This window comes from Styela clava, chromosome 12 (assembly GCF_964204865.1).
Source record: "Styela clava chromosome 12, kaStyClav1.hap1.2, whole genome shotgun sequence".
In the NCBI taxonomy this organism is placed as follows: domain Eukaryota; kingdom Metazoa; phylum Chordata; class Ascidiacea; order Stolidobranchia; family Styelidae; genus Styela; species Styela clava.
In genome coordinates, this window is record NC_135261.1 from 4,395,941 (window position 1) to 4,529,624 (window position 133,684).

The 133,684-nt window shown below is 36.7% G+C and overlaps 7 protein-coding genes across 7 annotated transcripts; 6 read left to right on the top strand and 1 right to left on the bottom strand.

The window, feature by feature from the left end:
- Positions 1-19,760: 19,760 nt before the first annotated feature.
- Positions 19,761-26,500, top strand: LOC120329203 (uncharacterized). Its single transcript, XM_078118249.1, has 6 exons — positions 19,761-19,830; positions 21,147-21,183; positions 22,154-22,282; positions 23,782-23,871; positions 24,862-25,079; positions 25,507-26,500. Exons 1-6 carry the CDS (start codon positions 19,771-19,773, stop codon positions 25,702-25,704), a joined length of 732 nt encoding a protein of 243 aa, XP_077974375.1. The 5' UTR covers positions 19,761-19,770; the 3' UTR covers positions 25,705-26,500.
- Positions 26,501-35,191: 8,691 nt separating this feature from the next.
- LOC144430744 (uncharacterized) lies at positions 35,192-43,089 on the top strand. Its single transcript, XM_078118816.1, has 5 exons — positions 35,192-35,325; positions 37,831-37,961; positions 38,946-39,107; positions 40,444-40,655; positions 41,324-43,089. Exons 1-5 carry the CDS (start codon positions 35,222-35,224, stop codon positions 41,519-41,521), a joined length of 807 nt encoding a protein of 268 aa, XP_077974942.1. The 5' UTR covers positions 35,192-35,221; the 3' UTR covers positions 41,522-43,089.
- A 4,058-nt stretch (positions 43,090-47,147) lies between these two features.
- On the bottom strand, positions 47,148-53,461 carry LOC120330183 (uncharacterized). Its single transcript, XM_078118741.1, has 5 exons — positions 53,325-53,461; positions 52,484-52,614; positions 51,321-51,482; positions 49,344-49,558; positions 47,148-48,768 (listed from the first exon to the last, which is right to left on the bottom strand). Exons 1-5 carry the CDS (start codon positions 53,426-53,428, stop codon positions 48,568-48,570), a joined length of 813 nt encoding a protein of 270 aa, XP_077974867.1. The 5' UTR covers positions 53,429-53,461; the 3' UTR covers positions 47,148-48,567.
- Positions 53,462-60,198: 6,737 nt separating this feature from the next.
- On the top strand, positions 60,199-78,275 carry LOC120329959 (cyclin-Y-like protein 1). Its single transcript, XM_039396765.2, has 10 exons — positions 60,199-60,611; positions 62,389-62,460; positions 63,024-63,055; positions 63,661-63,764; positions 66,011-66,101; positions 66,891-67,010; positions 68,279-68,351; positions 69,867-69,960; positions 72,253-72,415; positions 73,312-78,275. The coding sequence occupies exons 1-10, from the start codon at positions 60,431-60,433 to the stop codon at positions 73,426-73,428; spliced, it is 1,047 nt and encodes a 348-aa protein (XP_039252699.1). The 5' UTR covers positions 60,199-60,430; the 3' UTR covers positions 73,429-78,275.
- A 46-nt stretch (positions 78,276-78,321) lies between these two features.
- Positions 78,322-92,659, top strand: LOC120329526 (short transient receptor potential channel 4-associated protein-like). The gene is made up of 17 exons (XM_078118255.1): positions 78,322-78,474; positions 79,021-79,161; positions 80,329-80,400; positions 81,052-81,192; positions 82,115-82,284; positions 83,087-83,256; positions 84,008-84,181; positions 84,354-84,472; positions 84,950-85,072; positions 85,856-85,970; positions 86,568-86,697; positions 87,085-87,175; positions 87,667-87,807; positions 89,381-89,578; positions 89,895-89,965; positions 90,337-90,460; positions 91,835-92,659. Exons 1-17 carry the CDS (start codon positions 78,322-78,324, stop codon positions 92,039-92,041), a joined length of 2,340 nt encoding a protein of 779 aa, XP_077974381.1. The 3' UTR covers positions 92,042-92,659.
- Positions 92,660-107,101: 14,442 nt separating this feature from the next.
- LOC120329907 (growth hormone secretagogue receptor type 1-like) lies at positions 107,102-113,825 on the top strand. The gene is made up of 8 exons (XM_039396696.2): positions 107,102-107,224; positions 107,426-107,593; positions 108,706-108,835; positions 109,185-109,313; positions 109,522-109,664; positions 110,792-111,039; positions 111,634-111,772; positions 112,155-113,825. Exons 1-8 carry the CDS (start codon positions 107,178-107,180, stop codon positions 112,267-112,269), a joined length of 1,119 nt encoding a protein of 372 aa, XP_039252630.2. The 5' UTR covers positions 107,102-107,177; the 3' UTR covers positions 112,270-113,825.
- A 6,016-nt stretch (positions 113,826-119,841) lies between these two features.
- LOC120329818 (growth hormone secretagogue receptor type 1-like) lies at positions 119,842-130,426 on the top strand. Its single transcript, XM_039396603.2, has 8 exons — positions 119,842-119,983; positions 120,481-120,648; positions 121,518-121,647; positions 123,029-123,157; positions 124,174-124,316; positions 125,130-125,377; positions 125,945-126,083; positions 127,246-130,426. Exons 1-8 carry the CDS (start codon positions 119,937-119,939, stop codon positions 127,358-127,360), a joined length of 1,119 nt encoding a protein of 372 aa, XP_039252537.2. The 5' UTR covers positions 119,842-119,936; the 3' UTR covers positions 127,361-130,426.
- Positions 130,427-133,684: the final 3,258 nt, after the last annotated feature.

Below are 133,684 nucleotides of genomic sequence, written 5' to 3' on the forward strand. Positions count from 1 at the left end.
GATGTCAAAGCAATAGATGCTCGTAAAAAAGGTAATTTTATCCAAAGTGAGGTCATCCGACGAGATAGGTATTTCACTGTCTCTGTCAAATAATAGTGTCGCATCACACTTATTTCTATAGCAAAATGTTTAGTACTATTGATTGATTGAAATGTTTCTGCAGGTACATTAGGCGTCATGATGAGCAAAACAGCTAGCGGGTCCGGTCCGAGGCCCAAAATGTGGGTTTCAATAGTCTTGAAGGTCTAAAAGCGTCGTAAGATACGGAAAATTGATATGTGTGATAAAAAAATGTTTTTCTTTACATTTTTGGAGAGGAAAGGGTGGAGGGTCGGAACTCATCCCATATCTCTATCCCTTCATCAATATGCATAAAAAGTACGGACCTTCTGAAGTATGCGCACCAAGATGGCGCACAACATGAACTCAGGTTGTGTACCAGGTTAGGGTTCAGGTTGTGCGACATTTTGGTGCGCATACTTTAGGAGTACCAAAAGTATTTTACCTATTCAATATAGATCCTAAGCAAGTGTCATGCGCTAGTCGCACTCACGCGTATGAACATTTTAAGTAGCTTATGAGCGCATAATTAAGCATTATAGTAATAATAAGATAGAATATTAGTAGTTGTACTACAGCAAATACTAAGCCTAATTCATCTCCGAGAATTACAAAATCCCCATCTGGGTAGAAATTCCTTCACCGATTGGCGTAATATCGTAGTATTTTATCGGACTTTGCATAACCGAAGCTCGATCGCACTCCGTGGACACGTCTACATTCTTATCAAACCGATGCGACAAATAAACTCCTCATATCCTCAGGCAAATACTACGCATGAACAGCCGTAACAGTTACTGAGGCTTGACAACAGGACCGAGTATTCCACATTTGCGATGTTATCTGTAACAGAAAGCTGCGGTATAAGTGATGTTAGTGAATTTTGTGGAATTTTAGTTTAGGTCTTTAGTAGAGTAAGAAAATTTGGTTGGTGTTACTATAGCGTGAGGTCCTATCAGTCTATTGAGATATGTAGGATGACCAGGTAAGCTCTGAGCTTTAATGCGTTAGGGAAGTGTTCTTCAATCTTTTACTACGTGTTATGCCTTTTCTACCTCTGCATCTGTTTCATAACACAAAACTGGCTGTCATGTATTTAGTATAGTATATTTGACCCAGGCCATAGTTGTAAACCTCAATATACCATTCCTTTTTTGTATAACCGGGGTCTGACTTGGTATACCCTTGGGTACAAAGTATACCTGGTTGAATAACACTGCGTTAGGGTCATATATAAGCAATGGATCGCTTGATTAAATGTATGAAAATAGTATTTCACACAAGATGTCAGGTAGGGTGGTTCACGTAAGCCCAGGTCGGTTACGGCTTCATCCACCATTAAGTTCATGCTTCCGAAAACGAATACCTAACTAATCCCATACCCGACATGAAATGGTAACCGGACGAGAGGCCGTGGTTCGCCATATGGTTAAGCCGTCTTATCGGCTTTACTTTCCCCGAGATAAATATTGCGAACCCACTCAGAGTAATCAGAGGTTCGGTGGCGAGCGCATTCCCAACGCTTAGCACGATAAGCCACACCGCAGCGATTTCGAACCGCTGCTTTAATGTATTTGATTAAATTCCTCGTCGCAATAACTCGCCTGCATGTACGCCGCGATCTTATTGACATTCTAATTAAAGAAACTTTTTATATCCTCAGGCAAATACTACGCATGAAACCTATCAGCCGTAAAAGTTACTGAGGCTTGACAACAGGTAGACAGGACCGAGTATTTCACATTTGCGATGTTATCTGTAACAGAACGCTGCGACCTAGGTGATGTCAGTGATTTTGTGGAATTTTAGTTTAGGTATTTAGTAGAGTAAGAAATGTAGTTTGGTGTTACTGTAGCGTATGGCCTATTGGCGTATGTACGATGCCCAGATCGGTTCCGTTACATTTGAACCCACGTACATTTGAACCCATGAAAATTGCACCTGTATGCTATTGCACCTATGGAATTTTTTTTGTTTTACGGATAGTTGAACCCATACTGACCCTAACTCATGGGTTTTAGCACCCGCATATAGAACCCGTGGATATACACATGGGTATATACGAGGTGTGGCTAAAAAGAAACGAGACTGACGTCACAGATTGCGCAACACGATTAACCATTGTTAATCAACACTTTTACAGTGTGGTGTAATATGTGTTCTTTGTTCAACAGATTTTTTGACACAATATCGCAATTATTTTTGCTCTTTAGGAGCCATAGGTGAATGTGATTAATTGCTTGTTGAAAAAAAAATTGCCGTGCGAGATCTGATTGAGTTTTTTGGCGATAGGGGGTTCAATTGCAGAATGACGATTGAGCAATGAATTAACATTAAATTTTGTGTCAAACTTGGAAAAACGGCGACTGCGACTTTGAAGAAATTGTGTGATGTTTATGGAGATTCTTCCATGTCCAGAACAAGAGTTTTTGAATGGCACAAGCGATTTGTGGGATGCAGGGAGGATGTGGAGGATGATTCGAAGTCAGGAAGGCCTTGCACTTCCACAACTGATACCAACATCGAAAAGGTATCAGTTGTGAGTTCAGTTGTGAAAGGCAGTTGATTCGCAGCGACCGTCGCTCAACAATTCGCGTCATTGCGAAGTTGGAAAAGACAAAAAAAAACGGTTCGCACCAGTTTGGTTGACACTTTTGGCTTGTGAAAGGTGAGTGCCAAAATGGTGCCAAGGCTGTTGACTGAGGAGCAGAAAGCTCAACGATTAAATGTTGCCCAGTTGACATGCATTTTTCCAAGTTTGACACAAAATTTAATGTTAACTCTTTGCCCAATCGTCATTCTGCAATTGAACCCCCTATCGCCAAAAAACTCAATCAGATCTCGCACGGCAATTTTTTTTTCAACAAGCAATTAATCACATTCACCTACGACTCCTAAAGAGCAAAAATAATTGCGATATTGTGTCAAAAAAGCTGTTGAACAAAGAACACATATTACACCACACTGTAAAAGTGTTGATTACCAATGGTTAATCGTGTTGCGCAATCTGTGACGTCAGTCTCGTTTCTTTTTAGCCACAACTCGTAAGTCATATATAAAAGATGGAAACATAGCTCTACCCTGCGCCTTGAGTACTACACGCTATAGTAAAACCTTGAGGTAGAAATAGAGCTGGTCATTTCGAATAGGATATTCGAATTGAATAGTAAGTTATTCGAATCAGTTAATACAAAAATTTCGTGTCGCGGCCATGTTGCCATTCGTCTGTCTTCAAAATGTCGAGCTAATTTCTACAGTTTTCTTTATTTAAGCCTTATTTTTGCAATGCAATTCGGACATATACCTCGTTTTCCGCCTAACTAGTTATTGCTGAAACATGTTGCTCGTTGTATTTGAACACTCAGCAAACTTACTGGGTCATGGAATTAATGTTTTAGTAATTTATTTCTCTGGAGGACCCACTAAAGCGAAAAAGTCACATATAATCACAGATCTCCGAGTATTCGAGATTCGATTAAAAAAAATTATTTGATTCTGAAACTTGATGTAAGATAGGCGAACAAAATTGGTTACCTCCATATTGGTACACACATTTCTGGAGCGCTAAAAGATTTAAGAGTTTTCCCCCATTTTCTCTAAAAAACAGCTTGTCAAGATATTTCTTTACTGGTTAAAGACCTCGAACTAACAAGACAAATCTCGTGAGCTGAATATGTCGTGTCTACACTTCCGCACTAAAAGGATTAACTGCATCGTTCACACTCGTAAAGCCTTTCTCCTGATGCTATGTTGGCAGAACAACGACATGAACTAGATTGTAAAAACAGTTGAATATATCATAAAAATTTGTTTTAATCACGATATAATGAGTGAGTCTACAAGAGTTCGGCCTGTGAAAAAAACGGCATGAAGTGGTTAATAGGGCGATGACTAAGGCGGTCGTGAAAACTGTTCTGATCGAGACATATCTCTCAACAAGGTTTTGCGTACTGACTCAGAAGTAAAGTAGACTCATCTTTGAGCAGCAAAGTTACAGACACTCACTCAAAAATGATAGAGACTCATCTCTGAGCAAAGTTACGGCCACCCATTCAGAATTAAAGTAGACTCATCTTTAAGCAGCAAAGTTACAGACACTCACCCAAGAGTGATAGAGATTGATCTCTGAGTGAAGTTGAGGGCACTAACTCAGATGTAAAGTAGACTCATCTCTGAGCAAAGTTATGGGCACTCACTCAGAAGTACAGATGCTCATCTCTGAGCAAAGTTACGGGCACTCACTCAGAAGTAAAGTAGACTCATCTCTGAGCAAAGTTACGGGCACTCACTCAGAAGTAAAGTAGACTCATCTCTGAGCAAAGTTACGGGCACTCACTCAGAAGTAAAGTAGACTTATCTCTGAGCAAAGTTACGGGCACTCAATCAAAAGAAAAAGTAATTACGGCACTTGCTCAAAAGTGAAGGAGGCTCAACGCTGACAATAGTCGTGCGCACTCACTTAGAAGGGAAGGTGACGTGTCTTTAGCTTCGAACAAGGCCTGTGGAAGTTGACAATGATATATATAGCGATGTGTAAGAAGTTTTTGGTAAGACCGAAATCATGCAGGTTCAGCATTGCCTAACCAATTTATTACACTCTGTGTGGGGTGGTGGACATGGGATTCGAACCTGGGTTTTCCAAGTTTTTCATTCTAAGGAGGGTGTTTCCAAATTTGGATAAATATTTCGTTATTACTGATAAAACTATTTGTAACTTATAAAAATATGTTATGTATTTGACCGATCATCTGCACTGGCATATAAACCACGTTCTGGATATTCAACCACAATTTTATTTACGTCAGGAATTGAAGTGTGGGGTCACATCTAAAAATTAAAGAGGGGGTTCAAAAACTTGAGGGGGGTTGTTCACCCTCTATAGGGGTGTGGTGAAATCATGGGCGCCCACATATATCTCAATATATTTAAGCTTTGCTTTCTTGTTTAATTAAAATCTGTTTTATTGATTTAGAAATATGAAATTGCTTTTCAGTTATATATTAACATTGATTGTGTCTTCATTCGTTGCAATACTGTTTGTATGGACTTATTGGGAAGCACAGAGATCAGTTATCGCTAGAAATTTCCAAGATATTGGACACGTAAAATCAAAATTTAAAAATGTACCTATTGGAAAAGAAATTCTGCTGTATCCCACGTCTGGAAATACCACCAAACAAGTTACTAGTACTGCACCTACTATAAGGACCACCACTACCGCGAGGTCAACCCCTGTTAGGATTGAGAAGATTATCAAAGGGATTCCGAAAAAAGAAAAACCATATCGAGAACGTTTGAAATCTAAAACTGTTTTTTACAATCGAGTAGGAAAGTGTGGAAGCAGGTCTCTACTTCACCTAGTTCGTGTTTTAGGAAACATGAAAGGATTTGAGGTATTCAACTCAAAGGACGTTACTAACGACCATCCAAATTTGACAGAAGTCGAAAAAGAAATGAGAAAAATTTCCAGATTTAATAAAAAACCGACTATATATGATCGACACATACATTTTCTTGATTTCAAAGCGTTTGGGCTTGAGGAACCTATCTATATAAATATGATACGAGATCCAATACAGCGATTTTCATCTCAGTATAATTATTTGAAATACGGAGACGCTGCTGGAGGGGTCAAAAAACCCAGGAATGATTTACCAAATATAAATGAATGTGTAATGAAAAACATTTCGTTGTGCAACGACACAATTTTCATGTTCTACATTGGTTCATATTTTTGCGGGTTTGATAAAGTTTGTTCGATCAGATCCCGCGACAGAGTCGAATTAGCAAAGAAACATATCGATGAGAATTATTATGCGATTGGATTAACAGAAGAATTTGAAAATACTATAAAATTACTGGAAAAAATGCTTCCAAGTTTTTTTAAAGGAGTTACAAGATTATGGAATAAACAAATGAAAATGTGGAAGTCCATGACAACGACAAAACGAAGAGAAACTTTGACCGAAGAATCAATTGCAAAATTAAAAAATAGTTATTTTCTGGATGAATATGAAGTTTATAATCATGGTCGAAAAAAATTTGAGCGACTTAAAAACGAATTTGGCATTCAATGATAGAGAAAGAGAAAACACTTACATAGGCTGCACGTGAACGCAACACGACTAGACTATTGTTAATGGCACTCGCTCAGCAAAATCTATCAAGCGGAAACACACACGTGACCGGGAATCCTTGTCGCTATATTTCAAGATTAGCTAATTGTGGGCATTCTAGGTTTCACTTGGAGGTGAAGATAATAACCAAATGAACAAATCTAACAACAAGAGAGCGATGCTCATATATATTGACACGAAGTGGTACGGGTATGCAATCTGGCACAGCTGAGCAGCAGATTTGAACTTACGCAAAAGTGGAGGTGCCACAAAGAGTGCTATTTTTAATTTTTAGGGCGTCATCGCACACAAAAAGCGAATCGCACATAGAGGTCACATACATTTTCGAAATAAATAAATCTCCTTCTAGTAAAAAATTCAATCTCCAACCGCTGGAAATTTCAAACCAATTGGTCCATTAGTTAATGAGAAAAGGAAATTTTTTAACAACAACAAGAAGAAGGAAAGAAATACTAAAATGACGATCAACAACAACAAAATGATCCATAGGTCTACTTCCTGTCCAACAACTAATCAGGCGCGGCGGTGTGGCTCAACGGGCTAAGCGTTAGGAATACGCTCGCCACCGCACCTCTAATTACTTTGCGTGGGTTCGCAGGTTCGAATCCCATGCAGGGATGGTTATGTGCGAGAGGATTGCTGGACTCCTCGCCGTCGTTGGGTGGTTCACGTAACCGCTGGTCGGTTACGGCTTCCTCCACCACCAAGTCCGAGAGGCCGTGGTTCGCCATATGGATAAGCCGTCTTATCGGCTTTCCTCTCCCCCGGGATAAATATGTAAATCCTATCCTATCCAGTAAAACGATCCAGATGTCTATTTCGAGTCAAAAAATCCAGATGAAACCAGTTCTGAATAGAGATGAGTAACAAGCCCACTCAAACATTATTTTTTCCAACCCGGAAAGTAGTCAGCCCAAATTTTTTTGTATAATAACGTAATACGACGCTTACTCCCGCCTTTTGCTCTGAACAAAGCCAGATCAGTGTTGGACGGTATACACCGGTGCTCATAAAACAGATTATAATTCTTAACTGCTTTAAGTGGTTCTGGACGCAGCATAATCGCGTGGATCCAGCTTAAAAATGAGTCCATTGTTTTGGGACAGAAAGAGCTTATTTATTCATTAAATTCGTTTTTATTATTTATTCAGCTAATTTTTCTCTGGTCATATGCGGCCTTATTAAAAAAGCTATTATGTTGTGATTCCATTTATGTATTATATATTTTTTCTGTAATTCCTCAATTCCATTTTGTTGCTTATATTTGTTCTCCTCTTTTATATATAACATTATCTCCGAATACATGCAAATTTTTATTTATAGTTGAATTTGGCTTTCATGGATTTGACCAATTTTGTTTCTACATTAATTCAAATTAAAAAAGAAGTTTTGCGTTTTATCACAAGTATTCAATCCAAAGTACACCATTAGGAGAGCAATGCTCAAATATATGGACACGGAGGGCAAAACAGAATATTCTATCATCAATTCCCTGAAAATCATATTAAAACCAAATTTAGATGTTTAGCTGGAAAATAGCTGAAGGAATTTTTTATGATTGCAATTGGCAGACATATAATTTTCGAAATACTACGACTTTGGTCTAAGTTGGGTTATTGCACTACGTCAGGGGTTGGCCAACTTTTTTGGCTCGCGTGCCAAAATCGGCTCAATTTAACGACAAAATTTTTCCCTCGTGCCGCCAAAATTAAAATACACAATACTAAACCTTTAAGACAGGTACAGAGAAATTAAAGGCGCTTTCGCAACTGATCGAAACCCAAAGTATGATTTCTCGGCCACGACACCGCCGGACAATCAATGACACACTTGTCAAACACCTGAGTAAGGGCCAGTTGCCAAATGAAGCGAATTTGTTTTGTATATTCAATAACCAAGCGGCTACACTGGTAAAAATAACAAACCAACATACTTCACCCAACCTGGCTGAAAATCCGATTCGTGTACTAGCGGGCCAGACACTGGTTTAGCCTGCAGTTACGCATGAATGAAAATAAAAGGATTAAGGTCAATTACTCATTCGGATGTAACATGATCAAAAAGGCTACAAAAAAGAAAATAGTGTCGGCGCTCATAACACTCTTACTTAAATGCATTTACTAATACCGGTACCTGCCTACCAGCTGGAGAGGTGAAATACCGCATGAATGTTTTACCGAGCAATTTTGGGACCGTTTGGACAATAAATGGTCGAGTTATTGCTGAAAATAAAGACATTTTGTCCAAAGTTAGGTCCTTTTCCGGTGCCTACCGACCAGCACAAAATCCCTATTCCAACTTTCAAATTCTAGTCACTTGTGGACGCATGTTTGACAGAGATCAGGCGACCCCGGAAAATCTTCACGCAACCCCACTCGGGGTCGCGACCCACAGTTTGGGAATCACGTAAGAATGTAGCCAAATGAATTCTGCGCTCTCTCGACATAATTTCTCGAGAGCTGACTCATTCGTACGCCATAATATATTTCTTTGTAGCCATATGTCATGAAAGGACAAAAAAAGTTTAAATAAATAACGGATTGTTAACAAACGATAATAAATAAACAAACATCGAGTTTTATCAGATAATTCAGAGTCTTGAAACTTTTTTATTTGGAAAATGATCTCGTATCTGAGACTTCGCTTAGGTGCCGAAAAAATGGGCTCGCGTGTCATGTTTGGCACGCGTGCCATGGGTTGCCCACCCCTGCACTACGTTCTACATGTTCTGTTTGACTATGTTTACTAGGGATGCCACTTTTGGATTTACGAATCGGATCGATTCGAATCGCATCTTTTCCGAATCGATTCGAATCAGATTTACGCGATTCGGAAAAAGAGAGCGATTTACCGAAAAAAAAACATTTAACGTTTGTTAAATCGTTGTTTTCGACAGCTTTAAATCTGCCGAATGCGTTTATGCGGCACTCCAAATTACACCAAATTACGAAACCAAAAAAAAACATTGAACGTTTGTTTATCGTTGTTTTCGGCGGCGTTAAAACTGACAAATGCGTTTATGAGGCACTCCAAATAACGGGACCGAAAGAAAAGCATTATACGTTTGTTAATCGTTGTTTTCGGCGGCGTTAAAACTGCCAAATGCATTTATGCGCAGTCCAAATTACGGGACGGAAATAAATGAAAATGAAGTTTTCGTGATTGACTTTTTTACTTATCTGCCGTCATTTGTTTTTTCAAGTTCGGCACAACACACTCTTCTACGCACCACTCGAGATGATGTGTGGCGTAATTTCCACCAAACTGCATGTTCAGTTTTCCACTAAATAGCCTAAGTTTCTATTATGCGCGAATTCAAATAGATCGTATCCCTAAAAATTTTGATGAAAATTTTCAACAGCCCACCTGCGCTGCGACTAAGTTATTGTACGCCCTGGCATGATTGGATAAAGAATCAGCTGCCGACGTCTAGATAATATTTAATTTTGATTGAAATTAATTTAATTTATACTTTGTTCTGAGTGAAATGAGTGACAACTATTACTGAACCATCGGCCGGCAATGTTAATTGACAATCATGTTTCTCATCCTAAAATATATATTTATTTTGTTTGCGTTTGTCAGGCTTCCACTCGAGTGTCGGTAATCAAAATCAGGGGGACATGATGTAATAGTACACACACATATTTTTTTTTTCAGCTATTACAAAAAAAAGTAGTATTCACTTTCAATTTTGTTAGCGCAATACAAGCGGGAATAAAACATTTCGGATTATTTCTAGCAAATCTCATAACCATAACTGACAGGTGGGAGTAAATGATACTTGAAGAATGGCAACTTGTGCACTGTTTTACATCAACACGTGCCAGATTTCATACCAGACCAAGCATACTGTGCGAATGTCGTCTTACTCTAGCCCCAGCGACCATGTTTGATCGAGATAAAGCGTCGACTAATTATCGCTCGTCAGCGGGGCGTCCATTATGTATATTTGGACTTTCTGAATTACGAAATTAAACGTAGTCCACGATATTAATGAAGCCCGAGTTAGCCAATAACGCTGTTAGTCAAAAATAATATTGTCTCTAATATTTAGGCAAATTTTTGTTCGTAATTGTAGTCGGGTGAACGATTGTATTTTCTGGAAATTAATGTAATTTAATCGTGGTTAATTTTATCGTCTTCAATCATATTCTTGCAAGCATTACCCATTTATAGTAATTCAGATGCAATTAGAATGTTTTTGTCTTATTATGCTGCTAGCTTAAATATAAAATATTGTACTAAAATTTTGAAGAGAAAAAATCGGTAATAAGGCTTGCCATAATTCAATATTACAAGAAGTGAATTACTACAGTCACATATACTGGTGTGGGACTAGCAGTGCTGTTACTGTCTTTATGACTTAACAGTACAACTGTTCCCTGCTTATTTTCTTATATGAATTCCATCAAATTGCCTCAGTCCTGATACAAGTATAACACAATATTAACTCAGTATTGTAAGACTCACAGAGACCTTGCAACAGCAAGTTTTTCATCAATGCATTTATTGGTGATATCTATGACCTACATTTTTTTTATCATGATGGAAATAAGTGTGGCTTATTCACTGAAAAACCCTTATCATTCTTGCCATATAGCGTATTCCAATTTCAAGTTTTTCTCTTCTTGATTTGAACTTTTTTGTGACTTTGAGCAAACATACGCATGCAATAAAAAAAAAACATAATGGAATCAGATTCGGAAAGATACGATTGGAAAATTTTTGATTCGAGATTTGATTCGAAAAAAAAAAATGTATCCAGAAGTGGCAACCCTAATGTTTACAGTAGGATAAATTGGGTTATGCACCACACACGGCCTGCAGCCACATATCTGTTCGGCGCTCCCGTAGAATGTGCAACAAGATGGCGGACACCTGAACATAGTATGTGCACCAGGTTAGGGTTAGGGCCATAATTTTATTGTAATTTTCCTTATTTTAGTTCTATTACGAGTTCGGGGACCAGCCAAGTGACTCCCGTAGAATTTGTACCTGAAATTATGGCCTAACCTTAACCTGGTACACATACTACGTTTCGGTGTCCGCCATCTTGTTGCACATACTACGGGAGTACCATCTGTTCTACAGCATTTATGCATAATAAACTTGCTATGGCGTATCTCGAAATTGTCCAGAAATAACGAGTTACCACAATTTGCCATCACAAAAGAGAAATGCAACTCAATTGTCAATATTAGGATGAAGACCCAGAGAAAAAAAGATGCCTGAAACAATTTTCATTACGTGAATGAAAAGATAATACAGCCTGGATTAGTAGGCTAATTATCGGTCAATATTGATTGTAACCATGGACACGAACGACGAGGTTGGCGCTTTAAACCAGCGGTTTCCAATCGAGGGCCCGTGGCCCACCAAGGGGAGTGCGACACCATGCTAGGCGCAAATTTGATTTTGCTTTTCCCTTTACAAAAAAACTTTCCGTTCTTCCTAGTTTCATTGCTTGATAAGGTTATTTCACAGGATGTTTTCATGTGCATGAATTGTTTGAACATGATAGGATTAGATTTTAGCAATTTGAATAACACTCTAAATACCACTGAAATGATTAACACGGGACCATTAGTGGTATAAAAATGTCCGGGAGGGGGTCACGAGCCATTAATCAATCAGTCAATTCGTTTATTACTCCAGACCGCTGCGGTCCATATAAAAATACCACAAACAAATAAACATAAGAAAGGAGAAGTCTGTTTGCCTGTTAGATGCACGCGATATCTCACGAAAGCGAGGTTGAATCTGCTCCAGATTTTGCACGTGCATTCATCTTATTTCGGACCAGAAGCCTATTGATTTTTGACAAATTATGTCGTATATTTAGCGAGTTATTAATTAATTAGTGATGGACACAAGGTGTCACTATGGAGTAAGAGCGCTGTTTTGGGGGATCCCTAACTTTTGATCGATAAGTCTTCGGTCTCTGACCGATATTCTCGCTTCTTGTATCATATAATATCAGTGGTTTTCAAACTTTTTGAGCTGCGCCTGCTTTTTAGAGTTAGAGTCTCTCGCCCCAACTAAAAAACGAGAATATCAGTCAGAGACCGAAGACTTATCGATCGAAAGTTAGGGTTATGCGCTCTTACTCCATAGTGACACCTTGTGTCCCATCACTAATTAATTAATAACTCGCTAATTATAAGACATAATTCATTCCAAATCAATAGGCTTCTGGTACGACATATAATGAATGCACATGCAAAATCTTGAGTAAATTCAATCTCGCTTTCGTGAGATATCGCGTGCATCTAACAGACAAACAGACAAATGCCTATCAACATACTTACCGATTAAAATTGATAAGTAATAACTAGCTAACAATAAGCTACAAATACTAAGGTTGAAAGTATGTTTTATTCAAAGAACACGTTGAAAACGCGTGGAACGTAACGTAAATATCCGGAATGAAGAAATGTAAATAGACAAAATTAGGCTGGCAAGATCAGATCTAACAAATATTTTTATTATTAATTAGCTTCACGCCTTCTCGAAAAAATTGTCTACGTCCCCCTTTTGGGGGCGACCCATCATTTAAGAACCACCGTAACTAACTTAGGGGCGAAAAAACTTTTCTCATCTATAGTAATAATATATTTGGCTTAGTGAATTCCCTTAATTTGAATTTAAAACTTATACAAAAAAAAAGCATTTTATTTTAATTACTGTAAATTTCTATAAATTGCTACTTTTTTTATAACAGTAATCCTAGGATTTTGCTAAGTCATCATTATTTTCAATTTTTTTGCAGAATTTGTAACGCACGAACTTTCCTACATGAACCATTAAATTATGAGGATTGGCTAATGCGTAACATCTGTAGCTAAATATTGCTCCAAAAATGAAAACAAAATGATATTTTTGCGACCTATGCAATGATTCCTAAAACGATTACCCGATGACGTAAACCACTATTAAAAATAAACAGCGATGTAACTCGTCTCTCTATCTTGAATATTTACGAATTTTAAATTATAACGCTTACTTGGGCAAACTACGCGGGCAAAATCTGGCCCGTTGGGTAATCTGATCTGGCCCGCCTGATGCTGCCACAATCAAACTAAAACCAATTTTGATGTCTTAGCTTAAAAAAAAGGAATTTGTTGAGATTGCGATTGAATTTAGTTTTGACACGAGGCCTATTGTTTTTCACTTTTGCTTTTGTAACACTGTAAATATTGTTCATAAAATGTACCCTTTTACGTCACACTTATATGGCCCGCCAGTCTAGATGAGCAAGAATTCTGGCCATGGCCCAAAAGCCTCGCCCACCATCCATGTTATAACGCCATTAAATGAGACCACAATTCTTGCTAAATTGTTTCTTTTTGTATTTACTGTTGAAATAACTTTTCTTGTACAGAGCAATCGCCTCAAATTTCTAGTAATTAATTATGAAAGTAAATACGCTAGATGGTTTAGATCTTGTATCATATAATATAGGGTGTCCATATGATCTTATGACATGCACAAGCTCAGGTTTAGGCTTTGCAACGCAAACGAATTGGAATATTCGCACGTACTAAATTATCCTAAATTCAAAACTATAGCTTCGCGGGCCACACACCATTCAAAATTGGCACTCCTCAGCAGGCCGCACAATTTTTCCGTGTGGGTCGCATTTAGCCTGCGGTCCTCTAAACTAAAGCATCGTTATTTTCATGTTTATGGTGTCGGCGCTATGGTTTGGCATGCTTTTTAGGAGTTGGAGTGGTATTTTCAAATCCTATGGAATTTCAGTCAAAATTTTGAATTCCCTTTAAATTCAACTTTTTAATTAAACGTGATAATCAAACCAAAATGTTCGATAAAAACTCAAACAAACAAAAAAAGTAAGTTAAGACTAAAGGCTATTTTCAATTTTATTTTTAATCTGAAGCCGAAGTCAATCTCTTTTTCACTGCGGATTTGTAGTCAATTGGGGGCTCCCGAAGTATGCGAACCAAGATGGCGGACATCGGAATGTAATATGTGTACTAGGTTGGGGTTAGGCCATAATTTTAGGTATAAATACTACGGGAGGCTCTTGAACGGGAGTCTTCGAACTTATAATAGGACTAAAATAAGGAAAATTGAAAAAAAATTATCGCCTAACCCTAACCTGTTACCCATGTTACGTTCCGATGTCCGCCATCTTGGTTCGCAAACTTTGGGAGCATCGTCAATTGTATATTATCCTGAACCTCTGAGCTATTTCCATTCAACAGTAAAAAACATCCCGTTGTAGCATACGCTGACAATGCGACGAAAATGTACTGATGAAATTTAATTTAATTCGGTAAGTTCACTATGACCTAAACCAGAGTTGTGCAACCTTTAATACATGAGAGCCAGATGCAAAAAAACTGGGTGAAACCGTGGGTCGCACATTTATTCAAAATAGGCTCTATAGTAGTTGCAGGCAGAAAAAATATTGGTTATTGATCATGTGACATGCACAAACTTTGGGATTGGCTAAGAATTTGGAATTACTCTCACGTACTAGATTATGCTAAATTCAAAACTTTCAAGTCAAAATTTTGAATTCCATTAAATTTCAACTTTTTAAATGTAATAATCGAAGCCAAATTTTCGATAAAAACTCAAAATAAAAATTAAATAATATGATTATTTTCCATTTTATTTTAATCTGAAGCCGAGGTCAATCTATTTCCAATGCGGATTTGTAGACGATTGTATATTTATTTTAAACCTACAGACCTGGCTATTTCCACACAATTTCCATTCAACAGTAATAAACATCCCGCTGTATGATATGCGGACAATGTGACGGAAATAGGGCGGTGACATTTGATACCATTTGGTAATAGATTGAACTCACGTTTGCACGAATCGTTATGTTTACTTTTGATAAAACAATACCTATTCACAGGAAAGTGCATAAGAGCAAAAGGAGGCGCTCCAGAAGTGTGTGTATCAATATAGAGGTAACTAATTTTGTTCGCCTACTTTACATCAAGTTGTGTAAAGGGACTGAAACCTTCGGGCAGGGTGTATATTCACTTGGCTAACACAGACAGTCCCCAAACTCGTATTAGAACTAAAATAATGAAAATCGGAATAAAATTATGCCCTAACCCTAACCCGGCACACACACTACGGGAGTACCAATTAGGGAACCATTGAGTTAACTAATTCGTATGTAGAATCGATCAACAGAAACAATTGATGCCACAATTTTCTGAAATAAACTCAATATGTGGCATGTATATATGTTTATTCGTCTCGTAAAAACAATATAAAAGAGTTGACAATTATAAATACTGAAGACGGTATGTACGCACAAGACCATACTAACTTAAAACCCAAATGTGTGACCTCTTTTGATATGTATAGAAATAATGAAGCAAACACGTATAATACGGTTCCTTATTGAAACAATTGTGCAAAAAAAATGGGTGAATGTGGTAACAGGAGTAAGGGTGGAGTATGCAAAACTGTTTGTACAAAATAGTTTGTAAGATAAGACAACATCTATAAATAGAGACACAACACGAAATACACTCATTGTATGCACATGGGTAAAACGCCGTACTAGGAAATCGCTCAAATAACATTTGAAACGAATGATGGATACCTCAGGATCCACTAGAAATACTGCGATGCAGTTAGTTTTCAGGTGCTCTCGAAGTATTCGTATCAAGGAGCGCTGGAGCGCTTCTGGAGCGCCAGTTTGTATGCGTAGTGAGAGAGGAATAACGAGTTCCAAAATAGGCGAAGGGAGTAATTTAACAAAAATGGTTGGGAACCGCTGACATATGGGGTGAAACGGCGGAACCTAATGATGCATATGAAACCTAATAGCAAGACCACAGCTGGATCCTGCGTTTTAGAGGCCCTAAGGCCTAGGGGTGGGCCAAGTTTTTGGACCAAGGGCCGAAAATTTTGCCACCTGGTCTGGCGGGCCATGTGAGTGTGACGTAAAAAGTTACATTTTGTGAACAGTATTTAGAGTGTTACAAAAGTAAATGCAGAAAACAATAATCTAGTGCCAAAACTGAATTTATTTGCAATCTCAACAAATTTCTTGAGTAATTCTTCAGCTAAAACATTAAAATTTGGTTTTAGTTTGGTTGTGGCAGCATCAGCTAGGCCAGATTGAATTACCCAAAGGGCCGGATATGGCCCGCGGGTCGTAGTTTGCTCTTATCATAATACAAAATTAGGTATTAAATATTTGTGGGCGCTCCAGAAGTGTGTGTACTAACATGGAGGTAACTAACTTTGTCCGCCTATTTCACATCAAGTTGTGTAAAGGTGCTGAAACATATGAGCAGGGGGTATATTCACTTGGCTAACACAGACAATCCTCGAACTTATAATATAACTAAAGTAAGGAAAATCAGAATAAAATTATGGCCTAACCCTAACCTGGAATACATAGTCCTACCTATTTTTGTCCTGTGATTCAATTTGTGGAAGTTACCATGAGTTTAAATGAAGATAGAAAAAGATAACGTTTACGTAAAAAGTGGTGTTTATGACTCACAATAAAGAAAGATAAAAAGATAGAGAGTGAGAGATGGAAATAGGATGCAGCTTTGCGTTGGATATAATACACAATGCAAACCAGGCGTCATTTCATTGCATTGAAAACCGTCTACAAACTCATAGTCAGTTTCTCGTCAACATAAATTCGATTTGAAGACTTCGAAGTACGTATTTTTACGATCATCGCGAAAATGAAGATTTTTTACAAAATCGCATTCATTGTGATACTTCTGGTATTCGAGGCGGTCTCTTTACTGAAAGGTAAGTTTGAATTTGAAACCTAGTTTAATGTTTTTTCCGCGTGGGATATGTTGGTTTTTTCAAATAATACTCCTAAGTGTAATTGAAGTGAAATCCTGGGATGTGTGAATATTTTCAAATAATAAGTGTCAGCGTAACTCAATTAAAATGTATAGGTGCTCCAGAAGTGTATGTAACAATATGGAGGTAACTAATTCTGTTCGCCTACTTTACGTCAAGTTGTGTAAAGGGACTGAACACTATGGGCAGGGGGTATATTCACTTGGCTAACACAGACAGTCCCCGAACTATAATAAGGAAAATTGGGATAAAATTATGGCCTACCTCTAACCTGGTGCACACACTTTGGGAGTTCCAAAATTTATAGCATAATATTTAAATTATTGACAAAATATATTTTTAAAAACAACTTTCTATTTATTTATCAGTAGAGGTTGCGCGAGACTAACTCCCAATTCTTTCCCAATGCTTTTGCGCTGGTATGCAGATAATGCAAGGATGCTGTAGCAGAAATACTATGCGATTTAAGAGTCTTGCTGCACAAATGTATTTCTGTAACGTTTTGTTTGACCAAAATCAGACTTCCTCAGACAAGCAGTTTATGACAATAACACAAATACATTGACTCTTGAGTTGCATACTTTCTATATATTACGTTTTTAGAGCAATTTTGACAATACTTTTTATAATTGTTTGCACGTGCGAGTTGTAAATATTTCCACATGTAAACGTCAGAGAGTAACTTAATTTTTTTTAAGCCCAATTGATATATAGGGTGTCCATAAAGGGGGCTCCCGAAGTATGCGAACCAAGATGGCGGACATCGGAATGTAATATGTGTACTAGGTTAGGGTTAGGCCATAATTTTAAGTATAAATACTGCGAGAGGCTCTTGGCTAGTCTTCGAACTGATAATAGGACTAAAATAAGGAAAATTGGAAAAAAATTATCGCCTAACCCTAACCTGTTACCCATGTTACGTTCCGATGTCCGCCACCTTGGTTCGCATACTTCGGGAGCACCCCATAAAGTCTTAAAAAAAATTTAAAATTGCAAAGGAAATTTATCAATACTATATGTTGTTCTGGTCCTCACAGATGTATGGACAACTTATGATTAAAAAACAACAAACCTGATTAAGATATATTTAAAACCGACTTCATAACATAATCGAAATTGTAAAGGGACTTTATGGCTACCCTGTACAATGCAACATATATTATTGGCCAACGACATGTACATTTTTTAACGTCGCTGCAACATTGACACACGGCGGGTTACAATAATTTGTATTATGTATTATGCCTAATCATGGAAAAAGTATTAATTGCGGTATTTTATTTTTATATCTGACAACGTGTTACGGAATTTTGAAAAGAATTTTTATAAAAAGAATTTGAAATGGAGACAGGGGATTGATTTTATTATTTAACACGTAGTGAAAATATAATTTTTTTAGAATTTTTACACGCCCGTTCTTTCAAAAAGTACCTACCAAAGAAAAGATTGAAACATAAAGAGCTGCTTTCATATTTAGGAGAACTGTTCGGCTTTTTTGACCTGATCTTTTAAAACTCTTTTTTAGTCCATCGCTTCATTATTTATTAATATGCCCAAAATATAGTGTGCTATGCTTATTTTTGTAGAATGCTTACTCGCGCTTTTCACTTAGAACTGGGCATTTTCGAATACCTGGTAATATATTTTTCGAATCGAATCTTGAATACTTGGAAGATGTCGAATTATATGTGACTTTTCCTTGTGATGAGTCCTCCAGGCACATAAATTACAGAAAACATCAAATCTATCCCTCATGCAATTCCTTGAGATGTCCGACACAATAATAACCATGTTTCATCAATAACTCACTGGGAAGATAAGAGTCATATATCAAAATTTTATTTTAAAAATATGGCTTCACAAAAAAAATTCGGAATTCACCTCGATACAAGATGGCGGCGATCCGAAATTATTGTCTGAACCGATTCAAATAATTTTCTTTTCGATTTGAAATGCCCAGCAGTACTTTCACTATAAACTTTAATGCCATTCTAATTTCGTGCTGAACTTCGAAGCATAATATAAATGTATTAACAGCACGAAATTGCAATTAGCATATTTCAAAAGTACGTCATAATAGCATTAATATCAGTGCAATTATTTATTTTATTCGAAATATTAGATCCGATTATTTCGTATAAAAATAGATTTTATTGCATCGTTAAACGAGAATTAAGTAGATTTTGAATACATTCAAATTGAAATATAAAATTATACCTGTTTTAAATAATTATTACGTCATAGTAGCACGCAATGAGGATGTAGATACAGTTGCGTGCTATTAAATACAATCGCAAAATTTATTTGTTTTTTGCGTAATAAATATTTGCTGTAGTGCAAACTAAATCTACCTCATTTGTTCAATTTTTAATGAAACCCTAGCTAGTGTATTGCGATAATTCCATTCCAGTTTCTGTACAGTTTACATAAGTAGTTTATTATTTGTTCATGAATAAGTATTATTAAGTAATTATAAAGTAGTTATTCGGGCGCTTCCGTAGTATGTGAACCAAGATGGCGGACACCTGAACATAGTATAATGATTTCATTCCAATTGTTTTATTTTAGTTCTATTGATAGTTCGGGGAGTAGCCGAGTGACTCCCGTAGTATTTGTACCTGAAATTATGGCCTAACCCTAACCTGGTACACATACTACGTTCCGGTGTCTGCCATCTTTTTTCACATACTTCGGTGGTACCAATTTTTTTATATATTTTCTATTGACAGGTGAAGATTGTATGGCGGGGATGACGTGTGGAAATCAAATGATGTGGAGAAAAGTTCCGACTTGCGAGCAGGTTAATATTCATTGATTTTATTCGCCGGAAATGATAGTTTCAATAATTTAACAGTAGGAAGAAATACAAGAAACTTTATTTACATCATTATGATGACGTCAAAATTCTCTATAGTGTTTTCCAAAATTATTTCAAAAAATTTAAAACAAAAAATAACTCCATTTTCATCAACTGAATTTATTATTTTTTATTTCTCCAACAAAAGCGCAAGTGTGCGAACCAAGATGACGGACATCGGAATGTAATATGTGTACTAGGTTAGGGTTAGGCCATAATTTTAGGTATAAATACTACGGGAGGCTCTTGGCTAGTCTTCGAAATGATAATAGGACTAAAATAAGGAAAATTGGAATAAAATTATCGCCTAACCCCAACCTGTTACCCATGTTACTTTCCGGTGTCCGCCATCTTGGTTCGCATACTTCGGGAGCACCGTTTATTTATTATTAAATTATTTTTTTAAATTAAATTATCTTTTCTCTTAGTATGGACATCATATTATCCAGGGACATAGCCAGAAATTTTCAAACGGGGGGTTCTGAAATTCTGAGTTTTTTTTTTGCCAAGTTAGATCGAAACTGCTAGCAGGTCCGATCGAACGCTGGAATACGCGTGTTTTTAGTAGTCTTGGGGGGTCTAAAAAGCGGGGCTCCCCAAGTATGCGAACCAAGATGGCGGACATCGGAATGTAATATGTGTACTAGGTTAGGGGTAGGCCATAATTTTAGGTATAAATACTACGGGAGGCTCTTGGCTAGTCTTCAAACTGATAATATGACTAAAATAAGGAAAATTGGAAAGAAATTATCGCCTAACCCTCACCTGTTACCCATGTTACGTTCCGATGTCCGCCATCTTGGTTCGCATACTTCGGGAGCACCTGAAAAGCATTTCAAGCTGCGGATAATTGCTAATTATGATACAGAAAACTGATTTTATTTTTTTTACATTTCAAAAAGAGGGGGGTGGGGTCGACCCGCAAAACCACCCCCATGGCTACGCCACTGATATTATCATTGGTTGAAATTCTAACATTTTCAAATGCTTTTCATGTTCTATTCCAAAGAAGAGGGTGGGGGGGGGGGGGGGGGAGTACCGTCCAGGAAAACCATCGCTTCTGGGTACGCCCCTCCAATAAAGGGACAATATTCTGACATGCTATTGTAGATATACAGCGCTCCAAGGGGAATACAAATTTTAGATCAATATTCAAAAACGGGTGGAAACCATTTGGCGAGATAGATTTGGGTTTAAACGTTTTAAATAAAAGAAATACTATTTTTTTTATTTATATCATTTTATTTTATTTATTTTAGGATGAAGCAGAAGAAATGAAGATCAAGTCATTGGAAGGTTTGTTTTTATGAATATTTTAAAACCGAATTACCAAAATAGAGTTATAAATACTGTATAATTCAGCTAAATCAAAGGACACTCGTTTTTTCAATAGTAAATTGAGAGTACTGTGTGTCCACGCATATATTTCAAGTTTAAAACTAAAAAACGCGCATAATTCTGATCGCACTAAAAATTCGACTTTTTCGTACATAACTCTGATCGCATTTAAACAATATGACAATATACGGAAAACACCCAGTCATTTTAAATCTTTTAATTTACAATTTGACTATGCCAATGGTTTACAATGATACGCGACAAATTTTTAACTGTTAAATTATAGTAATTGTGCAATTTTTAATGTATAATAGATTATTGGGCACCACGTAGACATATGGGTCGTTTTGTTATTATGTTGTTGTTAGTAGTCTTTTTTTGATGTTTTAAAATTTTAAGAAACGCTTTTTCCAACTACTGAATCAATTTTCAGTGGGTAAAGATTGTTGTCGCTGGAATGCTATTATTTTTATTTACGCTCTAATGGATTTGTTTTTTACTTTGAAATTTTGTGGCATGACGTCATCAAAATACCGGCACTGTGAAAGATTAGATTTAGATAATACAGGGTGTCCATAAAGTTCCTTTACAATTTCATTTTTGTTCTGAAGTAAGTTCTCAATATATCTTAACCAAGTTTGTTGTTTTTTAATCAGTAATTATATTTACTTCATGAAATACATCTGTGAGGATGGTAAACAATATTATATGGTATCGATAAATTCCCGTCGCAGTTTTGAATTTTATTAGGAGTTTATGGACACCCTATAATGATTCGTTTAGGACCATATATACTTGAGCGTTGCTTTTTTATTTCAGAGATTATGTTCACAATAGTAAGTTAAGAGTATTGTAGCGTAAAATCCCAGTATATCACAAATTTGCTCTTATTTTAAAATAAAATTTGCTCTTATTTTATATATTACAGATCGAGTAATGAACTTGTCAGTCGTATTAACTCAGCTAGAAAACAAGTTGCAACAATCGCTAGATGTTAGCACAGTTCCGGCAGCTATTCAAGCGACCACTATGAATCAGGATCTTGAAATAAGTACAGGTACGTTTCTCTAAGCCAGGGATTCTCAACCTTTTTCCTGTTAAATACCACCGAGTCGTGAAACAATTAATCCCAACTACCAGGAATCAGACACCAAACACAATTGTAATATATTGACTAACAATTTTTAAATTGTATTGTAAAGGATATCACCAAAAGTATTTGTTTCATTTATTTAAGAACATTAGTGTGAAGGCTGTCCATACCACTTTCCGCAATGCTTGCAGCACATCGTCTTTTGAGATTTCACAGGAATCCACTTGAGGCTCGAATTACCACCAATTACTCACCATTCATCAGAGCTTCGACTTTTATCGTTTACCATTTATATGGGACTTAACTGTTATCACTTACTATTTATCAGAGACTTGACTTTTATCATATACCATTTATCAGAGCTTCGACTTTTATCATTTACTATTTATCAGAGACTCAACTTTTATCGTTTACCATTTATATGAGACTCAACTTTTATCACTTACCATTTATCAGAGAGTCGAGATAACTTGAGTCATTTTAAGAAATGACTCAATTTTAGATTAGACTCGAGGCTCAGATAACTTCGTCGATCTAATTCGTCACTCGTAGTTTAGGAATGCTGATGCGTAGCGAGTCAAGGGTTGTCCAAGTCTTGAGTCGAATCGGGTTTCATTGATAACAAGTACAAATACGACCACGTGTCGCTCCAGAAATGTGTATACCAATATGAAGGTAACTAATTTTGTTCGACTATTTTACATCAAGTTGTGTAAAGGGAGCGAAACCTATGAACAGGGGTATATTCACTTGGCTAACACAGACAGTCCCCGAACTCGTAATAGAACGAAAATCGAAAAAAATTAGGGCTTAACCCTAACCTGGTACACATACTACGGGAGAACGGTCACGTGTACTTCGTGCAGTAAGGAAGCCTACTATCGCTACAAACTTCTATAATTTGGAAAGACTGTAATCTTTGCAGTTTGACATTGTCCACCCACCCGGGTAAAATTGTGGACGTGGATTTTGAATCCGAGATGTTGTACCTATGATTCCAAAACAGTCAAGTCAAACGCTTCATCCGCTAAGCCAGGCTTGTACATTCTTTAATACAAGATGGCAACATTCAAATAACTAGGTAAAACCGAGGGTTGCAACTTTATTTAACATTCGTCTCAAGTTATTGTGGGAACAAAAATTTTGGTTATTGGTCATATGACATGCGTTATTCGCTTCGCACAAGCTAACTGTTAGGGCATTGTAACGTCATAAAAATTGAACTCTTGTATATGCTTTGCAACGCAAAGGGATTGAGATTACACGAACGTACCACATTAAACTAAATTAAAAACTTGTTCTGCGAGCCGCACATAGTTCAAAATTTACACGTCTCTGCGGGCGCACAATTTTTTTGGCCCGCGGTCGGCAGGCTGCACACTCCTACGCTATGCCATCGCGCCGCTCCGCTTCGTGTCTAATAAACGATATTTTATTTAATTATACCTTTCATTTTTATGAAGGAGGGGATGGCACAACTACTGCAGTAAAAGTGTATTCCACCACACCGACCTCGGCTGGTGACACTACTCAGGATATCACAACCACACCAAGTAGGAAAAAAAGTTATTTTCTCTGATTTTGTGTTTTGCTTTTCATGGTCTTGATCATGACAATCATTATGGGGCTCTCTGTCCGGAAACTTCTTACACCCTATTACTTAGGATATGATTAGCTTTCGTTAGTTATGCAGGAGAGAAGAAAGCCGAAAAGAAGGCTGAATTATATGGCAAATCAACGCCTGTCGCTCGATTATCAAAGTATGGGAATAGTTAGCCAGTTAATTGTTTCAAATCCATGGGCTTTATCACTTTTTCAGACTTTTATAATGGAATGCGTTCAAAAAGGCTTTAAAGGCCGTAGCTGATGCTTAAGTAATTTTATTACATTGTGGGAGGTCCTTTTGACGGTTGGTGAGGATCGAGCTATTGACTCGACTTTGAGTGGTCGCGAGCCACCACCTCATTCATCAAAGCCTAGAATCTTCTAAATTCAATTCTATTCATTGACTAAATAAAAGAAAACAATGAATACATCTGGCATGTTATTGCTCAGTTTGTCATTGAGATTTATACAACACTCCTTGCTTAAATTGATATGCGAGAAGCTACCATTTGTATAGGACAGGAATGTTTACGATTTGGCATTGTCAACCGAATTTATTACACCCCGGGTAAGATGATGGCATGGGGTTTGGAATCAAGCTGTAAAATTTACATAGCTAAGTCTAATCGCTAGTTCGCCCGCCGGCACTCCTGTAGTATATGCGAACCAAGATGGCGGACACCGGAACGTAGTATGTGTACCACGTTAGGGTTAGGTCATAATTTTTTGTACAAATACAAAGAGAGTCACTTGGCTAGTCCCCGAACTCGTATTAGAACTAAAATAGGGAAAATTGGAATAAAATTATGGTCTAACCCTAACCTGGTACACATACTACATGCCGGTTTCCGGTATCTTGGCTCGCATACTACAGGAATAGCGGCGTGCCCACTTAGACAAATTGTATTTTTTTGAATCTACTAATTTAACGTTCACAGAAGTATGCAACGTTGTTTACGAGTCAAAATGCTTCACAGCGTATGTTTACGACAATTCGTTAGACGCCATCACGCTGGACCAAGCTCAATCTCTTTGTCAAAACAAACTGGCTGATATCGATTCCACTGCACTGTACACTGAGCTGCAAAACCACTTACGCACAAGAATAAATCCGGGCTGGGGACAGGTGGTTGTGTGGACTGGCATGACCTATGAGGTACGTCTATGATTTCTGTTAGTGGACACGAAATGGACGGGTGTCTCAAGAAGGCCGTGTCCCACGTGTCTAACTTGTCCCTTGTGTTTCAAATTATTCCACGTGCCCTATTTTCCCACGTGTCGTGGAACAAGTGTATGTTTACTTTCGGGTGCATTAAGTCAAATAATTAACTGTTTTTTTATACATGGTGGTCGCTAGAAAATAGAAAATTTTCAACCAGCTACTAAAATTTTAAAGAATACCTTTTACAAATCAACCTAAAACAACCTAGAACCTAAAAAAAAAAAAAAACGTACCAGAAAAGACATGAGTAAGCTTTCATTTTATTCGTGATCCCGCATGACCTCCAAATTTTCTGCTTTTCTAGCAATCAACCCGTAAATGTGTCCGTTTTTTATTAATGTTAAAATGTTAATTTTAACAGAACGGAACACTTCTGCTGAGATCCGGCGAGCCAGCACCGTCCCTACCAGATTCAATGTGGCAACGCTTCGAGAAAAATTTAGGTGATCGAACGAGCACAAAAATTGTCATGGATGTCGATAAAGCCCCATCTCAGTACCAGGGCATTTACAATATTAGGCCAGGCGATGCACGCAGAGGCGCTATCTGCGAATCATAAATTATCCGTGAAAATTTAATTTTTCGTGGAGTGACCGCTTTCAAAAGTTTCGGTTTAAAATTAAACTAATGACAGAATTGGCTGATGACATTACTTTTTATTATTTTTATGTTTATGACAATTTGTATTTAATATCAATTTGCAGAGCGATCAAAAGAAAATCTGAACTCTGTTCTATACTGAGCATAACTATAGTCCAGTGGTCGGCAAACTTTATGTACCTGCGGGCCAAATATACACATTTCCGGTAGCGCGCGGGCCGCAATATTTCCGCCTTCGAACAATCGACATATTAAACTTCACATTATGGCGCATTCGCACGTGCTATTGCGGCGTTAAAAGCCTGCCACAATGAGATGTATATATGACATTTTTTAGAAAAATATTTTTCCGTCTAAACACTTTGGAATGTTCGACTCTCGTCGTGAACTTTTTTCCGTTTTCCAGACATTTTAAATATTAAAAATTAACTCGAACGACATACAAATGACGCTACTTATTACAAAACAAGCGCCGTACAGCAGCACTTGTTACCACATAAATCCGTGTAGTGGCAAAAATTAATTTAAAATCAATTGTAATAAATGTCGGTTAGTTCGAGGGCCGCAACAAACTAGCTCGGGGGCGCATTCGGCCCGCGGGCCGCATTTTGCCGAGCCCTGCTTTAGTCAAACATAAATTCAAGTGTTGGAATTTTTTTAAACTTTCGTAGGGGTAATTAAGTAACTTATGGGTCTTTATTATTCTGGATCACCCTGTAGAATTATCCCAACTTAATCATTTTTCCTGACCCAGTGGTGATTTTTTCTCATGTAAACCACTCTACCGATTTACAACCAGCTCTGGGACACGGAAACATTTTGAAGTGAGCCACAGACCTATAAATGCTAGTTTTATTGGTGTCACTATAGTTAATCTTGAATGTCTCTGATTTCTGCTACCGAGTGGTAATTGTATGTGTAAGTGTCCATTTTTGCAGGAATAGTTTTTCCTTTGCATAAATGAGTTGGCAACCACTGTACAAGACACCCTTTTCATAAATAAGATATGCATAGATTTTTATTCTTCAGTTATGCGTTGGAATCCCCTCGCAGATCATATTACTCTTTCATTTTTCGGGCTCTCAAATTTTGTTCAATTAATTCCAAACTGTTTTAAACTGGGTTAAATGATTTGCAAATTTACTATTTTTAATAATACATCACATTATGACTCAGCATACTATCCATGACGCATGGCTTTTTTATTTATATTATTTTATTTACTGGCTTATCTATTTTAATTTGACTAAATATTTTTTAATAACAATATTTACGAGTTCATGGCAAAATTTATTAGGTGAAGAGTGAGGTGATTAGGTGAGTGAACGTACCCAGTTCTTTTGACAAAACCTCCCATTTTGAATTCTGTACGCTATGAACCCGGCATGTCACAACCATGGCCGCGGGCCAAATCTGGCCCATTGGCTAATTCAATCTGGCCCGCCTAATGCTGCCACAATCGAACTAAACCCCAATTTGAAAGTGTTTTAGCTGAAAAAATAGATCAAGTAATTTGTTGAAATTGCGATTAAATTTAGTTTTGGCGCGAGGCCTATTATTTTCCACTTTTGCTTTTGTAACACTGTAATAATGTTCATAAAATCTAACATGGCCCGCCAGCCTATGTAGACACAATATTTAGCCCCTGGTTCGAAAATCTTGCCCACCCCTGCTATAAACCTTCCTTAAGATTTTGTCTGCTCTCCTGATTCTAAAACCAATTGTTTATTTATTTGTTTTATGCTTATATATATTACTGATTTAGATATCACCCTACAGTTCACAAAATGCAGTTGATCTTAGACCACGGAATAAATAGGGTCTTAGTTCCTAATCAATCCTTAACCCGGAGTTTTCCAAATGGGAAGGAATTCCTTTCCGATAAAGAAATTTGATTGTTTCAGTATAGAAAATTTTGCTTTGCATATTGTGTAATATTATTAACCCTTTTTTTACTTATTTCGTATCATTATATTGTATATTTATGCTTACATCATGAACTATTCTGAGTGTAGCTAAGGCATTGGTTCTCAACCTTTTATGGCTCTTTGTCGCCCTGTTTATCATTTCAGTGGTATTTATAGTGTTATTTTGATTGGTAGATTCCAAATCTTAATTTTATCAAACAATTTGTGCTCGTAAAAACACCCTGTTAAATAATCTTATCAAGCAATGAAACTAGGAAGAACGTGAAGTTTTTTTGTTTGTAAAATGAGCAGTGAAACCAGCTTCACGACTAGCATTGTGCCCTCCCTTCAACTGCTCTGTGGCCCCTTTAGGGCCCGATTAAGAACCACTGAGCTAGAGTATTAGTGAGACGTATCCTAATACAGCTAACGACACACGAAATATTAAAAATCAACGGAACCCGTTCTTAACCAGTGAGATACATATATTTTCCGAAAAGAGAGAACCTGTTCTCAGTGAGTTCAATGTAAAGGAGCACCCGTTCCCAGAAATTTGAATCGTACCTGAAGCTGAAGAAAGGAAGACCCTGACAATTTTATGGTCTGATGGCTCTTCAATATAATCTTAAATATTTACTTATTCCTGAATATATTAGTTCAATAATTTTTTATACAGTATAAAAGCTTTACTCTCGACAAAAACAGTAGTTCCGAAACTAAACTTCCTGATCTTTATAAATATATATTAGGTCCTTGCGTGTCGCTGCTCAATAATCAGCTTAGATTCCTCGCGACTTCCCTTCCCCATTCAGTTGAAAGGTGTGACTATCTTTTTCCTTCTTGTGTAAACTTTCTTTTTTACTGGTTGAAAAAAATAAACTTGACTTGACTTACCACGAAATTAATTTAATGAACGTGTTAAAGTTCATGCATGATAATTATTCTTAATTTTTTTTTTATATATATTCTTCAATATTTTGTTGTTATTCCGAATTTATAATACCAGGGTGTCCATAAAGTCTATTTACAATTTTAATTTTGCTTTGTAGTCAGTTTCTCATATATATTAAATATATCTTAATCAGATTTGTAGTTTTTTAATCAGTAATTGTTTAAGTATTTTTACTCCAATTAATACATCTGCGAGGGCCAAAACAATATACGGTATCGATAAATTCCCTTGGCATGTATAAAAAATTGTAAGACTTTATGGACTCCCTATATATTCTTCAATACTTTGTTGGTATTTCGAATTTATAATATATTGATCTGGTATTCTAATTTAATAAATTGATAAAATGTCAGATTCGGCACGCGTTACATGAAGGTTTAATTAATTAAAATCCGAAATAAATAAATTCCATCACATTATACATTATATTTTCATTTATTTTACTTATTATTATATTTTTATTATGGTGTATACGTATCAACAGTTATCCTTTTTACAATAGATAAATAAAACAATTTGTTAGCAGATAAAAGTTAGCTAAAGCACAGTTAATAAGTTTTAATAATTATTCATTGATTTTATTACGATGCATTTTCATTCAAATACTTCAGAAGAACGAAAAAAAAAAAATTTGGAAATTTGACATCCCGTGACTAAAATTATTTTTTACGTAATGTAGCATACCTTGGTTTGTTTTTATTTAATATCAACTTTAATTAGTCAGTTTTTTTTATTTGAAAGTTTCCCGTTTTTAAAATTTTTTTTTTCTGGCAACTACATATGACGTCATGCTAATGGTGACATCATCACATTTAAACATTACAATCAAATGTAAAATCTTAAATACCATCATTCAACGTATTAATTCTGCTTGCTTGTATAAAATAGTCAAAAATAAATGTGTGATGAAAAATAAAAGAAGTATTTCATTGAGCATGTCTCACAATTGCCATTTCCACACTTGTCCCATTTGTATGTTTTTTATTTGTATCCACAAACTTACTCAAACGTAGTGGTTCCTAGCCTTTTAACAAACGTGCGTACGTCTACCTTATTCTGCAAGCTTCCGTCGAACCCCGACGTTTTGAACGGTTAAAACAAGAGGCGTTATAGAGGTGTCATAAATTGCAACATGGGAACTATTAACTCTACATTGATAGGGCTTTTTTGGTTACCATATTTCTCAAAAATCTACACGGGATGCAATTTCTCGGAGTCTTCCGGGCAAACTAGCAACCACCGTGCCTTGTAGTGTAAGTTGAACCATCATAATAGTCATTGTTGTGTCACAATGGGGTCGGCGGCAGGGTACTTGTTGGCAGAAACATATGATTTATGTTGTATAACTTGTGTGGGCGGAAGGGGGAAAGGCAAAAATGCAATTTCAGATATTCGAAAGCTGAAACAATACCCCGGAAGGGCTCGCGTTGTTTTTTCTAAAACTTCAAATATTCAGCATGAATTTCCAAAGTTTGCCATAACAACTCATGTATTTCGAACCCATGCAGAAAGCATCTAAATGTTATAATTGCAAAAGTACGCCAAACGTGAGACATTTTTGATGGAGTGTACTGAGATCAATCATTGTCAGATCCACAGAAACGTATACGCGCAAAACTACACATAATTATGCTATTTTGAATTTATGCTTTTAAATGAAGTTAATTTTACATAATCAATAGACTGGACAACAGAAATAACTTAATGATATACAAATGTTTCAGAGGACTTTTGTTGAACCGCCGGACCCCAGATGTTCCGACCCTAACCCAGGTTAAGAAATACTTCTTTAACACATGAATAAAGTATTAGTTATATATATATATATATTCAAGTTTATTTTTTTTAAATATTGAAGTAGCACGTAAAATTCAATAGAATAAAATAGAACACACATTTACCGGAGTGGGAAGCCGCGTGAAACCGAAGCTGGTTACAAAATATCTTGTTAACGTTTTGACCTAAGAAATATCATACTTATGTAAATAAAACCATAACCTTTGTCGAAAGAGAGCGCTAAATTGTTCTTCGTTATTTGTTTTAAAGCACGCCATTATTAGTAAAATTGTCCACGTTGTTGTGTTTATCCAACCCAAAAATGGTGAAGTCCTATTTCTAGCTTTACAAAAGTCTTGAGAGTTATTATGGCTTATATTTGCAGTGCATTAATACTAACTACGTGGCGGCTGCAACGAACTTCAGTTTTTGAAAGTGCTGCCTGTATTAAGGCTACATAGCGGCCACTGCATCAATTTAGTTTCAGTTAGCGGGCTTTGAGACTAAACGCGATGTGAAGCAATGTGAGTAATCCTTCGGTTATGTTTAGCTAAGCATTTTATTGATATGTATTGTTGGTAGCATTGCAAATATACTCGACAAAAAATCCATCCATGTTGTTGAATCTTGACTACTCGAAGAAAGATATATTCGAACACAAAGCTCAAAAGTGATATTACTCATGAAAGTTTGGAGTGTGATTTTTTGGCACACTTTCTGAAGTGGGTTACACCAAATTGCAGAAAATTTTGGTAACATAGATTTAAAGTTTCATATAAGGCTATCTAGGTTAGATATAACGATTATATACCGTGTTTCCCCAAAAATAGGACCTAGCATGAATTCTAAAAACGATTATAATATAAGCCCCCCTCTTAAAATAAGACCTAGCCCAGGGGTGGCCATCCAGTTAGAGACCGAGAGCCGTACTTTAGTACTTTATTGCCGCGAAGAGCCACATTATAAACAAAAACACACATGAACATCAGATACATATTTATTCAGCTCCGCTAGAATTCTAGTTTATTGTAAATGTCACACACCAACCTGATTATGACAGAAATTTACAAGTCATGCTGATGCATGCTACTCAGTGGAGCTTCTGGCGTTTCTTGGAATGATTCTTTAAATTTGGCTTATATGACGTCGTAGCCAATCGAAGCAGTGTTTTCACATGGGCGTCAGTCAGATCCAATCAATGCATTTATTTGTAACATAATAATTGCCACATACAAGTTGTCCCAAAATTATTGGAATGAATGGTTTCCATTTGTTTTGGGACACCTTTGGGACACCTTTGAGACAAGCGTAATGAGCCACACCGCCGCCGCAAGCTGTATTGGTGCTCTGACCTGCCAAAGGTTATGTGAGTGATGTACGTCACAGTATGGAATACGCAATTCCTTCTGGGCGGTATGGCGCATCGTACTAAGCGTAAGATTGCTGGACTCCCGAAGTATGTGAACCAAGATGACGGACACCGGAACGTAGTATTTGTACCGTTTTTTTTTATGTCTAATTTTCCTTCTTTTAAGAAAGGGGACTAGCCAAGTGATTCCCGTAGTATTTGTACCTAAAATTATGGCCTAACCTGGTACACATACTACGTTTCGGTGTCCGCCATCTTGGTGCACATACTTCGGGAGTACCCAATTATCTGCATATTCAGTACCTATTCGTTTTTGTGTATGACCTTATAACCGATCAGTCGATCGCGAGCTATTTTGAAGATTTTAGTCGATCGCGATCGAAAGCAGGTTGGCCACCCATGGTTTAGGCTTTGATCATCCTTATCGCCACCGTAAAATAAAAAATGTACTGTACAATCTTTGCTACTGGCTTTTTTGCGTTAAATAAAACTTCTGAAATTTAGTCACTGCGTAAAATCGCGTGCCTATTGTGTTCAGATATTCGCAATAGCTTTGTGCAATCCAGGCGTTTGATTCAGCGACGCGCGAATTCTAACATAAATCAGAACTGGTGTACAGTATATTTGAGTTTGCGGCCCGCAATGAGTTTCCTCGTGTGAGAGTGGTCCACGACATTAAAAAGATTGGGCATGCCTGATGTAAGCGTTGGTCGCTTACGGGCTAACTAATCTCATACCCGACATGGACTGGTACCCGGACGAGAGGCCGTGGTCCGCCATATGGTTAAGTAATCTTATCGGCTACTACTACTTTTAGTTAGTTATTTTTTTAGTTTCTCTGCTTGCCAACTATGGCCCGCCATAGACTTCTTGAATAAAAATTGTTTCCTCGAAACTCAATCTATTTATCAGTTTCAAATTTCATGTGAGGAGGCCGTGAAAATTTCCGGCCGACAACAAACTGACCAAACGATGTGAAACGATCGGTTGTTTTGGAAACAGTTTTGGGTATGCGATATCGTAGCCGTTCCCAAAGTCTTCGTTGGTGCGGCGCCAAATTAACACGAAAACAAACGCACGGCGCCTTTACACAAAAAAAATGCTGCCTTTGAGCTTCTAAATGAAACTCAATTTTGTGATTGTTGATGTGTAGGATTTTATGCCTTTTAAAGTTTGTAAACATAAGGGTGGAAGGGTGCTCCAGAAGTATGTGCACCAAGATGACGCACAACCTGAACCCTAACCTGATGCTTATACTATGTTCAGGTTGTGTGCCATCTTGGTGTACATACTTCGTCAGCACCGATATAGGAAATAAACGCTGCTTGGTCGAGTATTCGTTAAAGCAGAGAGAATCTCATGTCAGCTAGTTTTATACGACTAGCTTTGTTTGCAATGCGCAAAATAAATGCAGGGATTGAAACGAGAATAGGCAAAGCTGAATTGTTAAATTGAGATTGGTTCATAATGTATAATTTGTCAGCTGGTAGACAGCAGTCGAAGTTGTCGTGAAAAGCAACTCAGCACTAATGTATTGCAATATATCAGTGGTTCTCAAAGTTGATTAGACGTGGAAAGATATTCGCGGGCCGGGAGAGAGAAGTGCCCGCCAGAGGTCAATACCGGTACCAATACGTATGATAAAGATACCCGTTTAGTTGAATTGTGAGGAATATACACGTGCTTAAACTGTGATAATGATGTAACAATTGGTGGTATCTATAGAACGGCAAACACATGAAGTGGCGGGCCATATTAAACCGTTACGCGGGTCGTAATTTGCCCGTTGGCTGCGGTTCGGGAACCACTGTAATATATGATATATCTGTGGATTTATATCGTGATATGTCTGAGTGTAAACAGAGCAGAGTTAAATAAAATATATGCAATGAATTAAAAATAAATATATGATACAGTCGCACTATCGCAACAGTTTTACTTTCTCCAATAGTATATGCTACTCGGGTCGCGACCTAAAACTGGGTCGCCTGAAAATTTTCTTGGTTTGCTTGCTTTTTTCAATAAAAACTACTAATTTTATTTTATAGTAGATTTTATTGTTCATTACTTATCGATTTCAATCGGTAAGTGTGTTGATAGGTATTTGTCTGTCTGTATGTCTGTTTGTCTGTTAGATGCACGCGATATCTCACGAAAGCAAGATTGAACTTGCTCCAGATTTTGCATATGCATTCATCCTATCTCGGACCAGAAGCCTATTGATTTTGGGCAAATTATGTCGTATAATTAGCGAGTTATTAATTAATTAGTGATGGGACACAGGGTGTCACTATGGAGTGAGAACGCTGCTTTGGGGGATCCCCTAACTTTCGATCGATAAGTCTTCGGTCTCTGACCGATATTCTCGTTTTTTATTTGGTATCGAAGTGTTGCCCAATAGTAATTGCATGTGTGTCACTGCGGAAAAACTTAGCAGCATTTATTTTGCTCAAGTAAAGCCACGCGTCGATGTCAAAAACTTGCTGATGGCAAAAGACGTAGTTTTCTCACATTAAAAAATAATTTATTGGGAAATAAATGTTGCATAAAATTGATTGTTTTATATTATTCATTTAATTTTGCTCCTAACAGTACTACATGTCAGATGGAATTTGAGCATATCTTTGTGTCGTGAGATTTTACGAAATCTATTTCTATTTTTAATTTGGGTCCCTTGCAAAAGGTTGGGAACCACTACTCTACTCAGCACATTGGTTGTAAAATAATTATTCAAGAATTTATGGATACCGAGAAAAAATTTGTAACTCATTTTAATATTAGTCACCACATGAAAAGATTTGTTCAAAGTTTAAAATTGTTTCATTTGTTTCAATTGTGCATTTTCCTTAACTTTTCAATTCATCGCTGGACAAACTTTACTATTTCATAACCTATCGAACTAACGACAATTAGAGCGGTGGCCTACATCATAGCTTTCCAAACTGCGGGTCGCGACCCCCCAAGGAGGCGCGCAACGAATTTTACACCAAGTATTTATTGTACTTTTTTAGGCTTTCAATTCGAAACATAATTATTAAAACTAGTGCAAAACATGAATCTCGCTATTTTGAGGGAATACATAGGATCATACAAGCGGCGCGCTTGCATAACAACAGGGGTCGCGGAAAATTGAAAGGGGTCGCGAGCCCAAAAGATTGGGAAGCTCTGACCTAGATAATTCAAAAAAAAACTTTGATATAATACTTGCATAATCTTATTCGGTCAATGGTAAGAAAGGACCGTGGACAAAAATTCATTCAGAGGATTTTATGGTCATGGAATATTCAGGATTTGATAAGTTTAGCTTTGAAAGTTGAATTCGTGTTAAAATTGCTTATTCGCGCATACTTTATGTAACGAATAATACTAATCTGGAATGGCAGAGATTTATATACTTTGTTGAATTATTAAACATTATGACGACACAAATCTTTGTTTTCACAGATTCTCTCGTTTTAAATAATTATCAACTATGACATCACCAATAGTCACTTTAGTGCTATTTATCTCACTTTCCATACTCACGAACGGAAGGAGACAAGATAGAATTTGTTTACAATTAGACAGTGAAAATTGGTATGTAGCAAATTTTGCAAAGTAATATTTTGGTAATTTTACGAAAATCTTGTAATTATCAGATCTAGCAGCGACTCATTGATAACAATATAAATTTTTATTTTGTTTCAGCTTGAATTTTGGACCATGGATTCATTTTTTTTTATACCCCCCCCCCCCCCCCCCATTAACTCGAAATTTATGGCCATTTAAAAACATAGGCGTTCGCAAATTAAACAATGACAAAATGGATAAATCTATGCGATGAGAGACGTTGTTGTAATCGACAAATTAATGAAAAAGTCACGATAAGAGCAAATGAAATACACCAAAAAAAAACACCTTTGTCTCAATACAAATTGAACGCGGAGGGCTACAATTTGTCATTATCACTGCCACTCGCAGCGTAGGTTGAACATCGTTATCTACACTATGAGCAAAAGTTGATTTAACGATTTCACTCTACAATCGCTCATGTCAATTTCCAAGTTTTATTACTCATTTCACGTTCACATTTTTTATTAATTAACTTTGTTACATTGAATTTCTTTGATTTTTACTGATCATGTCCTGTGTAAAGGAATGCTACTTCTGAGAATTACTCGAGATATCTTGTAAAATTAACAGGTGATATACAGTGATTTTTAAAGGAAAATCTTTCGATCTTTATCCTAAAATCGAATTAAAAATCCATAACTACATTCCAGTAATATGTAATGCCAGGCGATTACCGGTAAATATTTCTTAGAGTGATTGCAGTGTGGATTAAAGTTCTCAAATTTGTATTTCGATAGAACTTAATTTGTAATTTATGTACGATTAACATAAGGTCGGCCGATTTGAAAATGTGACGGACGCAATGCATGGCTACTTGCTACCACATTTGAACAATAACGTTATTAATTGACCTTTACATGTTATAGTTGTTATTATAAATTTTTATCGCAATTGCAGCCTAAATTATGGACCATTCTCTTCCTCAATTTTCCCCCGCTAATTCAAAAGCTATGTCCATTTAAAAACAAGGACGTTTGCAAGTTAAAATATAACAAAAAGGATAAACCTATGTGATGAGAGACGTTATTGTAATCGATGAATTAATGAATCCAAAGTCACGATAAGAGCAAATGAAATAAAACACCGTTGTCTAAAAACAAATTGAACGCAAGGGGCTGGAATTCGTTATCATACCAGCCACTCGCGACGTGGTTTGAACATCGTTATTTGCATTCTAAGTTACCATTACGTAGAGAGAAGATTGACCACCTGAAGTTAGCTATCTAGTAGCTTCGTGCCCAGATTTCGAAAAATAAGTAATACATGACAATAACCCGATTGCAAATCGGTTTTGAGTAAAATGTAAAAATACTTTTTTAATTAAGATATTGTTATTTCATTAAGATTCAATAATTTCGCATGATGAAATTTTATAGTTGTATTTGTATGACGCTGGCGTGCCGTGACGTCGTAATGGCGCACTGCGACTTATGCAGAAATGCAAATATAGCCTATGGACGTACTAAATACTGCAACTGGACTGTATTCATCATTGCTTGAAACCAAACATTCGAAAAACTAATGTGATTCGAAAAGCGCATGTCGGTTGCAATATCTATGATGTTTAATCGCAAAACTGTTTTTTTGTTAATAATTTTTAATTTTTTAATAATAATATTTTTTATTTTCAGAAATATGTATATATATGTATACATATTTCTGAAAATAAAAAATATTATTATTTAAAAATTACAAAGTAAATAAACGATATAAAAATATTTTTCAATATTTTTGTAATTACTGACTTGATGAAATAAGAAACAAGAAATCCGCATGATAAATGTGGAATAGATATGTCGGAGATAAGTGTAGCACAACCGTTGTATAGGAAAATGATTAAATTTCCCCACGTTTTGTTGTGCTTCACTTATCTTCGACATAAATATACCTTGTGGAATAGATATATTCTGATTGAAAATAAATTGTTATATAAAACAAATTAAGCCTAATTATTATATTAATGAAATATAAAATCACTCAGAATGTTTGGCAAACCAATGCAGGTCGTAAGGAATAGCATTTATTATTTGTGATATTTTAATTTTCCGTCAGTTTTTATTTGTGCTTTCAAAAAATAGTCGACTCGATTGTCATTAGGTTTTCCGATGACCTTTAGTTTAATTGCAATAATTAAAAACTGATACCGCAAACGCCGCAATAGACCAGCCTAAAATTAGCCATCAGTACCTGTAAGCGGTACGTGGTTTAATGTTTTGAATGAAAACGATAATTTTGAACATGTGAGCCAGTTTGTAAGCGCTAACTCTCCAAAACACTCTCAAAATGGGCGTTTCAAATGTTGCAATGGGATGGGGATAATTTTTCGGGGGTCAAGGGTCGGGTAAACGTCCACAATAAGAAATGCTGAAAGATTCCGGTTCTAAATCTTCTACCTATGAGCGATACAGCGCCTTGTGCTGAACAACTTTATGAAAATAAATAACGACTAATATATACATTTATTTTTAGTGCTGAAGTACAAATCATTCCGGGCAAAAAAGGCCGGAAAGGGGACAGGGGCTTTCCTGGACTCAAGGGATCACAAGGAGAAGTTGATTATGTTGAACTCGAAGCCTTGATCAATAGAAAAGTCGAAAGAGGTGAAAACTACAAGATTGTTCCATTTGCTATTGTAGATCTATATGCAGAGCTGTCTGGTCAAATCCTTAGATGGATAATATAAGACTTACATATTTAACCCGGGAGAGATGAAAGCCGATAAGACGGCTTAAGCATACGACGAACCACGGCCTCTCGTCCGGTTACCAGTCCATGTCGGATATGGGGTTAGTTAGCCAGTTAGTTGTTTTGGAAGCATGGACTTGATGGTGGATGAACCACCCTACAACGCAGGAGTCCAGCAATCTTATCGCACATAACTATCACCGCATGGGTTTCAAACCTGCGAACCCACGCAGAGTAATCAGAGGTGTGATGGCGAGCGGTTTGTCAACGCTTAGGACGGTGCGCCATACCGCAGATTGGATTTATGCCTTTGAACTAGCAATATAAAAATGAACAACTTTTCTACAAACATTCGAGAGTTATTCAACATTTTTTGTGCCAATATCATGTCATAGCCAACCATTTCAAAACATCTGTCATCATCTAAAACAGTGGTTACCAAACTGCGGCCCGTGGGCCAATTACGGCCCGCGAAACGATTTGACATGGCCCGCCGAACTTAAGTGAAATAGTTCAACACTTTGTTTTTACCCTTTTGCGTTCTACATACCGCCAAATCGTAATATTCGCCATATTCGTATCAATTCAATTATACCGGTAGCTTAATTATACGTACCGGTACCAGTTTCGGCCCCTTATGGGCGCTTCCTTATCCCGGCCAGCGAATTTCCCCTACTTCTAATTTTGTTCAATCAACATTGCGAACCACTGACCTAAAATCTTTCTTTAATAATAAATTCCTTGCTACCTACATATAAGTGCCATTCACTTACGTGGCATTTCAGTTGCGTCCACCAACATTATTTCTTTGACCGTATTTTGTGATTTTTTCCAAACATAAAACGCAAATGTATATGGTTTCATTGTTAGTAGACAGATTTCATAACATTTGTGTTTAGCAATGGAAAAGCAGCGGGCAGAAATGAACGAAACAATGAATGAATTGTTGGAAAGAATAGAGAAATTAGAAGGGCAAGAAAGCACAAACACCTTTGCAGTTGCCACATCTGCTCGTTCCGTTTCAACGACCCTTTCTCTGCCTGCTGGATACACTGAACAAGGTTTGTTGCATCACATTAGTGATTCCCAAGTCGTGGGCCAATTACTGCACGCGTAACAATTTTGGATGTCCCGCCGAAGTTGAGTGAAATAGTTAAACACTTTCTGTTTTTACCTTTTTTGCGTTTCAGATACCGCCAGTTGTTACGTCATTATCACAGTTTAATTAAGCACGTGTATAATCGTAACAATTCAATTATACCGGTATCTTAACTAATTGAATTGTTACGATTATGCATATGCCTAAACTGTGATAATGACGTAACAATTGGGTGTATCTATAACGTAAAAAGGTAAAAACATAAAGAGTTGAACGCTGGGGCGCGCCCCACAAGGAAGGCGTATACAATTTTTTTGAGGGGGCTTGAAGCTAATTAAAATTAAAAATATTTGTTAGATTTGTTTTGATGCAAAATGGGTTTTCCACCCCGGTACACGAGAAGACAAAAGCGCAGAACCAGCTTAACTGTGAAAGCGATTTACGATGTGCATTATCCATCACAAAACCTGGAATTAAACATCTTGTCAGCCGCAAACAACTGTACTAACAAAAATAACAGCAAATTTTGCTTGTTTTTAAAACTTTTCATTTATTTCATTATTTACGTTTCATCCACGTATTTTCAACGTGTTTCTAAATAAAACATTCCTTCGTCTTGCTATCTGTTGTAGCTAGTTGTTTTTGAGGTGGGACGCGGGACTTGACAAATTCTAAATAGGGGCGCGACTTAAAAAGTTCAAGAACCAATTTGCTAAACTATTTCACTCAGCTTCGGCCTCATTAAAACGTCACGCGGTTCTATCCCTCTTTGATAATTAGTATTCAAACCAGAGTAATTCACTTGGCGAGCAGAATTAGCAACTCTCATGACCTTTGACCGATGCTGTTAGAAACGTTTTCATTGGTCTTTGAGGGGACGCTCGCCCTCCGCCGTTTCAGAGATCGTCAGTTTGCGAGGTTGCTTTTCGTACCTGGTTTGAAGAATGGCATATTTATTCCGGGGGTAAGGAAAGCCGATGAGACGGTTTAATCATATGGTGAACCACTGCCTCTCGTCCGGTTACCCGTCCATGTCGGGTATGGGATTAGTTAACCAGTTATTTGTTTTCGGAAGCATGGACTTGATGATGAAGGAATCCATCGGCGAGTCGAGGAGTCCAGTCCAGCAATCCTCTCGCACATAATCATGCATTGATTCGAACCTGCGAACCCACGCAGGGGAATCAGAGGTGCGGTGGCAAGCGTATATAAAGCATAAACGTTCGATATGCAAATGTATGATAACACACTTAGATCAATTATTATGATTTAACAATTAATAATTATTTGAATTACAGATATTGTGCGCTATGACGGAAGAATATTCATACCATTGGCATCTGAGGTTTGGAAAGCATCAGCGATCGCCAAATGTCACCAATTAAACGGGAAATTAGCGAATATATACAACCAAAATCATATGGACAATACAACGACGTTTATTCGTGACAACATGATGGGCGGGAAACGATTTATATATTTTCATCTCGGCATGACATACGACCCAATTGTAAGTTGAATATAAAAAGCTTGATCAGTATTTCCAATATTTCGATCTGGAAGGGTGAAGGCTTTTCGAGTCTCTATACGTCTGAGTTATTTTCAAGAGTGAGGTAGCAAAGTACTCAAAATATTGACAAACTGTATAATATTATGACATCACAACTGACTTTTTTAAAGTTAAACAATAAATTTAAACGATATGTAAGTTGTGATGTCATAATATTATACAGTTTGTTATCTTTTTGAGTACTTTGCTACTTCACTCTGCGTAAAATTACTCAGACGTACGGAGACTCGAAGAGCCTTTATCATTCCAGATCGAATGTTTGTTTCATTTATTTAGTACTGATTGCGGCACACTTGATGCGAATAAAAACTAGGGAAAAAATATGAAAATGGCATTTCATGGTAAAGAGGGCGCGAAAAAAAAAATGTTGGTTATCGAGCAGCGACACCTGTGATGAAAGCATAACTTTGATACAGAATGATAGAAAGGAGTCGAACAATATATATAATTATAAAGATGAATGTCAAAAAAAAAAAAAAAAAAATTCGTTACAAAAAGGGAATCCGGGCACCGGGAAGTACCGGTAACTTTTAACTCCAATAACTTTTGAATATAATCTAATTGTTCTAATAATTAAGCATCTAATATAGTTTCACTTCTTTTTTTAGAATCAGATTCTTCGTTTCCGAAACGGAACTGTGACTTTACACAGTGGTTTCAAATGGTTCAAAGGGTATCCAAACAATGGGCAGAGATATACTGGTTGGACAAGCATGTTGGTCAGGATTGACGAAAATTCAACAAGCCCATATCAATACTTTATCAACTACCCAGATAGTTACAGTTACCTCCTGTGTGAGGTTTAAACTTTTATACAACTGTTATAGAAAATTGTCAGATGAAAAATTTAAGATGGAGAAACTCTTTCCGTGTAAATACTACGTATATCCCCAGCTTTTTATTTTAGTGTGGTGTTATTAGTTATAAAACTATTTTTCACCAAATAAAATGTGTTATGTATTTGACTGATCATCATCACCGGCATATGAGCCCCTTTCTGAATATTCAAATACATTTTTTTTTATGTTAAGAATTAAAGCATGGTGTCACACCTGAAATTTTAGTGCAGGGGGGGCCCATTATATTCTTTACGTATCAGAATTTCTTATTGAGACTAAATTATATTATAACCTAACAAGTATATAATTCACAATTACTCGTTTAATGAGCCTATAATTAGGCAAATGGCAACAAAACGCAGAAAAGTTGATGCCAAGTGCAAATGGTTTAATGGCGCAGAAATATTGAAATGGTCAGTCTTCGCGCGCTGTTTAAAATTTAACTTATGATCCGTGTGAAATAATGTGATTCATTGGCCATCCGTTCGGTTTTTAACTTTCCAAAAAATATGTGCGGCCCGCCAGTGACTTGCAACCTTTAATTATGGCCCGCAAGCGACAAAAGGTTGCCGACCCCGGGTATAAGCCGACCGTTTAGAGTGCGATTATAGTTATGCGCGTATAAGCCGACCAATTAGTTTGGAAACTTTTTTATTTTTCAACTTTTTATTGCTTCTACCTCAAGTTACGAAGTGAATTACATATTTATATATGATAGAATTTACATATTTATTCCGGGGAGAGGAAAGCCGATAACACGGCTTATATGAAAAACCACGGCCTCTCGTCCGGTTACCAGTCCATGTCGAGTATGTTATTAGTTAGCCGGTTATTTGTTTTCATGTGCATGGAATTAATGGGCGCTTGTGTGAACCCCCCTTTGGCAGTGAAGAGTCCAGCAATCCTCTCGCACAAAATCTTCCCCCACAGGATTCTAACTGCGAACCCACGCAGGGTAATCAGAGGTGCGAGCGTATTCCTAACGCTTAGCACGATGCGCCCCATCACCGATCTGAAAAAATAAAACTGTTGATTTAGCAACCATGTTCATTTATAAATCTACTGAGGACAATAATCCCCGCTGAATTTACAGTTCGATTACTCATTATTCTATTTCTTAGATGTGCTCAACAAATTTCATTATTTTTACCTTTTTATTCATGATATGTGATAAGTACAGGGTGTCCATAAAGTCCCTTTACAATTTCAATTTGTTATGAAGTCTGTTCTCGATATATCTTAACCAGGTTTGTTGTTGTTTATTCAGTTATTGTTTGAGTATTTTTCTTCATTTAATACATCTGTGAGGACCATCACTATACATGGTATCGATAAATTCCCATTTAAAGACTTCATGGATACCCCATATTATTGAATTGCTTTCAGCTGTTTATGTCAAAATGAATTCAAGAAATTAAAAAAAAAAGTTCGAATTCACTAAAAAAGTGACTCATATTTCATACATCTGAATTTATCGTTATTTTTGCAAAACCTATCAATATTAGCCTTGAATCGTTCAATGCAGGGATAGGCAAATTAACGCTCACCATGTAAATACACTATGTACAAACAATGAAAAGGCGTAAAAATGCTTTTTCGGGTGAATGGGAGGCTAGGAGCACTTGGAAGCGGACCAATATTGGTTTGACAGTAACAAGTCTAACGGTAATCAGGAGTAATAAGTATCATAAAAAATGCCTACAGCAGTGGTTCCCAACCTTTTTCGACTAGTGGGCCTCCTTCTGGAGGCTTTTAGCACTCATGGTCCCCTGTTTATCATTCCGGTGAGTGGTATTTTGACTGATTGATTCCAAATCCTATTAATATGAAACAAATCATACACAACAGAGCGAAAACACACTGCGAAATAACCTTATCAAGGAAGAATAATCTGGGGTCGGGGGATGGTCGTAGGAGGTAGAAAGTAAAATCAGTTTTGCGACTAGCGTTGTGTCCTCCCTCCAACTGCTCTGGGGCACTGCTCTGGGGCAAGGGCCCCCGGTTGGGAACCACTGGTTTACGATTACAGCAACAACAAAAATACGACTCCGAGCACCGTCAAGCAAGGTTACCATAGGGACGATATTCTAAAGACAACACAGCACTAAATACAGTATCTTGTTTCCTTGAAAGTTCTTCAGATAATTTTCAAATTCCGTTGTACAGTAAATTGGTTAGGCCAACTTCTGATCCTCCTCTGTATGCCACTGTTCTCGTAGGTGGGCGATCCGTGGGCATATATTCTTGCTCCGTTAAATCTTTTAAAATTAAATTTGCATCCCCGACCCTTTTACTAAAAACTTTATGCACCGGCGTTCCGGAATAATAAACTTTTCTTGTACTCGTTGCGAGAAGCATAATTCAACCTCCCCGCAAAATTGGACTTGTCATTTAAACCGGTGTCCCCGTACCCCTCTCCGATTGTCACCTGTTCCAATCTTAGGGTGCTCGTCGGCCAAGTCGTGCCCCTCAGCTCGATCCTCGAGTTCTCCTTTTTCTCCCATACCGGAGTAATCTGCATCCAACATTTCCTTATCTTCTGCCGCAACTTTTTTTCCTGTCTCCCCTCCCATTTCTCCTGCTTTTCTCATCTTTAGCTAAACCGATAATTTCTATTTCTCACATCCTAAAAACATCACTCCACCTTTATTTTCCCCGGATTCAAAAACTTATTCTAACTCAAAATTTAAACCGGGAGAAAAAATGTCACCTTTTATGCTCCCTCTTCATCTTCGCCCGGTTTGCCCAGACAAAACCCATTGAGTCTGTCTACATCAGAACATCCTCCCCGTAGAGTAAAACTTCTTCCCCTTCCTATGGACTTAAAGCCTCCTCTCTTCGGTCAAATCCGACCTCCAATGAGGGAATTTTCGCCTAAACGCGCCTCCAGGCCCGTGCGCAGTTATGTCAATAGGGACTCCGAAAGGTAGTCGTTGATATCGTGGCTGCGTGCGGCATCAGAGCCTGATTTCTGCGCCGGGTGATCGTCAGACTTCATCTCCTCAGGAGGGTGCGTTTCCTTTAGGTCAGTGGTTCTTGACCTTTTTTTTTGTCAAGTACCCCCTGAGTCGCGAAACAATCGACGCGAACCCCCGTAATGCGCATTGATCCTTGTCGTCTGCCCAACTAATGAATTCCTAAAATCTTCCCCAAGTTTCAATAAGCATAATCACTTTCTCCAATGCTTGCAGCACGCTTTCTTACAGATTTCAGTTTGCCTGCGAAGCCGTGAATTTCACATTGTTGCGTCACAATCACAATAACGCAAAATCAGTGAAAATCTACGTTTCAATCGGCAAGCATTTTCCTCTGGTAGTAATAAATGATATTAAAAAGAGCAACACACAAAAACTCGACTGCCGTCCAAGTACCCCTGGAAATCTTCTCGTGAACCCCTGGGGTTCGCGAACCCCAGGTTGAGACTTGAGAACCCCTGCTTTAGGTGTTCTAAACCTAATATGTGAAGAGTTTACGCGATGGTCCGGAATGCAATTCAAACCATCCAAATGTCGTGTTCTGTGTTCTTGCATTGGTTCGTTCTGGAGGCACGATGGCCGCGGACAGTGAGCCTTTCCATCTCAACGGCGGTGAGGTTACTGTTCTCTGCCGGGATGACTTCTGCAGGTACCTTGGCAAGTATATGGGATACCGGATCGTCGGACGGAGTGAGTTTTTAAACCCAATCTTAATTTACATTCGGAGGCTCTTTGCTTCTGAGCTCACTAAGCTCTTCTTCCAATTACGGATTAGGTATTTTCGTCGGCGCGACTTCGAGCGGCTGGACGCGGGCATCCGTTGTCTGATGAGAACCGTTTTTCGGTTACCAGTCCGGACCGGTCAGCCGTTTTTCCATTCCACGACTACGGTCGGGGGTCTGGGCGTCCCGAATATTGCCCGCGAAGCTGACATATTACGAAGCAGGTGCAGTGAAGCATTTCTGTGAGCAGGGAGAGAATAAATTCCCCTCGTTTATATTGATGCATTTCAAGTACCCCAGTCGGCTCCGAGACTCTGGGGTGTAGCCTGGTTTAAAGAGACATCGATTTGAAAGCCCCCGTAGCCGGGATGCCAGTAAATGTGTCACATTGTCCGCCTTGCCCAATGTTGAAGAAATCATCGGATGTTATTATATCGGTTTCCAACCGGGATTCTGCTGCAGCCTCGGAGTTCCGCAAGTTTCCATTCAAATCCTTGAATCTATATTATTATAGGAGTGTATATTGTTTAATATGATCAAATACTTACACTTTGAGGATCATTTTTATTTTTTCCAAGGTTATGTCTGCTTCCATATATATCTATAGCAGGGATGGCGAACCTTTTTCAATGAATGGGCCAAAACTTATATTTTTATCACCGAACAGAAGAGAGTGGGGTCACATATATTTAATCAATTCTTGTATCTATAATAAACTTCTGAAACATATCTTATAAGCTTATGCTGGTGTAGTTTGGGCTTTACTTATGTAACACTTCTTTCAGGGACTTATTAAGGCACTCGATTTTATGAAATTAGGGCACGGGGTTTGAACCAAAAATCTTGAAATACATATTACAACCTGGGTGAGGTGACGAGCATGATTTTTTTCAATACAACATTTCTTCATGACATTCGCTCTAAACAAGGCCCTGTGGAATGAAATCTTTCTGATTTTGCATTGCCTACCCCAGGGTTTCCCAAACTGGGGTCCGTGGACCCCTGTGGGTCCATGATGACTGCACAGTGGGTCCGCAACGATATGAAAAGAACCTGATCAATCTTTAATGATTGATTTCAATCCAAAAGCCATTGCATCGTTTTGGTTGAGCTTTGGGGACTAATATCCATTGCTGTCAGGAAAAGCAATTAAAATTTCATAGCCTTCTGCAATGACCTACATGTATGAGGCAGCCAGCTCTTACTAATATGATGACAAAATACAGGTTGATAATTGCCGTACTTACCGTACGATCTACGGGTTTGCTTGTCACAAATTGCTCCGAGATTCGATAAATTGTGCAGTCCAATGCAACCTCATCCATCACATAAATGTCGTCGTTTATGTTGTTGTTTTGTAAATGAAACATTATTCTTCTTCGTTGGTTAGGCACAGAAATTGATACGGCATAGGATGGGGATCCGTCAAAACTAAGAATCACAAATAGGGCTCCGCGGCCCAAAAAGTTTGAGAAACCTTGGCTTACCTAATATATGATACTGTAAAGCAAAATGGAAATTACTCGCCTCTGCAGGGTAGCTTGTGTAAGATGACAAATCAGGGATAATATACAAACCCACGGCCATGGGTAACACAGACAGTAAGACAAAAAAATATCCACGTTTGACACCGTACCTCTTTGGGCATCTCATCTATGCGAGAAATTTAGTGTGACCTAACCAATTTACTGTACAACGTAATTTGAAATTTATCTGAAGAACTTTCAAGGAAACACGATACTGTATTTAGTTCTGTGATGTCTTTAAAATATTGTTCCTATGGTTACCTGCTTGACGGTGCTCGAGTTGTATTTTTGTTGTTGCTTTAAACCAGTGGTTCCCCCCCCCCCACCCTTCTCCTGAAATAGCATTTTTACGCTTTTTTGTATTGTTTGTACATAGTGTATTTACATGGTGGACGGTAATTTGCCCACTCCCTCCTGCATTGAACGATTCAAATTTAATATTGATAGATTTTGCAAAAATAACGATAAATTCAGATGTTTGGAATACGAGCCACGATATATTACAATTTTTGAATTTCAAATTAGGTACTGAATATGTCATGAATTTTTATATACGGAACTATCTTTGGTGAAATATGAATCACTTTTTTAGTGAATTCCAACTTTTTTTCTAATTTCTCTAATTATTTTGACATAAAACGAATATTTGAATAAACAAACAAAAACAGCTGAAAGCAATTCAATAATATGGGGTGTCCATGAAGTCTTTAACAATTTTTAAAATTAGAAAGGAATTTATCGATACCATTTATTGATTTGGCCCTCACAGATGTATCAAATGAAGTAGGAATAGTTATACAATTACTCTTTTAAAATTAAAAAACAATAAACCTGCTTGAGACATAATGAGAACTGACTTCATAACAAAATTGAAATTGTAAAGGAACTTTATGGACACCCTGTATTTATCACATAATATGAAGAAAAGGTAAAAATAATGAAATTTGTTGAGCACATCTAAGAAATAGAATAATTGGTAATCAAACTGTAAATTCAGAGGGGATTATTGTCCTCAGTAGATTTATAAATGAACATGGTTGCTAAATCAACGGTCTCATTTTTCCAGATCGGTGATGGGGCGCATCGTGCTAAGCGTTAGGAATACGCTCGCCACTGCACCTCTGATTACCCTGCGTGGGTTCGCAGTTAGAATCCTGTGGGGGAAGATTATGTGCGAGAGGATTGCTGGACTCTTCACTGCCAAAGGGGGGTTCACACAAGCGCCCATTAATTAAAAACAAATAAATGGCTAACTAATCACATACTCGACATGGACTGGTAACCGGACGAGAGGCAGTGGTTCGCCATATGATTGAGCCGTCTCATCGGCTTTCCTCTCCCCCGGAAATAAAAAGGGGTAAATTCTATCATATATAAATATGTATTTCAATTCGTAACTTAAGGTAGCAGCAATAAAAATTTGAAAAATAAAAAAGTTGCCAAACCAGTGGGTCGGTTTATACACACATCGGCTTAGACGAAGATGAATTTGAAGGATTTAAAACACTTCTTACCGTTATTAATAAAAGTAAAACATAACAATAATGGTTATCATTTTTATTACGTATTATTACGTATTTATTATTACGTATTATTACGTATTACGTATTATTACGTATTTATTACGTGTATTACGATTGGTAGGGTCGGCGGGAGGACCTAAATTTGGAAACACCCCCCCCCCAAAAAAATAAAATAAAAAGCTGGGGATATACGTAGTATTTACACGTAACTAGTTTCTCCATCTTAACTTTTCATCTGAAAGTTTGCTGCAACAGGTGGATGGAAGTTTAAATTTCACAAAGGACGTACTCTTTACGATCTGGGTAGTTGTAAATGTATTGATATGGGCTTGTTGAATCATTCTGAATCTTGATAACCATGTTTGTGAAAGTAGAATAATAACCCTGCCTATTGGTTGGAGTCCCTAAGAGCCATTTGAAACCCCTGTGTGATGTCACAGTTCCGTCTCGGAAACGAAGAATCTGATTCTAAAAAAAGAAGTGAAACCATATTAGATGTTTAGTTATTAGAACAATTTGATTATATTAAAAAGTTATGGCAGGTAGAAGTTACCGGTACTTCCCGGTGCCCGGAGTTTTTTGTAATGTATTTAATTCTTGGACATTATTATTTTTAATAATTATATATATTGTTCGACTTCTTTCTATTCAATCTGTATCAATATTAGACTTTAATCACGGGTGTCGCTGTTCGTTTACCAACATTGTTTTTTCCGCGTCCTGTTCATCGTGAATGTGTTTCATGTCTTTTTTTCCTAGCGTTTTCATTCACATCAAGTGTATCTCAATCATAACTAAATAAATGAAACAGAATGTTTGAAACAGACACTCAATCTGGATCTATCAATCTCCCTACGTTTCATTTCCTCTTAGGCAGAGTCTTATCTGGAGCGAAGGTGCAGTACACAAAAGTACACATAATAATGGCAAACTTTATAATATTATGACATCACAACTTACTTTTTTTAAATTTTGAAAAAATAAATTCGAACGATATGTGCAGTTAGGAGAAATACTGATGAAGCTTTTTATATTCAACTTACAAGAGGGTCGAATGCCATGCCGAGATGAAAGTCTTTATATGAAACCCCGTCCAACTTGTTGTCACGAATGAATGCCATTATCTTATCCATATGATTTTGGTTGTATATATTAGCTAATTTCCCGCCTGCTCGTTGACATTTGGCGATCGCTGATGCTTTACGAACCTTTCTAGATGCCAACGGTATGAATATTCTTCCGTCATAGCGCACAATATCTGTAATTCAAATAATTATCCATTGTTAAATTATAATAATTGATCGAAGTGTGTCATCATACATCTGCATATTGATTGTTAATGCTCTCCATTTTTCGTTATATTATCTTCAGGCTCGGCGGTGTGGCTCATCGTGCTGAGCGTTATTAAGCTCTGATTACCCCGCGTGAATGCGCATCGCAGAGCGTCGCTCCTACTTAAGCTATCATCGGCAAAATACCATCAACCGGTAGAGGCAATAACAATGTATAAAATTTATCAGAGTAATCGCAAGATACGAGATTGAAATAAAACCTAAAATTCTGAATTATAAATTCCGTAAAAATATTGAGATTTCACGCTGCATCACAAGTTACGTCAACCTCACGTAGATCATTTTCGCTCACTTCCGAGACGACGTCACACTGCCTCGCGGAAATGAATTTTGACGCCCGACACAATGGCGCCAAATTGGCAATTTCCGTTTAGATAAAGACGGCTTTCGAGTGTGATATTTTTGTATTTTATTCTGTCCATGTGTGAATATATGCCAAAATCACATTAATGAAAATATATGTCTTACTTAATCGACGACGTCAAAAACCGAATATATGAAAACGAGAAAAATTCCAAGTTCATATGGCACTGCATACTGACTTAACAACTATTTTATGCCTTGAAGTCGAAATGACAGTTATTGAATTTAGCCTGGGTGAATTTTATTCACTCGAAGTGAAAAATTAATTTAATTTCTAACAAAAATCCCGGGAACTATCTCAATGTTAATTAACAAGATTAAGTTGAAGATTAAATTTAACAATTGTGTTCGCCGTGTGTTCGATATAAATTTATCACTAATAAAGATAACAGCATAACATCAACAAAGCTATCCGTCGAGAATATTAATATTTCAAAGACTTACAATACACTAACAAAAAAATATTTCATTGTAGATTGAAACGGTTTGCATCAGAGATATTTGAGTTTGTTATTTCCTGATTAAAATGAATAAAGTCTTCTGATACTGATCTGACGTAACGAGGAAATTGAACGATGTAAACATAGGACGATGGAAGTTTCAAATAATGCATTCTCGCCGCGACGTTCAAACGTTACGTTACAACGCCGATCGAGCGTCTTATCCTCACGAAACGTAATTACGTAATTACGTCACACGCATCGGAAGCCTCTTTATCTCTGTGCGTCGCAGAAAAGTTTTAAAAAAAAGCTTGCTGTTATTTTTATTAGTACAGTTGTTTGCGGCTGACAAGATGTTTAATTCCAGGTTTTGTGATGGATAATGCACATCGTAAATCGCTTTCACAGTTAACCTGGTTCTGCGCTTTTGTCTTCCCGTGTACCGGGATGGAAAACCCATTTTGCATCAAAACAAATCTAACAAATATTTTTATTTTTAATTAGCTTCAAGCCCCCTCAAAAAATTGTCTACGCCTTCCTTGTGGGGCGCGCCCCAGCGTTTAAGACTTTATGTTTTTACCGTTTTACGTTATAGATACACCCAATTGTTACATCATTATCACAGTTTAGGCATGTGTATAATCGTAACAATTCAATTAATTAAGATACCGGTAAAATTGAAATATATACACGAATATATCGAATATACACGTGCTTAATTAAACTGCGGTTTCGGTATCTAAAACGCAAAAAGGTAAAAACATAAAGTTTAACTAATTCACTCAACTTCGGCGGGACATTTAAAATCGTTACGCGTGCAGTTATTGGCCCGCGACTTGGGAATCACTAGTCTAATGCAACAAACCTTGTTCAGTAAATCCAGGAGGCGGAGAAAGATTCGGTGAAACGGATGGAGCAGATGTGGCAACTGCAAAGGGGTTTGTGCTTTCTCTTCCTTCTAATTTCTCTATTCCTCTCAGAAATTCATTCATTGTTTTGTTCATTTCTGCCCGTTGCTTTTCCATTGCTAAACACAAATGTTATGAAATCAGAACAACTGTCTACTAACAATGAAATCACATACATTTGCGTTTTATGTTTCGAAAAAATCACAAAATACGGTCAAAGAAATAATGTTGGTGGACGCAACTGAAATGCCACGTAAGTAAGTAAACGGCACGGCACCTATATGTAGGTAGCAAGGAATATATTATTAAAGAAAGATTTTAGATCCGTGGTTCCCAATGGTGATTGATCAAAATTGGACGTGGGAGGATATTCGCGGGCCGGGATAGAAGTGCCCGCTATGGGCCGAAACCGATACCGGTACGTATAATTAAGCTACCGGTATAGTTGAATTGATACGAATATGGCAAATATTACGAATTGGCGGTATCTAGAACGCAAAAGGGTAAAAACAAAGTGTTAAACTATTCACTAAGTTCGACGGGCCATGTCAAATCGTTTCGCGGGTCGTAATAGGCCCACGGGCCGCGGTTTGGTAACCACTGTTCTAGATGATGACAGATGTTTCGAAATGGTAGGCTATGACATGATATTGGCACAAAAAAATGTTGAATAACTCTCGAATGTTTGTAGAAAAGTTGTTCATTTCTATATTGCTGGTTCAAAAGTCATAAATCCAACTCTGCGGTATGGCGCACCGTCATAAGCGTTAACAAACCGCTCGCCATCGCACCTCTGATTGCTCTGCGTGGGTTCGCAGGTTTGAAACCCATGCGGGGTTAGTTACGTGCAATAGGATTGCTGAACTCCTGCGTTGTAGGGTGGTTCATCCACCATCAAGTCCATGCTTCCAAAACAACTAACTGGCTAACAAACTCCATACCCGACATGAGCTGGTAACCGGACGAGAGGCCGTGGTTCGTCGTATGCGTAAGCCGTCTTATCGGCTTTCCTCTCTCCCGGGTTAAATATGTAAGTCCTATATTATCCATCTGAGGATTTCACCAGACAGCTCTGCATATAGATCTACAATAGCAAATGAAACAATCTTGTAGATTTCACCTCTTTTGACTTTTCTATCGATCAAGGCTTCAAGTTCATTATAATCAACTTCTCCTTGTGATCCCTTGAGCCCAGGAACTCCTCTGTCCCCTCTCAGGCCTTTTTTGCCCGGAAGGATCTGTACTTCAGCACTAGAAATAAATTTATATATTAGTCATTATTTATTTTCATAAAGTTGTTCAGCACAAGGCGTTGTTTCGCTCATAGGTAGAAGATTTAGAACCGGAATCTTTCAGCATTTCTTATTGTGGACGTTTACCCGACCCTTGACCCCTGAAAAATTATCCCCATCCCACTGCAACATTGTAAACGCCCATTTTGAGAGTGTTTTGGAGAGTTAGCGCTTACAAACTGGCTCACATGTTCAAAATTATCATTTTCATTCAAAACATTAAACCACGTGCCGATTACAGGATGGCTAATTTTAGACTGGTCTATTGCGGCATTTGCGGTATCAGTTTTTAATTATTGCAATTAAACTAAAGGTCATCGGAAGACCTAATGGCAATCGAGTTATTTGATTTACAACTATTTTTTAAAAGCACAAATTAAAACTGACGGATAACACGCAAGACCGCCGTATTTACAACCATGCTTGAATATTTGTCGGAGCGAAAGAAGTGTCGGAGCGACTTCATGAATTGCTGTTGTTACGTTATCGTAGGCTTATTGCTGATTGGTTATTGTTACGACAATAAACAAGAAACATCCACTGAGACTGAACAATATAGTCTTCAAAACAAGAGGTTTATATTGTTATCAATGAGTCGCTGCTAAATCTGATAATTACAAAATTATCGTAAAATTATCAAATTATTACTTTGCAAAATTTGCTACATACCAATTTTCACTGTCTAATTGTAAACAAATTCTATCTTGTGTTCTTCCGTTCGTCAGTATGGAAAGTGAGAGAAATAGCACTAAAGTGACTATTGGTGATGTCATAGTTGATGATTATTTAAAACGAGAGAATCTGTAAAAAACAAAGATTTGTGTCGTCATAATATTTAAAAATTCAACAAAGTATATACATCTCTGCATTTCCAGGTTAGTATTATTCGTTACATAAATTATGCGCGAAAAAGCAATTTTAACACGAATTCAACTTTCAAAGCTAAACTTATCAAATCCTGGTTACTGGCATGCACCATGCTTCGCGCGAAAGTAGAATATTTCATGACCGTAAAACTGTTGCGATAAAGTGACTGTATCATATGGTTCCATTACATTTGAACCCACGACAATTGCACCTGCATGCCATTGCACCTATGAAATTTTTTTTGGTTTTACAGATATTTGTACTCATACTAACCTAACCCATGGTTTTTAGCACCCGCATATTGATTGAACCCGCGGATATACACATGGGTTCAAATGTACATGGGTTCAAATGTACGGTCACCGTATCATATATTTATTCTTATTCATGGCATATATTTTATTTAACTCTGCTCAGTTTACACTCAGACATATCACGATATAAATCCACAGATATATCGTATATTACAGTGATTCCCGGACCGCAGCCAACGAGCCAATTACGGCCCGCGTAACGGTTTAATATGGCCCGCCACTTCATGTGTTTGGCCTATTGCGGGCACTTTCCTCTCCCGGCCCGCGAATATCTTTCCACTTCTAATTTTGGCCAATCAACTTCGGTCAATCAACTTTGGGAACCACTGATATATTGCAATACATTATTGCTGAGTTGCTTTTCACGACAACTTCGACTGCTGTCTACCAGCTGACAAATAATACATTATGAACCAAAACTTAATTTAACAATTCAGCTTTGCCTGTTCTTGTTTCAATCCCTGCATTTATTTTGCGCATTCAAAGTCAAACAAAGTTCACAACAAATACTCGACACACCAGCGGTTTTCTGTTTTCTTATACCTACATGTTTACAAACTTTAAAAGGCATAAAATACACATCAACGAACAGAAAATTGAGATTCATTTAAAAGTTTAAAAGCAGCATTTTTTCGTGTAAGTGCGTCGTATGTTTGTTTTCGAGTAAATGTGGCGCCGCACCAACAAATACTTTGGGAACGGCTGCGAAATTGCATAACCAAACAACTGTTTCAAAACTACCGACCGTTTCACATCGCTTGGTAAGTTTGTTGTCGGCCGGAAATTCTCACATGAAATTTGATACTGGTAAATAGATTGAGTTTCGAGAAAACAAACTCGAGAAGTCTATGACGGGCCATAGTTGGCAAGCAGAGAAACTAAAAAAATAACTAACTAAAAGTAGTAGTAGCCGATAAGATTACTTAATCACATGGCGAACCACGGCCTCTCGTCCGGGTACCAGTCCATGTCGGGTATGAGATTAGTTAGCCCGTAAGCGACCTACGCTTACATCAGGCATGTCCATGTATAAAAAAAATTGACTTCTCACAAGGGCCACACTTCCGGGCCTGGGTTGTAGCCCACAGGCCGCCTATTGCATACCCTCTAAGCCAAGTTTATTTTTACAGACCCGTAAAATCCAAATGTACACAAAATATGACAAAAAAGTAAGCGCACTGACGAAATTGGGATTGTTTTGATATTTTTTCCAAACAGTAAAAATCATAGCGCAAAAATAGCCAAAGTTTCAATATCTAACAGAAAGTAAATAATATTTTAGTTTCGACAGACTTTCAAATTATGTATTGAAAATAACCAGTCTTTCAAAATTTTGTTTTGTAGTAACCTATACCTTTATCAAACGGCCATTGATTTAAAAATTTGGTTTCAGGTTAAAGGTTAGATTTTTGAAAGCCTTGTCACAGGATGAGAACGCTTTGACGCCACATTATGGCCTAAACCTAACCTGGTACACATACTGCGATATCTTGGTTCGCATACTACAGAAGCATCTTGAAGTGCACTCTTCGGGACATAAAATATGGTAGTAATTTGCTTCAATACAATAGAACAATTCTATCAAAAGGAACAATAATAATTCCACAATATTGGCACATATAAATGTAGTTAACAAACGCTTTATGGACGGTAAGTTGACTGCAATTTTCAGGTAATAAAAATAAAACAAACCTTCTAATGTCTTGGTGGAAATATGTGACAATTATTGGGGTTTATGTAGTTTCTTACCTCAATAACTTACAGTAGGCTTGGCGCAAATTTTTTTGCATATGTCATTCCTAACCCCCACCCGGCTATGTTATCTAAAATATACGTCGCTATAATTTAGCAAGCTCTATAACCTGATTGTGACGTCGTAGTGACGTCATTTTTTGAATGACGTTGTCAGATGGGGGTTAGAAATAACATATGCAAAAATGCCGGTTGTAGTAAAAATATTTAAAAATTACCGTTCAGGGTTTCTAGTGTTTTTAACTCACCGTACATAAGATTGATAAAAAAACAGGCTACCATTCAATTTCTGATATCTGTGGTGAAAATTTCCACCATTCATTTATTTTTCCTATTTTGTGTTAATTATATGAATTACAATGGTTTAATATGACTCAATATAGAATATTCCAGATTCGATGACAGACTTCAAGGTGTTTGTTCAGAATTGTAAATTATTCGGTTCTGGATTTCCCTCTTTGTCGTAAAGGTTACAAAATGAGAACTAATTTCAGATAAACAACATAAAAAAAAACATGGAAAAAAATTATTAAAATAGGAAAAATATAGAATACTAGATTACCAGCGTAAAAAATCTTATACAGAAATCTGTGCAATACAGAAAAATGATACATATATTGTTACCATGTCACATTAGAAAAATAGTGTAATGATCTTATGCAGTACCATTTGTATTAAAGCACTAAATAATGAAAGAGCACTCTAGAGTGGCCCAGTACATTGCAGTACTAGCGTAATGTACCAAATTTACAAACTTACAGTATTTTCAAAAGGTTTTTACCCTATAGTTCTTCTGGCATACTATTGCAGTAGGCTACATCAATTTGAACTATTCATTGTCAGATTGGAATCTTCTTGCAATGTCAATATCACATAACGTGCTGATTTAAATAGTAAGTAATACAGTATAGTAATTTGGTGGGAGCTGACTTTAATGACGACATGGTCGTATCGCTCTCTCCAGTTAATACGGAAGATAAGTTCTTCTCGTTTCATTACTTTTGCTTCAATATTTATTATTATTATCAAATTTAATTTATCGTGATTTCTGTTTGACAAATATCACTTCTCTCGTTGATCAGGTTTGTATAATAGGTTAGCTTGAGTTAAACTTTTGACACTAAAAACCTCATACCCATATTTCGTGTTATATTGATGTTTAATATGATTTCTACTGACTTCACATTTTATTTGAAATTTGTTCAATCACATATTCTCTCTATTTCTTCTATATTGTACTTGTTCCCATAATCTTTTTCATTCACCTAATAGCAATGTACAGTTTTAAAAATAGTTATCATTGTCAATTTCCGTCGGAAATCCAAGTTTTCGCTCTTGGTATCTATCGACATCTAGTGTTTACGTATATTTTACGAATCCTCATGTCTTCTGTTGGTGCAAAATGTTACTCTAGCCCAGGCCGCATGCGGCCCGCTAGATACTTCTGTGCGGCCCGCGGGTGATTTGAAAAATATGCCACTTCTCGGGTATAACAATCAAAGCCGGCATTGTTATGCAAGCGCGCCGCTACTCCGATCATAATCGAAATCGTGAAATTTAGGTTTTGCACTAGTTTCAATAAATATCGAACTTTGTGTGAAATTGGTGTGTCCTTCGCGACCCCTAAAATTTGTCGCTCGCCCCCTCGCCCCCCAGTTTGGGAAACCCTGATTTAGATATATCAGTATTTAGACTGTCACGCTTAAAACAATATCGGTATACAATCTCACACCCATTAGTGCATATTAGCAACCTATTAATAACCCCATTATTTTTTACCAGCTGTTTACGAAACTGAAGTTTTTTTTTAATCAAATTTAGAACTTAAAAAACAATTCCTTCATTTATGAATGGTGCAGAAATTCTCTCACAAAAGATTTTGCTATTTACTGTAAAATTTCTAATAAATTGAAGCAGATTTTGTAGAAAAATGTAATTTAACAGTCAAAAAAGTACAACAGAGGAAGATCTATTGCTACTAAACGGATTGTTTGTCTAGCCTACAATGGAAATATCCAATATTGGTAGATATGACTGAATAAATTGTCATAAATATATATTTGGGGCGATTTTACAAAACTGAACCTGAGTAAAATATTTTCCTCCAGTCAGTTTATACTGCAACACGCAATACCGAATTCTAATAAAAAAAGAAATATTGAAATTGAAGGGTGAGTTTTCAAGGTAGATGAACCACTAAATACATATTTTCCATCTCATATGCAAAAATATTGTACCTTGTTTTTACTCAAGAAAAAAAATAAGATTCTTCATATTTTAAGCTCCCCAGTAATGAAAGTGTTTTTGTAGATTTAACTGTTTCAATATATTATTTTGATTTGTAGTTCATCTTGTGAAATATGTATGTGGCAAAGTTTGCGGCCCGCCGGGCCTTCAGATTTATGTTTGCGGCCCTCGTGGTAATTTGCGGAGACATTTTACAGCGTCAAATTGGCGTAACGCTATAAAATCTTCGAAAAAATGACCAAAAATGGTTCTACGTTGTGTTTGTGGTCAAATTTAACGCATTAGATAGTTTTTATGCTTAATATCGTTATATATTTAGGAAGCATATAGCTTAAAGTTCAAAATCCACCCTTCGACTTCATTCTAGCCCTTATAACATCGGTACAACAACACCTCGTTCCCCAAATATGGCACAAGATGGCGCCCATGAACTTGTTTAACTTTAGGCAAGTTGGTTGCCGGCCCTTGTTGCTCTAGCCTACAATTTTATTTTCGAGTTTTAGAGGATTTCGTTCAGTTCCGGTATTTTTGTAATGCAAAGTCTCGTTCAAAACTTTATTATCGGGAATATAATAAGGAAATGTGGATACAGTGGCATTTTGTTGTAGCGCAGGGTTACTCTAGCCCACAATTCTGGTTATGCCAGCCGACATTTCTGTTTAGCGGTCGGTACATTTGATCGTGGGGATTGGTTTTGACGTAAAAGAACATGTTATTTGTCCCGTACCGGTAGCTAAATTCATTAGATTAACCTTGCTTAGAATCTAGTAATCGCTGTAAATATATGCATGATTAATCCTCTGATCACCAAGGGGTAATTGTGGGCTAGAGTAACCTTGGTCACCTGACTACCAGTACAGCAGTACCGGTACCTATGTCATCAAAAAATTACCGATAGGCTACCGTCACTACGACGCCACAGTGGCGTAATAAGTATACCGGTACGGGTCTCGTGTAGTTTCGTACCTAACGTACTTCTAGTGGGCGTAGCATAACAATTTTTTGAAATGTCAATCCTAACCCCCATCTGACTACGCCATCCAAAAATTACGTCACTACGACATCTCAATTACGTCATAGAGCTTGCCAAATAGACGTACGACCCAGACTGGATTCCATGGCAGATGCACGCCCGAGAGCGCTAGCGCTCCACAAAAATGCACGCGAGCGAATTCAATTTTGCACGCCGAAAATTTGCAATTGCTCACCAATGTAAATCGGTTTAAATAGTTTTCAAATCAATAATCTAGTAATATAAAGATGCCAAAAAATTATAACTTTACAATTGTCGACTAATACTTACTTGCAAGAATTGGCCTGATCGAAAAATGCGAAGCAAAAATCACCATATGTTGTTGAATGTTATGAATCCCGCGAGAAAAATCGCCTCTTCACCGACGCTGGCCAGTTATGGCTCTGATCCAGCGTATTTTTAATACAATAATTTTACACGGATGTACTGAACAGCACCGGTATCTAAAGTCGCACAAACACTCTCAAAATTAGTGACAAAATATAGAAATGATGTTTTGGGGGTCAAAGGTCAAACGTCCATTTTTGCTATGATCCAACTTATTTTTACGCGGATGTATTGAGAGGTATCTTAGGTCGAAATCAGTTTAGCGGGCGCAGTTGTTCTGCACGCCATGAGCTATAATTGCACGCCAGAAATTCTTATTTGCACGCGGGAATTTCTGATTGCACGCCCGATTTCTCGTTCGAAAAGGCCATGAAATCCAGACTGGCGTACGACCGCCCGAAATGCCATCGGCGCTTACGATAACTAGATAAAGAACTGACTGACATTATCGATATCTCTCCTATTGGAATCGTTGCGACGAGAAAACGAGAGAAATAACTGTTCGATTTCGGGTGCTCGTTTGCGCGTCTTGGATGGCAGTTCGTATAGTTTGAAGGGCTGTATTACGTCGTAATGACATAATTTTTGCATGTTGTAGTCAGGTGGGGGTTAGGATTGATAGACTAGGTGAAAAAATTGTCATGCTACGCCCACTAGAAGTATGTTAGGTACGAAACTACACGAGACCCATAAGTACTTATAAAGTGTACGGATGGTCGTCAAAAACGCGCAGACGATCACTCGAAATCGAGCAAGCTATTTCTCTCGTAGAAACGATCCCGATATGAGAGAGAGCATCGTCGGGCGCAGATGCCATTTCGGATGATAGTAGCTATACTTGGCAAACTCTATGACGGGATTGTGACATAATTTTTGGATGACATGGTCAGGTGAGGGTTAGGAATAACATACACAAAATTCGTTAAGCTACGCCAACCGGAAGTACTTGTGGTGCTAAATTGTACTAGTCCCCAATATATATTTACTAATATTATGTACCTATGTGTCTAAAAATAAAAAACAGATTCTTCATCAACAGATACGAAGATAAGACAGGTTTTAATAAAATTGTTTCGGGATAGGTATTTCGGGGCTCATTACATTAAACAGTATAATACTGTACTGCTGTACTGGCAAAATATTTTGGTTTATTCTGCTGCATAAAACTCAGGCCGACAATGTGAGTCGGTGAACAATTAAATCAAACAAACGGATACTGAAAAATTTGAATAAGGATGGGGAATAAACCATGCAGTTGTATTTCTTCTGCGAGTCCGAAGTTGCCTAAAGCTCATGAAGGTACAAAACGCGGTTCTAAAGGATTTACTGCAGGGAGAAATGGACCAGGGGGAATTGAACCGGAAGAACAATCAAATTCAATTCTTCCTCATATCAGTGAAAGAGAACAACTTGATGGTAAGATCTGTAGCATATTTCAGTGTGTCAATATGAAACAGCTCGCCGATTCCTAGAATAGCCCGCCATTGAAAGAAAGACCTCAATTAAGACATAAGTGCAGACCCCTCCTTCACAAGACAGTCTGGGCCTCTATATCAAATAAGTTGCCAAACCAACATTCGAAGCAAACTAAAAGCACAATCTGAAAACACCACCATAATCCGACCAACAAAGGAAAATTTTTTTTAACCTAGTATTATAGAGTAGAGCTCGACCGATATCACTTTTTGACGCCGATACCGATATCGATATATCGGCCAACTGGTGGCCGATAACCGATATCGCTATGCCGATATTAATATAAATCATATTTTGAGCCACGGTGAGTCTGTTGTTTCATTTTGATATTTATTATCATGGCAGTGGGACTTTTATTTAACTCCAGTTAATGCTCGAACAAATGTTATTCTGTAACTTTTCCTGCTACTTCTATCAGTCTAGCTATTTCCAGAAAAAAGTATTGTTAATCTGAAGTTTTTAAATATAACTATGGACATATGTTAAGGGTATTAAAAAATTATAAATTGGTATATTTTAAAGTGAATCGTGATAATGATAAATTCCTTTGATATTGTGATAGCATATGTGCAGCTACATGTGAAATTTTTAATAACTTTGTTTCCAGAGACTCTTAATACCTTATTAAGTCAATAATAATGGATTAAGTTTTCATTTTGTAATTTGCAGCAAAATGATAAACAACCATCAATATAGACAAAACTGTTAACCCAAAAATTCAAAATTGAATTTGGGGAGGTCACAAATTCGGAACTGACATTATTGCTTTGAGCAACCTGTACCATGTTTCAATGATTACTAACTCACCAGCTTCCAATCGATTCTATTTATAGAACCACCATTTAATGCTGTTACTAAATTTGCCTTTTGCCGGGGGAATCAGGAGAGACACCTTTGTAACGCAAAATGGAAGCGAGAGAAATATTGGGAAACCAGTTACGCAGGGGCGAGAGCCGTTGCAGCATGCAGCCTGGCGCTGGCCGAGTATGGCCGATACATATCGGCGGGTTACGGCCGATATGATATATCGGCAAACATGCAATATCGGTCGAGCTCTATATCTAGAGTTTACAGATTGAGGATTATTATTAGGACAAGCATGGCGCAGTCTGTCGCCTCGCTAGACGCACTCGTTCCAAATAGACTCAATGAGTGCTTTATTGAACCAAATCTCGGGACATCTTGGAATTAGAGAACCCTTCTTTGTGTGTTTGTTTTCAGTATGTACATGCGTACATTATCAACTACTTAATCTGCACAAAAACGAGAGTGCACAACACTGGCTAAGGTTCTATTATTATAGTTTGAATACATAAAGTAGTTTTATGCATAGGGAGGAAGGAATAAAGAGTTTGAAAATAGGCAAAGGTAGGCAATGGGCAAATCCTATGTCATAGGTTCTGAAAGTGCTCCATACAGAGCCCAAGGGCTCTATGAGAGTAGTCCAGGGATTTCGCGAGCTATTCGTTTATTGAATAAAATACTGACTTGGCTAATTTTGCAACTGTCTAAAAAGCATTAATTTGACAATGATTGCTTTGAAATTTGCAAAAAGGCTGTAATCAAATATGACATTATGTAGGTTTCCACATATAATTTCAGGCTTCATAACACCAAAAGTTTAAGAACCGCTGGTCTAGGCAGTTTAGTACATATACTATAATGTTATATATTCGTGGGCAAATGAATAATTCCATGTCTTATTCTTTTACTACAGATATATATGATGAACCACCTTCAGATCACCCTCAAGCTGAAACTATATTCATTTTGAAGTCTAGGACTGATGGTAACTCATTTAAATTATTATTATTTAAAATTTATTTGAATCCTTTTGATAAGGACCAAGTTCATGCTCTGAAAACAAATAACTGGCTCCCAAACCAGACATGGCCTGGCAACCGGACGAAATGCCGTGGTTCGATATAAGATTAAGCCGTAATATGAATTTTCCTCTCCCCAAGATACGTGTGATACTGATTATTAAGCATAAAATATTGATAATAATAACATAATATATTTCTAGGAAATAGTAAGTTTTTACATGAGCTTTCGTTAGATCATAGTCTAATTTCTTCAGATAAAACAAAATATGGCTGCAATTCCTGCAAATGGTAAAGATCAATAGTTGGTTAGAAATAAAATACTGAAAAATACGGAAATATTAGAGAGGGTGGGTTGAGTTTGTCTCTTTTGTGCTGTCTAGAAGAATGATTTTGAATCGTTCCATGTTTGACCATTTGTAGATGTTCCAGTCTTTGTTTCGGCACTTTTTTGCTTGTTTTGTTGTACCAAACCATCTATCTGCCTTGAAGAATTCTCAATTTTTTTTCTATTTTTTATTTGTTTCAGTTGCAGAGAAAAGGAGAAGTCATCATAATTCAGTAAGTGTGCTTTTTTAAAATTGTATTAATAATGGTTTTTCATGATATTTTGGAACTAAACTAGTGCAGGAGGGCCAGATACAAATAACTGGGTGAAACCATGGGCAATATCACCTAAATTAACATAGGCTTTCTAGTAGTTGATGACACAAAAAATACCTCCTCAGCTGCTTTAATTAACTGTTCAAATCAGGAGCATAGCAGAAATTTTCGAAGGGGGGTCTGAGATCTCTAATTTCCAAGCCGGCCGGAAAACTTAGGGTTCCAAGAGCCTAGAGCAGGGGTGAGCAAAAGTTTTTGCACACCCAGACTGGCAGGCCATGTAAGTGTGACGTAAAAAGTTACATTTTATGATCGAAAGTTATTTACAGTGTTACACAAGCAAAAGTGGAAAACAATAAGCCTCCTGCCAAACTAAATTTAATCCCATTCTTGGCGAATTCTTTGAGCTATTTTTTGGCTAAAACATCAAAATCTGGTTTTAGTTTAGTTTGCTATGTATGACACAAAAAAATGCTTTTTTTTCATTCGAACAATCTGATCCTTAATCCCCCCTGCCCCCACCTTCCATCTTAAATATTGTCTATGTTTTATCCTATTTTTAGTTATCTCCAGAAAATGGAATGCACAAAAGATTCAGTTCTTGTTCAACAATCTACATTGATGACAGTACAGTTAGTCAGCCGAATATAAAAGCAACAATTAAATGGTATGTATGAATCTTATTTCTGTGAACTGAAACATTCCTAATCTTTTTTGAATCACGATTATTTTATAAAAAGGAGATTGATTCATTATTTAATCAACTAGAAAAATGAGCATTTCAATAAGAACAAAACTGTACAACATAAGCAAAGTTATTCGGTATGGACTTGGGCAGTGGTTATCAAACTCTTCAACGCCCTTTGAAGCACTGGATTTAAGTTAATAAAGTTTAAATGTTTGCAGTGCTGAGGACATTTCTTCACTGATTTAACGATTCATTACCAGAATTTTAAGAGATGATAGATGCCGCTATTCCGAAGTGTGAAAATGCCATGTAGTGTCACGTCCTGTAGTGTCACATACAACATGCACATTATTGGCATGGATTTAAGGGGTTACATTAAGTAACTTGAGCAACACATAGAGGGGTAGTTCAGCTACTGCCCCAGAAAATATTATGGGCTCCTACTGTACCATCGCATAAATTTACAGCACAACACAACGTACTGTTAGCGCATGGTGGATTTGCTGTCCTGTAGTGTCACGCTATATTTTACTATATTTTTTTTATTTACTAAGTAAGTCTTGGGTGTAACTTTTGTGCAATTTTTTACATATTCAATAAAGCAACTGATTGGACAATGAAACAAAACATGTAGCTGAAAATGTAAGAATATATTGCATCGAACAACATGCAAAATTTCTGGAATTGTCCTGTAGTGTCACTTGGAATATAGTGGTAAAACTTTTTAACTTTTAATAAGCTTTGAAAAGTTTTTTAAATGTCATTTACCCACTTAATTAACAACCACTGCACATACCGTACATTTTTTTTTCCGGAAGGCCCTTTGTCGAATTATCATCATTAGTAGTATCATTATCAGGATTTCATGGAAGGAATTCGTTTTTATGAATAAAATATTTCTTTGTATTTGGTTTAGTTCCCCAAAAATACTTTAGTTATTGATAAGTAATACTGTAATACATATTTAATAATGACACATTAAAGTCTAAACTGCGCAAAAGCCAGGGTGCATATTACTAGCTAAGAATACATCAAAGCAGTGGTGTGCAACCTTCAATACAAGAAGGTCAGATTCAGGAATCGCCAATTCGAATGAAGTATTCGAATATCGGAATTTGCGTTCATAAGAATATCGGATATTTCGGATATCGGATATATCGGATATCGGATATATCGGATATCGGATACGCCGTTTTTAAAATGTTTCAGTTGACTGAAAACATTCTCGATAGAAACTTGCGCATGATTGCTTTCATCAGTATTTCATCAGTATTTAGGCCGTAAACGCCTTTACGTTTATGGTATTTTCTCTAGAATGCAAATTTTCCACAAATTTGTTTTACGATAACGATGACAATGGTTTTATTTTATCGCACGGAATTGTGAACCCGGTGAATACGTTCATCGGTGGCGAATTTTTAAAGACAACGCAGTTGTTTTGATTGAAAGCGGCATTTTAAAATACTGAAAATAAAACCGTAAACAATATTATAAGTTTTATTGAGGCCGGCGACAGTTTAAAAAACGCTTTTCTAGGAGTAAAAATCGCAAAATTTTGTGGGCCTCCCGCACACATTATGTTTGGTCGGCGTTTAGAAACATTTATTATTGTCACTAAAGATACAAATAACTGGGTGAAACCGTGGGCCGCACCTTGATTTAACATAGGCTTACTAGTAGTAGCAAGCATAAATTTTTTTTATGCATAATGTAGGAGAGGAATAAATAGTTCCAAGATAGTCAAAAAAAGGAAATTATCGAAAGAGGTTTGGGACTGCTAATTTGTAGCATCAAAAATATTAATTCTTAAGTCGATTGATTATTTAATTTGTTATGTAAATCCCTGGTGACTTATAATCTTCTCTGCTTGTATTACATAATTGTATTAACTAGGATTAAGAAAAACCTTAAATTAGTAATTCATTATTGTATTCTTACATACAAGAATATTAAACCTATTTAGACCAGTAGCTTATTATGTGCACACATGAACAGATAGCTATTTTGGAATTTATGTTTTTATGCAAATCCTAGTAATGAGCTAGCGTTGAGGCTGGTCTATAATTGTCATGTCTAATTATGCAGGCCTATTTGATTCAAGAGTCTTGCTGCACACTGGCATAAATGTATTTCTGAAGTGCTTCGTCATAGAGCGCTTTAACTGCTAGGCCATTACGCCCTCATCTTTCTGGCAACCTATTTACTACTTTATTAATTCTTTTCAGTGTTGCACTTGCTGTTTATTATTGCATAAAACATCGGGAAAACGATAAACGAACGATGGAAGTTTTTGACGAAAAGAAACACCCACTTACGGTGGGTATAGAACAACGTTTGTTTTATGTTAATTAGTGTTTGCCGTATTTAAGTGTGTATTTCATTGAATACATCAGCGATTCCCAACCAGGGGCCGTTGCCCACCAAGGGGGCCACAGGGCAGTTCGAGGGGCCCCACAATGCTGGGCAAAACCGATTTCACTTTTCTCCTCACAAGAAAACTCTCCGTTCTTCCCAGTTCCATTTCTTAGGTTATTTCACAGAGTGTTTTCACTTTGTTGAGCGTGGAATATTTGAACTTAATGATATTTGGAATCTACCAATCAAAATAACACTATAAATACCACTGGAATGATAACATGGGGCCATGAGTGCTGAAAGCATCAGGAAGGGGGCTGCGAGCCATAATAGGTTGGGAGCCACTGTTATACACATTTATATGCATTGAATGAATTGTACAAAGCACATCGAAGATTTTTTACCTAATTTATTACTGGACACCCAGTGAGATGCGAAAAACCAATATTGGTTATTGAGCAGCGACATAATAAATATTATTAAGATAAGAAGTCGAATTAAATACTTCATATAACAAAGCTTATATACACAAGGATATGTTCAAGTGCGAGTAAACGGCCTGGTTTATCCAGATAAGTCCGTTCATATAAAAGTAAGACTCTGAGTTGAAATGAAAAAATGTTTTACTCGTCTCACTGTACCGAGCTTGGTCAGATTATAGAGTCACGCATCGATGCTGCATCTGTCCATGCCTGGCCCTATACATTGATTATTTTGCTCTACAATATTTAAATTTAAATTTTTTCATAGCGGGAGCGAGTGCCTTCTGATTATGATAAAAGAGAACCGGATCATCGCCATATTTACAGATTCATAAGAACTTTGTTCAGTGCGGCACAGCTGACAGCAGAATGCGCCATTGTAACATTGGTGAGTATTTTTTCCTTTTTCATTTTTCCAATTTCAGTCACATACTTAATTTTTGTACTAGTTTTTATTTGCATAAGGCAGGGTTTCCTGAACTGGGGTCCGCGGGATTCCTGGGTTTCCGTGATGACTGCAGAGGAGGTTCGCAGCGATATGAAAAGAGTCTTATTGATCTCAAATGATTGATTCCAATCAAAAAGCCGTCTCTTTTTGGTACTCTCGAAGTATGTGTACCAAGTTAGGGTTAGGCTTTAATTTTATTCCTATTTTCCTTATTTTAGTTCTATTACGAGGGCGGGATTGTCTCTGTTAGCCAAGTGAATATCCCCCTGCCCGTAGGTTTCAGTCTCTATACACAACTTTCTGTAGAGTAGGCGAACAAAACTAGTTACCTCCATATTGGTACACACACTTCTGGTGCGCCCCTTTTTTATGCATCTTTTTGGTTGAGCGTTGCTTTAAACAGAGTCTCGTTCTGAGCAAAAGGCATGAATGAGCATAATAAAAAATATACGAATGCTATATTGTATGCTCCTTACCTGTTGTGTATGCATTACTTTTGCACTGGAATAATTCAGCTGTATAAATGATTTTAATTGTCGGATAATGACTTAATGCTTTTTGTCTAATTATAGCTTCATGGTGAAGGTAGCAATTTGTCATTCACAAGTAATAATTTAAATGAGAGAATGACCTCGCCTACAGTGCTGAACCTAATTTGGCGCTTCAGAAGTTTGTGTACCAATATGGAGGTAACTAATTTTATTCGCCCACAATACATCAAATTGCATAACGGGACTGAAACCTATGGGCAGGGGGTATATTCAATTGGCTAACACATACAGTCCTTGAACTCAAAATAAGGAAAATAGAAATGAAATTATGGCCTAACCCTAACCTGGTACACACACTACGGGAGTGCTCATAATTCAATACTTTCCTCATTTCAATACTCTTCAAATTTCAATTTATTATTGTTGATATTGATGTGCGATTTAGGGTCACAGCCAGGATTTTAAAAGGAGAGTTACAAAATCGGAATTTGGAATTTCCAGTAATGGCTTCTGAAACAGTTGTCATGTCAATCAAAATACTAACACAAATGACTCTGTTAAACTACTATTTCCATTTTCCGAAGGATATGAAAAAAAGAGGGGGGTTACTCAAAAAAAACGCTTGGCTTTGCCACTTGTGCGATGTATTTCGAAAAGGTTCTCCAATGATATACTATGTCGATTTTTTAGAATTGACTGTTCATGTTTTTTTTCTAGGTTTATCTTGAAAGATTATTAGCTTACGCTGAAATTGTGCTCTGTCCTGCAAACTGGAAGAGAATAGTGCTGGGTATGTATGATTATTTATCAGTATCAGGTTTATAGGGTTAGAGTTAGAGTATGCTCTTAGTCTTATTAAATAACGAATCTTTTTTAAATAAGGCAATTTTAATGCAGAGATCTGTAGGCGTACTTAACTTAGACTTTAATGCAGAAGCCTTGTGCCACACCTCAAAAATGACTAGCTCACAATAAGCTACAAATAACAGATAGTAAGGCGAAAGTATGTTTAATTCAAAAAACATGGTAAAATATATGGATGAACCAACGCCCCCCGCCTGCATGTGGTGGCGCCCCCAACCTGTTTGAGAATCAGTGCTTGCGGGGGTAAATACGTTGCGCGAGCCGACCTGTGATCATTTTTTCCACGTATTGAATGTGATTATTTCATGTTTTATTTGTAAAATTGATTTACTGCCACATTAATATGACAAAGCTTATTTTGGAATTGTAAATGACAATCGAAATCAATATTTTATAGGATTATGTTTGTCTTCTCAGAATAAAATACGTCTCGAATTTAAATATTCAATTTTTGAAAAATTTTGTATTCTATATTATAAAATTTGCTCTTGCTTATAATTTTGGGTTCTAGTGTCGTTTGCATATGTTATTCTTAACCCCATCCTTGACTACATCTTTCAAAAATTATTCAGCAGGGCTACTCAACTATTTTTATCGAAGATCCGCATACAAAACTTTAAAAATATTTGGGTCCGGTCTTTCCAGAAATTATATATATTTAAATTATATATATAAATTATATTTATTCGCTAATCAAGATTGTTTATTATGGCGTTAGAGTTATTTTCATTTATATATATTTAAATCTATAAAAGTGATTTTATAAAAGGAAACTTCAAAAGGTGGGCTAATGATCCAAAATAAAGAATCAGGCGCGGTCCGAATCGAATACCCGAACGGGCCGGATTCGGACCTCGGTCCGCCAGTTGAGTGGCCCTGCACTACAGCGCCACAAACACGCCATATGGCTTGCCAAACTATAGTTATCGAAATGGCATCTGCAACGACAATATTGAATTCAGTAATGCCAGCAATCTCTCTCATATTGGCATTGTTACGACAAGAGAAAAGGGAAGAAATAGCTTGCTTGACTTCGGTTAATCGTCTGCATGTTTTGGACTTTACTGTGACTTCGCGATGAAATAAGTTTATAATGACGTAGTCAGGTGTGGGTTAGGAATGACAAATGAAAAAATTGTTGCGTCACTGCCACCAGAAGTTGTCGGTACGAAACCGCGCAGGACTGTAATTTTAATTACAAATGTTGTAATGTGAATCCTTTTTAAAAAAAATATGCCGTATTCTAAAATTTGGCATAAGGATGTTTCTATTGCAAAAGTAGTTAAATTTATAGAAAACAAAATAATTCAAATTTTTTCAGTTCTTCAAATGCTTTATTTTCATGTTTTGTTTATTAAATTCTTCAGACCAAAGTCAGACTTCATAAAGGAGTAGTGATTAAGTATACTCTTATTTTAATCGAGCAATATATTTTGTTCAGGTGCTATACTTTTGGCGTCAAAAGTTTGGGACGATCAGGCGGTTTGGAATGTTGACTATTGTCAAATATTGAAGGATATTACAGTGGAAGATATGTAAGTGTTGTGTAGTTTTTAATCACCCTATATCCTTGCACATAAGCCGACTCCCTGAAACAACTTTAAAATGGTGAATTTATAAAAAATTCGCATGAAGCCGGCCTTATAAATCGTAACACGCTGTACGCACCTATCACAGCAAATGGTTGAAGTAAAGAATTAATGAAAATGATGACAATTTTGGTTTTGTTTTACTTTTTTTAAGCACGGTAGGAACTGCCTCAAAATCTTTCAAATTCATATGCCGAATCTTTAGTGCGAGTTACGCGCATATAAGCTGGCTACTTTTTGAGTTTTAAACTCGGCATATGTGCGAGGATATACAGTAGTTTGATTTGTTGTAATTAACACGGAAAAGAAGGTCGAGATAAACAGTGATTCATTTAGCTCTTCTTATTTTAATAAAGTTTTCAGAATGTGAAGGAGTCTTTTTTAGTTATACTAAGAGCAGGGATTGCCGAAACCGAATATTTGGGTATTCCAAATACGTTTGAAAGGTGATGTGACAGCACGCGCAACTATATTGGTATTACAGGCTTTATACACATTTAAAAAATAACACATTCCAAGCAGAAACACAACGATATATGCACACTTGTATATCTGTAGATTCGTACAGATGATAAGTACACAGAACTTAAAAAGTCACCTTCAAACATGAATAGGCTCGGGTCAAAGGTCACTATATTACAACATTCTGACTCTGAGAAAATATTTCCGGATATGGATTTTCGAATGCATTCTAAATTAGGGGCAAGTTCATGTGAAAAATTACCTAAATCACTATATTATTTTCGTGATCAAAACGACACAAACACAAATGTCATTGGTTTTCTTTTATGTTTTGATCTGCTTGTATGTTTGATTGGTTCTTTCTTTTTAAATAAAAATGTTCTTGATTTTTAGATAAAATTATTCCTCAATTCCAAAATTGATTTTAGTGAATATAATGAATTTCTAAGGTATTCAAATATCTTATTTATTTGGGACTTATCTTGACTGTGTGTCCTCTATTGCTCAAAATTTTTCAAATCTACTTTATTTCTAAAATATTGAATATGGGTATTTCAGAATATATCAAAATATTTGGTTAATTTTAGACATCCCTGGCTATGTCTTTCAGTAACAAAATTTTGTTCTTTTGTACGAAAAACTGCAGTTGAAAACTGCTGGTCTAACTTAGTAAGATTAAACTAAGTAAAGCAAAATTTTGGCAACCATTGTTAATTAAGGAGAATTGCCCTTTACTAAAGGTATTGTGTGCTTTCCATATGAATTATTAATGCATTGCTACCCAGGTCTGATTCTAATTTAAGCTTTCAATATCTTTATAGATTCAAGGCCTCCTAATCTTTAATGTATGCTATATTAAGGCAAGCTATTTATGTTTAGCATGGTTATCTGTGATAAACTATAGGCCTACTGAAATATTGAAACTATTTTGCCTGTTTTTGCAGAGATCTCATTGGTTGATTTAAAAATTCAAATAAATTTGGAAAATTATTTACACTCAAAAACCGAAAAGCTCCCAGTTCTTTAAAAATAAAGTCTTGAAATTTTTAAAACTTGCAAAGGGAATTTACCGATAGCATATAATATTGTTTTGGTCCTCACAGATGTAATAAATGAAGTGAAAATACTTGAACAATTACTGATTAAGAAAAAACAAACCTGGTTAAGATATATTGAGAACTGACTTCATAACAAAATTGAAATTGTAAAGGGCCTTTATGGACACCTTGTAAAACTTTCTAAATATTGCTAGATATTAGCGTGTGATTAGATGACAATTTTGGAGGGAAAGACATGATTGTATACAAGAGCGATTCTCAATGGGGCTTCCGGGCCCCAAAGGGAGGCCACAGAGCAGTTGGAAGGCCACAATGCTAAACGCAAAACTAATTTAATTTTCACTTTACAAGAAAACTCAGTTCTTCCTAGCATATTGCTTGATAAGGCTATTTGACAAGTTATTTTCGCTTTTTTGGGCATAAATTGTTTTTTTGGGATTTGTAATCTTTGGATCAGAATAACACTAGAAATACCTCTGGAATGATAAACAGGATCACGTGTGCTAAAAGCTTCCTGGAGGGAGCCACAAACTATGAAAGATTGGGAACGACTGATGTATACAAATATATTATATTCAATTTCCCATATTTATTCATGATTATTGTTTCAGAATGTATCAGGTGGAATAAATTCCTCGTTTTATGACTATTCCTGTTTTTTACGAAAGGACCTATTTTACTATCCAAGCTCTGAATTAATTTAATTTTCATTTCACAGGAACGAATTGGAACGACAATTTCTTGAATTTTTACAATTCAACATAAACGTACCAAGTGGGGTTTATGCAAAATATTATTTTGATCTACGAGTTCTCGCTGACGAAAATAATCTTGTCTTCCCGGTAGAACAATTGAGTAAAGATCGAGCGTTAAAACTTGAAGTGAGTACAACTTTATTGTTGTTTTCTTGTTGTTGTTGGGGCGACTTTTTGGTGTGTGCAAGTCGTTTTCCTATGTGGCCCAACTAATGGGTTGATGGCTTTCAATTCTCAGCACCCAAGGATAGGATAGGATTTACAGGATAGGATTGACGAAGAGACCAGCATTCATCTCGCACATAAACTATCTTCGCATGGGATTCGAACCTGCGAACCCATGCAGTGTAATCAGAGGTGCGGTGGCGAGCGCATTCCTAACACTTAACAGTTATAACCAAATGTAGTGATTTATGGTCAAAAATTTGTTTTGGAGTTTGAAGTAAAAATTTCAAACTTGGAAAGTGTACTAAAAGGACGAGAGGCCATATGATCAAGCCGTCTCTCCCATCACACTGAAACGTATTTATTTTTATTCTGTATGTACAATGTGTATTTTCGACATGTGTAAAAATAAACATAAATATAAATATAAAAATGTGTAAACCATATTTCATCTTATCTAATATGTCGAGCCCTTTGTTTCATATTGAGAAACCCGGATTAGAATTAACTGAAAATTTGTATGAAATACTTCTTGTTAACTTTATGTTTTTATTTATATTTTCAAAATCGGAAATTCCTATTCCCTTCTGAAACAGTCACCACGAATATGCATTCGTTGAAAGGGCCCATTTTTTTTAGTGTATATGGAATTTTCTGCCACGTAAAATATTCAATTTTCAATCAATATACTATTCTAAAATACCACGTCAATCTGTTGACATTATGACCTAACCCCCCCCCCCCCCCCATGGTTGCGCCACAGTATGACAGTATGGCGTTGTCCCAATTCCATAGCTTCCATTTCATCCCAGTTTCGATTCTTTTTTTAATCTTATTTTACTTTCACTATTTTCCAGGCAACAAGTCGAGTGTGTGAAGACAATTTTCGTAATGCTGTTAAGAACAGCGTAAGAAGAACAGCAAGCGTAGGAAACTTAGAGATTATGCATAATACAAGCGTTGTTATATCTTAACAAATAGACTTATTTTGAAGACTGCAACTGCATAGCATTCGTTTAAATGTGTTTTGATTTAATTTTTACGAAAAATCCACGTATTGAATCCCATTAGGGTATAGCAGTTCATGTTCGACGAATTGAAAAAAAAAACTGTGAAATAACCTTGTCAAGCAACAAAACTAGGAATAACGGGGAGTTTTTTGGTAAAGAAAAAAGGAAACTCAGTTGTGACCCCCCTCCCACTACTGGTGGCCCAGTTAGGGGGCCACGAGCTGCCGGTTAGGTAATTGCTGTTCTATGTGATGGCTTTATCGAACAGTAGCGCTTTTAGGCTTTAACCCAGAAAGAAGAAAATGGGAAAAGCCATTTTGAGAACAAAAGAAAAACGTATATTTTTCGGTTTTTGAACTTGTGTACTTTTTATTGACATAGTTAGTGGGTATTCTCGTAGTGTGTGTACCAGGTTAGGGTTAGGACATAATATAATTCCGATTTCCCTTGTTTTAATTCAATTACTAGTTCGGGGACTGTCTGTGTTAGCCAACTAAATATACGCTTGACCGTAGGTTTCAGTCTCTCTACATAACCTAATGTAAAATAGATGAACAAAATTAGTTACCTCCATATTGGTACACACACTTCTGGAGCGCTTAATTTTGTAGGCTTCTTTTTTTAGTCTATATTAAGTAGAATATTTCATACTGCCTGTTATTCGATTTCAAATTTCTAATATTTCAATCTTTTATTTGATCTGATGGATTCATACATACTATACATGTTGGTGCTGATTTGCTACACTTTTACTATTTTCAAATCAATCTTCAACCTTGATGTTTTTACTTTGATTTAAAATTATTTGCGTAAATTGTGCTTCGTGTTTGATTATACTTTATATTTGTGATAGAACAATTTAGAATTTAAAAAATGTTTTTTGCACTTTATATCAGTGCTGAGTAGATCAATGCCAGGGTTTCCCAAACTGGGGCCTGCGAACCCCCAGGATGACTGCACTGCGGTCCGCGACGTTATGAAAAGAGTCTAATCGATCTTTAATGATTGATTTCAATCATTATTTCATTGCATCCTTTTGGTTGAGCGTTGCAAACGAATATCCATTTGACCATTTCAACCTTTTTTAGTTTGCGGGCCGGTGATATATCAAAACAGATTCTTGTAACTTGTAACCCAGTTTAAAAAACCTTTGGCTAAATAATATAATCTCTATTGTCTGACCTATAATGCCAATAGGAAGGCTATCAGCATATATTCATTGTATTTGACAAACCATAAGAGGCACCTTCAATAAATTGCTTAGAATGAGTTTTTATTCGAACATAAGGCGCGTAGGGCTATAGGACGCAATGGTTCTATCAGTATTGAGTGTAAGTAATAAAGCACTAACTGCTCCATACATTAGGTCAGGGTGGTCCAAAACCCGGCCCGTGGGCCACATGTGGCCCGCCGCTTCATTATCTGTGGCCCGCGTCATATTCAGAGAGTCATCCAAAAATCGCTTTTAGTGTTGTTTTGTAATAAAATTTTACGCTTAATTCTTTGAACTATGATGTCAATAGAGAGGCTATCAGTATATGTGTGTAAAAACTTGAAAATGTTGTTTAGTCTATTCACATGTTTCATTAATCGTGAGTAATGGTTTTAATTTATTCTTTCTTTATTATTTTCATATTATTTTAGTTAATTTTACTTATTCTTCCTATTTTCAAGTGTATTACCTTTTTTATTATCATACATGTTATCGTTCTGGGGCAAGTCCTTAAACATCATGTTGCAAGTTGTATCAAGTCACCGGACATCTGGCTCAGAGTCTATTCAATCCTTGAGTTAGTTCTCACAAGTGTTTGGTTTATAAAGAGTCTCAAATCTCTTCATTTAAATAACTTGAGCATGGGGGAAGGATTCGTGACGAAAGGGGTCTGAAATTGCCAAGTTAGACAGTAACATCTAGCAGGTTCGGCTAGATGCCGAAACGCATTTGTTTTGGGGCTCCCGAAGTATGCGAACCAAGATAGCGGACATCGGAATGTAATATGTGTACTAGGTTAGGGTTAGGCCATAATTTTGGGTATAAATACTACGGGAGGCTTTTGGCTAGTCTTCGAACTGATAATAGGACTAAAAAAAGGAAAATTGGAAAAAAATTATCGCCTAACCCTAACCTGTTACCCATGTTACGTTCCGATGTCCGCCATCTTGGTTCGCATACTTTGGGAGCACCTTTGTTTTCAAGAGTCTTAAGCGCCCAATATGCTTTTCAAGTTGCAATAATTTGATAATTATGATACAGACCCCTCTCTGGTTATGGCCCTGAACTCAAGCCCTATTCTAGTTGATGATGAGTCTTTTTCTCTTGGAAAGATAATAATTAATCATTATCCATTTTCTATCAGTAATCGAGTAAATCACTGAGCTAATTCTCGCTATGGATCGACTTAGTGTCTCAAAATTTTCCATTGTTGGTTACAATACATATCTATATATATAACTATTGTTTGTAATTCTACAAATCTCTTTTTGTAAAATAGTTTAATTTAACCTTGGTGAATCTATCTTTCATAAGATCATGTAAATTCAAAAAATACAAATCTCACTATAAAAAGAACATTTATTCAGTGATTTTTATCAAGTTTTTGGAATCTTTTTAAAAAACTGCTTTTTCGAATTTTTTTTCAACTCATTAAATTTAACTATGTGGACTTCCTCAGTCTATTTTAAAAGCCTGGAACCATTCGGTTTAACGAATATCTATTCTTTTTTTCAAGTTATTGAAAAGAGAAATGTTACTACAAGTTAATGAAATCCCATGAAAATGAATCTCCTTTGAACAATATATTTTTATTAATTATGGAAATTCCTCTATATGAAAATTAGAGACAGTAATATCTATTCTTTTTTTCTAAAAAATATGAATTTTACCATGAAAAAAGCAGTGATCGTGTTTACCAACTCAAAATTCTAACTTTTCTGTATACCTTGCAAATTATTCAACTGAATTATGTGAACTTCCTTTATGTCAAGAGCCAAGGATTGTTTATTCCAGGACTGAGCAGCTGATTAGATAAAAAAAAATTTCCAATTTCATTTTTTATAATTATTCATTGTGCACTGTGTGTTTTTGAAGCATATTAATATTACTAAGTTCATTGCTGAGTTCAGCATGTCTCTACCTTTTTATGAAATCGCTCTGAACTTTACAGTTTTTTTATGTTTTTTCACCTCCGCTCAAAATAAAGCTCCCGAAGTATGAGAACCAAGATCGCAGATACTGGAACATAGTATGTAAACCAGTTTAGGGTTAGGCAATAATAGCAGGTACAAATGCTACCGGAGTCACTTGGCTAGTCCCCGAACTTGTAATAGAACTAAAATATGGAAAATTGAAACAAATTATGACCTAACCCTAACCTGGTACACACTACGTTGCAGTGTCCGCCATCTTGGTTCACATACTACGGGAGTACCGCTATATAATGTGGGAATATCTATTTTCAATAGGGGGTTCTGGAGCCCTGTTATGATTCTGCCGGTACAATTTAGGAATTTCGCAATTCCCGTTTAAATCTGATATATTCCCTTGGTTTCTATGATTAAACTTGCTATACAAAGTTTTAACTTAAAAACCAGTCATTATCCCACAATGAGTGATTAAAAACAAAGAACTGAAGAGTTGAAATCCTACCCAATTTATTACACCATGTGGTGGTGGACACAGGTTCGAACCCGTGATCTTCAACATACAATTCTAACATAGTAAAAAAGTCCATGCTTTTTGGGTCAAAGGTCATTCGTTCTGAATGAAAATACATTTTCTATCTGCCTAATATATCAGCTTATTCTTAAATGATACATTTTTCTTTTGTTGTTTTTTATTATATTTTGTGATTTATTAACTGTTTATGGACCTAGTTATGTGTAATATAAAGCTTGAAGTTTATTTCTTCCAAATGACTCGACCATTCATAATCTGTGATAAATTTGATGATGGAGACACGGTGATCAGATTGTTATTAGTGCTATGTACAGGCGTCCCGAATTCTATAGCTACATCGCCTGCATGCCTCTGAATGTCGGTTTGTGTTGAGTTTGGAATTTCTATTTGAATGAATGATTTTATCATGATTTATGTCAAATTTAACAATTTACAGTGATACTAATTGTACTCCCTCGAAACTTTTCTTCTCTATTGTGAAACGTTGAGGAGTGATAATGGTGTGAAATTTTTTTGTTCCATTTGGTCCCCCTAGGACGGCTGAATTACCCGGGACTTCTTAGCATTCTCAAACATTTTTGCAATCTGGTACTGTAACCCACACTGGCACTCATTGGATTCCAGTTTTGATAATGGTGTGCTAAATTTTTTTGGGACCTCCTGAAGTATGCGCACCAAAATAGATGGTTGTGTACCAAGTTAGGGTTCAGGGTATGCGGCATCTTGGTGCGCATACTTCAGGAGTACCTTTTTTGTTTCATTTGGTATCCCTAGGACATCCTGGCCCAGACTTTGCAGTATTCTCAAACATTTTACATTTTTCCAATCAGATACTGTAACCCACACCACACTGGCCCTTCTTGGTTTTGATAATTCTCAGTTTCGATAATGACATGGGAAATTTGTTGGGTGTTTGGCACCCCTCAGACGATCGCATTAGCTCTAATTTCTACAGCACAGACAAGAAATTTAAATTGTTACAATTTTCTTCTGTATATTTCTAATTCTAGAAATCGAACTATTATTAAATTTTACATTTTTTCGCTATATGAACAGTTAATATTGTATCAGTGAAATTTTGTCTTTATATTACTATTTACTAATACATTCTGATGTATTTATTATTAAATTTAGATCCTAGAATAGTATAAAAAAAATACTGATACAAGTGTTATGTCGTAATGACCTCTTCAACATCTTCACAAACATGTGAAAGTGATTTTGCCTCAAAGAAACCACGATTAAATGGAAATGGAAACCAAAAGCCACAGAACATTGTTTCATTTTTGAGGAATTCTACCACGAATGGCAAACGTTTGAGGAGATATGATAAGGTATAGGATGTTTTAATTAGGAGTCGTTTTCTCCAGGAACAAGGCTCCCATTATAGCAGATGCTGATATGGCAATTTGCAGTGCTATTAGTAGTTCGCTTAGTCGGAGAACCAAAAAAGGAAACTAAATATATAGGCCAGTGGTTCTCAAACTTTTTGAGCAGCCCCGCCTTTTTGGAATTTGTCAAGTCTCGTGCCCCATCTCAAAAATAACTAGCTAACAATAAGCTGCAAATAACAGATAGTAAAGCGAAATTATGTTTAATTCAAAAACATGTTGAAAAATTGTAAATATTCAAAAAAAGACAGGTAGGATCAAATCTATCAAATAATCTGAATTAGATTCATGCCCCCTAAAAAACTGTCAACGTCATGTGGGGCGGGCCCCCCCATTTGAAAACCATTGATATTGGCACTATATTTGAAGCATTCCAAGTTGGCATGATCAAAAAAACAATCATGAGTTGCTAGATTCTACATTGCAGAATTCCTTAGAAAAAAGTTGATAATATTCCATTTTGTTACCCAAACTTTCTTTTCATTCCAGCTTCCTCAAGGTTATATTCAATCTTACCAAGAGAGATTCAATGATGTAGGTGAATTGCCAGTGAATGTCAGAGAATTGTTCGATTTTGCAAAAGGAGAAGATCTCGATTTGAAGGATGTAGATTTGCTGCCATGTTTAAAAGTAAGGTACTCCAGTAGTGTGTGTATCAGGTTAGGGTTAGGCCATAATTTTATTCTGATTTTCCTTATTTTAGTTCTATTACGAGTTCAGGGACTGTCTGTGTTAGCTAAGTGAATATATTCCCCGCCCATAGGTTTCAGTCCCTTTACACAACTTGATGTAGAGTAGATGAACGAAGTTAGTTACCTTCATACGAGGTGCGGCTAAAATGAAACGGGACTGACATCCCAGATTGCGCAACACGATTAACCATCGGTAATCAACACTTTTGCAGTGTGGCGTAATATGTGTTCTTTGTTTAACAGCTGTTTTGACACAATATTGCGCACCTGTGACGTCAGTCCCGCTTCTTTTTAGCCTTACCTTGGTACACATACTTCTGGAGCGGCGAAAGTAATTCCTAAAACAATATTTTTGTTCTTTCATCTCTCGTTTAGGAATAGTATTTTCATATTCATTCTGGAGGAGAGGGATTATCTAGCTAGCTAGTTATTGGACAGAGTAGATTTATGAATAGTTATAGTATTTTGTCACTGTGGATCATCATGTTATTAAATCTTTGCTTTTCTTCTTTTTCTTGTAAAAATATCGCTTTTCTTATTACCTACTGGACCAATTAATAATTATTCACCTTATGGCTCCTGCTTTCGCGTAAGTTCAGCTGCAATACAATACCGGTAGGCTACTGTGACTGATTGCATACACATTCCACTTCGTGTCCATGTATTTGACATCGCTTTCTTGTTATTTGTTTTTGATGCACTCACTTAAATAATGGTGGAAGAAGTCGTACCATACCAGCCGTTGCATGAACGAATCCATATGAGATTTGGACCTGCGAACATACACTGGGTATTCAGAGGCACGTTGGCAAGCACGTTCCTATCGGTTATCTCAATGCGCCAACAGTCGAGCCATAGTCTTTAATTCGCTTCCCAACTTCGCTTCAAACAGCGCTCGAAGCCACCAGAAACAAACAGAAAACGTGAAAAACATAACTAAAACGTGCAAAAACCACGAAAAACAGAAACTGATATTTAGAGATTGTCTGTTTTTTGAAAAAAATATGCTACCACAAACTGTTTCTCACACAAATTATGGCTCTTTCAATTTACAGTAATGTTGCTCGTTTCAGTTGCATAAGATAAATTCAATTCATCATTTCAGAATATTCGTAATGTGATCGCTATAAAATCTAAGCCTGCAGCAGAAGAATTTTGTTATGCCGGTGGAATAGAGGTGAGTTTTTTTATAGTGCTTATTCTCAGAATATGATAGTGGGAGTATAACAGATGATAACACAGATAAAATAGTCTTAGAAAATAAGTTATATTCTATACAACGTTTTATATGCTTTTTTGTGCTATTTAGCACAACATTTATTGCCAGGTAATGAGCTGTTACAGTTTTGAAGGGCTGATATATTTCCGGTTAGACACTGTCTACTCTATTTATGACATCCTGGCTTGGCATGGAATTTACACCCTAGATTTTAATCTGCGAGGCCTTCATAATTCTGTCTGGAATTTTGTTTTCAAATTGTTAAATTAACATATGAATAACAAACTTCATATTATGACATGCCATCTATTTAGTCTGCTTCAGAGTTCTGAAACGACGTTGGTGTGCGCTTTAATATTAATATATATATGTATCACTTATTTTTACGCCGCAGCTAGGTAACAAATGAGCCTCTATAGTTCAGAACAGTGGTTCCCAACATTTTATGGCTGGTGTCTCCCTATCCATAAAACTACTGTAAGGTTCGATCTTTTGCTGGCTTTATGTACAGGCGCACTCCTGCTTTTCTACAGTTTAGACAATTTGTAATATTGTCCTACCACTTTGTATATTTGTATTATTATATTTGTATTACATTTATTTTTTCAGATCATCATTGACATATTGGTTCAAGCATATTATGATCCTTCTCTTGATATTTCTCAAAATATTCAAATCAAGAAAATATGGAAAGAAGAGATTAAGGGAGTTCTTTGTATGCTGCAGATCTTGGTTTTCGCAGCGCAACTTGTAAGTTTATTTTCTTTCGGAATGAGACTTAACTTTAGATCAGTTGTCGCCAAGCTTTATGTACTGCTGGGCCGAATATGCACATTGTCGGTACTCGGTAGCATGCAGGCTGCATTAAATTCTGCCTATAAACAATGTGATACGGTAAAGTTCAAATGATGACGCACCTATGATTCTGTGTTAATTACAACTAGCGGTTCATCTAATTACTACGAAACAAACACTGTACAACAGACATTGTTACGAGATATAATCGTGCACAGATAATAAAAGATTATGAGCAAGTTCTAGTTTGGTGCATTCCAAGTGACGCTTTTTGCCGACTACTTCTCTAGATGCTCGATTATTTTTATATTATTTTTTTATCTCTCTCAGCTCATTCTCTCAACATTAAACAAGGTTCTAGTAGAACAGTTTATATCAGTGGTTCACAATTCACATACTTGGTTCACTTTGTGTTGGCCTGATTACCTATTTAAAGAAAACCTAGTTTTCATTTGTAATGATTTTTATCAGTTACGAAAATATGACAATTACGGTAAATGCATTACAGCAAAAGATTCAAACAAATGACAGTCATCACAAATTGTACCCAGTGTCAAAGTCTTTGTTACGAACCCCAACGGAGGGAGCCCTTAGGAGCATGAGCGCAAGCACCAACATTTGGAAACTCTGGTTCCCAATATCAGTTATACAATTTTTCACTCACATTCATAGATACTTAAAATAAAATTTCTATTTTTTAATTTTACGAATGATACCTAGTTAGGGACTTAGTTTTAGGTCCCCAGTGAATGTATTCGTGGCCCCAAGTAGTGGCTAGGGCCCAGTTTTAGAAATCTGAAATTTTGACCATTTTTCGCTCACATTTATAGTTTATTGCGATTTTATTTTTATTTTTTCACTTTACTTTGTTTTACAGGTACCCGTCTCACTGTCTCATTTCTTGGATCGTCCCCATTTGTTGCACTTTCTGTTCAGTTGTTTGGCCGAGGGTCGGAAACAGATATTTGCTGATGCCTCATTCCTGTTGGAAGAAGGTATATTATCTTCATCACACAGCATTGATATGAAGAAGATTGCTTGCTTACGGTAAGTATTATTTTTTTGTCGACAGATTTACGGTTTTCATATAGGCTACTGATTAACAGCGTTTTTTAAATTGCTGTCTCTTCTCAGTAAACATAATATATGGTACTCTCGAAGTATGTGAACCAAGATGACGGACACCGGAGCGTAGTATGTGTACCAGGTTAGACGTAGGCCAAAAGTTTAATCCAATTTTCCTTATTTTCGTTCTATTACGAGTTTGGGGACTAGCCAAGTAACTCCTGTAGTATTTGTCCCTGGAATTATGGCCTGACCCTAACCTGCGCATACTACGTTCCGATGTTCGCCATCTTGGTTCACATACTTCAGGAGTACCTAATATATTGCAGGATTATATCAGATCTAATTTATTGATAGAGCCCGCATAACTTCCAAGATCTAATAAGTTTAAGTTCATGCAAGTCCGAGCATCTGAAATTAAATACCTTGCTGACTAGTTCCGTACCCGACAGATAAGAGGTCCTCGTTTGCCGTATCATTGAGCCTTCAATTCCATGCATCTGAAACAAATAACTAGCTAACTAGTCCCGTTACCGACATGGATTGGCAGTCGGGTGAGAGACTGTGGTTCTCCATATGATTCAGCCGTATCATTGGTTTTCTCTCTCCCAGGATGAATATGATAATCTACCTTGAGTGGTTTTTATTTTGCGTTGATATAGGCGTCGAATTGCGAGTGTTTCTTATTTTGATTTCACCGCCAAGCTGACTTACTGTTTAATAAGTGAGCCATTGACCCATTTACGGTATGTCTCTATCATTTCACCTCTCTCACGTTTAATAGCACGATATTGGAAGAGCAACTCCCATATCAACAAGAAGCACATTTGTTCCATATTATATCAACAATACTAAGCGCACATGAGAGCCATTTTTCCGGTGATGCTTCACTAGCAGAAGAAGATAACTTGATGGTTAATAACGCAAGGGAAGGACTCGACCAATCACATAATGGTTTGTTTATATTTGCCTTTTAAAGACGAACTTGTACTCCAAATAATTTGAATATACAGGATGGTCGCTGGAGAATCAGATGAGATCATGAATAAAATACGTATAGGTGTAGGTTGAATTGGCACGATATCCCACAAGTTAACTTTCGAAATGCTACACGAGCTCGGACGACTGGGTTAAGACACTGCTCTTAAGTGCACAGACGATATTTTGAGCATCTATGATTATAATATAACAAAAGTTATTGCAAATTTTCTGTTTTTATAGCGACCACGCTGTATTAGTATCTGATTATCCTGTGATTTCTCGTCACATCTGTACTTTCTTGCACCATCGAGTCTATTATTCTGAAACAAATAGCTATTTCCTGTAACCAATAATTAGCAGGAGGCCATGATGTGCTGTCTTATCGACTTTCCTTTCACCTCGGATATATAGGTAGTGCATAATGTCTTCAGATTTTTAAAATTCCGAAGGGAATTTATTGATATCATATATTGTTTTGGCCCTCACAGATGTAATAAATGAAGTAAAAATACTTAACAATTACTGATCCAAAAACAACTAACCTGGTTAAGATATATCGAGAACTGACTTCATAACAAAATTAAAATTGTAAAGGAACTTTGGACACCATGTATATAAGTCCTATCGTAAGCGTCTCACTTTTTCTAATGCTTAAAAAATAACAATGTGAGAAAAACACTTGCTTTTTGTGTCATTTTAATATCAACTAATTTCATCGTCTTAGCTTTCTTAGAATATCTCATCGGTTCCGAGACTTTTTTGAAAAGATTGTTCAAGATATCATGTCGTGAGTTAGCGGTTCCTGTTCCAGACTCATTGCCCAATGAACCAATGTTTCCTATGATAAATAGTGATGACTATGAAGATCCAATGGAAGAACTACGAGCCTCCATTGTAAGTAAGTATTCTATACATTTATCCAAAGTTGTTCGAAATTAATTCAGTTTCAGTTTAAATATAATACTGTATATTCACGCATATAAGCCGACCCCCCTAAAATATATTTGCTATTTCAGGAAAATAGAATATTGTTGTTATTAAAAAAGTAATGCTCAACCTATTTTTCTTAGCTGGACCACATGTATACGAACGTTTAGTTTATCAAAACTCACTTTATGTCGAGAAGTCTATCCGATCTGACGCATTACTTCTCTTAAGTGTGCTGCTCACAGGGAAATACAAGGACCAGGTATGACATTTTGAATGTAAATTATTTTGCAATAGAGAAGACTTTGACTTTGTCTCATACAGAATTTATGTATGATTCAAACGTTTTTGGAGGATGGGTCTTTAAAAATCGAATAGTAAAAATTATGAATCGGTACAGATGAAAATTTCAAATTGCCACCACCTTGTTTTTCTTTTTGTCTGCCAGAGGTCTAGGTAAATTCCAAAATTTTTTCAACACTCAGCGAACTGTATGAGTACTAGATTATATATTTTCAGTAATTTGGGTATCTGGAAGGCCCATACTTTATTGTGTTGGAGATCTAATACATATTTTCAACCTAATTTTGGATTCATATTTATGACTCAATAATATGGCAAATTATATTCAGGTCCATGTCTGGTATGGCGAGAGTTAATCAATACTAATGCTTGACATAATGCACAAAATGCCAGGTTCTACATCAAGGCAGCCAAAAAAATTTTTATTCCATTGTAGATGCAAAAAATTCTACTGGAACACAAAGTTGTGCAAAGTATGGAGAAAACTGCTGAATCTATAATCTGGACTCCAATGAGGGGATTCTTATCCATGCCAGAATCTCGGTCGCAATTCGGAGCTGTGAGTTTGTTGAATTTTTCATTTGAATATTACTTTGTTTTAGCGAGTGGCTCGCAAATTTTCACGAGCCAAGCAACCAAAATATAATTTTTTTTTATAAAATCTCTCGACTCGAGGGAATGCTCAAATACTAGGCGGTATGTAATGCTTATGCCTCAAATCAGGGGTCGGTAACCTACGGCGGCGACACTTCACTGAATTATGGTAACAAAACAGCTGTTTTAACGATTATATTCTTTACGTAACAGAATTTATTGTGAGACTAAATTATATTATAACATAACGAATATATAATTCACAATTACTCGTTTAATGAGCCTATAAATTGGTTATAATTAGACAAATGGAAAACAAAAATTGATGCTAAGGGTTCAATGGCGCCGAAAATATTCAAATGTAATTTTTTGAGATGCAATGCAATGAGGAAATAAATCTATATTCTATTCGAGAGATGTATCACTACTTGATTTTTATTATAAAAAGTATCATTTGTTCGTTTTTCAACCTTTTGAAAATATATGCGGCCCGTCAATGACTTGCAACCCTTAATTTTGGCCCGCGAGCAACAAAAGGTTGCCAATCTCTGCTTTAAATGGTCACAAAATTTACTGACTGACTGGTAACAGCAGATGCTACGTTTGTTTGCTGTGGCTCTTCCCACATACAGTATTGAGCAACACTTCAATACAAATATAAAATAAACAATAAGGCCTACAAGTCTGAAGGTTATCCACTCCTTTCGCTCCCCTTTTTAAATTCTGTTTTCATTCTTCTAATTTTTAGATTTCGATGGTAAAAATTCAATTTCTACGTTTCATCTATTCCATATCAGACCATCACCTGAACAGATATCTGTTGCTGAGTAAGGAAGAATTAAATGAATTACAGGATATATCTGGTAAGTATGGTATAGAGCAGACGTTCCCGAACTGTGTGCTGCAACATGCTCGTATGCCGAGGCGTGTGCTGCAACATGCTCGTAGGCTTTTAACACTCATGTCCAGTGGTATTTATAGTGTTATTTTAATTGGTGTATTCTAATTCCCATTATATTCAAACAATTTATCCTCAACAATGTGAAAACACACTGTGAAATAACCTTATCAGGCATTCAAACTAGGAAGAATTAAGGAGTTTTCTTGTAAAGTGAAAGTAAAATCAGTTTTGCGCCCAGTATTGTGGCCCCCCTCCAACTGCCCTGTGGCACCGCTGCTTTAGACCTTACTGATGTACCGCAACACAAAAAAGTTTGAAACCATTGTTATTGCGTAGTCTGTACTCTTTCCACATTTTTGTATGATGCTTATTCATACCTTTCGCTCTGGAAAATCTTTATGCAAGCAGCATATTTTAAGCTACTTTTATTTGAAAGTACCGGTATCTTTCTGCTATCTTTCCTATTTACTTTATTAACCCCTTGTGAGGTGAGGGGTAAAGGATTGTTAGTTATATGGTTTTGTCCATCCTCGTATGATATCTTCGTAATCTTTTGCAGAAAAATACTGCATCCCCTTGCGGCAGGATTTCGCTGACATAGATAGAGACAATTGTTGTCTTAAACATCCTGGAATATTGACGAGCATCGTTCAAAAGATGAAAGCTGAATCTGATTCCTCTCGTATCAGGTTAGTCTCCATAATCATCAAAAATCCTGTTTTTTTACATGCCTTTCACTATACAAGCAAACTCTGACCTCGATTAGAAATCGATGTACGAGGTAAGGCTAAAAAGAAATGGGACTGACATCACATATTGCGCAACACGATTAACCATCGGTAATCAACACTTTTGCAGTGTGGCGTAATATGTGTTCTTCGTTTGACAGCTGTTTTGACACAATATCGCAATTATTTTCGCTTTTCAGGATCCATAAGTGAATGTGATAAATTTCTTGTTGAAAAAAAAAGCTGTGCGAGGTCTGATTGAGTTTTTTGGCGATAGGGGGTTCAATTGCAGAATGACGATTGAGCAAAGAATAAACCATGCATTCAAACTGTCATGTTTGTCTACAGGTTCTGGATGGCTCGTGCATTGGAAGCATTTCTTCGCGGCAAACCTTCAAAAGCTGACCAGATTTTCTTCATGAAGAAGGGCCTACTTGAGGTGAGATCATAGCTATTGGGATATTTTGTTGAAATTGCCTCAAGCAATACTGGGTCGAAATTTCACCCCTTCAAACAAGTCAAACTTCACTTAAATAAAGCCATTTGAGTCGATATAATAAATGAATCATGGTTGAGCAAAATTTTGATTTCGACTTCAACCTTCAACTCTGAAGAAATTAAATTTTTATCAAAATAACTTCTCTCTCTAAGTAAATTTCACTACCTGAGGGATGATTTAGAGTCCGATTGTTAGTTATTTTGTTTAGATTCTTATTACGTGCATTGATTGTATTTTGGCGTTATTTTCTACAGACGCTTTTAACATGTATATCACTCCGAACAAAGCTCTGTACAAGAATCTTTTTCTTTTTGAAAATCCACTTTATTTTATTAAACAATTAAAATCTTTTCTTTTTTGCATTACCTACCCAATTTATTAGACCCTGGGTATTCTATTAAAAAATTAAAATTCTATTTTTCTCATTTTAGGAATTATTTCGAGTACTTTTATCAACGGAGCAGCCACGATCCTGGGTCATCCAAGGTCATTTCGATCTTCTTGCTACGTTGATGAAAGGAAGCGTTTATGCTTTTAGGAAGTTCGCTAAAATTGTGGACTCACAACGAACAGTACGTTATTTTCTCGTGAGTTAGGGTTAAGTCGTACTTAGGGCTGTCCAAGCGAACCAAATATTCGAAATCGAATCGAATCGCAAATTATTCGAATCGTTTTTCGGCTAATTTTCGAATCGCTAAAATTAGGTACCTGTACATAAAGTGGAAACCACCTTTACGGGATGTTTTTCATCGGGCAAGCGGCGGCGCTCCGAGCTCAGACCACTCTCACTCCCGGCTTAATTGGTTTCCCGATATTTCTCTCGCCTTCATTTTGTGATAAACATGTCATTACTAATGCCCGCCCGGTGGCACGTGATTAGCCATTTCATGCATGGTCATCATAACAAGGTATAATTGGTCATGACGTTTTTGAGAGAGAACAAGGAGAAAAAGGAGACAATTTAGAAAATGATAGTTCTATAAATAGAATCGATTTGAAGCTGTTGAGTTAGTTATCATAGGAACATGGTACAGGCAACTCAAAGCTGAAACAGGTTTTTTGGGATCCTTATGATTCTTTGAATGGAATTTGGCATTACTGTATTATCCATCTATATACCAAGACAAATAATTGCACTCTTGCATTTTGATGGCTGTTGTATACTAACAATATCATAGTCGTCAAATAATATGGTCATCAAACTAGCTTGGAAATTTTAAATGCAATTTTGAACTTTAGCAACAGTTTTATCTATATTGATGACTGTTATTATTTTGCTGAAATTTACACAAAAAAACATAAGACTAGTGAATAGGATAAAAATAGCATCTACAGGCTTTACATGTCCTATTAAAACTGAATCCATCAAAATTGAGATTGCAATTTTTGAATAGTGCAATTTTTACTCTTAACACTCGACAGTTTTCGAGACCCAAATTTTGGAGCCCTCCAATTTTTTTGACCAGTTCATACAAGCGTGTGATCTCCTTTCATAAATCTGAAAACATTGTATTGCAAAATACCTGCAGTAAGTAAGATGTAACTGCACATACGTTACCACAACATCGAAGGGCAGGCGTTTATTGTATAATAGAGATAGATTTAATATTGCGCAATAATATTCGATTATTCGGTTCGATTCGGCGAAAATATTCGATTCGATTCGAATCAAAAAATTATTCGATTTTGGACAGCCCTAGTCGTACTAACTATCTATCAATCCATGTTTTCGTGCTGGAGGATTCACACATGCACATACCAATAATGGACGAATACGTTGCCAACCAGATATTCCAGTGTCGCAGTGGAGAGAGTTCTCTCGCACATAATATTTCAACATATGCAGGAAATAGTCAGTCGTAACAACCATTTGAAATGTGAAAACAAGTTTTTTTTATTTATTATAGCAATTCTGAAACGCTTTTTAGACTCAACACGTTTTTCGGCCTCTGGCCAGACCTGCTAGCTGAACTTGGCAATTAGAAATTTTAGAATCCACCCCTTTCAAAGTTCCTGGCTACGACTCAGACCATGTGGTTCGCCGTAGGGTAATCAGAAGTCGACCATCTTCCTACAGCTCAAAATAGAGCACGAATTAGCGATGTGTATTTTTTTGGAAATTCAAACCTTTAATATTTATTTCAGTTTCTTGTACTATGCAATTTGATTGAAACAAACTTAGTTGACTCAAACATGTTTATTCGATGTGTAATTTTAACAATCAACAACTTCGGGACCTCTGTCAAAGATTGCCGAATTTTGGAATATTACAACAATCGTGATAAAAGGGTGCAAGTCATTGCAAGCCTCATTGCAGTGTTGTGTGTCGAACCATTAAGTCAGGTATGCGGCTTACATATCTGTGGCTGTTTTAGTTAAAGTATCTCCTTTTCATTCAAATTCGAGAGTGTGTAATATTATATGTAGGCCGATATTGTTCAAATATAGGGTGTCCAGTAAGTCTTAAAATGTTTTAAAATTGCAAAGGGAATTCATCGATATCATATCGTTTTGACTCTCGCAGATGTATTAAATGAATTTAAGTAAACAACTGACTTTAATAAATAGAATTTTTTTTTAATTGATAATACCGTAAATATCTATAGAGTTACAAAATATTCTGCAGTTTTTAATTTCTATATTTTATAAATTATTTCAGGACAATGTATGTTGCCTTAACACTTGTATTATTATTCTGTATATTGCGTGGAAGAACAATGAATTGCCAAGGTAAATCCGATACTGTGTGATTAAGAGTTTATATACCACACATGGGCAAACTGTGGCTTGCTGGCCAAATTCAATCTGGCCCGCCTGATGCTGTCACAACCAAATTAGAACCAAATTTTGCTGCTTTAGCAAAAAATAGCTCAAGGAATTTATTGGGATTACGATTAAATTGAGTTTTGGCACGAGGCTCATAGTTTTCCACTTTTGCATTTGTAAAACTGTAAATATTGTCCATAAAATGTAACTTTTACTACACACTTTCATGGCACGCCAGTCTAAATTGGCAAAACGTTTGGGCTACAGTACGAAAACCATGCCCACCCCTGGTATATACCATTCAGAATTAAACAAATTATTTTCATAAATTTCAGATATCTTTCATCTATTTTTGTTCATGGTTCCGATATTTTAAAGAAACTTTTGGAATTGCTAGGATTTTGGCTCAAGCATTACAGTTATTCTTTCAAACAGAATGATGTAAAGTCTCTGGAAGAAGTAAGTTAATCTTATGTTTCTGAAAACATTACTCGTGGAAAATTTTTTGAGAATTCTTTCTTAAAACACTCTTAATGAAGGTTAGGGTTAAATTTTGGCAACATAGAATACTCCGTTTTTCCCCAGGGTTTCGAGGTGGGACCTGAGTTAATTTTTTCATAGGGTGGATCCTCAAATGTACCATGTTATAACTTTACAAACCCCAAATGTTCCAATGAATTGAAGAATTCTTTGGAAGAAGTGATGTCTGGAAAATTCTTCACATAAATTTACTCTTAAAAAGCCTCCTGTGGGAGGTAAAGTTTAATTTTGTTAATGAAAATTGAAAAAGTCGTCGATAACGTATACGATTGCCTTTTGCTAAAATTGCCGAATGTTTTCATCGTCGTTACGTTTTATTTAGGCCGTGAACGCCTTTACGTTGACGTTTATTATTTGTACCACGATAACGATGACAATTAATTATCGGGAATAGGTAATTTTGCCGTTGTACCGTAATACAGAGCCTTACATTGCAAGTTCTGATTATCCTTGTGGGCCTATATTTGAGCATTGCTCTTGTTTGCCCGGGACACGGGAATTTTTCCAGCAAACTCAAAGTGGATGCCACGCTATGGCTTTCCTTGCCCGTTCTGATGACCGTGTCCAGGGGTGGGCAACCTTTTTCGACTCGCGTGCCAAAATTGGCAAAATTCAACGACAAAATTCTACCGCGTGCCGACTGATATTAAAAACAATGCTCTGCTACTTTCAAAGCAAAAGTTCTGGGAACAAAGATTCACAAGCATATTTATATGAAAACATGGGGAGTAATGCCGTTGCAAAGTTCTTAAGACACGAACAATTTTCGGGAATGGCATCCCAATCACGCAATAGTTGGTTTTCTGCACTCTCCCTTGTATTCCCTTCCCAAACGTATATATTTCTTAGGAAATCAATTTAAAACAGTAAGTTAGCAAGTAAATTTAACGACATTTGCTGTTCAACTCCATAAATCAAGTAGAAATGAAGAAAAATGGTGGCGCAGAGGGTTTCATCGTAGACGAACTATATTACGTAAGAATGTAACCAAATAAATGCTGCGCTTTTCTCGACAGCTTACTGATTTATTACGTCATAATATATTTATTTGTAGCCATGTGTAATCAAAGAACAAAAAGAGAAATAAATAACAGACATAAATTTATAACGGATTGTTAACAAACGATAATGAATACGAACATCTAGTTTCATTAGATAATCTAGAGTCTTGAAACTTTTTATCTGAATGATCTCGCATGCCGAATAAATGGGCTCGCGTGCCAAAGGGAATGCCAACCCCTGACCTAGGACCTTTGTATCCATATATTTCTGCATTACTCCTTGTCTTTCTAGGGCACATGGATTGCATTCTCTGAATGGAAAGCATTGGCAAAAGAACTGATTAATGAAGATACAACTTCACCCAATGCAATCAAGCACCATCTTGCCTCCGGAACATCAGGATACGATCTTAGGCCAACAACAGTGGCATCCACAAGAATCGCTAGGTGGAGAAATTGTAGCTTAGAAAGCAAAGATAACCACAACCCGTCACATTGAATAATACAGCGTGAAACCAACTCCCCCTAAAAAAATGCACAAAATGGAAATTCCCAAGAAAAAGCTTTTGCTAAAAAGCAAGTTTCTTTGGCAAACATCTCCACAAACTCCAAAGAAACCGAATTTTGATCATAAAACTTTTTGGGACAATTCTTTGAAATATGATTCCAAATCCAATACCAATAAAAACGTACAAAACTTTGACTCCATAGCCTAACATTAATTAACAGGAAAAAGTATTAGCTCTTTTCTTTCAATCCTTATTGCAATATATAAAGTGATGTATGCTATTAAATAGCAAAATGCCAAATAAGAGAAATTTTCGAACGCAAGGTTCAAATTTATCATCCTGAAAATTTGAAATATTTGAACCACAGGTAAGAAAAACCTCAGGTCATGGTTTGACTTATTGCCTTTATTAACATTTATTGCCATTTCTTTAATCTCGTATCATGATATTTCTGATTATGATAAAGTGTACCTTTTGTGGTGCTTTTCTGTGATTTATTTATATTTAAAATCAAGTTCTTATAGTTCTTATATTCTTTCTTTTCTTGATGATATAAATTCATGTAGTTCTGATTATATCGACTTATTTCAATAAAATATTTCGTAACATTAATATTACTTTAAAATTATTTGAAAGTAGAATTATGAACAGAAAGTGAGAAACTGCTTGGCTTAGAAAGTCCGACTTTGGCCGGACATAATTAAGTGATGAATGCTATAAAATTGCAAAATGCCGAAAAAGAATAATTTTTGTATGCAAGGTTATCTGCGCTAATCTGAACATGTGAGATATTTGGACCAAGTCATGGTTTGACTTATTGCCTTCATTGGAAACGTTTAGTGGCCATAACGATCGTTTCAAAATTTTGTTGTTATTGTTATTTGTCTCCGTCTCCATTTTTAAAAAATCGCTTTTCTCTTCGAATACTGGACCAATTGCTTTGATATTTTCAGTGGTTAAAGATAAAATTTTTCTCCAGAAGGCTATTACTTTTTTATCGCGATGACGTCATCAAAATTATTGCCACTGGGTGGCGCTACGTGTCCATATATTTGAGCATAGCTCTCTTGTTAACATTTACAGCCATTTCTTTAATTTCTTTGTATGATATTTCCGATCATGATAAAGTGTATCTTTGTGGTACATCCCTGTGATTTTATTTATATTTAAAATCAAGTTCTTATAGTTCTACTATTATTATATTGTTTCTATATGTTCTTCGTGGTATAAATCACATATTTCTGATTATATCGACTTTTTTCAATAAAATATTATTTCAATTTTCAATATTACTTTGAAATTATTTGAAAGGAGAATTCTGAACACTAAGTTAGAAATTGCTTGCCAGAGAAAATCCGACTTTGGTTGGACGAAATGTAACGAAAATATATTTGTGTTATTGTTATACTCCTGAATCACTCAGAATAGTTGGTTTACTCTTGCTACAACAAATCCGACTTTGGTCGGACGAAATGTTACAGAAATCCTCTTGAATCACTAAGGAAAGTTATCTTCACTCCTGCTTCAATATTTCCAGAGGAAATCAGACTTTGGTCGGACGACATGTTACGGAAATATATTAAGATAAGATAAGTGTATTTCGACTCCATAATCAACATAAAAGGAAATAAAAGGATTGAAATAATAACTAAAAACTGATTTTGAAATCGGGAGAGGAAACAAAACCTTGGTGGACACTGTTTAATATGTACAGAATATAGGACGGAAGGTATTGCCAAAAAGAAGTAGTACGTGTTCACTCACCTAAAATCATTGAATCAAATTCATACAGACGCACACACACACAACCACAGTGGTATAATGAAGTTAGAAAAATGAGGTATTTGTGTTATTGTTAGACTTTTGAATCACTCCGAATAGTTATCTTTACTCCTGCTACAACATTTCCTGCATTATACAGATCCATGAAGAATACTCAGTCTCGCACGACCCCAACTAGGCGATTCGCGCTAAGCGCTAGCAAAAACTCTTGGTTATTGAAGAGTAATTAAGAAGTCTGACTATGGTCGAACGAAACGTTACAGAAATGCATTTGTGTTCGTTTGCTGCGAGACGCTTCAATCACTTAGCATAATTATATATCTTTTCGTCCTACGCGCATTATACGCATACCGATCCACTAGCGTAGAGACATTAATAAAAATACTTGCAGTTGAGTTAAACCGTAAGGTTAAACCTCGGATCATTTTTGCAAAGCCCCCACCCCTAATGCAAAAATGCGAGACTTGAGAAAAACACCCCAGGCGCGTTTTAAGATAACGAATTATTAATTATCCAGTTAGACTTAGAATTGATCTTAATTTTTTGTGCAATCTGCTTTCCAAACCCTGCTGGATAATTACTAAATTTCTTATTCTGAGCATTGGCGGGGATTTTGTACTGAAGATATAAACTTCTGCGTAAGGCATGTAGCAATGCCGAACTGATATATATTCTAACAAGAGAGCTACGCCCAAATATATGGACACGTCTGTTCGCAGTACAGTACGGTTTACCGTACCGCCAGATCACAGTCTACAAATATATTCACACCAAGCGAAGCAGCACAGTATGACACAAAATGGCGTCCGATGACCGCAGAACGTTTAATGACGTCATAGCAAACAAATCTCACAGAACTAACAGGAATATTTGAAATAAATAAAAGTAATAGCCTTCTGGAGAAAAATTTCATCTTTAATCAGTAAAAATTTCGAAGCAATCGGTCCAGTAATGAAAGAGAAAAGCGGTTTTTAGATTTTCCACTAGATGTCCAAAAGTGTCAAAGAACAACACAAGACCAACATAATATCGAAACGATCGTTATGTCCACTTCGCGTCCAACTAGTCCAATTCATGCTCTAAAAAATTTTGTATTTTTGGATAGGATGATTTTACTTATGATTCCGGGAGAGGAAAGTCGATAAGACTGCTTAATCGTATGGCGAACCACGGCCTTTCGTCCGGTTACCAGTCCAGGTCAGGTATGGAATAGTTAGCCAGTTATTCGTTTCCGATACACGGCCTCGATGGTAGAGGAAGTCGTAACTGATTAGCGATTACATGAACCCACTCAAGGTAATCAGAGGTGCGGTGGCGAGCGTATTCCTGACGTTTTGGACGATTCGCCACGCCGCAATTATGGTATTTTTTATCGCGTTGCGTTTTCGCATCGTACCAGGAAATGCTTGTCATCGCACATCTAAATACTCGGCGCAGTGTCGAATGGGATAATTGTGTGTAACAGGATTGCTGGATTCGCAGGTCGATCACGTAAGTGCTAATTTTTTACGGTTTCCAAGTCATTCCCTGCATCCGAAACTGGTTATCTGTTCCCATATATTGAATGAACTGGTAATCGGACGAGAGGCTGTGGTTTTTCATACGATTAAGCCGTTTTATTGACACCCCCTTCAACTTTGGTCAGACAAAATGTTTTTAATTAATAGATTATGAAAGAAATATTTCAGATGACAAAGTAAAACCATTTCATTTGACAAAGCATATTGACTCATTACCAGTTCATGGAAATAATGATGTCAATGCGAATGATATATACAAATAATATATTAAAATTTATACAACTTCCGACGCTCCCGAAGTATGTGCACCAAAATGGCGCACAGCCTGAACCCTAACCTGGTTGGTTCACATACTATGTTTAGGCTATGCGCCATCTTGGTGCACATACTTCTGGAGCTCCCAACTTCCCACAAGAGCATGGGGATGCTCAAAATGCTTTAAAGAACTGTGGAGTGAGCATCGCCAGTTTCAATATATCATGTTATGAGGCATAGGCAGCACTTCGACCTAACCTCGCACGCTAAAACCATCGCACAACACGTTAAAACGTGCAAAAACCGTCAAAAAATAAATAAACATTTCATTCTCATAACTTCAGAAAAGTGTCAAAAAAAAAATTTCATGTAAAATTGCTTTTAATATTTTGATGCAAGCTACATTATTAGTGGCGTGGATTGACTCAAAGTGGAAAAGTCCGCGAACGAGCCACAAAAATAAAATATTATATAAACGAGAATATCGGTCAGAGACCGAAGACTTATCGATCGAAAGTTAGGGGACCCCCAAAACAGAATCTGCGGTTTCGATTCATCCACCCTACTCCACAGCGACACCGTGCGTCCCATCACTAATTAATTAATAACTTGCTAATTATACGACATAAATCATCCAAAAGCAATAGGCTTTTGGTCCGAGATATGATGAATGCACATGCAAAATTTGGAGCAGATTCCACCTCGCCTTCGTGAAATATCGCGTGTATCTAACAGACAAACAGACAGACAAATAACTATCAACATACTTACCGATCAAGATCGATAACTAATAATAATATTAACTTTATGTATGTAATGATATTTACAATAAAAACTTTTTGCGGGCCTTAGTAATATAACCGCACTATGCTTCGTGATATAGATCACTTCAACGATATACACTTCCTTCTTACGAAAGCCGTCAACTCATTCGTATACAACAAAATCAATCAGTAGAGAGGAGTCATTGGTTATGGCTCGATTTATGAACGAACAATAAACGGTTGACGTATCAAACACGTATTACGTACTGGCATTGCACCATTTTTATTAGTTTTCGAATCACGTGAGACATCTTCTATCTTTATAAATAAGCCCGTATTCATGTCCTTTCCGATTTTACAATTCCAGTAAGTAAAACTTTAATTGATATATATACTTATTTATAAACCTGATATCCTAATACAATCTAACTAAATATTATATATTGGAGAGAATTTTTTGCATGGTTTGCAAATCTCATAAATGCAAATTGCGATTCGAGCCAGATCATTGACCAAACCTCACGATTTTAAGATCCTACCCAAACAGACCAACCGAGAACAGTTGTCTGCTAAACGTTACACACGCCACTAATTACGCTTCCTAGAGATTGCACTTGCAAAAGAGCTTTGGAAGTGTGTGTACCAATATGGAGGTGACTAATTTTGTTCGCCTACTTTAAATCAAGTTGTGTAAAGGGACTGAAGCCTATGGGCAGGGGGATATTCACTTGGCTAACACAGACAGTCCCAGAACTCGCAATATGACTAGAATGAGGAAAATCGGGATCAAATTATGGCCTAACCCAAACCTGGTACACATACTTCGAGAGTACCCTTGCGAATACGATACAATGTGTTTCCTCTTCCTGGTATAAATATAGGACTTAAATGAGGCAAATTTGTGATACCTATACAATATTTAGTTAGTCCTAGAATATTTTTTAATGAGCTTGTTTTTGCAATATAGAAAAGGAAGTTAGCTAGCTAGTCTAAAACAAATTGTTTGTGGCTTTGTGTGTCATGTCACTATGTCTGGACTGCAATGACTAGTTGGTCTGTTTACCTATTGCACTATTTATTTATTGTTATTCTTGATTGACAACCAATTTTACAATTTTTCCCCAATTTCGTGATATGAAAATTCTTTTTCGTTAGCTGTGACAGTGTTGAATGGCTCCAATTTTGACACTAAAACACAAAATTGATTAATTTTACGAATATTTTTTATCGCCCTATAAAATAAAATATTCGTTGTCAAAATATTATGATTCTGATTCACCCTCCAACTTGTAGTAATAACAGAATGACTTTGTAAACGGAAATTGATAAAATTTAGAAGGGAGAAATGAAGTGAGCGTATTCTAGTCTAAAACAATTGCTCAATTAAGGTCTTTGTATCATGTCACTATGTACAGACTGCAATGAGTAATGAATAGTGCAACAGTTTTCTTATTTTCAATATCTATTCATTATTCTTGATTGACAATCAAACTTAGATCATTTTGCCTCGTTTTCGTGCTTTGAAAATTTTTGTTATTAGCTGTGACAGTCAGGAAGGAGCATAGTCAGGAATTGTCAAAGACAAGGTCCTGAAACTTCTAATTGTCAAGCGCCCAAGTTAGACTGTAACAGCTAGAGCAGGGGTGGGCAAGGCTTTTGAACCAGGGGAAAAAAAAATTTAGCCACCCTAGACTGACGGGACATGTAAATATAACGTAAAAAGTGCGATTGTATGAAAAATATTTACAGTGTTATAAAGCAAAAAGTGGAAAACAATATGCCCCGTGCTAAAACTAGATTCAACCGCAATCTCAATAATTTATTTGAGCTATTTTAAGCTAAAACATCAATTTTGGTTTAGTGGTGGCAACGTCAGGCGGGCCAGAATTAACTACCCAACGGGCCGGATTTTCCCGCGTAACAGGGTTCGAAAAACGTATGTTTTCAAGAATCTTGACTCTTGAGGGTCTAAGAGCGTTTCAAGCTAGAACAATTGATATGTATCATACAGAATTTTATTTTTATTTTTTTTTTAAAAAGGGGGGAGGGGAGGTTCGGACCCGCAAGACAACCATGGTACGCCCCTGATGACAGTGTTGGATTGCTACAAGTTTGACACCACTGGAACACAAAATTCCACGTAACCAGCCAAACGAATGTTATTTTAAACATCTGAATTGGCGTTCAAAACTCGCTGAAACGATCAAAACCGTCAAAAATCATCACAATCTTGCCAAAACGTTCAAAGCTAACCTGAAAGCATTGAAAAACTCATTCAAAATGTGCATAAACGACCAAAAACTACGCTAAAACGTTCAAAAACCGCTAAAACTGTCAAAAAAACATAAATAAACTCACTAAAGCGCACAAAATTCGTCAAAAAACAAACAAAATAATATCGCTAAATCGAAATCAGTTATCCGAATTCACTATTTTTTCAATACAAAACTAAATGCTAATTAAATCGTACTGTACCGAAATTTATTCTTTTGTTTTAAAAATTCGTCAAAATTCTAAACGATTGTCAAGTCAAGACCCTCTCGTGCTTGGTCGAGTTTGAGTCGAGCTCACCAGCTAACGACACGCAATTTGTATAACTCCTATTCGTTGACTAACTTTCCGGTTATTATCTTAATTCAGCCCCCGCTCCCACTGATTTTGATAAAATTCATTTTGATATTAAAATAAAATTGAAAGTTAGGCAACATTTCCGAGTCACCAAGCATCGCCTGTAAAAAGTGCCGAGTAATACTTCAAATGCAGTTGTCTGCTGTTGCCGCAAAATCATGGCGGGATTTCCAAACCATGGCTGCTATGGTCAAACCATGGCCGCTGACTTTTTAGCTGCCACAAACCAATGGCGTGAGGCGCGGTACCACGGCAGAAAATTGGAAACCAATGGCGGGTAAAATTGTGCTGCCACAAACCAAGGCATGTAGGCTGTATTGACAGGTCTGCACTTGAAGATGACAAACTTTGGGTAAGTTGGAACATTCTCCTTGTGGATACAGTTTTGATAGATTTGGGTTTAGGTTTCAGGTTTAAGTAGATATAACTCCGCACGATAAACTAAAATCTGGTACATGACTTTGTGTATATACCGATAATAGCGCCATAAAACCACGGCAAGAGACGCCGCGGTTCGTTCGTGGCAGGAGCCGCCATGAAGTGGTAAGAACTGCGCTTAATTAGACTAGGTATTGTCGATTCATTTAACATAGCGACGCATGGGTTAGATGGCTAGCAGTACAACTCCGCAGGGGTTCCACAAGTTTACTTTCAAATCAGAGTATTTGTATCATTATGTGTATATATATTGTTTAAAATATAATCAAATACACGGGTATAATATAACAAGCGTGCCTCACTAGTGTCCCGCGAAAGAACTTCAGATGTTCAGCGTCAAATTGTTGGTCCACATTTGATTTTAATTCGCATATTTTATGATAACAAATATAACCATATAATCGAATATGCATATTGTCAATGGCACAGGGGTCCCTCCAGCCTCTGGAATGTGTATTCGCTCAAGGTTCTAATACCTGAATGAGATTTGAAAAATTGAAGAAGTTAATTTTTATAAGTTATTATCGGCGATCATGGATTTGCTTAGGCGGCGTAATGACCATTATTGAATATCAGATGCCTGCGGTATTTCCTGCTAGTCGACCTATTAATTTTCAGCTGCTACCTACCTTCTGATGACAAGGCCACGAGACGGCAGTGTGTGAATTAGCATGGTAATTTTTGATTTTATGGCGTGCCATATTGGGCACGCGTGCCCCGTGTTGTGCACCAGGGTTCAATCCACTAACAGATGAAAACCAATGTTTTAATATCTAATAAAAGACATTAGTAATTTTAGTTCCGAAACTATTGCATTTAGTATATTTAAGTTGGTACTCTTGTAATATGTGTTCCAGGTTGAGGTTAGGCCATAATTTTATTCCGATTTACCTTATTTTAGTTCTATTACGAGTTCGGTGACTGTCTGTGTTAGTCAAGTGAATATACTTCCTGCCCACAGGTTTCAGTCTCTTTACACAACTTGATGTAAAGTAGGCGAACAAAATTAGTTACTTCCATATTGATTCACATACTTCTGGAGCGCCCGTAATCATGTCAGATTTGGCTAAGCAACTTATGCCAGTTTCTTTACTTGATTTATGACTCAATGTTATCAATTTACGTTTTCAAAATCACTATATGTGGTTACTACGATTTGGAGTCTGAATCATAATCATAAAATTTAGACATGGCATGTTCTATTGTATGAGGCGTTTAAAAATATTCGTAAAATTAATCGAAAAGATGAAGTAATCGTAACTATTACGTGAAGATGCTAAAATCAGTCCACAATATTTTGGATTCCATGTAATAACTAACTAACGAATCTTATACTTGACATGGACCGGAATCAGACGATAGGCCATGGTTTACCATATGATAAAACCGGTATATCGGCTTTTTCTCACCGGGATAAATATGTAAATCCTACCATAATGTAAGTAACATAGCGAAACACAAGATCACATGTATTTGAGGATTGGAGGAGGACTTGAGGATTTGGCGCGGCGGTGTGGCTCAACGGGCTAAGCGTTAGGAATACGCTCGCCACCGGACCTCTAACTACTCTGCGTGGGTTCGCAGGTTCGAATCCCATGCAGGGATGGTTATGTGCGAGAGGATTGCTGGACTTCTCGCCGTCGTTGGGTGGTTCACGTAACCGCTGGTCGGTTACGGCTTCCCCCACCACCAAGTCCATGCTTCCGAAAAACAAATAACTAAAACTAATTCCATACCCGACATGGACTGGTAACCGGACGAGAGGCCGTGGTTCGCCATATGGATAAGCCGTCTTATCGGCTTCCCTCTCCCCCGGGATAAATATGTAAATCCTATCCTATCCTATTTTAGCGCTACTTTTTGGTGTACTTGCGTCTAGTTTTAGAGCTTTATACCGCAGAAAGACTTGATTACTGTATTCCAGGGTGTACAACCTGCGGCAATGAAAAATTGTGCAGCCCACGGAGAAGTGCCAATTTGGAATGTGTGTGGCCAGCGAACGAATATTTAATTTAACTCAAACTAGTACATGCAAATAAATCTGGTACACATACTACGTCCGGTGTTCGTCATCTTGGTTCACATACTTCGGGAGTACCGGACAAAAATTATCATGCATATGAGTTTTGCTATTTTAGTGAGAGATATAGTAACAAATGTACGAAACTTGAGGTTTAAAATTTATAATTAAATTGTATCAAAGCGGAGAAAATATTTTTTTGCGTTGAATTCATTTTAGTATTTTTAGTAGACTTTTGAGATTTTATTTATATATAATATTTTTTTTTTTCAATCAACTTAGACGATCTATTCTAGAGTATCAAAGCAAATACGCTGATCGAAAATTATAAATTCAAAATATCGACTCATATTTCCGTATTATAGACGTCATAGAGATACATTACAGAGGTGGGGATATGCGCCATGATTTTCTTTATCGATTGTTGTCGAATAATGTTTCAGCATTCAAATTAACGCGTGGTAGAAGAATTCGCGATTTACATAAATTCAATTATTTCCTTATTTGTTAGCTTAATATTTTTCCGTGTACTCAGGTATGTCTGAGCGTCCCGTACAAGGGAAGGACATGAAATTTTGTAAATAGGGACTGGTGCACTCATAGTCAAGTTTGCCTTTTTTATCGGTAAAATATAAGTGAAGAATATTATTAGGGACGGAAAATCCGGAGGGGCGATAGGGGGTAGCGCATTTTATATTGTGTATGGGGCGATGAATGCTTTAATGGCGGGACCCATCAACTTTTAGGACAACTATATTGCATGGGTAATACACATGACTAGTCACAACTATTATATACAACATTATGAGAAAAGGGTAATACACAGTTTTGCTAGGCAAGTCTTAGAAAATCAAAATTTGTTTTCAAGAAGGTTCTAATACTGAATTGAAAGTCGAAAAATTGGAGCAGTTATTTTTTATAGCAGTGTTATTATTGGTGAGGATGGCTTTGCTTAGGCGACGTACAAGCCAATATTGGGTACTATTGTAGCGTGTATACCAGGTTAGGTTTAGATCTTTTTTTATTCCGATTTTCCTTATTTTAGTTCTATTACGACTTCGGGGACTGTCTGTGTTAAAGACAAGTGAATATACTCCCTGCCCGTAGGTTTCAGTCCCTTTACACAACTCGATGTAAAGTAGGCGAACAAAATTAGTTACCTCCATACTGGTACACACACTTCTGGAGCGCCCATTATTACACATCAGATAGCTGCGATATTTCCTGCTAGTTGACTTATTATTTTTAGCTACTACAATTTGATAACAAGGTCACGAGCTAGCAATGTGTGAATTAACTTGGTGATTTAGGTTTATTTCGATATAAACGCCAGTTATTAGGATTTACTATAAATACGAGAATTTTTACCAAACCGTTCGCGTGCAACGTTTGAGATTATGGCATGCCGTAAGGTGCACGCATACCCCGTCTGGGACTGACTGGGTAAAGGGACTGAAACCTATGAACAGGGGATATTCACTTGGCTAACACAGACAGTCCCCGAACTCGTAATAAAACTAAAATAAGGAAATTTGGAATAAAATTATGGCCTAACCCTAAACTGTTACACATACTTCGGGAGTACCAATTTGTTCATATCGATGATATGGTTGTAAATAGTATTAATCTTGACTGGAGGATGAATTATTCAATGGTTGCTTTATTAATCTACTTATTTAAGTTGTCTCGACTTGCTTAAAGCCTGTAATGATGAGTGTTCCACCTGTCTTAAACCCGATTAGTAACATTACTTGCTTTTTTTCTTCGTTTTTCATTCGAAATATGAGAGTAAAGACTCATGAGTGAGTTGATGGCACACGTCGGTATCTGAGGCAAAGTTTGATTTCATGTCTTGGTGTAGTGAATGTTCTAATCGAGCTAGCGGTGTGACGCATCGTGCTTCTGATTACCCTGCGTTGGTTCGCAGGTTCGAATCCCGTGGAAGATAATTATGTGCGGGAGGATTGCAGGACTCGTCGCCGCAATAGGGTGGTTCACGTTACCGCTGGTCGGTTACGGCCCTTCATCCATCGTGTTCGCCATATGATTAAGCTGTATTATCGTGTATGTTCTATTCGCTTCTGATTACCCTGCGTTGGTTCGCAGGTTCGAATCCCGTGGAAGATAATTATGTGCGGGAGGATTGCAGGACTCGTCGCCGCAATAGGGTGGTTCACGTTACCGCTGGTCGGTTACGGCCCTTCATCCATCGTGTTCGCCATATGATTAAGCTGTATTATCGTGTATGTTCTATTCGAAATTAATATTGAATTCCTGTTTTTCGCAAAATCTACGGTAAAGGAAAAACTCGTTTTTACTAAATTACGTTATAGCAAACGTCCATTATCGAAATACTCCTTCCTTATAAAAGTTCATTTGTTCAGTTCAAAAAATGCGGCCACGCAAAGAGTTTTCATGGCACCACCAACAACAACAAGAGCTAATGAATGTCTCCCCTGGCGTCAATTTCCTTGGGTATCTCCGTTACAATGATCAATCAGCAATATGTCAACGATAACGTAACAATGACATTTTCTGCAGTCGCTTAAACACTTCTTTCACTCAGATAGGTAATCAATCATGGTAATAAACATTGGCTCGTTCTCGCGGTGCTGTGGGTCATTTGTCAGCTTTCAATTGTGTTTCCAAAAATTAGTTGTAAATCAAATAATTTAATTGTAATTATGTCCTCGAGAAATTTTCTTTAGTTACAATAATCAAAAATCAATCCCAGAAAAGCTGCGATAGACTATGTTAAAATTAGCTATTAGTACCTGTAATCGACACGCGGTTGAATATTTCAATAAAAATGACGGTTTTAAACATGCAAACCAGTTTATTAACGTCGACCCTCCAAAATATTTTTAAAAAAAGTATCAAAAATTTTGCTATAGTGAAGCAAAGGGAGAATTTTTCCGGGTTCAAAGGTCGGGATAACGTCCATCGCATTCAATAGTTACTACAAACGCAAGTTGAACGCTCTCATACATCACATAGACACGACGCTATTACACGTAAGAGGCAGGAATTGAAGGTTCCAATGATATTATAAATCATCAGTCCAATGAATCATTTTTAAATAAACTTTTCATAGATTAATTTTACCTACTGCTATCATTTGTGACGCATAACCTATATACAACCGTGAATTTTGTCTGCGTAGGAAGAATTTTATGCGCGTGTTTTCATTGAAATAACGTAAGATTTATTACCTCGCAATATGCCTTTTTTCAGCCAGGCAGGAAAAGACTTTGTCACTTTATTGTATTATGACTGACCCAGACACATTTGAATTAAGATAGAGTCAGGTTCCGAATAAACAGAAATCTGAGGGCAAAAATATTATCAGAATTTCTTATGCATAAATGTAAATGACTGACTCTTCGACAAAAAACCAATCTGATATTTGGATAGAGATGAGGACTTGTTTTGAATAAGCAAAACTCTGAGAGCTCCCTTATCTTAGTAGACTTTCTTATATATAAATAGAAAAAGACTATTCGACAAGAGGCTAATCTGACAAAAGTCAAACATCGCGGGTCACTATTTATTTATCAGGACTTATTGAGAACCAAAACAAGTGAATTTCATGAAATTGATTTAAATTTATCAGAAAACGCTTTAAAATTGACTCATGTATTGCCGAGTTGCGGAAAAAGGCAATCTAAATCAGGCCTGCGTGGAGTAAAATAATACATTGACGTGGACTCAGAGTCAAAGATAAAAATGACGGTGCTCCCGTAGTATGTGCACCAACATGGCGCACAACCTGAACATAGTATGTGTACCAGGTTAGGGTTCAAGTTGTGCGTCATCTTGGTGCACATACTACGGGAGCGCCAAAATGACTTCAGCTTGAGAATGATTCGATTCGAATCGTGTGAAGCGACGCTGATATAAATTTTAACTTGTACTGATCAACTCTCGTCAGATGAGTTATTTTCGACATTTTTTGCATTTGAGAGGAAGAAGGCCTGATATTGGAATGGCAAATGTCTCGTCACAACTAATGCAAAGACCCCATAAACCAAAGTGGGCAAAGTTTTTGAGCCGGGGGCCAAAAATTTTGACAACCTAGGCTGGCGGGCCATGTAAGTGTGGCCTGGAAATTTACATTTTATGAAGAATATTTACAGTGGTACAAAAGCAAATTTTTTTTAAATTTAATCGCAATTTCAACAAATTTCTCAAGCTGGTTTTTAGCTAAAACATCAAAATTTGGTTTTAGCTTGGTTTTGGCAGCATCAGGCGGGCCAAATTGAATTACCCAGCGGGCCGGATCTGACCCGCGGGCCATAGTTTGCTCATGTCAGCCATAAAACTTCGTTCAACGGCGATGAGCTTGCCTAGCAGTTTTAAAGCGTCAGATTTAATCGTGTACGCATCGCAGTTTATCAGGTTTTTGGAAGCGTAATTCGAGTTCTGATAATAATGGTATATTCTGTAAGCCAGGATTTCTGAAGAAGCAGTCTGACTTATTTTGCTGGGATGCGAGCCTGCCTTTTAAATTCATCGCATTCAGAAGTCTGACTGGAAGTCAAAATTTTAAAATGATCTAAATCAGAATGTCGAAAGGTTTCATGAGCAAAATGTTTTTCCGTAGCCAAAAGTCGTAGTCCGAGTCGATTTTTTGATTCGAAACCGATGTTAATATATTTATTGACAGTCTGAGATGAGCGACGTAGTTTTTGACGACCCTGCGCTACTCAAATTTAGGCGCTCCAGAAGTGTGTGTACCAATATGAAAGTAATTAATTTTTTTCGCCTACTTTACATTAAGTTGTGTAAAGGGACTGAAACCTATGCACATGGGGTATATTCAATTGTGAGATTCAAGTTTTTTGTCAGCCGGTTCCTGCACAAAAGGTATATTTTTCAGCCGGTTCTGTTACAAACAGAATATTGACAGTAACCAGTAATGCTAACCGGTTCGCTGATCTCATAAAATTCCGTCAGACGGTTCTATAGAACCGGTGCGAACCGGCTGAATCCCACCACTGCATGGATATATTCACTTGGCTAACACAGACAGTTCACGAACTCGTAATAGAACTGATATAAGGAAGATCGTACGTAATAAACTTATGTCCTAACTTGGCACACACACCCCGGGAGTACCCAAATTAATTACTTGACACTTGTGAAAAATTCAATTCAACGCTTCTACCAATTTTTATTTGAATTTTACTCAAATAGTCTTTTGCATTTGGGTGATTCATATGCAGATGACTTTCACCAAATTTTCCATCAAACCAACTACTTTGACTGGAGCATGGCGTTCTAGTGAATGGACAGCAGTTCTGTCAAAAATCAAGACTCTTCCTTTTTCTAGCGCATGTTAAATTTAGGTATTACCGAAGTATGTGAACCAAGATGGTGGACACCGGAACGTAGTATGTGTACCAGGTTAAGGTTATTTTAGTTCTATTACGAGTTCTGGGACTAGCCAACTTCCGTGGAATTTGTGCCTGAAATTATGGTCTAACTCTAACCTGGTACACATGCTATGTTCCGGTGTCCGCCATCTGGGTTCACATACTTCGTGAGTACCTAAATTTTCATCGAAACGATCGCCTAAAAGTTAGTACTTTTAACCGTTGCGCGTCTCGCTTATGTGAGCATAATATATATCATTTTTTACACAGGAAGTGTAAGAATAAATTTGAAAACCTAATAAAGTACTAAAGAACAAAAGCCTGCTGTAAAATAGCATCTGAGCATGAATCAAACAACAGTATCGGATTTTGACGTATCAAGCACAGTTAGGTATGCTATAATTAAGAATAATTTTTTTATTTGCTAGTTTGTCTAACGACCATAGTAAAATAGACTATATAGATTGGCGCACTATACAGTGAGTCAGAAATGCATATCCGATGACTAAAAACATTGGTCAGCCATTACCGTTTTCTCAACAACGGTTAAACCTCGGTCAAACGAAGTTTACCAATTCTTTGAATATTTCAGATACGAATCCTCCACCTTCAACGATACGAATGATAAAGTTGTGCCCTTTCTTCCCTTTAATGACGTCATCGTGGCCGTCGTTGCCACATTTCTAATCCTTTTCCTAATTCTTGGATTCTTTGGAAATCTTCTGACAATACTGGTCATCGTTAAGTCAACGAAACTCAGGCAAGTATGAATGCCGTAACGAATCTTAAGTTACCTTACGTTACGTTACCTTGCGTTACATTATATGTTATCTTACGTTACATTATACGTTACCTTATACGTTACTTTACGTTAACTTACGTTATTTTACGTTGCGTTACCTTGCGTTACCTTACGTTACGTTACCTCGCGTTACAATTTATGTTATCTTACGTTACATTATACGTCACCTTACGTTACCTTATACGTTACCTGACGAACCTTACGTTATCTTATGTTACCTTACGTTATCTCACGTTACCTTAAGTTACCTTACGTTACGTACAGTTAGGTAGAAGTGGTTTCTTATTCATGGCCTTATTCGAATCGAAATTCCTAAATAATCGTCTTACATAAAATAACTATTATAATGCATGCGAGGCTCAAATATCTTCCGGATATTTTTATTACCACATATCCATTCACATATCAAATTTCATTTTTTTCCTGAAGTTCCTAAGTCGTGGCTTCTTGGTTAAAGCAGTGGTTCTTAAACTTTTTAAGCCGCGCCCCCTTTTTAGAATTTTCCAATTCTCGCGCCACACTTCAAAAATACATAGCTAACAATAAGCTACAAATAACAGATAATAAGGCGAAAATATGTATTGTTTGAAAAACACGTTGAAAATACGTGAATGGAACGTTAATATCAAAAATAAAAATAAAATGTAAATATCCAAAATAAGGCGGGAAAGATCAAATCTAACATTTGTTTTAGTTAGCTCCACAAAATTGTCCTTGTGGGGTGCGCTCAACCGTTTAAGAACCACTGCGTTAAAGCATTAGTCTCCCCTATGGTTACTCATCTCGGGTTAAAATACCATTTCCAACATCTCAACCAGGGTGCAATAAATTCGAAAGGCGGTGCCGGTCCTTTCGAACCATAGTGAATCTATATTTGGCATCGGCTGCTTTTGGAGAGCCTTGTTTAGAGCGAACGGCGTGTAAATAAGTCTTATCAAAAAATAAAAATTTGAAAATTAACAATAGTCGATTTATTAGCATATTTTTTTTATATAGGTTAATGACGTAACGAATATGTAGTCATCGTGTTCAAGTATACCGATACAAAAACGCATTTTATATTTATTCAGAAATATCTTCAATCAATTTATTTTGAGTCTCTGTGTGTCCGATCTCTTCTCTGCATCTGTCAGTTGGGTAAATTTATACAGAAGGACATGGGGGTTCAATGTATTTGTCCCGCCAAACTTTTTCTGTTGGGTAAGTGTTTGGGTATTACATTTAATTTTCTAGTAATTGATTTCTCTTGCGTACATGAAAGAGCACAAGGGGGCGTTGTGGAGGCGTGGCCCTAACCCAACCTAATCGTTGTTCTTGAGCACTATTGATGAATAACGAAATAATGAAATTAGCGTTAGATTATGGTTAAGCACAAGCTACGTCATTGATCGCTATTTTATGTCTTTATGTTTAATATCATTAATTTTCAAGGCGAGCAGAAGGGATTAAAATTGTATTTTCATTCTACCTTTAAAATTTATTAATTTTATGGGCAGCATCTCAATATTTTGTTGACTTTTTTTTTATAGTTACTTATTTTGTTTTACAGTTTTATTGGGGAGCCGATATGTGGACTTCTTGCGTTACATCTCAGCATATCCTAGGGTTCGCGATTTTGCGCCTCATCTCAGTGTGGAAACCTGTGAGATTCAGCAAAATTAAACCACTACATGGAAGGGTAAGATATATATATTTCGCCTTATGAATGTGTATATTGGTAAGGTCAAATAAAGGGGCGTAGCCAAGAATATTTTATGGGGGAGTTTATCAACAAGTCAATTTTTATGATTATCACATTATTTTCTTTTTTATTTCATTTTTACCTTTGAATCGGAGATAAATTTGATTTCTTGTTTCAAATAACACAGACAATAATTTCATTACAGATATGGATTGTATTAATCTGGGTTGTCGGATTCCTTTGTGGCTTCATACCTTTCGCTTTCTTCAGCGGTGCGAAGATTAGAGACAGAAGCGATAGAACATCACCAACCGCTAGATGGCCATCTTGCACTCAGAACCAAGAAACGTAAGTGACGTAATATTTGTCCATCTGAAACCATCCAAAGTCGCAATAGATGTTTCCCCGACCCTTGACCCCGGGAGAATTCTCCTTGGACTTTACTATTGCAAAATTTTTGATGCTTATTTTGGGGGTTGAGAGTTGTCGCTTACAAATGGTTTACATGTTAAAAACCATCAGTTTTGTTTAAATATTCAACCACATGTCGCTTACAGGAAGTGATAGCTAATTTTAGCCTAGTCTATCACATCTTTTTCGGGACTAATTTTTGATCATTGCAACCAAACTGAAGCTCTTCGGAAGGCATTATGAAAGTTAAGTTAGTTGATCTACAACTCATTGTGGGTCAATTTGCTGATAGGTCATCGTTACGGAAATAAACAAGGAGTTCGATATTCGGGGAAACATCCATTGCGTTTAACAGGCCTTATACCCAGCGGTGGGATTCAAAGTTTCAATAACGGGTTCTGTTTTGTATTGGGCTCACTAACAACAGGTTCCTCCATTCCAGAAAATGTATTGATTCTGATACGTAAGCTGGCTTAACAAAACACGCTTTACATAAACCTAATACTCAACTATTGAAAATCTCTATTTGCCAAGTTAGACCGAAACGGCTAGAGCAGGGTGGTCCAAGATTGTCAGCTCCGCAGGCCACAAAATTACTTTTGCATTGTTCGCGGTCCACAATAATGCTAAGAATTCGCTCATTCAACTTCGCTAGTTGCCTCAGCAAGCCATAACACTAGTCAATTCAGTGACATTTATGATGGGACAATATAACAACAGATTTTTTGGTCAATTTGATGACGATACGACACGAAATGCGATTTTTTGATTCCTCTCTGAATGCGACGCGGGCCACAGATAATGAAGCGTCGGGCCACATGTGGCCCGCGGGCATAGGTTTGGAGGGGTAGAGGGCACGTCGGTATTCAAGAATCTTGAGGCTTCAAAAGCGTTACAAGATACGAAAATTACTATGTATGATACAGAATAATATGCTTTTTTACATTTCAAAAGGAAGGAATTGGGCTCGGTTGGAACTCCTGGTCTGTACTAATGCAAACCCTGGGTGCCGTGGAACCCTGATCCACGTCATTATATAACTAATAAACACATTCAACTTCCAGACTTGAAATCTACTCTCGCTACATTGAATACGCTTATCCAATCTTTTTCTACTTTCCGTTGATTGCGATTGCACTGGTCTCTATATGCATCGGGATAGTCATTGTACGGAAACGAGCGCATATGAGCAGAGCAAGAACAAGCAGCGACCCTTCCAAAGCTGTGAAGGAGAGACAGAAAGAAAAACAGGCGATTCTGCAATTAGGACTGATTGTCGGATCGTTCATGCTTGGATACATACCGTTCACAGGTTGGATCATCTTATTTGGTTTGGTCGTTTCCTAAATTTTTACTTAATTCAATGAATGAGCAAACACTATTCATTTGTACAGTCCCGCCGACCTAGACCCCCCCCTCCCCCCTCTCATCCTTATTTTCGGCGGCGGTGTGGCTCATCGTTAAGAATACGCCCGCCACCGCACTTCTGATTACCATGCGTGGGTTCGCAGGTTCGAATTCCAAAATTAACCAAGTCAGTAATTTAATAAGTAGATAAATAGCTTGCGAAGCCCTTGGGTTTCTCTCCCGGAGCTCTGGGGATTTGAATGGGGCACTTTAAGAACCTATGCTATTGATAATGCCATATTTCAATTACCGCCTTGTTGCCACTTTTAAACAATACCTCATTAATACGTTTGTCAAGTGTCAAATTTACAGCTTTAATATAATTTATCTCCGGGGCTCCGTAATTAATAGTCAATCTTGTTCCGAGCTCAATAACACGATAAGTTTGAGAACCCCATTAATACGAGATTTCGGTGAATCTCTATAAAACCGCTCCGAGATAAGTTTGCATTGAACGAATTCTTATTTAGAAAGTAAATTAAAACCTTTTATTTTAAAGTATACGAATTCTGGACTCTTCATAACAAAGACACGTCACTAGAAGGATGGGAGAGAGAGTGGATGTTCGGTACAGTTCAATACATCTGTCTGAGATTTTCAGAATGCTTGAACCCTGTGTTCTACAACCTTGCCTCAACGTAAGAAATTTTCATCACTATTTATTCTCGGTACTACCGTAGTATGTTAACTAAGATGGCGGACACCGGAACGTAGTATGTGTACCAGGTTAGGGTTAGGCCGTGTTTTCAGGTACAAATGGTTTATGTAGGTAAGTTCATGCGTTACAAATTAAGGCCTAACACTAACTTGGTACACATACCACGGGAGTACCCTAAATTGAATTTGTAAAGGGACTTTATGGACACCCGTTTTTTTTTGACAGATTTCTGCTCATCATATATAAAATACATATATGCTTCTTATATTGAGGATATATCGTCGCTTCATCGAAGCTTCCCTTTTAAAACAAACCGAATAATAAAAGTTTTTCTGAATCTCTCATTTTTTCGCCATTAACAGGAAGATGAGAAAAGAGACAAAGAAATTCCTAAAAGGACTTGATTGTAGAAATGCCGAGTCCAAAGGGCGAGCAGCTTCTTCGGCTTCTTCTGTCGATACTGGACTTGAGTTGTAGTTCAAAATGTCAACACAAAGATTCTTTTATGCAATTCTTCATAAACCATGGGTGTGCAGCCTTTAATACAGGAGAGCCAGATACAAATAAATTTTGGATATTGACATTATGATATGCGTTGGTCGCTTCGCACAAGTTTGCTGTTACGGCATTGTAACGTCATAAATTAATAAATTGAATTCAGGTATAGGCTTTGCAACGCAAAGGGATTAAAATTACTCGCACGCCCTAAATTAAGTTAAAAACTTGTTTCGCGGGCCCTACATTATTTTAAATTGGCACTTCTCAGCGGGCCGCACAATCTTTCCTTGTGGGCCGCATTTGGCCCGCGGGCCGCAGGTTGCACACCCCTGCCATGGACAATTAAATATAGATGTTTCTATCTGGTCGCTGATTTCCGATCTGCTATTATGAACCTGCCTTCTCCATTCAAGAAATATTCAAAACGGCAATCGAGGCCACACATTGTTAATAAATGTGGTACACCTGTGGTATGTGCATCAAGATGGCGGACACCAGAACGTAGTATGTGTATCAGGTTAGGGTTAGGCCGTAATTTCAGTTACAAATACTATGGGAGTCACTTGGCTAGTAGCCGAAGTCGTAATAGAACTTATGTAGAGAAAAGTTGCCGTATCAATAAGTCATCAATCCGAGGTCTCCAGACACAACTATCACAGTGGCAAAATCTTATCTGTGACACTGACCTCTCCATCAGAATAAATATTCAATTTAAAACTTTACATGATATTCGGTATTTGTATATTCAATCTTTTTTTTATCTATGCACATATTTTAATTTCTTTTATGTTCAAAAATGACCGTTTTGTTGTTTTATTTCAGAACCATTGATTTAAAAAAAACGCAATCTTTTTCTTATACGCGAATACTGTCTCCATTCTAGCTACGCCTTGCCGAGTAAAGGTACACAACTAGTATAATCGTTGAAATTAATGATTAACCATTTTATGACTTTCTGCAAAATACGAATCACACTAATCAAGTGGTTTTCAAATTTTCATTATTCTTAGCCCTTTCCTTGAACTATCAACACATGTGCCCCCTTGCAATTAAATGAAATAGCCTTGTTTTGTTTTTAAATAGTTCCAATAAGTTATTTTACCCCTCATGTTTAATAATAAAAAGCCAACAACGAAAGAAAGAAAAAGAATAAATACATCGCTGTCAAAAGAATTCAACAAATCACAGTTGATATCCTTTTTCAAAATCAATATAATCCTCGCAAATGGCAGCTGATTACGGCTTTGCAACGAAAATGAAATAAAATTACTCGCATGCACCAGATTTAACTAAATTAAAAACTCGTTTTGAGCTCTGTACACACAAATTAGCACTGCTCCGCGGGCGCACAATTTTTCCTTTTGCGCTTAATTTGGCCCGCGGGCCACAGGTTGCACACCCTTGATCGATAACATTAAACTTGATTTAATATTTTCATGATATGATTTGCAATATTTTCAATAGATATTTTCTTTATTATTTTTTGTTTACTATTTCTAATCGATTGTCAAAATAAATTCAGATATTGACTGAAAGATGGACTCTTTTATGATATAGGGTGTCCATAAAGTGGTTAAAAATTCAAACTTTCCTTCTTCGTCTAGCTCAGGAATCGGGAACCTTTTTGGTCAAGAGAACCACAAAAGCTACATATTTCCAACTGCTTTTTCGTTCGAGCCATATAGCATTTCCTCACTTAAGTTAATTAGGTTTGCAATTTTTACTCAGAAGTCAACACATACAATGTCAATATACTTTTAATGTGACTTCTGATACTGCATGTTGTCGCTGAGGACCTTGAACGGCTGCTCACATGCAGCACAAGTTGAAATCTACGATACTCGTCACCCTTCTTTCGATTAGGGATCTTAGTAGTTTTTTCAAAAACTAGCTTTACTAGTCCGATTCAAATATGACAAATACTGTAACTAGTATGTCCAAACGGACAAAAAGCTTTATTCTATTGCTTCGCGATTCTATCGCTTTGTGATGTCACAATAGTTTTATTTATTACTTATCGATCTTGATCGGTAAGTATGTTGATAGTTATTTGTCTGTTTGTCTGTCTGTCTGTCTGTCTGTCTGTCTGTCTGTCTGTCTGTCTGTCTGTCTGTCTGTTAGATGCACGCGATATCTCACGAAAACAAGATTGAATCTGCTACAAATTTTGCATGTGCATTCATCATATCTCGGACCAGAAGCCTATCGATTTTGGATGTATTATGTCGTATAATTAGCGAGTTATTAATCAATTAGTGATGGGACACGCGGTGTCACTATAGAGTCATGTCACTATAGAGTCTTCGGTTTCCGACCGATATTTTCGTTTTGTTTTTATCCATTATTTTATCGTCTATTGCTGATTATGGAGTCGAAATAAACTTATTATTATTATATATATTATTTATTATAATATATGTCCCAGAATCCCCAAGTTTTGTCACAATGCCTGTCTGGTAATTCTCTTAGATAAAATAGACATGCGCTGGGCGCGCGTTCTCAAACGTATTGGCAAATTTGGCCATAAAAAACTTGGAAATCTCGTAACAATAGTAAGCTTAGCCTCAGAAAACTAGATTTTTATGGGAGCCATATGCCGTCACCAAAAGAGCCATATATGACTCGCGAGCTATGGGTTCCCGACCTCTGGGGTAGCTGTTGAGCTTTACGGGGCAGAGGGTGATTCATGAACCGTAACCGCTGCTGGGTACGGCTTCTTCGATTATCAAGTCCATCCATCTGAAATAAAAAAAAAACTGACTAACTAATCTCATACTTGACATGGACTGGTAACCGGACGATAGGCCGTGGTTCACCATATGATAAAACCGTCTTATCGGCTTTTTTCCCCCGAAATAAATATGTAAATCCTATTCTAATGTAAGTAAAACAGTGAAACACACGCCACACACGTATTTCAATTTCTTGTTTGATTTCCTCGAGCTTCATGGCGCAGTAGGGTGGTTCACGTACTATAACCACTTTTTCTTACGGCTAACTAATCCCATTCCCAACATGTAGGCCTACTGGTAACCAGTCGAGCGGCCGTGGTTTGCCATATAAGTGAGCCGTCTTATCGACTTTCCTTCCCCCCCAGGATAAATATGTAAATCCTACTCTAATGCAAGTAGCATAGCGAAGCACACGCCACATACGTGTTATAGCTCAACGTATTGATGTGCTTCCGTCTAGTTTTCGAGCTTTATGACGCAGAAGGAATTGAATAATGAATAATCTATTTTATGAACTTAACCATCTTTCAAACATCTTATTTTATATTGTTACCAGGTTTTTTGAATACACCTAATCATTAAAATTGATTTGTATATTGTTACTGAAAAATTACTGATCTCACGTCTTATTATGCACCGCACGTACCGGAGAAATAATTTTTGGAATAGCATGCATTTCATTAACATGGTAGAGCAAGTAATATCACATTTTTTTTTGGAAGTGTATTGTAATGAAACTGCACTATAGTCAAATTTATTATCTTTTCCGCAGAAGCCGTTTGAGTTGCAGACCATTCTTGACATAGGCTCTGTGTATGTTTATCCAATTGCATGTTTGTTATTTTAAAATCGTTTTTATAAGACGAAGATTATCACACAGATGAGTAGTGTTATTTTAGTGAGAAATATAGTAACGCATGTACGAAACCTAAGGTTATAGCTTATAATTAAATTGTATCAGAGCGGAGAACAAAATTATTCACGTTAAATTCATTTTAGTATTATTAGTAGACTTCTAATATTTTATTTATATACAGTATTTTGTTTGTTTCCATGTTTCGCTTTTCTGACATTATTGAACCAATATAGTTCGTAGCATGTCTACTTGGTTAGGGTTAGGCCATACTTTTATTTCGATTTTCCTTATTTTAGTTCTATTACGATTTCGTGGACTGTTTGTGTCAGCCAAGTGAATATACCCCCTGAAGATAGACTTCTGTCCCTTTGCACAACTTGATGTAAAGTAGGCGAACAAAATTAGTTACCTCCATATGGGTGCACACACTTCTGGAGCGCCGTTTAATAAAATTTACTGAGACGGTGTATGTATCAGAGAAATCAAATTTTATAAATTCAAATAATCGACTCATATTTCCGTATTAGTGACGTCATAGAGATGAATTACTGAGGTGTTAGAATGCGCAATAATTTTCTTTATCGACTGTTTTCGAATAATCTTTCATCATTCAAATTGACGCGTGGTATGATGGCCTAACCCTAACCTGGTACACATACAATGTTCAATTGTCCGCTATCTTGTTGTATGGTCTGAGTATTGTGGTATCATCCTAAGTTGTATTTTAAGACTCCGACCACCCATTACACGTGCGAGAGGAAATATATCTCCTAATCTCCTCTTCGGCTGTTGAGCTGGAGGTCGTCTACTTTTTAGTTGTGTCTGATTTCAGTGAAAACACGCGCATAAAATCCTTCCTACGCAGACAAAATTCCCAGCTGTATATAGATTATGTGTCACAAATGATATCAGTAAGTAAAATTGAACTATGGAATTTTCATTTGAAGATGACTCATAAGACCGAGGATTTATAATATGATTGGAAACTTTAATTCCTGCCTCTTACGTAAACTAGCATCGTGTCTACGTAATGTATAAACGCGTTCAATTTGCATTTGCAATAACTCTCAAAAACGATGGCCATAGGGCTGGGCATTTCGAATCGAATATTCGAATCAATTTGAATAGTAAATTATTCGAATCGGTTCAGAGCGAAATTTCGAATTGCCGCCATCTTGTTTTTTACCTTTCTGACAACTGTCGAGGTAAATTTCTCAATTTTTTTTATTGAAGCCATATTTTTTCAACGCAATTCTGACAACAATTCTGAGTCTTTTCTGTAGTGAGTTATTGATGAGAACAAGTTTCTTATTATACGTGAACGCTCAGCAATCTGCCTGAGTGATGTATTTTACGTTTCCAGTAATTTATGTGTCTGGAGGACCCAATACAAGAAGAAAGTTACATACAATTATACATCTCCAAGTGTTCGAGATTCAATTCGAAAAAAATATTCGATTCCATTCTGATATAATCAGGTATTCAAAAATGCCCAGTCCTAGCGATGAGCATTTCCCAGACCCTTGGACCCAGAAAAATTCTTCCTATGCCACGAAAGCCCTTTGCGGGGTCGTGCTTTTTCACGTCCTTAATCGGTTGTACGTTTAGGCATAACTGGTTAGAGCTATCAAAAGTTAACAAAATGAGGAAATGATTGAATTTATGTAAATCACAAATCCTTTTAATCTTCCCTTTTTCAGCCAGTCGAATGAATTCGTTACTTTATTGTAGTCTGGCTGGCCCAGACACATTTGAATAGAGATCGAGGACTTGTTTTGAATAAGCAAAACTCTGAGAGCTTCCTTATCTCAGTAGACTTTCCTATGCATAAATATAAATGACTATTCGACAAAAGGCTAATCCGACAAGAGTTAAACTTAGCGAGTCACGATTTTCATCAGGACTAATTGTGAATCGAGACGACTAAATTTAATGAAATTGACTTAAATTTCTGTTGAAATGCTTCAAAATTGACTCATTTAGTGCCTAGTCGCAGAAAAAAAACAGTGTTTTACCTAAGTCAGGCTTGCGTGGAGTAAATTAATACATTGACGTCGACTCAGAGTCAAAGATAAAAATGACGGTACTTCCGTAGTATGTGCACCAAGATGGCGCACAAACTGAACATAGTATGAGTACCAAATTAGGGTTCAGGTTGTGCGCAGTCTTGGTGCACATACTACGGGAGCGCCAAAATGACTTCAGTTCAAGATTGATCCGAGTCGAATCGTGCGAAGCGACGCTGATATAAATTTTAACTTGTTCTGATCAACTCTCGTCAGATAAATCTTACATTTGAGAGGAAGAAGGTACTGGAATGGCAGATGCCTCGTCCCAACAAATGCCAAAGACCCCATAAATCAATGGTGGGCAAGGATTTCTGACCAGCGGCCAAAAAGTTGACAACCTAGGCTGGCGGTCTATGTATGTGTGACGTGGAAATTTACATTTTATGAAGAATATTTACAGTGTTACAAAAGCAACAATTTTTAAATTCAATTGTAATCTCAACAGATTTCATAATCAAGCTGTTTTTTTTTAGCTAAAACAACAAAATTTGGTTTCATTTTGGTTGTGGCAGCATTAGGTGGGCCAGATTGAATTACCCAGCGGGCCGTAGTTTGTTCATGTCAGCCATAAACCCTCATTCAACGGCGGCGCGATGGTCCAGCACAGGGGTGTGCAACATACGGCCCGCGACGAGATTTTGACCGGCCCGCTGACTGTATCCAACCATACTCTGTAATGTGGTCCGACGCATCATCCCTGAAAGTTGCCGTCCTTTCTACTCTCACCGCACTGTCAGTGCGAGCTGGTGAAATAAACAATTGCCTTAGTGAACAAACAATTGCGTTAGCACACTTGTTAAACAAATACCACAAGGTCAAAGCAGAGAGCAGAGATTCTAAATATAAATAGAATTTAGATTTTATATTAAGTTTTATTAACCATGGAACATCCCAAGAAACGTAAATTTGACAGAGAGTGTTGAGCATTCAATTTTCTTTCTTGCATTAGCGAATAAATATGTGATTAAAATATTGAATACTATTCATGTAATAATCCGGCCCCCCGAAGACTTCATTCTCCCACATCTGGCCCGCCGACTAGAGAAGTTGCCCACCCCTGGCCTAGCAGTTCAAAGCGTCAGATTCAACTTGTCAGCATCGCAGTTTATTCGGTTTTCGGAAGCGTAACTCGAGTTCTGATAACAATGACATATTCTGTAAGCCTGAATATCTGGATAAGTAGACTGGCTTCTATTGCCGGGATGCGAGCCGTTCTTTTTAATCCATCGGATTAGGAGTCTGATTCGGAGTCAAAATTTTAAAATCATCAAAAACAGTATGTCGGAAGGTTCCGTGAGCGAAATGTTAATATATTTATTGACAGTCTCAAAGTGACGTAGTTTTTGGCGACTCCGCTCTATTCAAATTAGTGCCTGGATACTTGTGAAAGATTCGAACCAATTGAGTGACACAATTTATAGGAAGCTTTATAGGAAAATATATCCCTCGTTCTGCTTGGCTCACAATAGATTAGTATTTTGTTGAATCGCTTTTACCAATTTTATTTAAATTTTACTCAAATAGTCTTTTGCATTTTGGTGACTCATATGCAGATGACACCAATTATTTCACCATACCAACTACTTTGACTGAAGCATGGCGTCCCAGTGACTTGACAGAAACTCTGTCGAAAATCAAGACTTCTACCTTTTCTAGCGCATGATAAATTTTGGTACTCCCGAAGTATGTGAACCAAGATGACAGAGATGATGAACGTAGTATGTGTACCAGGTTAGGGTTAAGCCATAATTTTGTTCCAATTTTCCTTATTTTTGTTCTATTACGAGTTCGGGGACTAGCCAAGTGATTTCCGTAGTACCAAAATTTTCACGGAAATGATCGCCTAGGAGTTATAATTTTTATCTGCTGCGCGTCTCGTTGTTTATATGGGTATAATAAATCTTTTTTTGCACAGGACGTGTAAGAACAAATTTAAGAACTTAATAAAGAACTAAAGAACAAAAGTCTTCTGTAGAATAGCGTCTGAGCATGGTTGAAACAACGGTATCGGGTTTTGAGGTATCAAGCACAGTTAGGTATGCTATATGATTAGGAATATATTTGATATTTTATTATGATTATGTATGATAATTTTTAATACTCCGGTCAAACGACCACAGTAAAAATAGACTATATAGATCGGCGAGTCAAAAATAAATACTGCCGTCATTACTATTTTCTTTGCACATCAAGAGTAGAGTATAACGGATATAATTTTGAATACATTTTTATTAGGAATCGTTCCAATCATAGTACCTGTACGTACCTTTAATATGTCTGGTACTCCCGCAGTGTGTGTAGCAGGTTAGGGTTAGGTCCTAATTAATTTTATTCCGATTTTCTTTATTTTAGTTCTATCACGAGTTTGGGGACTGTCTGTGTTAGCCAAGTGAATATCCCCCTGCCCATAGGTTTCATTCCCTTCACACAACTTGATGTGACGTAGCTGAACATGTTGAAAAAAGTTTGAGAATCCCTGGTATAATTAAAGCTTCGATTTAACGAAATTTAATATGTTATTTGAATACTCCAGATACGAATCCTCAACCTTCAACGATACGGATGATAAAGTTGTGACCTTTCTTCCTTTTAATAACGTCATCGTGGCCGTCGTTGCCACATTTTTAATCCTTTTCCTAATTCTTGGATTCTTTGGAAATCTTCTGACAATTATGGTCATCGTTAAGTCAACGAAACTCAGGCAAGTATGAATGCCCTGACGAACTTTGCGTTATCTTATACGCTAGCTTACGTTACCACACGTTACCTTACGTTACCTTACGTTACCTTACGTTACCTTACGTTACCTTACGTTACCTTACGTTACCTCGCGTTACCTTACGTTACCTTACGTTTCCTTACGTTACCTTACAATACCTTACGTTACCTTACGTTGCCTTACGTTGCCTTACGTTACCTTACGTTACCTTACGTTACCTTGCGTTACCTTACGTTACCTTACGTTTCCTTACGTTACCTTACGTTACCTCACGTTACCTTACGTTACCTTACGTTACCTTACGTTACCTTACGTTACCTTACGTTACCTTACGTTACCTTACGTTACCTTACGTTACCTCGCGTTACCTTACGTTACCTTACGTTTCCTTACGTTACCTTACAATACCTTACGTTACCTTACGTTGCCTTACGTTGCCTTACGTTACCTTACGTTACCTTACGTTACCTTGCGTTACCTTACGTTACCTTACGTTTCCTTACGTTACCTTACGTTACCTCACGTTACCTTACGTTACCTTACGTTACCGTACGTTACCTTTCGTGTATTCTATAAAAAACACGTTGGAAATACGTGGATGGAACGTTAATATCCAAAATATCGAAATGTAAATATCCGAAATATCAAATCTAACAAATATTTTAGTTAGATTCAGGCCCCCTCACAAAATACTTCTAATGAAAAAAATCTAAATTTGAAAATTAAAAATATTCTATTTATCAGCATATTTTCTATATAGGTTAATGACGTCATCGAATATGACGTCATCGTATTCAATTATCAAAATAAAAAAAAGCAAGGTTTTGAAAGTGATTCGTTTTCTTATTCAGAAATATCTTCAATCAATTCATTTTGAGTCTCTGCTTCTCCGATCTCTTCTCGGCTTCTGTCAGTTGGGTAAATTTATACAGAAGAACATGGGGGTTCAATGTATTTGTTCCGCCAAAATTTTTCTGTTGGGTAAGTGATAAGGAAAATTAGTATATTTAATTTTCTTCCAACTGGTTTCCTTTGTCTACATGAAAGAGCAAAATGGGGCGTTGTGGGGGCGTGGCCCTAACCTAATCGCTGTTCTAGAGCTAATTTGATGCGCGATCTCATTTGATTTTTATTGTAGTGCCATATTGGCAGTGGTGGGATTCAGCCGGTTCGCACCGGTTCTATAGGACCGTCACACGGAATTTTATGAGATCAGCTGACGGTTAGCATTACTGGTTTCTGTCAATGTTCTGTTTGTAAGAACCGGCTGAAAAATATGTCTGTTGTGAAAAAAACGGCTGAAAAAAATTTAAATCCCACCACTGCATATTGGTATGCGTTTAATCTCATAAAGACATTCTCAGAAGTCAGTTCCTACCCCTAACCCTGGCTAAGATTGAGATCACACAACAGCTGAGATCCATACCAAAGTAGCAACAAAAAACTAGTTTATACACTTTTTTTTTAATTTCTTTGTTTAGCTTACATGTTAAGATGAGGCTGGTAATATATAGTGAGTGGCCAGTATCAGGTGTTATTACATTAATCGATTATTAATAATTGCTGCCATGATATCGGACTACACTGTACATTGAATAGTCCGAAATTAGCAATGAAAAACGTTTCGTGGTGCAAAATTTGGGCATGGTTTTAGCGAAATTAGATAATCCCTGCCTATCTAATGAGTTCAAAAAGAAAACCCATTTTTGAGATTTGAAATCTCATTTACTGTGCGTGACCTTATAATCACTCTTCGTGGCTTACATAAAATTCGAGTCGGTGGTTACTAAATATAGCGAAGGAGGTGGGAGTAAATGGGGCGTTTCACTAACCTAACTTAACTCAGTAACGATTATAAATCAAACTCAAACACTAATGCTTTTTACATCTAGATGGGGGACTTTGGTTTTACTACTGTACGCTAATAGCCATTTTTCTTTTTCTCGTTCCCAATTGATCGTTTTGGCTCGACCTGAGGTAAAGACTGAATATTGGACTCAGATATTGTGTATTTAACCTCAGAGTAGAGTGCCCACTTCTACGTAATTGCCGAAACGAAGTCTTTTCCATCTTTAGCTTTTTAGCTAATGTTTTCGACTTGAGTAAGAGTTGGATGAGCTGGGGTTGAAATTTAGATGAGAATATTAACCTTCGTTAGAATTAGGACACGTAGGCTGCACAGACTACGCTACATATACAACACAATACACCCCCTCTCTTCTTGGTTTTTGCTTCTTCATTGGTAATTACCAATATGAGAAAAACGCGTGTTCTCACTTATAATATTACGTTCGATATTTTGATGACGGGCAGTCATTATTTTTGATTTCTTTTTTATTGTTTCGTAACTTTTATTTTACAGTTTTATTGGGGAGTGGAAATGTGGACTTCTTGCGTTACATCTCAGCATATCCTAGGATTCGCGATTTTGCGTCTCATCTCTGTGTGGAAACCTGTAATATTCAGCAAAATTAAACCACTACATGGAAGAGTAAGATTTTTTATTTGCCTTGTGAATATATTCAAAAAAACATGGAAGCGTTGGTTAAAATATGGGCCTTGTTACGATATGACGTAATATACCCTATAGCGCGATGGTTCTCAAACTTTTAGCGTTATGGGGCCGTGAAGATGTTGACTATCATTTACCTCACAACATATTTTCCCCACAAACTTGAAAAACATATTAATAAAAATGTCGAAATGTGGCAACTAGGCGGTAATTGAAATAAAGCATTATCCATTAGAACTTAGATATAGATAGATAAATAATTTCAAAGTCGAATTAACGCTACCGCTGGCAAATCTTATTAATGCTGTTATTGCTTCTTTGAACAGTTGCAAAATTAACGAAGTCAATATTTTAATAGTTGAAGAAATAGTCGGCGAAGCCCCTAGGCTTCTCTCGCGGAGCCCCGGGGCTCCGAATGAAGCACTTTGAGAACCTATGCCCTATAGCGGCATCTGTGTTCAATGTACTTGGCTGTTCTTGTAAAACGTGGTATTCGTCTTGTAACTGTTCTACTGTGTGGTGTATTTCTTATGTTTACTGATGATAATATAAGGTAGTGTTGTTGAGAACCCGTAATGCTAGATAGAGAACGAAACAGGCACTAGTCGCGCATTAGTACCGGTATGATAAAGCATGAGCTTAGCTGTTGTTCACTCTTAGGCTTCGAGACGATGGGGCGTCCAATTTCCTTTACAATTTCCATTTTGTTATGAAGTCAGTTATCAATATATCTTACCCAGGTTCGGTGTTTTCTAATCAGTAATTGTTTAAGTATTTTTACTTTATTTAATACATCTGTGAGGGCAATAGAATATATGATATCGATAAATTCCCTTTGCAATTTTAATTTTTACGACTTTATGTAACTCACCAAGTCAATTTTTATTAACATCGCTTCATTATCTTTATTATTCCTTATTTTCATTTTGCCCTTTCAACTCGGAGATAATTTTGGTTCCTTCCTGAAAAGTACACAGACAATATTTTCATTACAGATATGGATTGTATTAATCTGGGTTGTCGGATTCCTTTGTGGCTTCATACCTTTCGCTATCTTCAGCGGTGCGAAGATTAGAGACAGAAGCGATAGAACGTCACCAACCGCTAGATGGCCATCTTGCACCCAGAACCAAGAAACGTAAGTGACGTAATACGTTGGAGTGTTTCATAGGCTATTGCAGAAATTTCTTCGACTAGAGTTGTGATCATGTCCTGCTTGCCGGGTGAAATAGGTAGAAGAGAGAGAGATAATGATTTATTTCCGAATATATCAAAAATGTACATATTACAATGGATGGAAGAAAGCCATTTTTCAAATATTTTTTAAAATTAATTAGCACTATCAGAGAGAACGAAAGAGAATTAGCATTGAAAATTGAAAAATATGGCAAACATAACAAACACATAATACTCAAGCATGCCTGTCAGACTCGATCCATACAGAGTCACTGCCAATAATTTATGCCTGACAGACCTTATAACTAGGCTCACCATTTTCATGAAACAAAAAACCGGGGCAGTACGGGTTGGACAAACCTAGGTTCGTTTCCGAGGCGAAAAACCTGGCTTATGCCCTTGATTCTAGTCATCTAAAGAAGATGACGCAGAATGAAATAACCGTGGAAATTGACGCAGTAATTGGCTCGATTTAGAACTGGACTTGAGACAGTGGTGTCGCCAGGAATTACGAATGAGGAGTTGGGTTTCATATTGGCAAGTTAGACCGGATCATCTATAGCGTACGTGTGTGTTTAAGTGTCTTGAGGGTCTTAAAAGCGTTTCAAGCCGCAAAAAAATACCATGTATGATACAAAATAATACGTTTTTATACATTTCAAAAGGAAGGGGGTGGGCTCGGTTGGAACCCATAGTCTATACTAATGGAAACCCAGGGTGTCGTGGAAACTTGATATACGGTATTATATAACAAATATACACATTAAACTTTCAGACTTGAAATCTACTCTCGCTACATTGAATACGCTTATCCGATCTTTTTCTACTTTCCGTTGGTTGCGATTGCATTGGTCTCTATATGCATCGGGATCGTCATTGTACGAAAACGGGGTCAGATGAGTAAAGCAAGATCGAGCAGCGACTCTTCCAAAGCTGTGAAGGAGAGACAGAAAGAAAAACAGGCGATTCTACAATTAGGACTGATTGTTGGATCATTTATGCTTGGATATATACCGTTCACAGGTTGGAAGTAGAAAAATTTATTTAGTTTAGTCATTTTCTATAGTTTTATTTAATTTAATGAGAAAAACTCTTAATATCTGCATATGTTAGATCATTTTATTTAGTCGGGGTTATTTTCTATCTTTTTTATTGAAATTTAAAAAAAAGCTGCTAATCTCCGCAGATGTTAGTTCCTTTTTTCTCGTTTGTACGCATTTGGTGATAAATGATGATTTTCTCTTTTATCTCGTTCACATTCGACGAACTGCGCAACAAGGTAAGCGTCATACAGTCCCGCCAACCTCCCCTCCCCCCCCCTGATCTCGGATCAACTGGAATCCGTGGTTAATCAGAAATGTTGGTTGGATTAAGAAACAATGAGATAAAAAGTATCGTATCGTATGCGTGCGTTTTTAGAAAATGAAACAAGCAGTCTATCCTCAAAGTTCCTTTTATTCAATCTCTCGTTTTGTATTATACAACGTAACTTCACGAGATTTCGGTGGATCTCCAAAACTTTGTTCAGAGATGTGTTTGCATTGAACGAATTCTCACTTAAAAAATAAATTGAATCCTATTATTTTCAAGTATTCGAATTCTGGACTCTTCATAATAAGGACACGTCACTAAGAGGATGGGAGAAGGAGTGGATGTTCGGTACAGCTCAATACATCTGTCTGAGATTCTCAGAGTGTTTAAATCCCGTCTTCTACAACCTTGCTTCTTCGTAAGAAATTTTTATATCTATTTATTCGGTACTCCCGTAGTATGTGTACCATGTTACGGTTAGGTCATAATTTTATTCTGATTTCTTCTTATTTTAATTCTATTACGAGTTCGGGACTGTCCGTGTTATCAAAGTGAATATACCCCCTGGGTATGGGGCCTTAGGTTTCATTCCCATTACACAACTTGATGTAAAGAAGGCGAACAAAATTAGTTACTTTCAAATTGGTACACATACTTCTGGAGCGCCATTTATTCGTTACTGTCGAATTAATCAGACTCACGTAAACGTAAAACATAATTAATCTTTTGAAACAGCTGAGAAGTGACAGATTTCCGCTCATTATCGACCTCGTGTGGCGCATTCATTATTAAATACATAGATTCTTCTTCTTCATGTACCAGGTATGTTACAGACATCGGCGATCATGGCCTTCCATTCCAATCTGTTGTTAGTTCTCCTGATGAGTTCATTGTTGGAGGATTCTTTCTTCGTTACGTAATTATTCAGACTGTCGGTGTGTTTTGTGCGTTGTCTTCCCCTACTTTTGGTACCACAAATCTTTCCACACAGTATTTGCTTTTCTATCTCATTTGCTCTGTTTATGTGCCCAAAAAATTGTAGTTGTCTATTCCTGATGGTTTTAATTAGGGATCTTTTGTACCCGGCCTTTTCCATTACTTCTTCGTTTGACTTTTTTTCCATCCACGATATTCTCATAATTCGTCTGATATACATAGATATATCTCACATTTTCATCTCTAGTGAAGCCTGGAAAAAATTTTGAAACTGCGAAGGGAATTTATCGATACCATATATTGTTTTGTCCTCACAGATGTATCAAATGAAGTAAAAATACTCAAACAAATGACAAATACTGGCTAAAAATCAAACCTGGTTAAGATTAATTGAGAACTGACTTCATGATAAAATTGAAATTGGAAAGGAACTTGATGGACACCGTGTTAAAATTCATCTCTTACAACTGTTAAAAGTGACAAATTCCTGCTCACAACCAACCCCGCGTAATACATTCATTTGTAAATACATATATTCTTCTTGTATTGGTTATATATTGGTTCTTCATCGAAGCTTTCCTTTTCAAACAAACTGGTTAATAAAAGTTGTCCTAAATCTCTCTTATTTTGTTTGCCATTAACAGGAAGATGAGAAGAGAGACGAAGAAATTCCTAAAAGGACTTGATTGTATAAATGCTGAATCTAGAGGACGAGCAGTTTCTTCGGCTTCTTCTGGCGAGACTGGACTTGAGTTGTAGTTATCACCACAAAGAATAGTTGGTACTTCCGTAGTATGTTGTGTACCAGGTTAGGGTTACGCCATAATTTAATTGCAATTTTCCTTATTTTAGTTTTATTACGAGTTCAGGGACTGTCTGTGTTAGCCAAGTGAATATACCCCTGCTCATAGGCTCCCGTCCCTTTATACAACTTGATCGAAAGTAGGCGAACAAAATTAGTTACATCCATATCGGTACACATACTTCTGGAGCGCCGAATATTTTCTGTGATTGTCCATAAACAATCAAATATGGATGTTTCCATCTGACCTCTGAGTTCCAATCCGTCAATCTGTCCAATCTGAATCTGTCTTTTTCATAAAAGAAATATTTAAAACGGCAATCGAGGCCCGAACTTTATTGATATATGTATCTCCACACTCGTGCACGTTTCGTAACCTCTGGTCCGAAATGTCCATGTGTCGAAACGTCTGACCAAAATATCCGTGACGAAACATATGGAACGAAACGTCCGTGGGCAGTAACATCAGTGCCGAAATGTCTGAATATCGTCCCAAGCCTTACAAATATTCTCGCCATCGCAACTCTGATTACCCATCGTGGGTTTGCAGGTTCGAATCCCGTGGGGATAGTAATCGATATCTAACCGAAGGATTGCTCACGTAACCGCTGGTCGGTTACGCCTTCCCCGACCATCAAGTTCATGCATCTGTAATAAATAACTGATTAACTAATCCTGCACCAAACATGGACTGGTAACCGAACGAGAGGACCTGGTTCGCCATATAATTAAACCGTTTCTTATTAGCTTACATATCCACAGGAATATATATTCAATTTTAAACTTCCATAATATTCCTTATCTGCATATTCAATAATTTTTTTTTAAATTTTATCTATGCACAAGTTTTAATATTTTCCAATGTCAGAAAGAACCGTTTGTTGATTTATTTTATAAACACTGATTTTCAAAATTCAAATTTGATGTTATATGCCGAATTCTACTATCTCCAACATAGACTCGTTTTGTAAAAGTACTATAAATAGCAATGAACCCCGCAGGGTGGCTCACGTAGCCGCTGATCCATTACGGCTTCCTCCGCCATTAAGACCGTGAATATGAAACAAACTATTGGCTAACTAATCCCATACCCGACATGGACTGGTAACCGGGCAAGGGGACATGGTTCATCATATGATTAAACCGTTTCTTATTAGCTTACATTTGCACCGGAATATATATTAATTTCAAATTTTCCAAAATATTCAATATCTGCATATTCAATAATTTTTTATTTAAATTTTATCTATGCACAAGTTTTAACTTCTTACAAGTTCAGAAATAATCATTTTATTTTTCTAGAAATTTGATTTTCAAAACTCAAAGTCATTGTTATACGTGAAATCTACGGTCTCCAATATAGCTAAGCCTCGTTTAGTAAAATCATAGAAATAGCAATAACCGCTGGTCTGTTACGGCTTCCTCCACCACCAAGTCCGTGAATATGAAACAAACTATTCGCTAACTATTCCCATACCCGACATGGACTGGTAACCGGGCGACAGGACATGGTTCATCATATGATTGAGCCGTCTCTTATTAGCTTTTATTTCCACCTGGATATATATTCATTTCAAATTTTCCATAATATTCAATATTTGCATATTCTATAATGTTTTATTTAAATTTTATCTATGCACAAGTTTTAACTTTTTACAAGTTCAGAAATAATCGTTTTGTTTTTCTAGAAATTTGATTTTCAAAATCTCAAACTTGATGTTATACGCAAATTCTACTGTCTCCAATACAGCTCCAATACAAGCCTCGTTATGTAAAAGTATTTAAGAACGGTCATCGTTGAAATTGATGATTTATAATTTTTATGACTTTCTGCAGAGTACGAATAACACTGACAAGAGCTTGTCAATCTTTCATTATTTGTAGCCCCTTTCAAAGACGTTCAACACTTGCGCCCTACTTTTCCTTAAAAATATCAAGTTTTGCATTTAACACGTTTCAATAAGTTATTTTATTCGGCTTGTTTAATAATTATAAGTCAAACAAATAACAACAAATGAATGAAAAAATAAAAAATCATCACAGTCAAAAAATGTAACAAATCGCAGTTGAGTGTAATCATCGCGAATGGCACCTAAGTACAGAGGAATATCCGGGAATGTTTGAAGGAATGTGGGGAATGTTAAAATTTTCTAATTGGCAAGTTAGACCGTAACAGCCAGCGTGGTCTTCAAGAGTTTCGATGATAATAAAAACGTTTCAATCTAGGAAAAATTAAATGGGATGTATGATGCAGAAAAATTCGCTTTGAAACCCCTAACCCCTTTTGGGCTACGTCCTTACCTAATTAAGGCTTTTTCTCATGGCCCCCAGATCTCTGCTCCGTGCCCCTCTAGAACTGTTAAAGGCCCAGTTTTTGAGAAACCCTTCACAAAACAGGTCATTTGATACTGATCAAAATCCTATATTTAAATATTCTGTTAAAACGTAAATACGTAAGAAAAATAGAAAAGAGCCAATAACATTCCTAAATTTAAGTAAAATTGGATACTTGCATTAGTAATTAAATTAAAATTAGTGGAAAACCGTCGTTTAATTAAGTAGAAATAATTATATATTCAACTCAAGGATCACCGGAAAGGCGGGCCAGATACAAATACGTGGGGAAAACCGCGGGCCGCACCGCGCTGTTCGCTTCGCACAAGCTCACTGTTATCAGGCATGTCGCTTAGATATTAAATTGGACTCAGGCTTAGTTAGGCTTTGTAACGAAAATGAAATGGACTTACTCTCACGCACCAGATTTTACTAAATTAAAAACTCGTTTCGCTGGCTGCACACAAAAATTAGCCCTTCTCCGCGGGCCACACATTTTCCCCTTGTGGGCCACATTTGGCTCGCGGGCCGCAGGTTGCACACCTTTGATCTATGGTATTAAACTTGATTTAGCAATATTTTCATTACATTTTTTCTTTATTATTTTTTGTTGACTATTTTTAATCGATTGTAAAAATAAATTCAGATATTGCTTAAAGCTGGACTCTCATTATATAGGGTGCCCATAAAATCTTAATTTTTTTTTCGAAATGCAAAAGGAATTTATCGATACCATATATTGTTTTGGCCTTCACAGATGTGTTAAATAAAGTAAAAATACTTTAACAATAACTGATTAAAAAACAACAAACCTGGTTAAGATATATTGAGTACTGACGTCATAAAAAAATTGAAATTGTAAAGGACTTTATGGACACCCTGTAGTTCTATGTGCATATTCTTCAAGTCTTCAGTCTTCACTTCAGAGTTCTTCAAGTCTTGAATTTCAACAAATAAGTTTATATAAGACTCTTATTCACGTCTTTCGCTCGCAACAAGGCAGCAGAATTTAAATATATCAGGCAGAATACATTTTTTTCTTACCTATACTCTAGAAATCAGTATGAGTCTTGATTTAAATATTTGTAAATGTAAGTGTATTGCGACAAAGCTACATTACCATAGACGACGTGTCGGCAATTGAACGCATTGAAAAAGCCATTTTGTATCTTTTCCATCAAATTCAAATTTACTCGGTGCCGCAACATTTACTCCAATGTCAATGGATATTAAAACTATCGGAAAACCACTTGGGATGCAATATTCGAATTCTAAACTGCTTTGGAAGTTTGATTTTGGTCAGACGAAACGTTATAGAAATATATTTGTGTAGGTGTGCAGACTCTTGAATTGCATAGTATGGTTATGTTTATTTCTGCTACAGCATTCTTACATTATACACATACGGATCAACTAGCGCAAAGACATTGAGAAAGGATTGGGAGTTAGTCCCGCGCACCTCTACTGATAGTTAAATTACGAATGATGCAATAATTCAGTCTATGACGGAATAAAAAAAAAGTTTGTTTTGACAGACTTTGAATGCTACCCATTTTTACCGCTCTCAACTTTTACTTTGGGAACCGCTGCGATGTGTAATTATGCTATTTAATTATGACACTGCTTTTAACAAAAAACTGCTGTAATCACTTTGATTCACGTGAGCCAGAATTCCGTGAAAAAAAGAGCCGCAGGTTGCCGATCGCTGGTATTGATCATGAATACAAGAAAATACCAGCATCTGCATTATTCGACGCTAGCTATTTGAAGAGATGAGCATATAAATACCGTTATGTTTGCTCACCTAATTCATTCTCATATGTTAAACAAAGGCTAATTCATTCATATTTTCTGAAAGATATAATTGTTTTCTTAAAACTAGAAAGCAATTATCTTAGGTATAAAGCCCACAATAAAAACCTTTTTATTAGATTTTTTCAAGCTTTTTAAATTCCATTCTCAAAATTGTTAATTTTAGGTTTATTTGCCAAACCAGTGTGGTTTTTGCCACTAATTATAACCTAATTAAAGTTAATTATCTGGAGAATGTTTTAATGAATTAAATATAGTCTTGAAGTGTTATTTTTGTAACTACAATTAGACTTATGTAAGGTTCTAGTTTATGTAAGTTGAAAATGAAATTGTTTTTGTAGCTTTAATTTTACGAAGTCACTGTAATAATATACATTCTTGCGTTATTGAAGGAAGTAAAAATTGAACTCCTTATATACTGTTAGTGTGTGATATATAGGTCAGTTAGATACGATGAAAAAAAGGGGGATATAGTAAGGGATTCTCAGTGTTGTCCTTGGCAGATAAATCACGCGTGTTAACCTATATCTACTTAACATTTCCAACGCAAGGACAACTCTAAAATTCTACGAAGGCATGTATGTTATTCTTGTGTTATTGAGAGAAGAAAATTAAATTTCTAAGATACTTGGTGAGATATGCAGCAGCTCGATAGGATAGACTTGCACGGCTCCCCAAACTGGGGGGTCGCGACCCTGTAGGGCCCGCGCAACCGATTTTAGGGGTCGCAATGAGGACACTAATTTCACACAGAGTACTATATTTATTGTACTTTTTTTTTTACTTCTGATTCGAAACACATTTATTAAAACTATAGTGTAAGGTCGGCAACTTTTTGCCGCACATATTTTTAGAATGTTAAAAATCGAATGGATGACCGATGAATCACATTTTATCACACAGATCAGAAGTTAAATTTCAAGCAGCGCGCGAAGACTGACCATTTGAATATTATTTGCGCCAATAAACCATTTGCACTTAGCATCAACTTTTCTGCGTTTTGTTGTCATTTGTCTAAATTATATTTAAATTATAGGCTCATTAAACGAGAAATTGTGAATTATATACTTGTTACGTTATAATATAACTTAGTCTACACGTAAATTCTTTTGCGTAAAGAATATAATCGACAAAACAGATATAATTTGTTACTATAATTCAGTGAAGCGTCGCGGGCCGGATCCGTCCCGCGGGCCGTAGGTTGCCGACCCCTGGTGTAAGACATAAATCCCACGATTTTGAGAGTATGTACAGAACCAGTGAAGTGCAAATATAACAAACCCTCGTGTTATGCCTCCCTCTCATCTCAGTTGCTAACTTGCTAACTTGAATATTTTTTATATTACACGTGTCCATCGCTATCTACCTGTCATTCCCAACTCAAAGACAACTCTTAAATCTTACGAATGCGTGTATGTTATTCTTTTGTTATTGGAAGAAGAAAAATTGGAGCTATCAGATCATGTTAATAAGTAAGGTATGAGTAGAGATATATATATAGTAAGGGGTTTACACTGTTGTCCGTAGCAAATATAACAAATCTTCGTTATGTGTCGTTCCGTTTCATCTAGCTTTTCCTTGGCAGTGTTGACTTAAATATATTTTTTGAAAGAAGAGAATTGATTTTCTCAGATCTTGTTAGGAGCGAAAACGTGAGTAAATACGGCACGGAGAAAACAAACGATTTCAGTATTCGCTTGAAATTGCATTTCTTTAATTATAAGTTTTGTTTTTAATGAAGCTTGGTGTTGAACAAAATGAAAAAAATTCACACCTAATTCCATGTTTTTTTCATTACTGATTGCCAAAACTGGTGATCAAACATCTTAATAAAAAGTTAATTACTTAATTGGTCAGCAACTCCGCGAGCTGTGACGTCAAGTTGAAAAATATACAATGAAGGAAGTATTCAATCGAAATGTTTCACACGCAAAATCAAAACGAATGTCATTGGAATTATTAAACTTCAAATTAATTTAATGTTTAATTGAAGTCTGCAAAGGCTAATAAAGTTTTCCATCAGACTGAAAACTAACTCTGTCTCATTTAATGAATGTAATTGTACGCACATGGCTTCTGGTGGGCTGGTACATAGAGAAAATTTGTGGTAGTATACAAAAGAATTAGGCAGGTGT

What these genes read in the sequence shown, in the direction of transcription:
- LOC120329203 (XM_078118249.1), top strand. Translation starts at nt 19,771, where the DNA reads ATGGCGGGGATGACGTGTGGAAATCAAATGATGTGGAGAAAAGTTCCG. An exon ending in GAAGATCAAGTCATTGGAAG is followed by an intron (nt 21,184 to 22,153) that starts GTTTGTTTTTAT and finishes TATATATTACAG; the next exon opens with ATCGAGTAATGAACTTGTCA. An exon ending in GGATCTTGAAATAAGTACAG is followed by an intron (nt 22,283 to 23,781) that starts GTACGTTTCTCT and finishes ATTTTTATGAAG; the next exon opens with GAGGGGATGGCACAACTACT.
- LOC120329818 (XM_039396603.2), top strand. Translation starts at nt 119,937, where the DNA reads ATGGTTGAAACAACGGTATCGGGTTTTGAGGTATCAAGCACAGTTAG. An exon ending in CGCCAAAATTTTTCTGTTGG is followed by an intron (nt 121,648 to 123,028) that starts GTAAGTGATAAG and finishes TTTATTTTACAG; the next exon opens with TTTTATTGGGGAGTGGAAAT. An exon ending in TGCACCCAGAACCAAGAAAC is followed by an intron (nt 124,317 to 125,129) that starts GTAAGTGACGTA and finishes TTAAACTTTCAG; the next exon opens with ACTTGAAATCTACTCTCGCT.
- LOC120329959 (XM_039396765.2), top strand. Translation starts at nt 60,431, where the DNA reads ATGGGGAATAAACCATGCAGTTGTATTTCTTCTGCGAGTCCGAAGTTG. An exon ending in ATAAAAGCAACAATTAAATG is followed by an intron (nt 63,765 to 66,010) that starts GTATGTATGAAT and finishes AATTCTTTTCAG; the next exon opens with TGTTGCACTTGCTGTTTATT. An exon ending in CTGGAAGAGAATAGTGCTGG is followed by an intron (nt 68,352 to 69,866) that starts GTATGTATGATT and finishes TATTTTGTTCAG; the next exon opens with GTGCTATACTTTTGGCGTCA.
- LOC120330183 (XM_078118741.1), bottom strand. Translation starts at nt 53,428, where the DNA reads ATGACATCACCAATAGTCACTTTAGTGCTATTTCTCTCACTTTCCATA. An exon ending in CAATTAGACAGTGAAAATTG is followed by an intron (nt 52,615 to 53,324) that starts GTATGTAGCAAA and finishes ATTTATTTCTAG; the next exon opens with TGCTGAAGTACAGATCCTTC. An exon ending in TCCTGGATTTACTGAACAAG is followed by an intron (nt 49,559 to 51,320) that starts GTTTGTTGCATT and finishes TTTGAATTACAG; the next exon opens with ATATTGTGCGCTATGACGGA.
- LOC144430744 (XM_078118816.1), top strand. Translation starts at nt 35,222, where the DNA reads ATGACATCACCAATAGTCACTTTAGTGCTATTTATCTCACTTTCCATA. An exon ending in CAATTAGACAGTGAAAATTG is followed by an intron (nt 35,326 to 37,830) that starts GTATGTAGCAAA and finishes ATTTATTTTTAG; the next exon opens with TGCTGAAGTACAAATCATTC. An exon ending in CAATAGAAAAGTCGAAAGAG is followed by an intron (nt 37,962 to 38,945) that starts GTGAAAACTACA and finishes ATTTGTGTTTAG; the next exon opens with CAATGGAAAAGCAGCGGGCA.
- LOC120329526 (XM_078118255.1), top strand. Translation starts at nt 78,322, where the DNA reads ATGACCTCTTCAACATCTTCACAAACATGTGAAAGTGATTTTGCCTCA. An exon ending in TGAAGAAGGGCCTACTTGAG is followed by an intron (nt 87,176 to 87,666) that starts GTGAGATCATAG and finishes TTCTCATTTTAG; the next exon opens with GAATTATTTCGAGTACTTTT. An exon ending in GTGTCGAACCATTAAGTCAG is followed by an intron (nt 89,579 to 89,894) that starts GTATGCGGCTTA and finishes AAATTATTTCAG; the next exon opens with GACAATGTATGTTGCCTTAA.
- LOC120329907 (XM_039396696.2), top strand. Translation starts at nt 107,178, where the DNA reads ATGAATCAAACAACAGTATCGGATTTTGACGTATCAAGCACAGTTAG. An exon ending in TGCACTCAGAACCAAGAAAC is followed by an intron (nt 109,665 to 110,791) that starts GTAAGTGACGTA and finishes TTCAACTTCCAG; the next exon opens with ACTTGAAATCTACTCTCGCT. An exon ending in TGGATACATACCGTTCACAG is followed by an intron (nt 111,040 to 111,633) that starts GTTGGATCATCT and finishes TTTATTTTAAAG; the next exon opens with TATACGAATTCTGGACTCTT.